Here is a 144,179-nt window from a genome sequence, read left to right as displayed (position 1 = left end):
GTACTCATTAGGAGGTTCCTCTACTTTGTAATAGTGGAAGTACTTTGTTACAGCATTTGCTGCTGGAAAATGTATCCATGTATAGTATACCTCTGTCTGCCGATATTCGTGTGCCTCAATTACGAATATGACTGTGCCACCTCTAGGTGTCAGTCCATTTTCTATAAGTTTTAAGGTTATAGATCTCCTTTTAATGACCGGAATGAGTATTATATCCGCGTCTGCTGCTTGCATGGTAGCATCAGCATCTGCTATTTCAGTAGCTAATCTAATTGCCTCTCTTTCTCCATCACTGTCTCCCATTTTACTGACAGGATGGTATTATTTTTATTTGCAGATCAGGTTTCTTATGGAAACAGAGATTAGATGCACAATATTCTGGAACTGTTTTATCCTTCAACGTTGACTTAGACCAAGAACCATACATAGGAGTTCCCTCCTGCGAGGTTTTGGAGGATATTATAACCTTTCACCCACTCCAGACGTCTTTGGAGTATTTGGGAAAAGGGGTCTGAGTGAGAAAGCACGACTGAGTTACTCTAAATGTCTTACGTTAGTTTTATCGCCCTTTCCAAACGCGTTGGGCGCCATGTAGTGTAGCTCCTATTTTCCCAATAGGCTCTGCGCATTGGAATAGTACCTACAGCAGTAAAGGCCTAGGCCAGACGTTAACTAGGTCTACTACTGTCGATACTAGACTTAATTTTTGGGTTTGCCAGCTAAGCTCAGAGTTCGCTAGAAACTTTCTCGAATGTTCAAGGAAGGATTAACTCCCCTGATTAGACAAGAAGGGATTTAGTTTCTGACAACCATAGAACATGACAACTTTGCTCTCCCCTAATCAAGAGTCAATCTCATGAGTCGTGTGAGCACAAGGCAATTATTTTACTCAGTCAGTACGTGCATTCTTAGTCTCATCAGAGTGTAGAGAAAAGGAGGAGACGGGCGTGTTCAATAAAAGATGTTATTTATTGATCAGTCTCTTTTCTCGTACAAGAGAAAATGGATCGATATTATTGCAATACTTATAGTTAAGTAAAGTGCATACATTAGAAGCAATAGTATAAAATAATACTGTAAAAACATTGATATGGTTTCTGAGCCATATGATGTTTAAAATGATTAAAATATATTTACATACACATATACATTTGACTAAACGTACTCAACTGGTGTTTCTAAATACGCCTACCCCGTGTACCTGACCTAAGTCTAATGCGTGGGCGGGAATAGAAAGTTACAGTTTAAGTTAAGTTTGTTTTTGCCAAGTGAATAACTAAAGAATTCTCTAGGAGGGGTTATTCAGTTCTGTACCTGGAATTTAGGATGAATGAGGAATGGTATCTCTTTCTCTGCTCTCGATATTCCAGGCTGCCTGCGAGGGCTGCCCAGAAGCGCCGGTGCTGGGTCTCTCGGTTTGAGATAGCAGCGCGTCTCTCAGCGCGTCAGGAAGGCGGGGCTGCTGCCTGCGGGGTCTGCTTCTGCTCTCGGCTTCGGCAAGTATGGCTGCTCCGTCTTGTCACCACGCGTGTCTTTGCATAGGGCAAGGTCGGCAATATTTATACCTTAAAGGTGCCGGGATTGACGTAAGGATGGACATAGGTACGTCAATAAAGATGTCATACGACTTGCTCGTTAGCACATTCTTTTGCAAAAGTTCTCTGTGAAATCAAAACAATGGCCGCACGGATTATCCAGGTTGTCATAGGTTTGATTTGTTATGAGAACGTCGTATGCCTTATCAGGGGCTGGAGGAATGTCGCTTGTCTAATTAGATCTCAAGCGTTATGACCTAATCAGATAACACGTTCCTGTGCCGTAGTGTGACTGCGTCAGATAACGGTATCTGCATCATGGGGGATTTCTTGCCTCATGGGCTGACTGTTAGTTAACTAGCTAGGTAGGTCAACCAGAATATGGTCAGGAATAGGGGGATCGATTCAGAACCTATAGAAATACACGACAATTTGTGCCTTAAGTCAGGAATGCATGTGTCAGATTCTGACGTATGCTGACCAGACGTCACATTTGTGCCTAGAGTCAGGAATGCATGTGTCAGATTCTGACGTATGATGACCAAAGTCACTTTTGGGCCTTGAGTAACGTCACTTTTGTGCCTTGAGTCAGGAATGCATGGGTCAGATTCTGACGTATGCTGACCAGACGTCACATTTGTGCCTAGAGTAAGGAATGCATGTGTCAGATTCTGACGTATGCTGACCAGACGTCACATTTGTGCCTAGAGTCATGAATGCATGTGTCAGATTCTGACGTATACTGACCAGACGTCACATTTGTGCCTAGAGTTAGGAATGCATGTGTCAGATTCTGACGTATGATGACCAAAGTCACTTTTGGGCCTTAAGTAACATCACATTTGGGCCTAGGGTCATGAATGCATGTGTCAGATTCCGACGTATGCTGACCAGACGTCACATTTGTGCCTAGAGTCAGGAATGCATGTGTCAGATTCTGACGTATGCTGACCGGACGTCACATTTGTGCCTAGAGTCAGGAATGCATGTGTCAGATTCTGACGTATGATGACCAAAGTCACTTTTGGGCCTTGAGTAATGTCACATTTGTGCCTTGAGTCAGGAATGCAAGGTCAGATTCTGACGTATGCTGACCAGACGTCACATTTGTGCCTAGAGTCATGAATGCATGTGTCAGATTCTGACGTATGCTGACCAGACGTCACATTTGTGCCTAGAGTCAGGAATGCATGTGTCAGATTCTGACGTATGCTGACCAGACGTCACATTTGTGCCCAGAGTCAGGAATGCATGTGTCAGATTCTGACGTATGCTGACCAGACGTCACATTTGTGCCTAGAGTCAGGAATGCATGGGTCAGGTTCTGACGTATGATGACCAAAGTCACTTTTGGGCCTTGAGTAACGTCGCATTTGTGCCTTGAGTCAGGAATGCATGTGTCAGATTCTGACGTATCATGACCAGATGTCACATTTGGCCTAGAGTCAGGAATGTATGTGTCAGATTCTGACATATGATGACCAGATGTCTCATTTGGGCCTAGAGTCAGGAATGCATGGGATCATAACGTCACATTTGTGCCTAGAGTCATTAATGCATGTGTCAGATTCTGACGTATGCTGACCAGACGTCACATTTGTGCCTAGAGTCAGGAATGCATGTGTCAGATTTTGACGTATGATGACCAAAGTCACTTTTGGGCCTTGAGTAACGTCACATTTGTGCCTTGAGTCAGGAATGCATGTGTCAGATTCTGACATATGCTGACCAGACGTCAAATTTGTGCCTAGAGTCAGGAATGCATGGTTCAGGTTCTGACGTATGATGACCAAAGTCACTTTTGGGCCTTGAGTAACGTCACATTTGTGCCTTGAGTCAGGAATGACCGTGTGGACGCTTTCCTTTGCGGTCGCTCCCCTCGCCCTCTGCCTCCCTTCAGACGCTTTAACTCGCTGCTGCCTGAATCGCACTGATCAGAACATCGCGCTGCTGCCTGCCTGCCCTGAAAGAGCGCATTCAGCGCCTGGTATCGTTCTGCTGACATTTTATCAATTCATTAATTTAAGTAATAGCGCATTCGGCGCCTGGTTTCATTTGCCTGCATTAACTCAGTTTATTATTGCTGCGCACTATTGGCATTACTTTGGGGGGAAGAGAAAATTGTGTGGAGGGTGTTTTTAACTTGTACCACTCCGGCTGTGACCCAGTTTCGTTTCAGGGACCGGGCTGCCATTTTAGGTTTGTGTTTACCTGCATGAGCCCGTGTCTCCTCCCAGCTCCCGCCTCCCAGCTGACCCTCCCACGCTCCGCCCCCTCCACTATCAATTTAAGACAGATGACTCAACGCGCAGCCTCCACGCGCAGTGGTCGCGCCGAAGGTGCGCCAAAGGTAAGCCCGTCTACGCCCGTCCGCGCCTGGACCGCGCCCAGCGCCAGACCCCCTAGTCCCCGCATCGCCCACCCCTCCCGCATCACATACGACCCATCCACCCTCCTAACACTTAACCCCGGCCGACTCCCTAACTGTTACAAATGGGGGTGGGGTCGCACACTACTCACACACCGGCGGTGTCGCCCCTAAGGACTCTGGTCAATGTAGTAAAGTGTTCGCGATGCATCATCTTTCGATCTTCTGCTATCTTCGCTGTCTTCGCCATCCCTGGACACGTGTTTCGGGGTATTACCCCTCATCAGCAGGGATAGGCCGTGTACTGGGGTTGCCGATGGCTGCCAATATCTGCCAGGTATAGTACCACTCATGCGCGTAGGTGCGGGATCCCAGGCTCGTCAGCCCGCTGCTCAAGGGAGCTTTAAAGTTACAAATGGGGGTGGGGTCGCACACTACTCACACACCGGCGGTGTCGCCCCTAAGGACTCTGGTCAATGTAGTAAAGTGTTCGCGATGCATCACCTTTCGATCTTCTGCTATCTTCGCTGTCTTCGCAATCCCTGGACACGTGTTTCGGGGTATTACCCCTCATCAGCAGGGATAGGCCGTGTACTGGGGTTGCCGATGGCTGCCAATATCTGCCAGGTATAGTACCACTCAGGCGCGTAGGTGCGGGATCCCAGGCTCGTCAGCCCACTGCTCACGGGAGCACACGGCGTACACGGCCTATCCCTGCTGATGAGGGGTAATACCCCGAAACACGTGTCCAGGGATGGCGAAGACAGCGAAGATAGCAGAAGATCGATAGATGATGCATCGCGAACACTTTACTACATTGACCAGAGTCCTTAGGGGCGACACCGCCGGTGTGTGAGTAGTGTGCGACCCCACCCCCATTTGTAACTTTAAAGCTCCCGTGAGCAGTGGGCTGACGAGCCTGGGATCCCGCACCTACGCGCCTGAGTGGTACTATACCTGGCAGATATTGGCAGCCATCGGCAACCCCAGTACACGGCCTATCCCTGCTGATGAGGGGTAATACCCCGAAACACGTGTCCAGGGATGGCGAAGACAGCGAAGATAGCAGAAGATCGAAAGATGATGCATCGCGAACACTTTACTACATTGACCAGAGTCCTTAGGGGCGACACCGCCGGTGTGTGAGTAGTGTGCAACCCCACCCCCATTTGTGACTCCCTAACTGTGCCCAGGCCGCACCGGGACACACCCATGGACCCTTCACCTGCCACTCCTGCAAGTACAACTCCATCGAGACCCACACCAAACCCACAAACACCAAACAGAGATCCAACACCAACCACCTCAAATGCATCCTTCTCAACACCCGCTCGGTTCACAAACACGCCATCGACCTTTGGAACCTACTCGACACCATTTCCCCGGACGTCGCCTTCCTAACAGAAACCTGGATGAATGCCTCTTCAGCTCCAGACATCGCCATAGCCATCCCGGACGGCTACAAGATCATCCATAAGGACTGCACCAAGCAAACTGGAGGAGGCATCGCCATCGTCCATAAGAACACCATCCGCGTCTCAACCAGCTGAGAAGTCAACCCCGCTATCGCCGAACACCTCCACTTCCAGATTCACACCAACCCCAATAACACACTCAGAGGCACCCTCCTCTACAGACCCCCAGGACCCCGTACTCAATTCAGCGAAGACATCACTGACTTCATCACCCCACACGCCCTCCCCTCAGAAGAATACATCCTTCTGGGAGACCTCAATTTCCATCTGGAAAAGAGCAACGACAGGAACACTACCACCCTCCTGGACAATCTCGCCAATCTCAGACTCAAACAACTTGTTAACACCCCCACCCACTATGCAGGACACACACTCGACCCTATCTTCACCTCCAGCAAGCATATCTCCTTCACTCACACCACAGCCCTCCACTGGACGGACCACAGTTGCATCCACTTCATTTACAATAAGACCACGATCCACAACCACCCTCAACCAACTCTGCAAAGAAATTGGAACAAAATCACAATCGACCAAATCTCCACATCACTTCTTCAAAAACCCCCTGCCTATTCAACGAACGCTAACCAAGCCGCCATCAACCTCACACAATGGTTAACCCAAACCGCCGACAAACTAGCACCCCTGAAAAAACATCAAATCAAGCAAGGAAGCAAGAACGCCCCATGGTTTAATGATAACCTTAAGAAATCTAAGAAACTCTGCCGCTCCCTTGAAAAAACTTGGAAAAAAGACCCAAACACTATCACCCAAGCCGCCTTCAAAAACGCCACCCGCAAACACCACCAACTAATCCGGACAGCCAAGAAATCAGCACTCAAAGACCGACTAGACAATAACGCCCACAACAGCAAGGAACTTTTCAACATCATCAAAGAATTCACCAACCCCTCCGCCAGCTCCAACGACATCACCCCCTCTCAAGGCCTCTGCGACTCCCTCGCCTCTTTCTTCCATGACAAAATCGCCAACATTCTTAACAGCGTTGACAACCAACCCGTAAACCAGTCAACCCCTCTCACCTCCGAACCTGTACCCCCCCTGAATAACCTTCTCAACTGGAACCCAATCACCACAGAAGACACCATCCGCCTAATGAACTCCATCCACTCCGGATCCCCCACAGACCCTTGCCCCCATCACATCTTCAACAAAGCAGACTCCATCATCGCACCCCATCTCCGAGACGTCATCAACTGCTCCCTCAAATCCGGCACATTCCCAGAAAAATGGAAACACGCCGAACTCAGCGCCCTTCTGAAGAAACCCACTGCTGACCCCACCGAACTCAAAAATTACCGCCCCATCTCGCTCCTCCCTTTCCCTGCCAAAGTCATTGAGAAAGCCGTCAACAATCAGCTCGCCGCCTTCCTCGAAACCAACAAATCACTCGACTCCTCACAGTCTGGCTTCCGAGCCAAACACAGCACCGAGACCGCCCTCATCGCAGCAACAGACGACATTCGAACTCTACTGGACAATGGAGACACAGTCGCCCTCATCCTCCTCGACCTCTCCGCAGCCTTCGACACAGTCTGTCATAGTACCCTAATACAACGACTCAGCAACATCGGAATTCAAGGAAAAGCATTAGACTGGATCATCTCGTTCCTCGCTGGAAGAACTCAGAGAGTCCGCCTCCCCCCTTTTAAGTCAGAGGCCACCGAAGTCATTTGCGGCGTTCCACAAGGATCTTCTCTCAGCCCTACCCTCTTCAATGTCTACATGAGCCCCCTCGCAACCATCGCACGTCAACACAACCTCAACATCATCTCCTACGCTGATGACACTCAACTGATCCTCTCACTCACCAAAGACCCAACCACCGCCAAAACCAACCTTCATGAAGGGATGAAAAAAGTAGCCGAGTGGATGAAGCACAGCCGTCTGAAACTGAACTCGGACAAAACGGAAGTCCTCATCTTAGGGGCATCCCCTTCCGCCCGGGACGACTCTTGGTGGCCAACGGCCCCAGGAAAAGCTCCCATTCCGACGGACCTCGCACGGAACCTGGGCATCATCCTGGACTCCTCTCCTTCGATGACCAGACAAGTCAACGCCGTCTCATCATCATGCTTCAACATCCTACGCATGCTCAAAAAATCATTTCGCTGGATCCCCACCGAAACAAGAAAAACGGTCACCCACGCACTGGTTACAAGCCGTCTGGACTACGGAAACACCCTTTACGCCGGCACCACCACAATACTGCTGAAAAAACTCCAACGCATCCAAAACGCCTCAGCCAGACTCATACTACACATCCCCGGCACAGACCACATCTCCGTTCACCTGAATGACCTTCACTGGCTCCCCATCAACAAAAGGATAACGTTCCGCCTCCTCACCCACGCACACAAAGCCCTCTACGAACTTGGACCTGATTGCCTCAACACGCGCCTTTCCTTCTACACTCCCACCCGCCAACTGCATTCGTCCAACCAAGCCCTCGCTGCTGTGCCGCGCATCCACAAAGCCACCATGGGGGGAAGATCCTTCTCCTACTTAGCGGCCTGGAATTCCCTTCCCATCCACCTCCGCATTACCCAAAACCACCTAGCCTTCAGAAAACAGCTTAAAACCTGGATATTCGATAGGTAAACCTCCCCCCCTTCCTCAAGCGCCTTGAGACCCTCTGGGTATGTAGTGCGCTATATAAATTTTTGACTTGACTTGACTTGAATGCATGTGTCAGATTCTGACGTATGATGACCAGACGTCACATTTGGGCCTAGAGTCAGGAATGCATGTGTCAGATTCTGACGTATGCTGACAAGACGTCACATTTGTGCCTAGAGTCAGGAATGCATGGGTCAGATTCTGACGTATGCTGACCAGACGTCACATTTGGGCCTAGAGTCAGGAATGCATGGGATCATAACGTCACATTTGGGCCTAGAGTCAGGAATGCATGGGTCAGATTCTGACGTATGATACACAAACTTCATTGCTGTGCCTGCACTATATTTCGGACTATGCAAACTTGGGTGAGCACTGAGAGCAACTTTTTCAGGGATGGTGATATTTTGTCAGACAACCACTGTGTAACATATTTTTTAATTTAAGGTTTGTCCTATTATTTATTTTGGTTCAACATGACTTTACAACATACATGTATCTTTTTATTGTTTGGCCTGCTGTGTGAGGTTTCATTATGTGGGGTCACCTTCACCTGTGCATTTCTCATATTGTGAACCACAAAATATTCATGGAAAATTTTGATTATTGACAATTGTGAATTTTGAACCTCATTTATGATGTTTTGCCGTGGGAAAGCACAGCATGCATTCCTGCTGCACTTCCCTACAGCAAGCGAATAGGGTGGGAAGGTGCTGTATCTATGAGATACGGCAGATTCCTGTCCTTTTCATCTGCGCTGACGCACAATGGCCTGCCTGCCTGCACAATGGTTGCTGGGTTGCATGGAGGAATATTTTTGTACAGGAAGGGTCACCTTCCTACACATATGCATTCCTACCCTGCACATAGACACACGTGCACTATGGTGCCAGGGTACCTGTGTTGGCCAGACACTGCTAAGTGTGGGGCCATTGCAGGTGGAAAAGCAAGGCAGTACAATGTAAATTAATGTGTGGGCTGATGTATGTCTGATGCCAGCCTTCAGACATGAGAGTCAATATCATGCATATACTCCAAATATGAGTTTCTCATGCAACTTGCAGTGTAAATTCTTTAGATTATATACATACACAGGCAAGAAAAGGTTTGATGATGTATTTTTATTTGTGTGAACAAAAATGCGGATGCATGATGATAATTTTCAGTTAAACATTATGAAAAAAAATTACGGACTATGTTGGCACGTCTGATGCCTGCTGCTGTGTTTTGGTTTGCTGGAGCATGGCCATCCTCCTGGTCATCCTCCACCATATGCTGATTTATTTCATGTTCCTCATCCAAGGGGACATTTGTCAGCACACATATGTTGTGCAGTATTGCATATGCCAATATGATTTTACAGACTGTTTGCGGTGAGTACAACATACGTCCACCAGACATGTCCAAGCGTCTGAACCTGGCCTTCAGCAGACCAAATGTTCTTTCGACAATGTTTCTTGTCCTACAATGTGCCTGGTTGTAAGCTATTTCCTGTGGCAACTGTGGGTTTCCGTGAGGTGTCATGACCCACGGCTGGATGCCATATCCCTGGTCAGCTGAAATGAAACCAAATGAAAAGGTACAATGAAATGTTTGACATGGTTCAGGTAAAGTACAGGCCATATGTTGTGTGCAATTTTTAATATGGCAGTGTCCAGAGGGCATGGATGTTGCAGAGAACACACCCAGCAACGCACATCCAAAACACCTTTTGCACATATTTCAGCATGAAAATGGACACATATTTTCAATGACATGGATTGACACCCTATATGGCTCTACATGACCTTATATATATGTATATGTTTATACAAGTAAAACATTATTCCATCCATGACCTCATTAATGTGGCATTCAAGCAATATTACCAGTATGACAGCATGAATGGTGAATTCTATTGTACTTTTTTGCTTACCTACAAGTAGGCCATTGCCATACTGGCCTTTCTTGAAGCGGTCATTTATGATGCTGTTCCAGAATATGAAGGCGTCATGTACACTGCCAGGGTATTTGGCCAGCACATTTATAAAAAGTCCACGGTGATCCACAATGGCCTGTACATTGATGGAGTAAGTATGTTTTCGATTTATGTACAGATGTGCAGTTGCTGCTGGAGGTACTAATTGCACATGTGTGCAGTCCACGGCACCCAGCACATGTGGGAAGCCTGCTATATCATAGAAACCTTGCTTGATCTCCATCTGCTGTTCTGGGTTGTTGGGGAAACGGAGGTAGCGGGGTTTCAGATGGATGATGGCATCCAGGACAGTGGGTAGGAATGCTGAGAAAGCTGGCTGGGATATTCCAGCCACTTTGGCAACTGTTGTTTGGAAGGAGCCCAACGCTAGCATATGCACCACAGCCAAGAGCTTTGCCTGTGGAGGTATGTTGTTAGGCCTGTTGGTTGTGACCTCTAGCCTTGGTCCAATGAGTCGTAGGAGGTGTTCTATGGTCCACTTCTTGAGGCGAAATAGACTGATGACCTCCTCTTCCCTGAGGCGTCTCAGAACGCTCCTTTGACGGAATAATCGCTCCTTTCTCCTGCGTTGCCTTTGAGGGGGTGGGGGAGATTGTGGGGAGGGGGTTGTGGTGGGGTTCCTGGTGCTCTGTCTGGCTGCTAGTCGCAGCATTACCACCTCCATGGTGTATGGATAGTTACAGCAATGTCCACTCCAACCTCTCCTATATGTATGTGTCGATGCGTCATTTCCTACGCGTCAGTTTTGCAGGCGCACCAATTTTGACGTAACCGCACCACTGCGCCATTTCAGCTACGGATGCATCAAAAGTGGGAAAAGTCATAAATGTGGATGCGTCACTTTTGCGCAGGTATTTCCGAAGTAACGCCCACCTTGCATAATTTAATACTTACGTGTCGCAGGGCATTTTGACGCAGTGGTTTTTCTGACGCAGAGGGTTGAAAGTGCCGCATCGTCGGAGATGCGTCACTTCATTAATATGGAGTATGACTTGCGCGGCCGATGCGTCATTATTTTTGACGCATTGGCGGCACAAGCTCTTCATAAATGAGGCCCATGGTATCTGTAAGAGATCCGTCACTCCTGTATGATTAAACAGTTTTGCCAGGGTGTTGGTAAAAAGATATTGGAAAGCGAAATAAAAGGAGGCTGTAAATCCCTCAGAGTCTTATACTTTGCTTCACAGGTGATCCCAAACCTACCCCATGACCTGAAGGATCAAAGGAAAGGAATACTCCTTTAAATATGCATTTTGCAGCCACTGGTTCTCTGGAATAAAGCAAAGCCTAATAGTCAAAGGACGTTGCTTCGATTTCTTTTAGAAATGTAGGCAATCCACCACTCCAATCCGCCATTTATCTGTCTTGTATCTGGCTGATATAACCATGAGTTTGTTGTTTGAAATTTGTCCACCAGGAGATGGTCTGCAACACCCATTTTTGTAGTACTTTTGCCCGGTTATAATATTTTCTTCACTGTAGTCACCATTAGATGATGGTCTAGCTTGCCCTTAGCCCTGTGCAAAGCTCAAAATAGTTTTGCACCACCCCAGTCTTGCGTTCTGTCTATGTGTTGTACTGTCGACTTCTGTTCAACTCTCTTTTCTCTTACTCTATATTTATGCATGTGAGTATGAGATGCGTTAGCCTAGTAGAACCGCTTTTGCAGCACTCCAGATGGTTCTGTAGGGTATTTTGTCAGTTTCATTCATCTCGAAATAGCATTCTATGGCTTCTACAATAGATCCTTTAAAAGCTACATCTCTGCACTCCATCTCATTTCCCTTACCCCTATTTTACAATCTTTCATGATAGAGAGGAGATCTCTACTAACCGAAAGCAGTCTATGCTGGAATGCAGTTTATGTACATGGGAGTAAAATGTAAAGTTTTGTTTTTGAGCATGTTATTGCACTGAATTTCATATATATCTAGGTCTGATCTACCAATTATTAAAGCCTCTGGGACTGGGGGATGACCGGCCACCTCTAGAAGTCCCCAGTTACCGCACATTATTGTTGTCCTGGTCCTCCTCTGTGTCTAGGGCATTTTCAGTTTGCAGTGCACCACCGTGACCTACCAGGCTGGCAAAATGTAATCTGATCATTCATCAATGCTTTGTTCTCCCGATATGTCAGGCAAGGGACCACCCTGGGCTAATCCACGAGGTCCTATCCCACCAGGATCAGTGAGGACCTTCCCAGGGGTGAATCTCACCACGCATGCTGATCAGCGTTTCATCCCAGGCTACAGGTTCCAGCACAGGGCAGTTCTCTATGCCATGACTGGCTTGCAGCAGCCATCTTGGAAGCACCGAGGGAGGCACCACTCGTTCAAGTGAAACTCGATGCAGCTGTTATCAAGACCTCACCATCACCCTCTGCTGGGCACGCAGGCATTCATCCTCATGTTGGGATCACTATTGACCAAATTCGGTTGGATCAGCTGGCTCCCAGCAGTCTGTCCGTAGACTGGCACTGAAGCCCAGAGAGGACACATCTTATTGGGTCCTCACCTAGCCCACACCCTTCTAGTTTTTTAACTTGATCCTATTAACCAACACGCCATGTTAATCTTGTTACTTTAGACATAAAAGACAAAACTAATCAATAACCTATAATGCTTTGATGAAATGAACTAGTTGGCTGGCAGTTGTCTACCTCTACAGCCCCATACTAAACAAGCATTGGCATAGCCAATATTGGAACACCTTCCTTAATGTTTATTAATTGACCCACTGAACACCACAGGTTAAAGCATTCAACTTGAAACCAGACAGTTGCTTAAGGGGCGGAGGGGCTGGTGTTCTACTTGAGATAATGCATAACACATAGTTTTAGGAGAAGAAAGCCACTACCTAGTCCTGATAAATAAAAATGAAAACCTGGCAGAGACAGGATACACATTAAAAGAATGTGAACCTCTGATGTCTAAAATCAATTCTCCTACAACAGAATGAAGAATACTGGATTTGCTCATAAAATGAGATTCGTCTGAAGCTACTGTAGAAATCCATCTTAAGAAAGAGAAACATTTCACACTGTGCCGGGTGTTTTTTCAGTATCGTTTATGTGATGGTACATCATGCTGCATCATCTTCTCAGGAATTACTCAAGAAGCATATTGTGTATCCCTGGTAAGTGATAAAGTTTGAGACTGCCCATCAAACTGCACAATCATTATTCGCCAATATGCAATTCCCTGTACGTGAAACCCATTTTTTAGGTGTTACAATGGTTTATAAGGGTAGTATATAAATACAATAATAAAATGCCACGTTCCAAACGACACAGGCTACTCGTTATGTGTATATACAAAGGTGCAGGGAGTTAGCTCATGGTGTGAAAGACTTGAGTCCCTCCCCTCCCTTTTCTTTTTTGGAATTGTACATACAGCAAGCTCAACTTGAAGGTATTTGAGTGCTTTACCTGAGCACCAGTTATATTATGCAAGGTCAGATTACTTTTTAGGCACGTGAGATTAAGTGATTTGCCCAGAATCATAGGATGTTGAGCCGAAGCCAAGCCTCAAACCCAGTTACAAAGTATGTAGCTCTGATTATGCACCTGCTCCACAGCTGCACTGACAATAGTGTGTATTTTTACAGATAGAAGACACATTGTGTATAATCTAAAATATATAAGTATTTCTTATGTAAAACCACACATTGCGAAAGTAATCCATGGGCTCTCTCCCCATGCTGTGGTGGGTAGGCAGAAACTGTGAGAGACACTTCTGCAGCACAATGGATGAAGAGGGCTTACTGAAAGGCATTGTAAGTAAGCGTGCATAGTGCATATATATTTATTTAAAACCAAAGGTGTTGGATTATGTCAGTCAACAAATTGGTGATCTCGGAAAGAAGCTGTTTACCAAAGAAAGAGAGGAGCCAGACAATGTTTTCTAGCAGTGAACCGCAATACCGTACAGGCCAATTACTGGGATGTGCCCTGAATATGATTTGGTTGCAAGCACTTGCATCCACTCAATTAGGTGATGAGAGTGCTGGCCCCAGGGGGAAGCAAGGTCACAGAACAGTCTTCCCCCGGGATCTTCGTGCGGGTCATAAGGGAGTGTTTAGGGGCGGGCCGGTGGTGCCTACAAAAGTGCTTGGTTGGGAGGTTCCAGCCAATTTCCCGACACCTCGCACCACTGGGTTAGGGAGGGTTTTTTTTGCAGAATTTAGTCCACCCACCCACCCTACATTTAGAAGGGGAGAAGGGGTGAAAGTTAAGCATGCACGTTTAGGACGGGCTATAAGGCTTTAGAGTTGTGGAACTTTGGAGGGGTGGTGAGTCTCAGACGGGCAGAGCCACCACTCGGGGGCAAGGTACACAGGTGAATGAGGGCGGAGCGCAGGATGCAAGGTGCAGCAGAAGAAAGTCAAGAGAGGATGTTTAAGAGGTCTGTGAATGAGAGGTGGGATGTATTGAGAAGTTTACAGCAAGAATGGGGAGGAGTGAATCAGTTTAGATTGTTAGAGAATGGATTAGGGGTATGAGTTTTTATTGTTCAATAAAGTTATATAGTTGCATGTTATGTTTAATAAATGTTTGGAGTTATTATAACCTTGTCCTAATAAATGGCCTTTTACACTTCAAGTCAGCGTGGAGTGGAGTTATTGCGCGATGCTGTGTTTTATGATGTAATGGCCTCGGCTGTGCTCGTGGCTGAAACCAGTTTGCACTATAGACCCATGGTGCTCTGTGCACTGGCAGGCTGCGCCTCTTGGGGGGGTCAGACTGGTTTATTAGATTGTTGTTCCGACAGGCTCAGGTCAACTTCCATGTTAAAGAGTTAACTAAGGCGCAGTGTGTTTAACACTGAGAAGTGTTTTGACTAGGAAGACGGAAATACTTTCACCCCAAATTAAATGAAGACAAAGGATGCTTTCCCTAAACCAAAGCAAAAAAATATACATAAACTAGCGACAAGCCTGGTGCCACTCATTCATGCACCTCCCAGACGAGACGATTGTCATTAATATGCTACAGTGAGGCTGCATGAGGTATTTACAGTCACATCCTGTTCCAGAAAAAACAAGGCACCAGCAGTGCAAACAAATACTAGGGGTCCTTTGTATTAATCCACAAAGATTGTGCCCCTATGCTTTCCCTATGTAGCCTTCTTGTGGCAGAGGATCGTCGCTTAGCTCTTTCAGGTCCTGCAACCCCAGACATTTGTTGATGTCGCTTGTCATGGCGCCCTTACCTGTCAGAACAGAAGGACTTCAACAAGAGCTCCTGAATATACATGTACTTGGCAGTACAGAAACACTGCAGAATGGCTAGAGCATCGGACTTCGAAGTTGGGAAACCAGGTTCGAGTCTCGGGACCGACACTAACACATCCTGTGATTCTGGGCAAATCAGGTATCTCCTTGCGCCTAAAAATGAATGTGTCCGCTTGCAAAGCAACTGGTGCTCACTTAATGGGCTCTGATACCTTAAGGTCAAGTTAGCGCTATTAACAGCATTTTAAAATGCATTGTTTATTAAAGTAAATTATGTGTGTTGGATATTCCACCCAGTCAGGCTGTCACAGACTGCATGCCCAGAGGGGAGGAGGGTTCATCACACACACTGTGCAGGAGGAAACTGTGATGGCCAACAAAAGCAGTCACTTGGTGAAATCCCCTCAGCTCAAACAAGCACCGGAAGGAGGGAGAATTGAAGGAATGGACCAATAGAAAGCCATCATTTCTTAATGGCACAAGAAAGAACCAATGGCAAATGATGGGTGTATCAAAAGCCTCCAGAACAGATACACCAGGTCTTGCAGACAGCACATGCGCTGTCGAGGCTAGACCTAAAAAGGTATACAACAATTGACACTTCTCCCATACCATCAGCAAACTACTGCAAGAGCAAAATCTAAGCAAAAAAACGAATGTCATAGGGCTCAGACTGGGAAAATGTTGCAAGCCTAAGGCTCAATACAGTCCTTGTGCAAGGCAACCACCACGTTTGTTGTAATGTATTTTATCCTCAAGGTATATTATACAGACTTACATGTGCAAACCTCCACCAACTCTTCGCTTGACCAGTCACTTTGTTCACTCTGCTCCAGTGTAAGCCTCTTTCCACCTGCTGTGAAACAGCAGCCAGTAGTTTCTAGAGATAAGCATATGCCCCTTATTTAGGGGTCTTGTCAGTATGGTGGAAACCTTCTCAGAAGCAGCATGGAAACAATGAACCTGAATCTCCACTAGGAGTGGAACCTGTCTGTGAACTCAAAGACTTTGATCAGTGAAACACCCAAAGTCACACAGGTGGAAAATGAAGAGATTTGAGGTAAAGGACAGGCTGACACAAAGAAGGCTAGGAAGAGACAATAAACTCCACTACCTATTAAATAAAAATATTATGACTCATTAGTCAGGATGTATATTAGACTAATAGCTCCATTACAAGGAAGGCGTAAATCCAGATGGGCCTGGTACTAATTCTATTAAGAATTACAAGGTGTATAGAAACACCACAGATACCATGCAACTCACTCTGAGAATTGAGGAATTACCAGGAGGAAAAGGGTCCAACTTTACTTCCATAAGCCTTGCTCCCAAAATGATCATACTCTTGGTAGCAATAATTCAGAGGAGATGCTGGCCTAATGGAGAGATGACAGATCTTTCACAATGAGAGTCTCTGTGGGTTAAGCAGCATTGCTGCTATTTGTCCTAACCAGAGTTAAGTTAAAAATCCAAAATTAATTTGGATTCTTTTCAGCTGAAGTCAGTTTGGTTTTGGACAATCTACAGTGATTCACAAAGTTTGTGGAGAATGTATGACAATTGAGGGCTGGAATGCAAAGGTTTTAAGTGCATCACCTATTGGAAAAAACTGAAGTGCCAATTACATTTACAACATTTGATGTTTGTATTATTTATTCTCACACTGGAGATCCTTGATATGGAACCCAAAAAAGGCATTGCCAATAGTAGCTAGCCTAAGCCCACATCAGTAATTGATGTGCAACTTCCTAGCTTTTTTTGACACTTCATGGCAAATTTGTCTGAGATCATTGTGTCTCTCACTGCTTGGAAGGGGGCGAACTTTATTTGGAATCAAGCAGAATATAACAATTTATCTTTTTAAAGAAGTGTCTTTTCTTCAGCCCCAATCCTAAAACACACTGTCATTTGACTGATAGAACAATTCTCTCTTAGAGAGCTGCTGTCTTCATCTGGCTGATTCATTGTGCCTTAAATTATCTTCAGCCAACGCACACTATATGATCATTGATAAACTGATAAAGTCACATTTGATTAGTCTAAGTCTTAAAGCATTAATCTGAGGCTTGTGCAGACCATAGAAGCTAAACACATGCTAGATAGCAGCTGTCCAAATTACCCAGAACTCTGGGGCCGATTACGATGGCAGGAAGTCCGCCACTGCTGGGCCGGCGGTGAGGACCGCCGGCCCGTCGGTGTCAGATTTCCCGCCATCACCCTGAATATTCCCACCGTCAAATTAGGATGGAGGTGGGAATGGGAAAGGTACTGCTGCGGACGGAAAGACTGTCTGCCGTGGTCCCGACCTGGTACTATGGTGCTATGGAGGCGGTGCAGTGCAGGCACCGCAGTGGGCATTATGATGCCTGTCTTTTGCCGCGGAGTTCCCGCCACAAAAAGAGAGGCAGTGAATGCCTTTGGGGGCCCGTTGTGGGCCCCCGGGGGGTGGGTTGCTGCACTTGGGGGGGGTACCTATGGTACCCCCCTACATATGCATGTACAAGGTGGCAGGCACCGCACGATGCTTGCCACGTGGTACATACACATGCAAAACATGTATTTTTACATTGTGGCGGGTGCTGCCATACTGGCGGGTGCATTCTAATTCATTTTGTGGGACCGCCGCACCTATGGTGGGCTTTCCTTTTGCAGCTGCGAAGTCCGCCCGCCATCATAATCGGCCCCATTGTTCTTTCAGTTTCAGTGTCATCACCACCTGTCTTCCAAAACCTGCACACATGAAAGCAAATGCCTTAAGCGCTTAAGAAAGATAATAAATAAAAACACAGAGATATTTCTAGGCCAGTGCAGCACCTGAGAAGTTTGTAATTTGAATCTCAGTGGTCAAACTGAAGGAGTGATTCAATCAAATCAGTGACAGGTCTAGAATGGTACAACCACCCACCTTGTCAAATATCTGGCATAGAAGGGATAAGTATCCCTTTCTGAGTCCCCACTGGTTCTAGTCGCTCATCTCCCACAGCAAAGCTAAGGGAAGCCGAGGAATGATGAATAGAAGTGGAAAGGGGACCACAGTTTTAGCAGCACCAGACCAGATGCTGTCTAGCACAGGAAGAGCCTTCCTGGAAGGTAAATTGCCTGCCATCATTCCAACATTAGATAGTTTGAATGGGTGCAAGGACAAAATGTTGATGTAAAAATATCGATTTGCACAAATATCGAGGTGAAAATATTGTGGGTCAGGAATATTGAAAGAAAAGATATCGTAGTCAAGAATATCAATTTTAGGTAAGTTATATCGATTGAAACAATATCAAAGTGTTAAATATAATTTGTAAAAATGTTGTTGCTCAAAATATCGATTTTTTATTAATAATATGTATTTTAGTATATATTTTATATGTGTTTGATTTTTTTTTTAATAAGAATTGTTTGTATTTTTATTATATGTGTTAAAATGTTAGTAGTTAATAATTTTTTTTAATAGAATTTTGTGTTTTAAGTTCTGTAGCGGGTTGTGGGTTTATAGGGTATTAGGGAGGAAAGTTATTTATTTATATATATTTTATTGATTATTTATAGTAGTTATTAATATTTATTCTTTATTGCATTTTTTGTTCTGTAGCGGGTTGTGGGTTTAAAGGGGAATAGGGTGGGACGTAATTTAATCATATAAAATGTATTGATTAATTTTTATTTATTAATATTTTTATAATTGTGATTTTAAAGTGTTAAATTTGTAAATTAAGTTATTATTAATTGTTGGATAATTTGCTGTTTTTTTTTTATATATATATTTTTTCCATCCACAAAGAAAAAACAATACAAGTCGTGGCATACGATGATTAATCAATAACATACAACAAACACCATAAATGGAAAGAAACTGTGGCAAATAATGACAGTTGAAAATTCATCAATAGGGTAATGAAAAACGAGAAAAGAAAAGAAAGAAAGGTGATAAAAAAAGAAGAAAAGAAGAACATCGAGAAATTCATGGAGCTGTAAGGACAAGTAAGAAATAGCAAAAAGAGCAGAGCAAGCGAACTTTTACGCCTAAACTTATAGTAAACAAAAAAGCTACTTTAACCATTCCTTAGGAGACCAGATCTTACAGGCCAACTCCCACCTCCGCCTACCTTTAAAGAGAATACTGAGAGCTCCAAGTTATATACGGCAAGCAACCTGGCTCTCCAATTAACAAACGTAGGTGACTCTGGGCTTAGCCATTGCGAGGTGATACACAGCCGAATCATTGAGATAGCTATAAACAAAAATGCAGACACATACCGTGCATTTCTAGCCACTGCTACACCTTCAAACCCCATTATCACCATTTCCGAGGAGATTAAAAGCGGGATATTAAGCGTAGAGTTTATGAAACGCTCCACATCAGACAAAAATTCTGGCAGATTCGGGCATGAATAAAACATGTGAATGGAATCTGCTGCATGCAGCCCACACCTTGCACATTGATCACCCTTCCTGCCCCCCCTTTTGCGCGCTGCCGATGCACCCGCTGCGTGCGTCCGATGCGCCTCCGTGCTGTGGTGGACATTTATGCCTGGCCCGCCTCCAAGCTCCACCTCCTGCCGGCCAATTGGACAATGTGTAATGATTTGCTACATAAAGAAATTTGTCCCTGTCGTGCCTCCCCTGGGGGTGTGTCAGATGCACATGGATGTTGTTGGTAAAGGCCCCTGCAACACACATTGCAGGCACCTTTAACACTGAACACAGCGCTGAGGTGACTGCTATTGATTATGCTTCATTGATCAGAAAATTAGTGCCTTAGTGCTGCATGATGAATGTCACGCAGGCTTCTGCACAACGGAAGGTCACCCCACAGTGACATTCCAATGGTGCAAACGGCCTCATCAGTGGGGCACCTTGTGTGTCTTCATTGGTGCTTGCACGCATCTATCCTTTTCATGCAGCATCATTCACAAATGTGATTTGTGCAAGGCGTCAGGATACTACAGGTACGCAAGGATGGCATGGCTACACACAACAGTTGATGAACCAAGATTGATTAATCAGGATACCTGTGCACCACTGATACATCACTCTTTGAATATTGAAAAGGGAATTGCCAGTGGTGCAATGCCCTTGTAGTCAACTCCAGTGTACATATTACACAGCCGTATTGGCACCATGGGTCAAGGGTGCCTGAGTCAGTGCATGTCATCAGTTTATGTGTCAGTGCCTGGAAAAGCACAAAGATGCAATGTAAAGTTATCTATGTTGCATCACTGTGCTGAATAACATTACACAGTGCTGCTCAGAAAGATGACTTATGCAACTGTGCAGCGCTGGGGCCTCATTTAAGATTTTTTGCCGTGGGGCAGTGCAGCAGACCTTCCAGCTGCGCTGCCCTGCCGCACAAGAAAAGGGCATGAATGCGCCATATCTGAGACACGGCGCATTCCTGTCCTTCTCCCCTGCACGGGCACTGAATGGGGGCAGTGCGCCAACGCAGGCACCTTTACACCATGATGCAAGGGTGGCTGTGTTGCGTGGAAGATGATTTCACAAAACACATTTTAATTTTTCGCATTGTGCTGCACAATGCAGCACACAGCGAAAAAGGAAATATGAGGATAAATAAAGATATTTCTCCCCGTTGCGCCTCGCTTACGCCTCCCCTGGGCAGGTGTGAGCTTTTTGCGCTGCCTCAGACTCAAACATCTGGGGCAGTGACAAAAGGCCATGGATGTTGGTGGTCACAATCCTAACAACACCCATTGCACGCCCCTTTGACACAGAACACTGCATTGAAAGGGCTGATATTTATCAGGCAGCATTATGCCTCAAAAAGTGGCATAGTCCGGCCTGATAAATATCACTCAGGCTTCTGCGCTACCAGAACGTCACAAAAAGTGACGTTATGGAGGCACAAGGGGCTCGTAAATGAGGCCCCTGTTATTTGAAAATATAAAATTGCGTTACCTTTGTACACATATATTAATACAAAACATTACTGAAAGTTGACTTACCAACTGTTCCGTCAACGTCAATGCCAAGGTGGTCCAGGAGATCCTGATCACGGTTGATAAGGTCAGCCCAGCGATGTTTATATTGTCTCAGGGTCCTGTCCACACCAAAGATTCTATCCATCTGGTACCGGACCCTCTCCCACCTCATCTTCCTTTCTTGGGTTGGGTACCCCTGCAGTGCACTGCCTCCACTCCCAATCATGTTTGGGAGGTAGTGGACTATCAGCCACATTAGCCCCCCAAACTCCTGCTCACTCAGGTTCCTGGACCTGCCAGACATTGTCACACAGCACAAGCCACAATGTTTGAAAGCTACAAAGAAAAAAATTGACTTAACACTAATCCCACTATTACTAAGAATTAAAACCCCTAAACAGACAAACACCCCTTTACAGACAACAGACAGCTACACAATACACAACAGTACAAAGACAATTTACACACAGTAAGCAAGACACACACAGAAAAACAACTTCAGAACAAGACACAACACTCCAGCAATTGCAAAACACAGTCCTACACCTGGCAGAGACTACAAATGACTGAAATGGAAAGTGAAAGTAGGATTTCACTTCCTGTTTGTGAGCATGGCAGGCTGGTTACATCATTTCCTGTAGCGATGCAACTCGTTCCTGACGATGCGTCATTATTGGCATGCGAAAAAAATCCCTATTATGTCACATCGTTCATTTGAAGCATGGCAGACTGATTACATATTTTCCCCTTACGGTGCGACCAGTTTTCGCCGGTGCGTCATTATTGCCATGCACAATCATCATTAATGGCCCATCGCTCTTTTTATCTGTCAATGTACAGTTGCACAAACTTACAGCAGTATTTTGGACGCAGGGCACAAGATGCGTGGTTTACGCTTGTCATGAAAGTGTCTCAACAGGCACACTACATGTTTGTGCGTACATTTCTGGTGTTAGTATATTTATCTGAGTCAGATTCTGACGTATGCTGACCAGACGTCACATTTGTGCCTAGAGTCAGGAATGCATGGGTCAGGTTCTTACGTATGATGACCAAAGTCACGTTTGGGCCTTGAGTAACGTCACATTTGTGCCTTAAGTCAGGAATGCATGTGTCAGATTCTGACGTATGCTGACCAGACGTCACATTTGTGCCTAGAGTCAGGAATGCATGTGTCAGATTCTGACGTATGATGACCAAAGTCACTTTTGGGCCTTGAGTAACGTCACTTTTGTGCCCTGAGTCAGGAATGCATGGGTCAGATTCTGACGTATGCTGACCAGACGTCACATTTGTGCCTAGAGTAAGGAATGCATATGTCAGATTCTGACGTATGCTGACCAGACGTCACATTTGTGCCTAGAGTCATGAATGCATGTGTCAGATTCTGACGTATACTGACCAGACGTCACATTTGTGCCTAGAGTTAGGAATGCATGTGTCAGATTCTGACGTATGCTGACCAGACGTCACATTTGTGCCTAGAGTCAGGAATGCATGGGTCAGGTTCTGACGTATGATGACCAAAGTCACTTTTGGGCCTTGAGTAACGTCGCATTTGTGCCTTGAGTCAGGAATGCATGTGTCAGATTCTGACGTATGATGACCAGATGTCACATTTGGCCTAGAGTCAGGAATGTATGTGTCAGATTCTGACGTATGATGACCAGATGTCTCATTTGGGCCTAGAGTCAGGAATGCATGGGATCATAACGTCACATTTGTGCCTAGAGTCATTAATGCATGTGTCAGATTCTGAGGTAATACCCCGAAACACGTGTCCAGGGATGGCGAAGACAGCGAAGATAGCAGAAGATCGATAGATGATGCATCGCGAACACTTTACTACATTGACCAGAGTCCTTAGGGGCGACACCGCCGGTGTGTGAGTAGTGTGCGACCCCACCCCCATTTGTAACTTTAAAGCTCCCGTGAGCAGTGGGCTGACGAGCCTGGGATCCCGCACCTACGCGCCTGAGTGGTACTATACCTGGCAGATATTGGCAGCCATCGGCAACCCCAGTACACGGCCTATCCCTGCTGATGAGGGGTAATACCCCGAAACACGTGTCCAGGGATGGCGAAGACAGCAAAGATAGCAGAAGATCGAAAGATGATGCATCGCGAACACTTTACTACATTGACCAGAGTCCTTAGGGGCGACACCGCCGGTGTGTGAGTAGTGTGCAACCCCACCCCCATTTGTGACTCCCTAACTGTGCCCAGGCCGCACCGGGACACACCCATGGACCCTTCACCTGCCACTCCTGCAAGTACAACTCCATCGAGACCCACACCAAACCCACAAACACCAAACAGAGATCCAACACCAACCACCTCAAATGCATCCTTCTCAACACCCGCTCGGTTCACAAACACGCCATCGACCTTTGGAACCTACTCGACACCATTTCCCCGGACGTCGCCTTCCTAACAGAAACCTGGATGAATGCCTCTTCAGCTCCAGACATCGCCATAGCCATCCCGGACGGCTACAAGATCATCCATAAGGACCGCACCAAGCAAACTGGAGGAGGCATCGCCATCGTCCATAAGAACACCATCCGCGTCTCAACCAGCTGAGAAGTCAACCCCGCTATCGCCGAACACCTCCACTTCCAGATTCACACCGACCCCAATACCACACTCAGAGGCACCCTCCTCTACAGACCCCCAGGACCCCGTACTCAATTCAGCGAAGACATCACTGACTTCATCACCCCACACGCCCTCCCCTCAGAAGAATACATCCTTCTGGGAGACCTCAATTTCCATCTGGAAAAGAGCAACGACAGGAACACTACCACCCTCCTGGACAATCTCGCCAATCTCGGACTCAAACAACTTGTTAACACCCCCACCCACTATGCAGGACACACACTCGACCCTATCTTCACCTCCAGCAAGCATATCTCCTTCACTCACACCACAGCCCTCCACTGGACGGACCACAGTTGCATCCACTTCATTTACAATAAGACCACGATCCACAACCACCCTCAACCAACTCTGCAAAGAAATTGGAACAAAATCACAATCGACCAAATCTCCACATCACTTCTTCAAAAACCCCCTGCCTATTCAACGAACGCTAACCAAGCCGCCATCAACCTCACACAATGGTTAACCCAAACCGCCGACAAACTAGCACCCCTGAAAAAACATCAAATCAAGCAAGGAAGCAAGAACGTCCCATGTTTTAATGATAACCTTAAGAAATCTAAGAAACTCTGACGCTCCCTTGAAAAAACTTGGAAAAAAGACCCAAACACTATCACCCAAGCCGCCTTCAAAAACGCCACCCGCAAACACCACCAACTAATCCGGACAGCCAAGAAATCAGCACTCAAAGACCGACTAGACAATAACGCCCACAACAGCAAGGAACTTTTCAACATCATCAAAGAATTCACCAACCCCTCCGCCAGCTCCAACGACATCACCCCCTCTCAAGGCCTCTGCGACTCCCTCGCCTCTTTCTTCCATGACAAAATCGCCAACATTCTTAACAGCTTTGACAACCAACCCGTAAACCAGTCAACCCCTCTCACCTCCGAACCTGTACCCCCCTGAATAACCTTCTCAACTGGAACCCAATCACCACAGAAGACACCATCCGCCTAATGAACTCCATCCACTCCGGATCCCCCACAGACCCTTGCCCCCATCACATCTTCAACAAAGCAGACTCCATCATCGCACCCCATCTCCGAGACGTCATCAACTGCTCCCTCAAATCCGGCACATTCCCAGAAAAATGGAAACACGCCGAACTCAGCGCCCTTCTGAAGAAACCCACTGCTGACCCCACTGAACTCAAAAATTACCGCCCCATCTCGCTCCTCCCTTTCCCTGCCAAAGTCATTGAGAAAGCCGTCAACAATCAGCTCGCCGCCTTCCTCGAAACCAACAAATCACTCCACTCCTCACAGTCTGGCTTCCGAGCCAAACACAGCACCGAGACCGCCCTCATCGCAGCAACAGACGACATTCGAACTCTACTGGACAATGGAGACACAGTCGCCCTCATCCTCCTTGACCTCTCCGCAGCCTTCGACACAGTCTGTCATAGTACCCTAATACAACGACTCAGCAACATCGGAATTCAAGGAAAAGCATTAGACTGGATCATCTCGTTCCTCGCTGGAAGAACTCAGAGAGTCCGCCTCCCCCCTTTTAAGTCAGAGGCCACCGAAGTCATTTGCGGCATTCCACAAGGATCTTCTCTCAGCCCTACCCTCTTCAATGTCTACATGAGCCCCCTCGCAACCATCGCACGTCAACACAACCTCAACATCATCTCCTACGCTGATGACACTCAACTGATCCTCTCACTCACCAAAGACCCAACCACCGCCAAAACCAACCTTCATGAAGGGATGAAAAAAGTAGCCGAGTGGATGAAGCACAGCCGTCTGAAACTGAACTCGGACAAAACGGAAGTCCTCATCTTAGGGGCATCCCCTTCCGCCTGGGACGACTCTTGGTGGCCAACGGCCCCAGGAAAAGCTCCCATTCCGACGGACCTCGCACGGAACCTGGGCATCATCCTGGACTCCTCTCCTTCGATGACCAGACAAGTCAACGCCGTCTCATCATCATGCTTCAACATCCTACGCATGCTCAAAAAATCATTTCGCTGGATCCCCACCGAAACAAGAAAAACGGTCACCCACGCACTGGTTACAAGCCGTCTGGACTACGGAAACACCCTTTACGCCGGCACCACCACAATACTGCTGAAAAAACTCCAACGCATCCAAAACGCCTCAGCCAGACTCATACTAGACATCCCCCGCGCAGACCACATCTCCGTTCACCTGAAAGACCTTCACTGGCTCCCCATCAACAAAAGGATAACATTCCGCCTCCTCGCCCACGCACACAAAGCCCTCTACGAACTTGGACCTGATTGCCTCAACACGCGCCTTTCCTTCTACACTCCCACCCGCCAACTGCATTCGTCCAACCAAGCCCTCGCTGATGTGCCGCGCATCCACAAAGCCACCATGGGGGGAAGATCATTCTCCTACTTAGCGGCCAAAATCTGGAATTCCCTTCCCATCCACCTCCGCATTACCCAAAACCACCTAGCCTTCAGAAAACAGCTGAAAACCTGGATATTCGGTAGGTAAACCTCCCCCCCTTCCTCAAGCGCCTTGAGACCCTCTGGGTATGTAGTGCGCTATATAAATTTTTGACTTGACTTGACTTGAATGCATGTGTCAGATTCTGACGTATGATGACCAGACGTCACATTTGGGCCTAGAGTCAGGAATGCATGTGTCAGATTCTGACGTATGCTGACAAGACGTCACATTTGTGCCTAGAGTCAGGAATGCATGGGTCAGATTCTGACGTATGCTGACCAGACGTCACATTTGGGCCTAGAGTCAGGAATGCATGGGATCATAACGTCACATTTGGGCCTAGAGTCAGGAATGCATGGGTCAGATTCTGACGTATGATACACAAACTTCATTGCTGTGCCTGCACTATATTTCGGACTATGCAAACTTGGGTGAGCACTGAGAGCAACTTTTTCAGGGATGGTGATATTTTGTCAGACAACCACTGTGTAACATATTTTTTAATTTAAGGTTTGTCCTATTATTTATTTTGGTTCAACATGACTTTACAACATACATGTATCTTTTTATTGTTTGGCCTGCTGTGTGAGGTTTCATTATGTGGGGTCACCTTCACCTGTGCATTTCTCATATTGTGAACCACAAAATCTTCATGGAAAATTTTGATTATTGACAATTGTGAATTTTGAACCTCATTTATGATGTTTTGCCGTGGGAAAGTACAGCATGCATTCCTGCTGCACTTCCCTACAGCAAGCGAATAGGGCGGGAAGGTGCTGTATCTATGAGATACGGCAGATTCCTGTCCTTTTCATCTGCGCTGACGCACAATGGCCTGCCTGCCTGCACAATGGTTGCTGGGTTGCATGGAGGAATATTTTTGTACAGGAAGGGTCACCTTCCTACACATATGCATTCCTACCCTGCACATAGACACACGTGCACTATGGTGCCAGGGTACCTGTGTTGGCCAGACACTGCTAAGTGTGGGGCCATTGCAGGTGGAAAAGCAAGGCAGTACAATGTAAATTAATGTGTGGGCTGATGTATGTCTGATGCCAGCCTTCAGACATGAGAGTCAATATCATGCATATACTCCAAATATGAGTTTCTCAGGCAACTTGCAGTGTAAATTCTTTAGATTATATACATACACAGGCAAGAAAAGGTTTGATGATGTATTTTTATTTGTGTGAACAAAAATCCGGATGCATGATGATAATTTTCAGTTTAACATTATGAAAAAAAATTACGGACTATGTTGGCACGTCTGATGCCTGCTGCTGTGTTTTGGTTTGCTGGAGCATGGCCATCCTCCTGGTCATCCTCCACCATATGCTGATTTATTTCATGTTCCTCATCCAAGGGGACATTTGTCAGCACACACATGTTGTGCAGTATTGCATATGCCAATATGATTTTACAGACTGTTTGCGGTGAGTACAACATACGTCCACCAGACATGTCCAAGCGTCTGAACCTGGCCTTCAGCAGACCAAATGTTCTTTCGACAATGTTTCTTGTCCTACAATGTGCCTGGTTGTAAGCTATTTCCTGTGGCAACTGTGGGTTTCCGTGAGGTGTCATGACCCACGGCTGGATGCCATATCCCTGGTCAGCTGAAATGAAAACAAATGAAAAGGTACAATGAAATGTTTGACATGGTTCAGGTAAAGTACAGGCCATATGTTGTGTGCAATTTTTAATATGGCAGTGTCCAGAGGGCATGGATGTTGCAGAGAACACACCCAGCAACACACATCCAAAACACCTTTTGCACATATTTCAGCATGAAAATGGACACATATTTTCAATGACATGGATTGACACCCTATATGGCTCTACATGACCTTATATATATGTATATGTTTATACAAGTAAAACATTATTCCATCCATGACCTCATTAATGTGGCATTCAAGCAATATTACCAGTATGACAGCATGAATGGTGAATTCTATTGTACTTTTTTGCTTACCTACAAGTAGGCCATTGCCATACTGGCCTTTCTTGAAGCGGTCATTTATGATGCTGTTCCAGAATATGAAGGCGTCATGTACACTGCCAGGGTATTTGGCCAGCACATTTATAAAAAGTCCACGGTGATCCACAATGGCCTGTACATTGATGGAGTAAGTATGTTTTCGATTTATGTACAGATGTGCAGTTGCTGCTGGAGGTACTAATTGCACATGTGTGCAGTCCACGGCACCCAGCACATGTGGGAAGCCTGCTATATCATAGAAACCTTGCTTGATCTCCATCTGCTGTTCTGGGTTGTTGGTGAAATGGAGGTAGCGGGGTTTCAGATGGATGATGGCATCCAGGACAGTGGGTAGGAATGCTGAGAAAGCTGGCTGGGATATTCCAGCCACTTTGGCAACTGTTGTTTGGAAGGAGCCCAACGCTAGCATATGCAACACAGCCAAGAGCTTTGCCTGTGGAGGTATGTTGGTAGGCCTGTTGGTTGTGACCTCTAGCCTTGGTCCAATGAGTCGTAGGAGGTGTTCTATGGTCCACTTCTTGAGGCGAAATAGACTGATGACCTCCTTTTCCCTGAGGCGTCTCAGAACGCTCCTTTGACGGAATAATCGCTCCTTTCTCCTGCGTTGCCTTTGGGGGGGTGGGGGAGATTGTGGGGAGGGGCTTGTGGTGGGGTTCCTGGTGCTCTGTCTGGCTGCTAGTCGCAGCATTACCACCTCCATGGTGTATGGATAGTTACAGCAATGTCCACTCCAACCTCTCCTATATGTATGTGTCGATGCGTCATTTCCTACGCGTCAGTTTTGCAGGAGCACCAATTTTGACGTAACCGCACCACTGCGCCATTTCAGCTACGGATGCATCAAAAGTGGGAAAAGTCATAAATGTGGATGCGTCACTTTTGCGCAGGTATTTCCGAAGTAACGCCCACCTTGCATAATTTAATACTTACGTGTCGCAGGGCATTTTGACGCAGTGGTTTTTCTGACGCAGAGGGTTGAAAGTGCCGCATCGTCGGAGATGCGTCACTTCATTAATATGGAGTATGACTTGCGCGGCCGATGCGTCATTATTTTTGACGCATTGGCGGCACAAGCTCTTCATAAATGAGGCCCATGGTATCTGTAAGAGATCCGTCACTCCTGTATGATTAAACAGTTTTGCCAGGGTGTTGGTAAAAAGATATTGGAAAGCGAAATAAAAGGAGGCTGTAAATCCCTCAGAGTCTTATACTTTGCTTCATAGGTGATCCCAAACCTACCCCATGACCTGAAGGATCAAAGGAAAGGAATACTCCTTTAAATATGCATTTTGCAGCCACTGGTTCTCTGGAATAAAGTAAAGCCTAATAGTCAAAGGACGTTGCTTCGATTTCTTTTAGAAATGTAGGCAATCCACCACTCCAATCCGCCATTTATCTGTCTTGTATCTGGCTGATATAACCATGAGTTTGTTGTTTGAAATTTGTCCACCAGGAGATGGTCTGCAACACCCATTTTTGTAGTACTTTTGCCCGGTTATAATATTTTCTTCACTGTAGTCACCATTAGATGATGGTCTAGCTTGCCCTTAGCCCTGTGCAAAGCTCAAAATAGTTTTGCACCACCCCAGTCTTGCGTTCTGTCTATGTGTTGTACTGTCGACTTATGTTCAACTCTCTTTTCTCTTACTCTATATTTATGCATGTGAGTATGAGATGCGTTAGCCTAGTAGAACCGCTTTTGCAGCACTCCAGATGGTTCTGTAGGGTATTTTGTCAGTTTCATTCATCTCGAAATAGCATTCTATGGCTTCTACAATAGATCCTTTAAAAGCTACATCTCTGCACTCCATCTCATTTCCCTTACCCCTATTTTACAATCTTTCATGATAGAGAGGAGATCTCTACTAACCGAAAGCAGTCTATGCTGGAATGCAGTTTATGTACATGGGAGTAAAATGTAAAGTTTTGTTTTTGAGCATGTTATTGCACTGAATTTCATATATATCTAGGTCTGATCTACCAATTATTAAAGCCTCTGGGACTGGGGGATGACCAGCCACCTCTAGAAGTCCCCAGTTACCGCACATTATTGTTGTCCTGGTCCTCCTCTGGGTCTAGGGCATTTTCAGTTTGCAGTGCACCACCGTGACCTACCAGGCTGGTAAAATGTAATCTGATCATTCATCAATGCTTTGTTCTCCCGATATGTCAGGCAAGGGACCACCCTGGGCTAATCCACGAGGTCCTATCCCACCAGGATCAGTGAGGACCTTCCCAGGGGTGAATCTCACCACGCATGCTGATCAGCGTTTCATCCCAGGCTACAGGTTCCAGCACAGGGCAGTTCTCTATGCCATGACTGGCTTGCAGCAGCCCTCTTGGAAGCACCGAGGGAGGCACCACTCGTTCAAGTGAAACTCGATGCAGCTGTTATCAAGACCTCACCATCACCCTCTGCTGGGCACGCAGGCATTCATCCTCATGTTGGGATCACTATTGACCAAATTCGGTTGGATCAGCTGGCTCCCAGCAGTCTGTCCGTAGACTGGCACTGAAGCCCAGAGAGGACACATCTTATTGGGTCCTCACCTACCCCACACCCTTCTAGTTTTTTAACTTGATCCTATTAACCAACACGCCATGTTAATCTTGTTACTTTAGACATAAAAGACAAAACTAATCAATAACCTATAATGCTTTGATGAAATGAACTAGTTGGCTGGCAGTTGTCTACCTCTACAGCCCCATACTAAACAAGCATTGGCATAGCCAATATTGGAACACCTTCCTTAATGTTTATTAATTGACCCACTGAACACCACAGGTTAAAGCATTCAACTTGAAACCAGACAGTTGCTTAAGGGGCGGAGGGGCTGGTGTTCTACTTGAGATAATGCATAACACATAGTTTTAAGAGAAGAAAGCCACTACCTAGTCCTGATAAATAAAAATGAAAACCTGGCAGAGACAGGATACACATTAAAAGAATGTGAACCTCTGATGTCTAAAATCAATTCTCCTACAGAATGAAGAATACTGGATTTGCTCATAAAATGAGATTCGTCTGCAGCTACTGTAGAAATCCATCTTAAGAAAGAGAAACATTTCACACTGTGCTGGGTGTTTTTTCAGTATCGTTTATGTGATGGTACATCATGCTGCATCATCTTCTCAGGAATTACTCAAGAAGCATATTGTGTATCCCTGGTAAGTGATAAAGTTTGAGACTGCCCATCAAACTGCACAATCATTATTCGCCATTATGCAATTCCCTGTACGTGAAACCCATTTTTTAGGTGTTACAATGGTTTATAAGGGTAGTATATAAATACAATAATAAAATGCCACGTTCCAAGCGACACAGGCTACTCGTTATGTGTATATACAAAGGTGCAGGGAGTTAGCTCATGGTGTGAAAGACTTGAGTCCCTCCCCTCCCTTTTCTTTTTGGGAATTGTACATACAGCAAGCTCAACTTGAAGGTATTTGAGTGCTTTACCTGAGCACCAGTTATATTATGCAAGGTCAGATTACTTTTTAGGCACGTGAGATTAAGTGATTTGCCCAGAATCATAGGATGTTGAGCCGAAGCCAAGCCTCAAACCCAGTTACAAAGTATGTAGCTCTGATTATGCACCTGCTCCACAGCTGCACTGACAATAGTGTGTATTTTTACAGATAGAAGACACATTGTGTATAATCTAAAATATATAAGTATTTCTTATGTAAAACCACACATTGCAAAAGTAATCCATGGGCTCTCTCCCCATGTTGTGGTGGGTAGGCAGAAACTGTGAGAGAGACTTCTGCAGCACAATGGATGAAGAGGGCTTACTGAAAGGCATTGTAAGTAAGCGTGCATAGTGCATATATATTTATTTAAAACAAAAGGTGTTGGATTATGTCAGTCAACAAATTGGTGATCTCGGAAAGAAGCTGTTTACCAAAGAAAGAGAGGAGCCAGACAATGTTTTCTAGCAGTGAACCGCAATACCGTACAGGCCAATTACTGGGATGTGCCCTGAATATGATTTGGTTGCAAGCACTTGCATCCACTCAATTAGGTGATGAGAGTGCTGGCCCCAGGGGGAAGCAAGGTCACAGACCAGTCTTCCCCCGGGATCTTCGTGCGGGTCATAAGGGAGGGTTTAGGGGCGGGCCGGTGGTGCCTACAAAAGTGCTTGGTTGGGAGGTTCCAGCCAATTTCCCGACACCTCGCACCACTGGGTTAGGGAGGTTTTTTTTTGCAGAATTTAGTCCACCCACCCACCCTACATTTAGAAAGGGAGAAGGGGTGAAAGTTAAGCATGCACGTTTAGGACGGGCTATAAGGCTTTAGAGTTGTGGAACTTTGGAGGGGTGGTGAGTCTCAGACGGGCAGAGCCACCACTCGGGGGCAAGGTACACAGGTGAATGAGGGCGGAGCGCAGGATGCAAGGTGCAGCAGAAGAAAGTCAAGAGAGGATGTTTAAGAGGTCTGTGAATGAGAGGTGGGATGTATTGAGAAGTTTACAGCAAGAATGGGGAGGAGTGAATCAGTTTAAATTGTTAGAGAATGGATTAGGGGTATGAGTTTTTATTGTTCAATAAAGTTATATAGTTGCATGTTATGTTTAATAAATGTTTGGAGTTATTATAACCTTGTCCTAATAAATGGCCTTTTACACTTCAAGTCAGCGTGGAGTGTAGTTATTGCGCGATGGTGTGTTTTATGATGTAATGGCCTCGGCTGTGCTCGTGGCTGAAACCAGTTTGCACTATAGACCCATGGTGCTCTGTGCACTGGCAGGCTGCGCCTCTTGGGGGGGTCAGACTGGTTTATTAGATTGTTGTTCCGACAGGCTCAGGTCAACTTCCATGTTAAAGAGTTAACTAAGGCGCAGTGTGTTTAACACTGAGAAGTGTTTTGACTATTTATTTATTTAATTGCTTATATCGCGCAAGAATCGACCCATGAGGTATCTCCGCGCTTTGCTCGCAAAAGTTCTAAAATATATTGTCTCTGCGGAAGCCACAGGGAGCATTATGCCATCTGAAACAGAAGAGTTTTTAAGGCCTTCCTAAAACATAAGTGGTTGTCATTGTGTCTTAGGTCAGATGGAAGTTTATTCCACATGGTTGGGCCTATAAATGATAGGGCACGTCCACCTTGTCTGACTTTTTTTACAGTGGGAATTTCCAGTAGGCATTGGTTGCTGGAACGTAATAAACGTTCAGGTTTATATATCTGAAATTTTTGTGCCAGATATCTGGGGCCTTGCCCATAGAGACATTTGTGCACTAGGCAACAGATTTTAAATGTGACACGTTGTCGTATGGGCAACCAATGAAGGTGACTTAACAGAGGTTTGGACGGGGTCCTTGCGGGAGCATTTAGAATTAATCTGGCTGCCGTATTTTGGACCACCTGCAAACGATTTAACGCCTCCTCGTTTGCTGATATGAGGAGGCCGTTGCAGTAGTCTAGGCGACTTATCACCAGTGCCTGTACAAGGGTCCTCTTGTGATTGTCAGGCAACATAGGGAAGATTCGCCTTAACTGGCCAATTGTTCTAAAACAGGCTCCAGTAACATAGTTAGCATGTTCCTTTAAACTCAAGGTCTGATCCAGTTTTACCCCCAAGTTCTTAACAATTGGCTTTGGGCATGGGACGGGGCCAAGATCTAGAGGCCACCAGTCGGGAGACCAGAGCATGCTAGCTTTCCCAAATAGCATTACCTCGGTCTTCCCGACGTTACACTGGAGGCAGTTGGTGGCCATCCAGTGGGACACCGCTCTCATGCCCTCGGCAAATTTGTTCTTCACATCGGGCGTAAGAGAGTTGAAAGGGAAAAGCAGCTGGGTGTCATCAGCATATGACACTGGTGTGAACCCAAACCTTCTCACAATCGCTGCAAGGGGGGCCACATACACATTAAATAATGTGGGGCTTAGACATGAGCCCTGTGGCACCCCCTTAGTGAGTACCCTCGAGGTGGAACGATAGGGTCCCATGCTAACAGATTGTGAGCGGCCGGAGAGAAAACTCTCCAACCAGGACAGTGCCAATCCTCCAATACCCACTCTCTGCAATCGGCCGAGAAGAATCTCATGAGACACAGTATCAAAGGCTGCCGACAGGTCTAACAGCACCAGAATCATCGATCCTCCTCTATCCTGTGACATCTTGATGTTATCAGTCACTAAGAGGAGTGCTGATTCTGTGCTGTAGTTGGGCCTGAACCCGGATTGTGATGGGTCCAGGCCCCCTGTCGCCTCTATGAACCTGGAAACATGGATGTTTACGTGCTTCTCGGCCAATTTACCTAAAAAAGGTAGGAGAGAGATGGGACGGAGGTTGGAAAGTTCTGTCCATGGTAAGGCCGTGTTCTTCCGTATTGGGTTCACAACTGCCTCCTTCCACTGCCGAGGGAGCTGGCCTTCTTTAAAAGAAAGGTTTAGAATCTTTTGAATTGTGGGGCAAAGAATTTTATTCAAGGTGGCAGTTAGTTTAGCTGGTATCACATCAAGAGGGGATCCTGTTTTCATATTGTTAATTAGTGTTTGGGTATCACTATAGCTAATCTCAGGGAAGGTGAGTAGGACACCTCTAGATGTATCAGGAGAATGATTTATACTGGAATACTCCGGATCACTGGGGTATTGGGCAGAGATAATTTTTTTATAAATTATCTCAATTTTGTCCTCAAAAAATTGGGAGGTGTTATTGCACAAAAGTTGTGAGAATTCGTCTGGACTTTCACATACAGTTGGTTTAGTGAAAGTGTCTAAGATTTTATACAACTCTCTGGAGGAACTACCAGCCCCCTCTAACTGTGCATTAATGCTATTCTTTCTTGCCTGCTTAATATTTTTATAGTAAGCAGACATTGCTTTTTGATAGTTGATCTTATTTTCACTGGTATGAGTTTTCCTCCAGAGTTTTTCCAGCTTCCTACACCTTTGCTTTTCCAATTTTAAGGATTCAGTGTACCATATATCCCTCTTGGCCACAGACGGTTGTTTAACTGTTCTTAAAGGGGCCAGATGGTTCACCATGTCAGATAAGGTGGAATCAAATTTAGACACAGCTGATCCAATCTTATCGGAGTCCAGTATTACGGGCTCAATCCAGACTTCCTTAACTGTTTCTACAGTGATTTTATGCCAAGGCCTTCGTTTAACGGTTGGTATGCTAGAGGGCTTGTTTAGTTTATTTAAACCTTTAAGCGTAAATTCCAGCATACTATGATCTGACCAAGTAACTGCTTTAAGATGATGACAATATACCGAGGTGCAATTAGTGAATATTAGGTCCAGTGTATGGCCACCCCTGTGGGTGGGCCCGCTATTCTGTAGCTCAAGACCCAATAAGGCCAAATCAGATATTAAGGTTTTCGTCTCTGGATGGTCCACTTTGTCCACATGAAAGTTGAAGTCTCCCAATAAGATAAACTTTTCTCCAACTTTCATGTGTTGGGCCAGTAATTCCATCAACGCTAAGGTAAAACCAGCATTAGGTCCAGGGGGACGGTAAACTAAGGCACCCTTCCAGCACTCCTTAGGTCCCAATACAATTGAGAATATCATGACTTCCATAGTAAGCTGGGTAATCTGTTCTAAAACAATGACTTTAAGATGTTCTTTATGTATAATAGCAATACCACCCCCAATTTTGTCAGGACGATCCTGCCGTAGGATTTTATATCCAGCAGGGATCCCCAATGTAATAGAAGGGGTAGTATGCGGTTTTAGCCATGTTTCCGTGAGAAAGCTTACCTCAGGCTTAAGGGTATGGATAAGGTCCCATATTTGTAAATGATGTCGTGGAAAGGAGCGAACATTTAACAGGAAGCATTTCCAGCCTTCTATCATAGCGTTATTCTTCCTAACGTGACCCCTGATAATTGATGTGTGTGTAGCCTGAAACCTACACTTGACACAAGAAAAGGGTCCTTCAGGGCTTGGCCAACAGTCGTTCATACAACTATCCAGCCCCTGAGGCTGTAGATTTAATAAATCGTGGGAAGAATACCTAAAACGTGAGTCTTGCATGAAATCCATGACGATAGGGACAGAGTGACAGGCCCCAGGCCCGGTCTGGCACGGACGGGCACAGACGGGCCACTCTTTGGCTACTCTTCGGCTCCGCTGCGCGCTCCCGCTGCGCGTACACAGGGAGGCGAGGGCTAAATAGCCCCGAGCTAGTAACCGCTAGAGCGCTGACCGCTGAGCAGTGTGCAACCAGGAAGTGGTGTCCTCCCACCCTTTCCAATCAGGGCTCAGGAGGAAGCGCGAATAACGGGCTGCAAAGCGGCTCGAAAGTACCACTAAGCCCCCAGCAGTAAGTGTACAAATAAATGTGTGCAATGTAGGAACTAGGAACTAGGAAGACGGAAATACTTTCACCCCAAATTAAATGAAGACAAAGGATGCTTTCCCTAAACCAAAGCAAAAAAATATACATAAACTAGCGACAAGCCTGGTGCCACTCATTCATGCACCTCCCAGACGAGACGATTGTCATTAATATGCTACAGTGCGGCTGCATGAGGTATTTACAGTCACATCCTGTTCCAGAAAAAACAAGGCACCAGCAGTGCAAACAAATACTAGGGGTCCTTTGTATTAATCCACAAAGATTGTGCCCCTATGCTTTCCCTATGTAGCCTTCTTGTGGCAGAGGATCGTCGCTTAGCTCTTTCAGGTCCTGCAACCCCAGACATTTGTTGATGTCGCTTGTCATGGCGCCCTTACCTGTCAGAACAGAAGGACTTCAACAAGAGCTCCTGAATATACATGTACTTGGCAGTACAGAAACACTGCAGAATGGCTAGAGCATCGGACTTCGAAGTTGGGAAACCAGGTTCGAGTCTCGGGACCGACACTAACACATCCTGTGATTCTGGGCAAATCAGGTATCTCCTTGCGCCTAAAAATGAATGTGTCCGCTTGCAAAGCAACTGGTGCTCACTTAATGGGCTCTGATACCTTAAGGTCAAGTTAGCGCTATTAACAGCATTTTAAAATGCATTGTTTATTAAAGTAAATTATGTGTGTTGGATATTCCACCCAGTCAGGCTGTCACAGACTGCATGCCCAGAGGGGAGGAGGGTTCATCACACACACTGTGCAGGAGGAAACTGTGATGGCCAACAAAAGCAGTCACTTGGTGAAATCACCTCAGCTCAAACAAGCACCGGAAGGAGGGAGAATTGAAGGAATGGACCAATAGAAAGCCATCATTTCTTAATGGCACAAGAAAGAACCAATGGCAAATGATGGGTGTATCAAAAGCCTCCAGAACAGATACACCAGGTCTTGCAGACAGCACATGCGCTGTCGAGGCTAGACCTAAAAAGGTATACAACAATTGACACTTCTCCCATACCATCAGCAAACTACTGCAAGAGCAAAATCTAAGCAAAAAAACGAATGTCATAGGGCTCAGACTGGGAAAATGTTGCAAGCCTAAGACTCAATACAGTCCTTGTGCAAGGCAACCACCACGTTTGTTGTAATGTATTTTATCCTCAAGGTATACTATACAGACTTACATGTGCAAACCTCCACCAACTCTTCGCTTGACCAGTCACTTTGTTCACTCTGCTCCAGTGTAAGCCTCTTTCCACCTGCTGTGAAACAGCAGCCAGTAGTTTCTAGAGATAAGCATATGCCCCTTATTTAGGGGTCTTGTCAGTATGGTGGAAACCTTCTCAGAAGCAGCATGGAAACAAAGAACCTGAATCTCCACTAGGAGTGGAACCTGTCTGTGAACTCAAAGACTTTGATCAGTGAAACACCCAAAGTCACACAGGTGGAAAATGAAGAGATTTGAGGTAAAGGACAGGCTGACACAAAGAAGGCTAGGAAGAGACAATAAACTCCACTACCTATTAAATAAAAATATTATGACTCATTAGTCAGGATGTATATTAGACTAATAGCTCCATTACAAGGAAGGCGTAAATCCAGATGGGCCTGGTACTAATTTTATTAAGAATTACAAGGTGTATAGAAACACCACAGATACCATGCAACTCACTCTGAGAATTGAGGAATTACCAGGAGGAAAAGGGTCCAACTTTACTTCCATAAGCCTTGCTCCCAAAATGATCATACTCTTGGTATCAATAATTCAGAGGAGATGCTGGCCTAATGGAGAGATGACAGATCTTTCACAATGAGAGTCTCTGTGGGTTAAGCAGCATTGCTGCTATTGGTCCTAACCAGAGTTAAGTTAAAAATCCAAAATTAATTTGGATTCTTTTCAGCTGAAGTCAGTTTGGTTTTGGACAATCTCCAGTGATTCACAAAGTTTGTGGAGAATGTATGACAATTGAGGGCTGGAATGCAAAGGTTTTAAGTGCATCACCTATTGGAAAAAACTGAAGTGCCAATTACATTTACAACATTTGATGTTTGTATTATTTATTCTCACACTGGAGATCCTTGATATGGAACCCAAAAAAGGCATTGCCAATAGTAGCTAGCCTAAGCCCACATCAGTAATTGATGTGCAACTTCCTAGCTTTTTTTGACACTTCATGGCAAATTTGTCTGAGATCATTGTGTCTCTCACTGCTTGGAAGGGGGCGAACTTTATTTGGAATCAAGCAGAATATAACAATTTATCTTTTTAAAGAAGTGTCTTTTCTTCAGCCCCAATCCTAAAACACACTGTCATTCGACTGATAGAACAATTCTCTCTTAGAGAGCTGCTGTCTTCATCTGGCTGCTTCATTGTGCCTTAAATTATCTTCAGCCAACGCACACTATATGATCATTGATAAACTGATAAAGTCACATTTGATTAGTCTAAGTCTTAAAGTTTAATCTGAGGCTTGTGCAGACCATAGAAGCTAAACACATGCTAGATAGCAGCTGTCCAAATTACCCAGAACTCTGGGGCCGATTACGATGGCAGGAAGTCCGCCACTGCTGGGCCGGCGGTGAGGACCGCCGGCCCATCGGTGTCAGATTTCCCGCCATCACCCTGAATATTCCCACCGTCAAATTAGGATGGAGGTGGGAATGGGAAAGGTACTGCTGCGGACGGAAAGACTGTCTGCCGTGGTCCCGCAAGGCGGTCCCTTTCTGCCCGCTTTGCGGGACCTGGTACTATGGTGCTATGGAGGCGGTGCAGTGCAGGCACCGCAGTGGGCCTTATGATGCCTGTCTTTTGCCGCGGAGTTCCCGCCACAAAAAGAGAGGCAGTGAATGCCTTTGGGGGCCCGTTGTGGGCCCCCGGGGGGTGGGTTGCTGCACTTGGGGGGGTACCTATGGTACCCCCCCTACATATGCATGTACAAGGTGGCAGGCACCGCACGATGCTTGCCACGTGGTACATACACATGCAAAACATGTATTTTTACATTGTGGCGGGTGCTGCCATACTGGCGGGTGCATTCTAATTCGTTTTGTGGGACCGCCGCACCTATGGTGGGCTTTCCTTTTGCAGCTGCGAAGTCCGCCCGCCATCATAATCGGCCCCATTGTTCTTTCAGTTTCAGTGTCATCACCACCTGTCTTCCAAAACCTGCACACATGAAAGCAAATGCCTTAAGCGCTTAAGAAAGATAATAAATAAAAACACAGAGATATTTCTAGGCCAGTGCAGCACCTGAGAAGTTTGTAATTTGAATCTCAGTGGTCAAACTGAAGGAGTGATTCAATCAAATCAGTGACAGGTCCAGAATGGTACAACCACCCACCTTGTCAAATATCTGGCATAGAAGGGATAAGTATCCCTTTCTGAGTCCCCACTGGTTCTAGTCGCTCATCTCCCACAGCAAAGCTAAGGGAAGCCGAGGAATGATGAATAGAAGTGGAAAGGGGACCACAGTCTTAGCAGCACCAGACCAGATGCTGTCCAGCACAGGAAGAGCCTTCCTGGAAGGTAAATTGCCTGCCATCATTCCAACATTAGATAGTTTGAATGGGTGCAAGGACAAAATATTGATGTAAAAATATCGATTTGCACAAATATCGAGGTGAAAATATTGTGGGTCAGGAATATTGAAAGAAAAGATATCGTAGTCAAGAATATCAATTTTAGGTAAGTTATATCGATTGAAACAATATCAAAGTGTTAAATATAATTTGTAAAAATGTTGTTGCTCAAAATATCGATTTTTTATTAATAATATGTATTTTAGTATATATTTTATATGTGTTTGATTTTTTTTGAATAAGAATTGTTTGTATTTTTATTATATGTGTTAAAATGTTAGTAGTTAATAATTTTTTTTTATAGAATTTTGTGTTTTAAGTTCTGTAGCGGGTTGTGGGTTTATAGGGTATTAGGGAGTAAAGTTATTCATTTATATATATTTTATTGATTATTTATAGTAGTTATTAATATTTATTCTTTATTGCATTTTTGCATTTTTTGTTCTGTAGCGGGTTGTGGGTTTAAAGGGGAATAGGATGGGACGTAATTTAATCATATAAAATGTATTGATTAATTTTTATTTATTAATATTTTTATAATTGTGATTTTATAGTGTTAAATTTGTAAATTAAGTTATTATTAATTGTTGGATAATTAGCTGTTTTTTTTTATATATATATATTTTTTCCATCCACAAAGAAAAAACAATACAAGTCGTGGCATACTATGATTAATCAATAACATACAACAAACACCATAAATGGAAAGAAACTGTGGCAAATAATGACAGTTGAAAATTCATCAATAGGGTAATGAAAAACGAGAAAAGAAAAGAAAAAAAGGTGATAAAAAAAGAAGAAAAGAAGAACATCGAGAAATTCATGGAGCTGTAAGGACAAGTAAGAAATAGCAAAAAGAGCAGAGCAAGCGAACTTTTACGCCTAAACTTATAGTAAACAAAAAACTACTTTAACCATTCCTTAGGAGACCAGATCTTACAGGCCAACTCCCACCTCCGCCTACCATTAAAGAGAATACTGAGAGCTCCAAGTTATATACGGCAAGCAACCTGGCTCTCCAATTAACAAACGTAGGTGACTCTGGGCTTAGCCATTGCGAGGTGATACACAGCCGAATCATTGAGATAGCTATAAACAAAAATGCAGACACATACCGTGCATTTCTAGCCACTGCTACACCTTCAAACCCCATTATCACCATTTCCGAGGAGATTAAAAGCGGGATATTAAGCGTAGAGTTTATGAAACGCTCCACATCAGACAAAAATTCTGGCAGATTCGGGCATGAATAAAACATGTGAATGGAATCTGCTGCATGCAGCCCACACCTTGCACATTGATAACCCTTCCTGCCCCCCCATTTCGCTATTTTAGCAGGAGTATAATAAAGATCGAACATTGCCATGTAACTTTGGGTCCGGAGGCTACCAGAAACTAAAACATAGCTGGCTAAGTCCAATGCAGACCTAATATCGACCCCAGGCTTCCCGAATTTACCCTCCCACTTAAGATTTTGTGCCTCAAAATCGTCCAGAAGGCCAGACAATAGGTGTTGATAAATTGTGCCTATTCTAGCTTTCTTTTGAATCAATTCAAATATTATTACCTTATCTAGCATTGAGGGGGTTTCGCTTAGATGTTTATAAATAAAACTTCTGACCTGAAGATATTTAAAGAAGTCATGGGTGTTCAGCTGAAACTTATCCCTCAAAAAAGAAAAAGAAAACATTTGCCCGCCCACAACTAAATCCCCTATAACCGTTAACCCCAATGCCTGCCATCTAAAGACCATCTAAAGGTCCTGAAAAATAGAGGGCAGGAGTTGGGCGGCTTTGAATGGTGTATAAATACTGACTTTAGGAATAGACAATTTCCGCCGGATTTTCTGCCACACTAAGAACATGACCAAAGCAGTTCATACATATGTAACTGTTATATTAGGAAAAAATCAAAGCAGAACACGGGAATATCTTGTCAAAATTTATGAATGTATAAAATAGGGTCTATACATACAGATGTCATTGAAATAAATGCAGGATAAAAAACATGAGCAAGGTAAAAATCAATCAAGCCTGTCAGTGACGCTGCCCAAGCCGATGCGGATCACGACTCTGTGTTGCTGATATCACTGAACAAATATTGTTTGCATTTACAACATCAAAAAGTGTGATTACCTACGCACCATTGAGGATATTGGAAGTTCTCAATAAAGATCAAAAGCTGTCATCAAAATACACCTTTGTTTATCGTTTACAACATTCAACTTTCAGATTGATGCCTTGTTTTCCTTTTCATAGAAAGGGTTACATTCCTAATGCAGTAACATATTGTCCTGAAGATGGTCTGACAGAATAACTTGAAAAAAGACCGAAACGTCGACTTGAATACCAGTTTGATTCAAAATTGTTTGAAAGCTTTGACTATACTAAGATATAGGCTTGATTGGTTTTTACCTTGCTCATGTTTTTTATCCTGCATTTATTTTAATGACAACTGTATGTATTGACCCTATTTTATACATTCATAAATTTTGACAAGATATTCCTGTGTTCTGCTTTGATTTTTTCCTAATATAACAGTTACATATGTATGAACTGCTTTGGTCACTTTCATTTATCTGATTTTTAGTTAGAACCATTCAACTGGCTTTATAAAGATTATTGTGAAGATTTTCAAATCAAATCCGTTACTTGCACTTTATATTTGTTTACATTACTGTTAACCAAGCCTCCAAGGGTTTATTGGGTTAGCCTTTCTTTTGTTATTACACTAAGAACATAGCAATAATAACCTTGAACCTAGTCTTCTTGAAGTAGCTCGGCTCCAAAACTTGCGTCAAGATGCCCTTAGCAGCCGTGCCCAAGCCAATCTCATTGATAGTGGGCCTATTAGAGGGCGAAACCACCGCCCTATCTCCGAGCAGGGTACTCTTAAAGATTGCACCACAGCGGACCAATAGTGTAATACAAGATTAGGTACCCCCCAGCCACCACGGTCACGGGGGAGACACATCCACTTGGCAACCCTACGAGAGCGTCGGTACCCCCCAGAGGAACCTATAGCAGATCCTATCGGCCTTTACCAAACTGCTTTGTGAGAGTTCTAAAGGAATAGTCCTAAAAAGATATAAAAACTTTGGCAGGACCAGCATTTTAAGGACACTCCATCGGCCATATAGGGAGAGATGCAGGTGATCTAACCTTTCCAGCCTGGTATTTACAGATTCAACTACTGGAAAGATGTTCAAATCCGGGATAGTGTCTACCGCTGCAGTGATCTTAACCCCTAAATAAATTGCTTTGCTGACAACTGGGGCATCGGATTGCGGCATATTAGTTGATTGCACAACCTGGGTTTTTGCAACGTTTAACTTGTAGCCTGAAACCAAACCAAATTGTTCAGACGAGATCTTTAAGGCAGAGAAGGCAGAAGAAACATCCAATGTTAGCACAACAATGTCGTCTGCATAGGCCAGGGTCCGACACTCTGTATCATTGATCCTTATCGGTGATATATTCAAATTCCCTTCAATTTTACTGAGGAACGGATCGATGTATAGAGCAAAAAGCAAGGGTGAGCAAGGGCACCCTTGCCTGGTGCCTCTACTAATATTAAAATAGCCTGACTACTGACCAGAGACGTGCAACACTGCAACTGGGGAGGTGTAGAGTGCCCGAATAGCCTGAATGAACTCCATACTAAAGCCCTTCCAACAGAGCACAGCCCACATAAACCCCCAGGAGACCCTGTCGAACACCTTCTCGGCGTCCAACAGGATCACACCGACGGGAGAGGCAGCGACCTGGGCCCAGTCCAAGAGAGCATTAACGCACTGGACGTGGTCCGCAGTATCCCTACCCGGGATAAACCCATGCAGATGCTGGGAAACCAATGGAGTAATCACGCTCCCCGTCAAGAAAAGAATCACATTCCGTCTCCTCACCCACGCACACAAAGCCCTACACGACCAAGGCCCGAGCTACCTCAACAACCGAATCAACTTCTACGCTCCCAAGCGCCACCTCAGATCAACCAGCCTCGCCCTCGCCGCCGTCCCCCGCATCCGAAGAGCGACAACAGGAGGAAGGTCCTTCTCCCACCTGGCCGCCAAGACCTGGAACTCCCTCCCGACTGACCTGCGCCTGACCCAAGACCACCTCGCCTTCAGGAAGAAGCTCAAGACCTGGCTGTTCGAGCAGTAACGGCACCCCCCCCCCCCCAGCGCCTTGAGACCCTACGGGTGAGTAGTGCGCTCTAAAAATGTCGTGATTGATTGACTTCAGCGAGCCTGGATGCTAGAATTTTAGAATATATTTTGCTGTCACTGTTTATTAGTTCCTTAGAGATGTCAGGAGTATTTACAACAAGCAAATCAAGTGCGCTAAGACAGAATACTTCAGACAACAACTTGATCAAGCCGCAAATCGCCCCAGGAGACTCTTTGATGCGGTCAAACAACAATCAACTGCTGGTACAAATCACTCCGTCTCCATTGTCAGCCCACCATCTGGCGATGAATTTTCAGCTTTCTTCATTGAGAAATCACAACTCCTCTCCAGTGAACTTGCATCCAAGAAGGCTCTAATACCAGCTCCTGGGCCCTCACCACCTCTTGTCATTGAAAAGCCCGTTCCCACTAGCCTGATCAAGAACAAGGCCTCATGGAGCTCATTTACCCCTTTCAGTGAAAAAGACATCTACAGGATTCTCCAGAACATCAATCCATCCAACCACTTCAGTGACCCATTGCCCCCAACCATTTTCAAAGAGATCAAGAGCGCTCTCATCCCCGCATGGACAAGGATAATATACACCTCGCTATCCCAAGGCACGATCCCAGAATGTCTAAAAGCAGCACAGGTATCACCCATACTAAAAAAAACAACCGCAGAGAAATCTGACCTCAATAATTTCCGCCCCATATCTAACATCCCCACTTTAGCTAAACTTCTAGAAAAAAGTGTACAATCCCAACTCTGCACGCACATGGAGAATTTCCAACTCCTTAACCAACATCAATCAGGCTTTCGGAAGTGGCATAGCACAGAATCGGCACTCACACACGTTATGGACGACATACTAAATATACTCGACCAAAATGACTCCTGCCTCCTGATCCTCCTGGATCTTTCCTCCGTATTCGACACGGTTAATCATGTCAACCTCCTTTCTACTCTGAAGAACAGGATGGGATTCTAAGATTTGGTGCTTTAATGGTTCTCCTGCTTCCTCCACCAAAGAACACAAAGAGTTAAGGCAAACTACTCCCTCTCCCAGTCCTCTCCAGTACTCATGGGTGTCCCCCAAGGCTCCACCCTCTCCCCTATCCTTTCCAACCTCTTATTAGAACCTCTTGCAAATTCTGTAAATGATAAGAACATTCCCTGCCATATGTACACTGATGACACACAACTTTACTTGAAAATGTCATCCCTGGATAACATCATAACACTCAACTCTACCTTAACGTCTACTCAAAATTGGTTAACTGAGAACCATCTCCTGCTCAACACCTCCAAAACTGTGTTCCTTCTCGTTTCTCCCCCGAACCACCCCTTCAAGCTAGACCTTTGGTGGACTCACTTCACTGCGTTCAACTGAACCCCTCTCATCATAGACTCTGCCAAATCCCTCGGAATCACCTTGGACAAGACCCTGAATATGAAAAATCATATCAGCAATGTATGTAAGGGAGTTAATCACTTGTTGAGGACATTGAGAAATATCAAGCCCTTCCTTCCACAAAATGACTTCAAACAAGCAGCCCAAGCACTGCTCTTGCTGAGACTAGATTATGGCAGCGCTACGCTCTGTGGCCTTCCCAAATACACCCTGACTCCTCTAAGGTCTGCACTAAACATTGCGGCCAGACTAATTACTGGTACTAAATGAAATGAGCACATTTAACTAGTCTTAAAGTCTCTTAATTGGCTGCCCTATGAAGCTCGAATCCAGTTCAAGATTATCGTTCTAGCCCACAAAGCCCTGCACGACAACACCCCCAGGTACCTAGCACAAAAGCTTGAACTATCATGTGGCGAGAGAGCGTCAAGAAGCCCTTACAACTTCCTTCTGAAACCACATATCATGAATAAAAAGAGAAGTTGTCGTTGAGCCTTCTCAGGTGCGGCACCAAAGATCTGGAACTCTCCTCCACCGGAATTGCGCAGAATATCATCAATTACTGCTTTCAAACTTGAAACCAAAATTTTTCTAATGAAAAATGTTTACCATAATTTGGCATTGCCCCCTGTAACAGCCTGTTATTGACCTGTTAATCACATTACTCGCTGTGTATCATTTGTTGGTGATTATTGTGACCATATCTGTTTGGTACTCTTATTTGATATCGTGCTGAAGTTGGATTCTCCCTCTCTTTCTCGCTGTGTATCACTTGTCTTGGATTATTGTGATTACAACTGTTCTTCCGTAAAGCGCAATGATATCCCTCGGGATCTGATTGGCACTATATAAAACTTTATAAAATAAATTTTAAAAAAATAATACAAAATAATGCTTTTCATGTCTCTGAGGATTGCGTCTCTACTTGCCACAGGCCCCATGGGAGGGAGTCCTCAAGTCCATTAAATGACTCAGTGAGGGGAACACACACGCCCCTCTACCCAGTTTAATATATAAAAAATAAAATGCACCTGCTCATGGCCCTGGCCAGCCCTGTGGGGATTTTAATGAAAACGGGCGCTATGTTCTTATATAAAATACATTTTGTAGTACCATTGGACTGCAATACTATTTAAAAAGAAACATCATTTTGGCACCAGGGGTCCCTCTGAGACTCTCAAACAAGAGCTAGGGGATCAGGTTATCCCTACTCTGCCACCTCATTTCCCTTTTTTTAAAAACATTTTCAGGAGAGGGGACCTGGGGCCCGAGTCCTGTAATGGCAGCCACAACATTTCTTTCATGTTGTGGCTAGCCACTCAGAGCGCTCCCTCTGTGAAATCCTACCTAAACCAATCATAAGCATTGAGTTTTCGAATTTCAGCCCAACAATCCGCATATCTAATCATGTTGAACTGTTCATTAGTATTTGAAAAATTAAGATGAAAATACTTTGTATATTTCACTCCAGTAAGCTAAGATAAAATCTGCTTGGCTGTCAACCTATCAGCAACGATGTGTGGGCAGCCATTTTATGACACAGGGGGGTCGATTCCGATCCGGTAAAATCCCCGTCCGTACGAATCGTATCCGGAGCCGTTTCCGTACGACTCGTACAGACGCCGTACGACCGGACGATTCCGATCCCGATCGGCCGACCCGGACGCGATTCGTACGGTACACATTGATTCGTACGGAAAAGCGCACGATCACCTACACACCGTACGGCGCGTACCCCCCATGATCGCAGGGGTACGCGCCGTACCCCTGTGGTCATGCGGGGTACGTGCCGTACACCCAGCGTACATGGGGTACGTGTCGTACACCCACTGTACATGGGGTACGGTGCGTACCCCATGTACGCTGGGTGTACGGCACGTACCCCGCATGACCACAGGGGTACGGCGCGTACCCCTGCGATCATGGGGGGTACATGCCGTACCCGGGGGGGGGCGTTCCGTACCTGTTTCGGCGCGAACTCTGCGTTTACGACTGTTTTCGGCTCCCGAAGGAAAAGGGTCGTACGGCGCGTACCCGACACGAATCGTACTTGCTGGGTCGTAAAAACGTGCCGCGATGTCGCGTACAGCGGGTTCCGAGTGAGATTCGTACGGAGATTTGAGTCGTACGGAGTCCTGTACGACTCGTACGGAGTTCGGCACCTAGTACGGATCGTACTTCATCGTACGTACGGGACGTCTACGGATACGATTCGTACGGGGAAAAAACTCTCCGTACGACCATTCGGAGCGCATTTTACCGGATCGGAATCGACACCTAGGACTCAGACTGCTGCCCTACATGAAAATAAAAATAACATAGAGGGGGCAGGCAGAGTAAAGAGATCATGCCCTTTAGGACTGGTGGATCCTAGGGGCCAAAAAAACTGCAATTTTCTCTAATCATTGCCACAGATCCATGGGGTGGAACAGGGCCCCAGTGCAGCACATTTTTAATTTTTTTAGGTAGGGGGGCATGCAGGCCAGTAGGAAGTTATAGTTAGGTCCTAGTTTCCATAGACAAAGCCTTTTTTGGTTTGCTAATTACTTTGAAGTCTTTGACGAACCTTCACTAATTTTTCTAAACAGGTGGCCTACTTTGTCTTGCTCTACATGGAAAATTCAGAGTGATACATCAAGGGTTGGGGCGAGAAAATGAGGGATCAAGAAACAAATCCCATATGGAGATCTGATTGTCTGCCATGCAATCAACCAGGAAGTGGTGTCAGCCATCTTAGGACTTGGTACTCAGTTCAGAGTCCTAAGAAAAAAGGCAAAAAAAGGATGTAGCGGGCTGGGAAGGGATACTCTGACTTCTTAGACCTTCTGGTAGGGTTCCAGAGAGGACCCTACTGGGGCTAAAATGTGTGGGCTCCATGCTTATTTCCTGAAAACCCCTGGGGGTGGGCCAGGGCTCAGCAGCGTGATGCATGCTGTTTAATTGGGAAGGGGGCACGTGGCCCCACACTAAACCTCTGAGAGACCTGAGGGACCTCGTTCGCTGGGGCCAAGGTAAAAAACACAAGGTAGAGGTACATGGGCTCCATCCCCAAGCCTTAAAAAGGTCCCATGAACCCCATCCCGCAGGGTGTCACACTTAATAAAATGGAGGGGGAGCCACGCGTCTGCCCTCCTTGAGTCTTTTAAGGCACTGGGGACCCCATCACACGGGGCCAGCTCCTTGACTGTGTCTCGGGGAGCTCTCCCCCGGAACACAGTAGTTTCCCTGCCCGCACTACAACGAGTATAATAAAATACTGCTCTGGAAGTTGGGGTCCCTGGGGATGGGGACCTCAAGGCCTGAGAAGGCTCGGGGAGAAGGCCAGGAAGGCCCCTTCCCCTTTTTTCTTGCATTTATAACTGGGGGGATGGGGTCCCCAGAGCCAAATGAGGCTCAGGGAGGGGGATCATGTGCCCTCTCCCCTTTTTTAATTGAATATGTCCCCATGGGATGGGGACGTAGGGTCTTTAACGGCTGGGGTGGGGTTGATGCAGCCCCTTCACATTTTTGTTGAATTTGACCCTAGGGAATGGAGTCCCTGGTGCCTAAATGGGCTTGGGGAGTGCCCCCCTGCCCTTTCTTAAATTAATTTAGCTCTGGGGAATTGTGTTCCTTGGACTAATGAGGCTCAGGGAGGGAGCGACAGGTCCCTGCCCCTTCTTTCATTGAATTTAGCCCATGGGGTTGGGGAACTCGGGGCTAATGAGGCTCGGGGGGAGCCATACAACTTTCGTCCCTTTTTAATGGAATTCAGCCATGAGGATGGGGTCTCCGGGACGTATTAATACTTTGGGAGGGAGGCTGCATGCCCTATCCCCTTTATATATGTGTTTTGGCCCTGGGGATGGGATCTCCGGGGCTCAAAGACAATCCTTTGATGTGTTAAGCTTGGCTTGGAGTTGGCAGACTGTAGGAGGGGTAGGCTGCATTCGAGTGGGCTGGTCACAGGACCTAGCTGCAGGCCAGGTCCTCTGGCCAACTCCTGCTGTGCACAGCCAAAGGCCATATGCAGCATGGAGTTGTCTCCCTTGGGGGTGGCCACAGGGCCAGTATAGTTGCCTCCTGCTATAAAGTAACTATAACTTGCTCTGTCCCCATGCACTGCTAAGGGCCCATATATAACATCACTCACAATATCTTCCATGACTTCTTCTTTTATATATATATATATATATATATATATATATATATATATATATAACCTAGATTCAGTTTCCCAGACCAAAAGTTTTTTTTTTAAATGTTGCCACAGGAGATTGATTTTTGAATGATAACCCCATTGAAGTGCCAACTTTCTCGGTCAAGGAAACAGAATCTACTTTTGCATTGATGTACCTGGACGGCGTTGTGCACTGGGAACAAAAGGGATTTGCTGTGACCAAAATCCATACTAATATAATAAAGAGAGAGCACAAACCTTGGAGGTGGGTAATCTCAGGAACCACAGCACCAATCAAAACACCCAATACAGTTTTGGAAAGGGCAGTTGCAGCAGAAGGACATAGGCTATGCAGACGCCCACCATATACATTTAAAAGGTAAAAGAACCGTGCCAGCAAAGTAGTCCCTTGTGGGCGTGTCTGCGTTGTGCTGTGGGCGTGTGCTGGGGACATGACAAACGCTGGGGGCGTGTGGTACGTTCCGCCCTTCATGCCATGTCTCATATCGTGTGCTGTGGGCATGTGCTGGGGGCGTGGGCGTGTGCGGGGCGCGGGATTACGGAGAAAAAAAAGCGAGCATTGTGCCCAATATTTCATTGTTTTTTCTTCCCAGGTTCTGTACATTCCAGCTCCGGGTGTGCTTGCCCCGCGCTCCCCTTTACACCCTAAAAACGAATTCCACCCTGCTCCCTTTAAATACCCCTGCACCCCTTAATCATAACCCACCCTTACTCCTTAAAATACCCCAATACCCTTAAACACTAACCCATCTTAACCCTATAAATATACCCTGCACCCCAAAACTCAAACCTATCCCTAAACCCTAAAAATACCCCTGTACCCCACAACCCAAACCTAGCCCTGAACCCTATAAATACCCCTGTACCTCAAAATCCAAACCTACCCCTGAACCCTAAAAATACCCCTGTACCCCAAAACCCAAACCTAGCCCCGAACCTAAAAATACCCCTGTACCCCAAAACCCAAACCTACCCCTGAACCCTAAAATACCCCTGTACCCCAAAACCCAAACCTAGCCCTGAACCCTTAAAATACCCCTGTACCCCAAAACCCAAACTTACCCCTGAACCCTAAAAATACCCCTGTACCCCAAAACCCAAACCTAACCCTGAACCCTAAAAATGACCTTGTACCCCAAAACCCAAACCTAGCCCTGAACCCTAAAAATACCCCTGTACCCCAAAACCCAAACCTAGCCCTGAACCCTTAAAATACCCATGTACCCCAGAACCCAAACCTACCCCTGAACCCTAAAAATACCCCTATACCCCAAAACCCAAACCTAGCCCTGAACCCTAAAAATACCCCTGTACCCCAAAACCCATACCTATCCCTAAACCCTAAAACTACCCCTGTACCCCATAACCCAAAACTATATCTGAACCCTTAAAATACCCAAACACCCCAAAACATATACCTCAGTACCCCAAAACATATATCCCTATACCCATACTTACCTTATCCAAACATTTAAAAAAACATGCATTTACCATTCATGCATTTACAACGAATTTCGTTGTAAATGTATGCGTGGTAAAAGCATATAAAATGTAATGCCATGCGTTATAATGGCATTGCAGAGTCATGGTACTTTCGTAATGAAAGTATACGGAGTGATGGCATGCGGAAGGAAAGTTGTGGAATATTGGGTGTTTACCCTCCCCCGGTAAGTACATTGGTGGCACGGCGGCCCACATCTCCAGCAACATACTCATATTTTTTCACCACCCATTTGAAAAATGCACAGGTCTCTCTCATTGATGGCCAGCACCGACATACACTTTTAGACACACCTCCCGCCACAAGTTCTAGAATTGCGAACTTTAGAGCTAGGGAGCTACGTTCGAATCTCGGCATCAGCTCAACGTCCTGTGATTCCAGGCAAATCACTTTGTCTCCCCGTGCCCACCACAAATGAATGTGTTCTTCTGTAATGTAAATTGTGCTGATGCCATGTTGTCGAGTTCGCGCTATATAATATTGTAAGGAAAAATAAAGTACTACTGAACGTGCACTCTTAAGTGCATCAGCAGTGCACTGTGAATCGGAGTGTTTCACAGGCCCGTCACAGATAAGAAATGCTATCAAAACGAAATCCTACAAAACAATATACTACTGGCCGGCAGCAATTCATACCCGGACAACGTCGGGACGGGCTGCTAGTATATATATAAACAGACATTATTATTTGGGTTGTGTTTATATTTGAGGTTTGGTGGGTAGTTTATTAAATGTATTACTTTTTACATTTAAAAATAATTTTGTAATACTTTTTCTGAAAGGTAAATATGTTATTTGTTGGCCAGGTTTTGGGGTTTTGTAGGGCTTTTTGGTGGGTAGTGTACTAGGGGTTAGCAGGCTCCAAGTGATAGTCCGGCCCTGCAGACAACACCCACTATGCCTGCCCAAAGACTGTATAAAGTGGGGATTGCCACCGTGCCTTGGTTAGGCCATCCATGAAAGGTGGGGAACAGACCCAGGCATATAGACCAGGTTCTGTGACCCAACCCCACTACACATTGTCAGAGTCCATGCCTAGGGGGGTGCTAGCCACTTGCTGAGGGTCGGGTCCACTGACCTTTTGGATATGGAATATGATTAAAACCCCAAAAGAATTCACTGAATCCAATTAAATGCTAATGTGAAGTTATACATGCATATAGCTTCAACACCTCAACGTATGTTTTTTAAAAAAAACTCAAACATTCACCTAAAAAAACAGGTCAAGGACAGACATCGTAATAAAATACAAATGAAAAAACTGTGAAATTCACAAGCTGTGGTAACCCGCACACCAAATTCAATGTTTATGACTTCACAATATTTATTCCAGTAAATAAAAACACCCAAAAATAAAATATAGTTAAACAACACTTAATGAACCCCAAAATACATTCTCAGTCATCTCTGTCTGATTGGAATGGATAAAATTATATGCAATCTCATCTGAAAAATGATGTACAATGTTTGTCACTGCATCTGTTTCATAAAGGTTGCGATCATGAGTACTGCTTTTGGTGTGAGGGTTATGGTTTGCATGGCTGTTATGCAAGTTATGGATTGTGTACCTTAGTGTAGGAATGCCATCAGCGAAAACTCTTCCAGCGTTATCATCGACTCCACCGAAGTCTGAAGTTGACTCAGCGACACATAGTGTTGGGTCAGTTGTTCACTCTAGTGTGATTAGTCCACCGCCCTGTTAGGCAGAGTTAACTCCATGAAGCGCGGCAGTGGTCAACGTGCGGGCAGGGAGAACAAATGTATAGTGTTGCCAAAATGCTCATATTTAACTCCCAGCATTTTACGTAGAGTACTTCCTGGACATTGAAAACGTACCACAAATTTGGTGGGCATTCTCAATGCCCTTTGTATACAGGAAGAATTTCCACCAACATCGATGGACATTGGTAAATCTTACACAGAAATGTTTCTCCACCTTAATCTTACAAGGCAGTGACAACTGTTTCGTTTGAGTAACTCCAGTAACGAACAATCCTCAATAGGATGAGATTTTCAACCACCATCTTAGAAAAGGATGTAAATCCCCTAAAAGGAGAGACAGAAAATACACCGATCACACTGGTACTCGAGCTTAAACGTTTTAATCCTAATGACATAGCATTACCCACCCCCTTCCTCCTTTTACTTCCTTGTTCCATCCCATTTTCTATTTTCGCCTATTACTTTTCCACTCTGATTTACCTGTCTGTCAGAAAGATCTGATTTTTTTTTAATCTTAGTTGTATTGTTTGTTGATCTGCTGAACAAAATCACCAAACTAGAAATACTGAAGCATTAATCACACCTCAGTGGTTTCATTAAGTGACAGTAAAAGACCTCAGCCTCTGTTGACACACCTAGAAATGCTAATTATTCTGAGATTCTTGGAAAGTTTTAGGGAGAAGCACGTATTCACTGGAGGTGGAGACGGAGGATTTCACAATTAAAAGGCGCAGCTCCGGATGCCTCTTCATAAAAGTTACGTAAAGGAAGCGAGGTTCTGGTGAAACAGAGTCTGTTCCTAGCAGGGTGTTCATTCTAGCTCCCACTGAGCAGGTGACGGATATGGCTCGCTTGGTGACGGCCTTGTTGGTTCTCGGTGTGATTACAGGCATCAACGCAGCTGCGCATGTAAATCCTCCAAGGAAAGTCCCCGAAATTGCAATTTCATCAGCCAATGAGAACCACGAGGGGGAACAAAGCAGAAACAAGCAACAAGACGCCGGTATTGTTGACAGCCCTGTAAGTACTGCATGACAAGATTGTTTAAATGTCTATTTCAAGCAGATCAACCCTGAAACTAGAGACCCTATGCCATAAGTGAGCCCTGGCAGCGCAAACTTGAGACATGGTGGCCCAGATTTAGAAACATGTCATCGAGCGCAGCGCTGCTTTCTGTCAGTTGCATTGCATGACAGGGGGCAGAGTTTTAGCTATTCTCAGAATGCTGTGTTTTGGGTGTGTTTTTCGTGCATTGAACTGGGTCAGCTCCAGTGGTTAATTTGAACAGGTGCTTTCCGGTGCTCAGCACGGGCACTTCTGTCACAGGGCTACAATTTCTGACCCTGCAGGTGGTGATCTCAATATTAGTTGTTCAATTTCAAAATAAAAAGAATAACATACCTTGCATGGTGACTGGCTGGTAAATGTTTATAGGCAGGCCGGCGTACGCCTGTCCAGGCAGGCGCATGATTGTGTATCACCACGTTAGTGATGATGTCATCACGCCTATCACAAATCCAAGAAATCATCGGCAAACAATGGCTTGCATTCTATTCCCCGAGTCTGCTGCACCCTGCCACTGCCTGAGTCTAAGCCTCCCATTGGATAACTGTAGCTGGGGACTGGCTCATGACGGAGTTAAGGCAAGGAAGCTCTGAGAGCGCATTTGGAACTTGGGAGTGAGGGCTCTTGAGGAATAATAAACAAAATTAAGTGTGGACTTTCCACTTGCTGCGTAGCCAAAATAGCATATACTGCAGCCCTGCATTGCTGCTATCCTCAACGTGCTCGATGCGGCTGTGGACCGACACAACTTTAGTGCCCCATGAAGTCACCTCTAGAATCTGTACGTTGCCCCCCAGCATGCTAATTACAGAGCGTGTGCAAGTCCAGTAGGTGCCACATTCTTACTCACTGGCATTGGCAGCATTACGTCTGGGGACAATGCCTGTGCTGTAGCAGGCAGGGTCACAGCTAACCCTGGGCGAAGAACTACGCTCCGTTCGCGGAGCTTGCGGAGCTTGCAGAGTTTCGGCAACTCCGCGTTCCGCGGAGAACGCGTAGCTGTCGATTACTCCGCGATCCGGTGCGTAGCGTAGTTCTCGCGCGCTGAATAACATTATGCGTGCGCGGCAATGGCTTACCTTGGTTCTGCGTTTGCTTTTTCCCGGTCGCGTGTGCCACCATGTTTGTAAACCCTCCCGCACAATCCCGTGCGACTGTGCGTACGCGATAACGTCATTTGGATGCGCGATAGCGTCATAAGGACGCGCAAGGATGCTTGTTGGTAAGATCGAGTTGCCGAACACGCAGAAACTGAGTGTGAAATCCAAGATGGCTGCGCCCGTCGCGACCGCGTGGGTAGGTTTGCGCGATATTTAGCGCGATCACGCACTTTTGTAGTGCGAACGAGAAGATGAGTTCCCGAACATGTCTTGCACAACCCGAACACGTTACTTGTGACCCGGAACAGGAATTAAGGGAACGCAAGCGGGCGGGACAAACCGGACCGTCGGAAGCGCCGGAGGGACGCGGCACAAGTGACTGTGAATTGTCCAGGTCACGGTCACGGACACGTGGACAATTGGCACGGAGTCCTGAGGAGTGACGCTGGTATGTGCTGACATAGCGCACTCCAGGTCCATTTTTAAAGTGAAAAGCTTGAGAATAACAAACCCCTCAGTTGCCCTGATGAAATCGCCACAAGAAGGAGCGATGAAACATGTCGGCTTGAGGAGATAATCTGTGTTGGTATACAAGTAACCAATTTTATTTGGTAGTGCTTTGCTGCATCAGAATAAAACGGTACTAGCAAGCAAAGCACCACCACCCACTTCATTTGTTTATGGTGTGGTTTGTTTGGGGTTTTCGTTACGTGTATGTGGACACTTTTCTTTGTTGATCACTATTTGTGTTTTCTTGTTATATTTTCTCACTATTCTCAAGTCTGCACTACCTTTCTGTCAAGTGCACGTTTGTTTTTTTCACAAATAGAGAGAGGCGCCGATGATGAGAAGTGGGTAAACCAGGAATCACTGACCGGGAACCCCCTCGGGTTGTTCTACCGTGAGGTACTCTCTCTATTCTTCACAACTTTTCTGTTGGTGAATGATCTGGTCCTGTGTGATGCATTATTTTTAAGTGAAAAGAGTACATCCAGACCCTTTTGTATATGTTATTGGACATATCCAAGGTAGGAGTGAGAATTTATATCCCTACCCGGTCCACGTTAAATAAGGATGTCTACATGGGCGAGGCACTAATTGTTTGAGGGTCACAGCTAACCCTGGGCGAAGAACTACGCTCCGTTCGCGGAGCTTGCGGAGCTTGCGGAGTTTCGGCAACTCCGCGTTCCGCGGAGAACGCGTAGCTGTCGATTACTCCGCGATCCGGTGCGTAGCGTAGTTCTCGCGCGCTGAATACCATTATGCGTGCGCGGCAATGGCTTACCTTGGTTCTGCGTTTGCTTTTTCCCGGTCGCGTGTGCCACCATGTTTGTAAACCCTCCCGCACAATCCCGTGCGACTGTGCATACGCGATAACGTCATTTGGATGCGCGATAGCGTCATAAGGACGCGCAAGGATGCTTGTTGGTAAGATCGAGTTGCCGAACACGCAGAAACTGAGTGTGAAATCCAAGATGGCTGCGCCCGTCGCGACCGCGTGGGTAGGTTTGCGCGATATTTAGTGTGATCACGCACTTTTGTAGTGCGAACGAGAAGATGAGTTCCCGAACATGTCTTGCACAACCCGAACACGTTACTTGTGACCCGGAACAGGAATTAAGGGAACGCAAGCGGGCGGGACAAACCTCTTGGGTAACTTAGCGCGCTAGCCATCCCGAGCATGCAGGCAGCGCCCCGAACACGCGCACCGCGCTCCCGAAGACAAAAAACGGCACGCAAATGGGTCTAGCAAGAAACTACGCATGTCCGCGGAGCTACGCCTAGGTCGCGGAGTGCAAGTGCGTCTTCGCGTAGCTCCGCGGAGTGCGGCTCCGCGAACTACGCCCAGGGTTAGTCACAGCAAGCTGAGCAGTGGATGCCGATGCCGTCCCCATCCCCTGACCTACTAGTTATAGGCAGCACTAGCAGTGACATAACCTGCTGTGCTTGAGAAGCTGCCTGTTCTCAATAAACCCATTCATACTGCACTGATTAATATATGCAAAAAAAGCATTTTCGTTTGGTGTACATTTTGTTTTTGCACTCTGTGTGGGTAAGAAAGTAAAACACATGTCATCTTCCTATTCTTTAGAAATGAAACAGGAAAAGGCAGTGTGCAAAATAGCAGAGACATGTACAGGCTGAAGACAGGGGTCACAGGCAGCAGCAGTGTTATAGATGAGAGAGACAGCAAGAATAAAGAGGAAAACAAAAAACAAAAGAGGAGAGTGATAAAACGGAGTAAAGTAGAAGAAAAGTAGGAGAGCACATCAGATACAAAGAGAAAGCAGACATGATATGAAGAAAAGAGCAATAAGAAGAGAGAAGATAGAATGAAAGGATAAATAGGACAGGACAGAGGAAAAAAAGCAGACAAATGATAAAACGGATATGCAGCTAATTACTGCTAGAAGAGTGGTAAAAGTAAAGAGCCAAGATCGAGGGGAGAGAGAGCAGAGCACGGATAAAAGTGAAGAGGAAAAAGGGCAGTGCTAAAATGAATTGAGGGCAAATCAGAAATACCGGGAATAAGGTAAAACACCAGGTGTGACGAAGATGATAGAAAACAATTAGAGAGGTGAGAGGATAGACTCTTAGAGCAAAGACTTAGGGGACTGACAACATATCAAGGTTAGAAGATAGAGACTGAGGCAGTGGGAGTATTGAAAATGGGGCTCATCTGAGCTAGAAGTGGGCTGTGGCCTCCTTGGCAACATTTTCAGCACCTGCACTTCTCTTTTTTACAAAGCTCCAGGGGCTGTATTACAGGTGGGGCCCCGGAGGTGCAACAGGTGTTTGCGCCCGCTTTGTGAACCACCAGAGCACTTTATTATTATAGAAGGGAACTCAGATGCTTGTGCGTCCCCTTTTATAATGCCGAATGCGCTGGCGCACTTAAAGTGCCAGCACTATCAACAGAGGGTGTTGCATAGGAGTGTGCCCTATGCAAATGAGGAAATTCCCTTGACTCTGCGCCCTCGCCATATTACAGACACGAGTGCAGAGTCAAAGAAGCCCTCAGGAGGTGCTCTGACAGCGCTCCATTTAAAAGGTGGCGCACTGTCAGTGCCCCTCCTGACAGCAGCCCTCTGCAGGGGTTAAAGGGGGTCCCAAGGACTCCCCAGACATCCCCTGGCAGGCGGGTGCAATCACTGACTGCATCCGCCTGCAAGGGGATCTCTAAACCCCTGCAAAAGTGCAGGCATGTGCCACCTGCACTGTGAAAACACAGAGTAGCTGCTCTGTGTTTTCACATGAATGCGCTACCACTATCAGGGCTTTTAGTTCTGCCAGCTGAGCCGCGCAATCTCCTAGAGACTGCGTCTGCATATTGCTAGGGTGGAACTTACCGTCCCACATACTTCCCTTCACAATCGCACATGCTGCGCTGTATTACTGTTTTCTTCCTACGACAGGTTGAGCAGATCATCGGTGTAAATATTGTATGCATACTGACAGTGGAGGCTCTCAGAGGGAGTGCTGCGGGGTGGTGCGGCTTGGTGGGGGTGGGGCAGGGTGGGGGGTAGTGGAGTCGGACATACAATGGTCAGAAGTAAGGTAAGTAAATAAATAAAACTGTTTACCTTGTGCTCGCATGCACTGCTCCACCGCACCGCAGCACTCCCGCTGCGAGCCACAACTGCATACTGATCTAAAGGCATTATTTGATTCAGGAGAGGATATTTTTGTTTGTACTGCAGAAATGCTTGTGCTTTTAATGTAGAATCAAATTTGTTTTCTACATCTGTTGCAGTGAGAGAATTAGCCCATTGTATCCATCGTGTATGTAGTGCTTTTGCATTTGAAACACTAGCTTTTGTAACAGCCTCTAAAGCCGGTACTGGAGTCATGACAATTATTAATTTCCCCTGTACCAGTGCTCTTTCTTTCACTATAGCAGTATGTACTGCCGTTAGACCGAGATTGACCCTCCACTACACGGATCACCAAATTTGTAGTGTTTACACCTGTGTGCAACTGTTTGAAAGCTATCATGTCAGCTTGTAGTCAACAAAGGAATTCTATGTGTTCCTGTGCCCAAAGATGGACTGAAAACTCAGGTCTGATAGAGTCATAGAAAGGTTTTAATTTTTCTACATAACGAAATATACATGTTCTGCCAAAATGTACGAATCCTAAAATGGATTGTACATTGTTCAGAGTCTTTGAAGGTTGGAGCAGCCCACAAGTTTCTAAAAAGTTAGCTGTAAGGCTTTTTCCTTCACTTGACAACTCTTGACCCAAAAATAGGAAAATGAGGTGGGCAATTTTAGATTTCTTAAAGTTGAATTTGTAGCCCTCAGATAAGAACCCCCAAATGATGTTGTTCACTCTGGTCAATTGGTCCAATAGTTCATCATTCATCAGATATATATCATCTACGTAGGACAATGCCTCCTCATCAAAAGTTTGGAGCAACTCTGTTACCCTTGCTGAGCACAACCCTGGGATATTCTTATTCCCTTGGGGTAGTAGACAGAATTGGCTCTGGGAGTCTAGGGCTAAAAATGCTGTCAATTATCTGCTTTCAGGTGCTATATTTTGGAATAAAAATCCATTGGAAATATCTAGTGTTCTTTTTTATTTTTTCTGCACTAAGTTATTCATCAATGCGGCACTCAGGTTTCATTATGGGAAACAAAGGATTATTCATGGAAGAGGTGCAATTCTCTATCACATCTTGATATTCAAGTTAAGTCTAAGATTTCCTGACTTATTTTTTCACATAATATTTTATTGGGTAATGTCTCTGTGGATTTGGAGTAGTTTTTTGCTGGGATTTCATGGTGAGGTGACTCAGCATCCCACCCTACATGATTGCGATATAATGCAGGTGCAATTGCTACCACCCACTCCTGCGCGTATGAATATTGAAGTGATTTTGGAATGAGGTCAGAGAAAGATGGTAAAACTACTGTTTCTCCTTTTGGGCAATCCATAATGAACTCATGTAGACAATCTTTTTCATCCAACAGGATGTCATATCCAAAAGTCAGGTTTTCCCAAAAGACACCTGTAACATTCCTGGGGTTGTCTTCTCCTTTTGGAGTGTTATTTTATATAACAGGTGTGGGAATCTTATCCTAGTATCAGGTGTCTCCACCATGATATGTTGATTCAACACTGCTGTCACCAGAAATTCCATCAGGTTCTGGCGAGCTATTGTTATTTCTGCTTTTTTTTATATTATAGTCTCAAAGTACGATGTGTATCTCTGGACATTGTAAATTCTTCCAATCTGTGTTCTGACCGTCCTTCCCTCTCAGAGTTTTTTGATGAATCCTGAAAGGAATGAGAGTAACGTGTATCAGTGTCCTGATACCTGTCAGGTTTTTTAATGTTATCACAATTTCTATGGTTATATCTCCTTTCAGAGGGTTCCTATTGAGGAAACCCACCCTTAGACTGTGATCTATTCTTTCTATTTTTTTTGTTTTATACTTTCCCATTTCTTCTTAGAAGAATCAGGTGTTTGCTTGCACCAGTGGTATCCTTTCCAGGACTACCCATTACTTGTGGTGTTTTAGCCCTAGCTCCCAAATTATCTCTACCTAATTCGATGTATGTATCTTTGATAATTTTAGGTAATTCTTGCTCCTGTTGTGCAGAAAGGCATTCCCTCAGGGGTTGGTGTATAGCCATCGCTGCTGATTCCCCTTTTATGTTTGCCAACATAATTGTTGATCCCTGGGAAAAATTGCCTAATAATTTCATACCCAGGTTTGGAGCAGGTTCTACTCCATACTCATTTTGTATTTGTGTTAATAGTTCTGTTATCACTGCTCTTGAAGGGATACCATGAGTTCTGGTGTAGATGACAGCGAAAACTGTACCCTAAGAGGTACAATCCTCTATTGGGGGAGCTATTCCCATTGGCAAGCAAATTGTTAGTATTCTGTGTTTTTCTTGTGGCCCTGTGTTTGGAAACACTGCATCTAATTGTTCTATTTTCTGTCCTAGCCAGAATGGCATGTGCTCACTTTTAGTTGGCATTCTTCCCATAACTGTGGTGAGTGTGGGGTGATTCTAGTTGCGGTCCCTTTTAGTTGACCTGCTAAAGTAATTTTAGTTGGTTGTAGTGAGAGTGTTCTCTTAATGAACTGTGTCAGATTTCTGTAAAGTTGTATTACTTCTTTGTGGAATGGATGTAAATTTGCTATTGGCAATGTGTCAATGTCTGGGTGTGGGGTGTAAGCCGCTAGGACCAGCCACGTCACTCCATGTCTGCTGAGTGGACTGAGTCTTACTTTTTCTGTGGTGTTCATGAGGGTACCTTTAAACCACTTTATATGCTCCTGGTAACTGAGCGGGACTTCAATGTCCTCATATGGATAATATTCTTCCGGTGTTTCATCCGGAGTGTAAGTATGAAATTAATTAGTGCATGCATCTGTATGTGTGAATTTGACCCATGAATAGAATACTTCTGTCCTGAATGACTCGTTTACCTCAATCACAAATGTTACACTCCCACCTTATGCTGAGACTCCAAACTCTGCTAGTTTTAAAGTGAGTGCGTTTCTGACATTTTCTGAAATGTTTATTGCATCGTCCTTCTCCCGATCCACCGCTGCATTTGCCTGTAACAGAGTGTTCTCTTCGACAGACACTGTTGAAAGTGTTTCAAGGAAAATAAGATAAGGTTTTATGCACATTAGGGAACTATAATCCTTCAAGCTTGAATAAACATACAGCCAATACATAGGAATTGGCAGGTTTTTCCCTTTCCACTCCAGATGTCTCTGGGTAGATGTGAGAAGGGGTTTCAGAGAAAGCACGACTGAACTACTCAGATCTGACCACCGTTAAATAAGAACCAAACCAACATTGGCGGTGCCATGTCGTGTAGTTCCTATAAATCTATATAGGATCTGCACATTTAGACAAAATAAACTGTGACACTGATGTTCAGAGTGATAACAGACACCCCCACCGTATATGTTTGCCTGTATACCAGCTAGCTCACAGTGCCACTATGAACTCCTCTTACCAAGGAGAGAATAGTTTCTAGAAACTATAGAACATGACAACCCTGTCCCCTCAGGGATCATGGAAACAGTACAGTACTTTTCGCTCAGACACTCATGCTCACTTTGTCCCAGAGAGATACATAGAATAAAGGATGGGGATGTTTTCAATAAGCATTTATTGAGCCAACGTCATTCTAGCATAAATTTGGTGTGCTGAAGCACCATAAGACAGAAGCAGGTATAAACCGTTATAAGCCACAAAAGAGTAAATAGATGGTAGAATTCTACCATAATGCTAAAAACCATGAATAATAGCAGGCTTATTAATGCATAGTAATAATACATACTCCTATGATGCTAACCCTAACTAGATGTACCCTAGTGTACCTAGCATGTATGTAGGTGTATAGCCAAGAATCCCCCTAGGATAGAGCCAACCCCATAACCTGAAGTGTCAGAACGAAGGACCCCATCTTGGTCTCGAGATAGGTACCCGCGAGGGATGTCAGACCACTGCGTGCTGGAGTGTCTGTGAACAGGAACCTCAACGTCTCAAGTCAGCATGTCAGCATGAATATCTTTCTCCTCTCCCTGTCCCAATAAAGATATGGTTCTTATATACCCAAAAGGTACCCTCCAGGGTTCTATCTTGTTGTGTAATGTCAGTCTAGGATGACGATAGGGATGAAGCTTATACATAGTTTTTATGCAGTAGATGCAGAAGATGGTAGTCCTGCTGTGATTCTGAGAAACTCATACATAAAAAATTAGGCTAGTTTTCAGAGAATACCGCATGACATTTATGCAGCACCTAACTAGGTAAAAGGTCAACACAATCCTGTTATGTAGAACAATGGTACGGTAAATGTAGGTGAAAGGTTAGGTGACTACCCAGACCTATATTGGGGTTCATTACAAATCATAATACTGCTTGACCAGGGCTCACACCCCAGTCAACCATTAACCAGATTTCTAACAAAGGTATTTAGCCAGCAGCTGGATAAAGAGTGGTTTGTTTGCTACTTGTAAAGCCTTTGGCTAAAAAGTGCATAATCTGTACTACTAGCCAGCAGCCAAGTAAATACTGAAGTTTATTTTCCATTTGCACAGCAGCTGGCCAAATCATGCATATTTTCTGCTTTTCAACTCCCAATTAAAAGAAACCTTACTATTCACCCGCCTGCTGGCTAAATAGCAGTCCTTATGTACTATTTGAATGGCAGCCATGCAAATAGCAAATAAGCTTTACTATTTGCCTGGCCTCTGACCAATGAAAGCATATCTGCTTTTTATTCAGCAGCCAGGCAAATATTAAAGTTTGTTTGCTATTTGCATGGCCACCATTCAAGTAGTACCTAAATACTGCTATTTAGCCAGCAGGCTTGTGAATAGTGAAGTTTATCTGCATGGCTGCCAACCAAACCGTGCACACTCTCTACTATTAGATGGCCAAAGGTTAAGAGTACATAGTCTTCTTTTTAGCCAGCGGACAGATAAATAGTAACGCTTCTTTGCTGATTTCATGACCGACATGCAACTAGTACCTAATGTCTGCTATTTACCCAGAGGCTTGGTAAATAGTGAACTTGTTTTGCTATCTGCATGACTGGCAGCCAAACAATGCATAATCTCTACTTTGTAGCCAGTTCCAGAATGAGGTTTCTTTGCTGTTTGCACAACCATAAGCTAAACAACACATATTTTTATTTAGCCAGCAAACCGCGAGATAGTCAAGTTGCTTTGTTATTTGCACAGCCACAAGCCAAATCTTGCATATTATCTGCTATTTAACCAGCAGCTGGATAAATAGTTAAATTTCCTTACTATTTCCACGACCTTTGGCCAGAGAGTGCATATGCATGCCTTTAAAACAGTGGCCAGGTAAATAGTAAAATGCCTTTGATATTTTCACATCCGCCATCCAGATAGTACCTAATGTATAGTATTTAACCAGTGACATTAAAAACTTAAGAAGTTCACTTAAATAGCTACAGTTAAAGTGTAATTATAGATGTGAATTAAGCAGAAACACCACTGAAATGCACAAATCATGGTTAGATATGCAATCCATAATTTTTGCAAAACCCTGCAAACCATACCATGCACACAAATGCTATATTTATAACCTCACAATGATTACACCAAGAAATACCAATACCTAAAAGCACAAAGTAATTAAATAACAACTCATACTCAAAACAATAAATAATTCTGTATTCACAGTCTTTAAGGATGTTAAGGGTAATCTCATATGAAACCTGAGCATCCTATGGAGAAAGGGTGAAATGCTACTACATGTGTTCTAAATGTTCTTTGTCAAAGAGAGGAGGTTGGAGGCCCTCTCCAATGCAGGGAACGTAAGACATCCCTGCACTTTAGCCATGTTGTATGTTTTGTGTATGTTGTGTATGTGTGAAGACGTGTCTTTGCTCTTTCATTTGAAGCATGCACAGCTCCTGCACATGCTGTACCCATTCTGTCTGTGTGAGCAAGTTTGCATTGCCGCTGCTATCTATCCTGCTGCTCTTCTGAATTTGTGTTGTAGAGGTGCATGCTATGCTATTTCTCCGAATGTGAGGAATCATGACTGCAGTGACTTGTATTATACCTGCTCCAGTGCTTCATTTGTAAAAGAATAAGTGCCAGGTTTCAAAGTTTTGCCCATGGCTAGCAATAGCAAACACCAAGGACACCGAATACAAAGGCTGCACAGTCCTAATTCCACCTCATACCTCTCTAATCCACCACTAGACACTCCCTGCTAATTTATCTCACTCTTGCAGGTTCCTGCTTTCTCCCTTTGTCGCTGTTTTTGTCCTTCTCATTCTGCTTCTTTACCCCTTTTGGGGGTTTTTGTCTCTTGCTCTGGATCAAAGTCTGCTGTGGGAAAATAAGTGCCAGTCCGCCTGAATGAGTGCTGGTAGACCCCAACTTCAGCCACAAGCACGAATCAAGCACTGACCTGCTCCCTGAGTGTGAGGGAGCCAATCACATCTTCAGCTGTCACCCAGCCAACTCCCCACAGCAGTTTCTTGTATTAGGGGCGCTTGCACTGCAGCTGCTCTTGCTGCATTGTTGATACATGTTAGTGCAGTTTACAAAAAAAATAACTATAAATCCAGTCGCAACCCGTTCAGGTAAGGGCAGTGGGGCGGGGCAAAGGGTGGTGCGGGGAGGGGGAGCCAATATATGACAGGATAGTGACATTAAAATAAATTAATAAATAAAACCATTTACCTTGCACTCACCCCATCCCCGGTTCAGCGATGCCGCGAGCGCAAGGTAAATGTTTTTTTTGGTTTTTTTTCACTATCCCGTCATATGTCCAATTCCAAGCCACACCCCACCCCTGCCCCCGCCCCACAACACATACCTGCACAGGCTGCGATTGTATAAATCTGAAAAAGATTGGCATCATCATTACTTGAGTATAACGTCTCACACTCTGTTCACAGCAACCGATTCAGACATCTGGAAATCGGAAAGAAAAACCTAAAGATTCATCAATTGAAAAGATTAGTTATTTAATGTGCTGTGTGATGAAACTATGCATAGGTAAGTCTCAGCAATAATATTATTTCAAATCCTTTTACGTGCTGTTTACATATAGAACATGTTTGTCCCAGTAATAACTGTAAGAATGTAATGCCTCTTGTTGCATAATTGTAATAAGATGTTTTTAAGTCAAGGAATGATTATGGACATATTATGCCTGACCATAAAGAACTAAAAGACAACCAAAACTGGCAATAAGAGGTGCACATCTGATAATTAAACAGATGTGGGAATAGCAGACACTTTGTTTAAATATGATCCTTGGACCATAGTATTGGGCAATGTAAATTAAACTGATGTTACCTGTGCAAGAAACCCTACTGAGTGTTAGCCCTGCAAAAGGTGCTGCAAGGCCGATGCTGTGTTCCTGAATTTACACCCACTGATACCTTGGACACAAAGATAAGCAAGGTCATGTTCCAAGTACCAGATATTGAGATAGAAGGGATGAAGAGTTGTGGGGGTGGGGGGGGTGAAGCCGACTAACAATATGTCCACCAACTACAAGTTGCCATTATTTTGCATACCCTCTAGGGAACCATTTAGGAGGGAAGTTGACGTGGCTTTGGATGTTTATCAGAGCCCCTCCCCTTCTTCTGAATGGAGGCTGGGGGTCACATGTGCAGACATTGCGGGTGTGTCTGGTGTCATGCTGTCTGTATTTTCCCTACACACCCTGTACTCTAGCTGTTGGGAAATGAATCACTCAAGCATAGCATTCAGGCAGTGCACACATTCATGTGTATCTGACTTTCATTTTGTCCCTTGTGTCGCACTCATATATGCGTGTACACAGAAGTCTAGGACTATGTAAGGTCCTGGACCTATCACTTTGAGAGGTGCAGCATGCATGCACTCATAACACAAAGAGGACTATTGTCCCTCTCCTGGGCACAGCACACATGCTCTGATTATTGAAAGTGATAGTGTGGCCAGACCCTATTATCTGTGTTACCTAGAGTGCAGCCTACACACCCTTCTTCTTTATTGTTCCACTATTATGTGTATGACCAGAAGCTTGCTTTGGAATCAAGTATGTATATCAAGGGCATGTGCATGGTTTGCAAGTGTATACAGCTGGAAAGGGGGGTGTACAGCCTAATCTGCATCCTGGTAGAGAAAGTTATATAAGCATACATTTCTTGGATGGTTTCAAATGGTCGGGTGCTCCTTTAGGTAACGTGTCCGTCCAGGCACGTCGAGAAAGTAATCATGAACAAGTGCAACCACTATGAAGTGGGTGCATCTCTAGGTAGGGCACACCTTTGGTTCTTGAAAAGAAGACTCCTCTAAATTGATGAAGGATTCTTAGATTTTATTTGTAAATCTTTAAATGTTCATCATGTTTTAAGTGCTGGAATTCAAATTCATTCCACAAGTTTAATCACAGTTGTTTTGGTATATAAATGCTTCTAAACGCTCCAATGCATTTTGGGCTAAAAAGCCCTTCATCTGGGAGCTCTAAAACATAAAGATATAGCAATAAGCAAACAGTACCCTTAAAGCTCGTAACATAACTTAACCTCACATGCACATGTTCTGGTGAATCAGTGAAGTAAAATGACTACAAGTGAAAGAACGGATGCAGTAACGTGCTTCCCCGAGTGTTTAAGGTGAGCGCAGTGTTCGGGGAAAAAAATCGAAAAGTGAAGTTCACAAATGAGGACACTTACGCTTGTGGCCGGTGAATCGTAGGGGAGGCGTACTGCAAGACAAAAGGTAAAAAGAAAGCTGTCTTCGCTATCAAAGATTGAAGCGAAACTGCAGTATTAAACGCGGCGTTACACCGACTTACTGGAGTAGATTAGGAGGCTCAGTTGAACTCAAATTGGTCCGCAGGTTGTGAATCGGGTGATTCGCATAGCGGATCTTAAGGGAAGATGTTTATGCCGCCATAGGGGTGATGGTAATCTCGCGAGAAGCGAGTGGTTAAAGACATAAACAACGGGCAAAAAAACTGAAGGTTGCAGCGGCCATCTTGTGCGAAGACGAAGCGAAAAGTGAGTGTGGCAGTGTTTGAGAGGGTAATGTAAATGATAAGGAATACAGTGAAAGTCAGCAGCACAAAACAGAGTATAGGCATCAAACATACAGGCCTCAAAAGGGCGTATTAAATAAAACATGAAAATTCCAATCGATCATTAAGCCCGAAGGGCTTTATAGAATGTAGTCTATAAATCCAAGCAATTTCACGCTGCAAGAGGTATTTATTATTGTCTCTGCCCTCACTTTTGTTAACAGTGTAAACAACCATAAACTTAAGTTGAGAAATGTTGCGTCGGACTTCGCTGAAATGAACAGCAACGTTTGACTTGACGTTTTTAGTCCTGATGTTAGATTTATGTTCATTTATGCGGGTTTTTATTTTTCTTTCAGTCTTTCCAATATAGATTTTGCCGCATGGGCATTTTATCAGATAGATGACATTTGTGGTGTTACATGTGGCATTGGCATGAAGTTTGATGTCAAACCCCTTCATAGGGTGAGTCACTGTATTTCCACGTATAACTTTATTGCAGTTACTGCAGTTCATACAAGGCCTTGTTCCTTTAGATTCTCCCAGTTGCGGTGTTTCTTTAGTCAATATTTCCTTTATGTTTGCGTTTCGAGTATATGCAAAAATTGGTGGATCTTTGAATGCTGTTCCAAAGTCAGGTTCCATGCTTAAAATGGGCCAATACTTGAGAATAATCTTTTTGTAGGTTGAGCTCAGATTGGAGAATTTCGAGACAAGCACCATCCTGGTGTCTATGGGTTTTCTAGTTCTTGTAAGAAATTTTTCTCTCGAAATTAGTGAGACTCCTGCTTTGGCATGATCAATAGGCTCGCTAGGATAGCCTCTTTCCATAAACCTTTTACCCATCTCATTGAGGCGTTGATCAGCATGTGTGATATTGGATGTTATTCTTTTAACACGCAGCATCTGTGAAAATGGTAAATGTTGTTTGAGTGAGGCCTGGTGAAAACTGGAGAAATGTAAGGTATTGTTTCTGTCAGTCTTCTTGTGGTATAGGTCAGTTTCAATGCCCTTGGTAGACAGTGTGATTTGCACATCAAGAAAAGTAATCGTCTTTTTATCAATCTCCCATGTGAATTGGATGCGATCATTGATGTCGTTAAGAGCAATCAGGGACTGTTGTAGTTTCTCCTTGGTGTTCATCCAGATGATAAATACATCATCAATGTAGCGCACAAAAAGTTTAATGTTGTTGGTCCAGTTTGGGTCTCCATAGATGTTAGTTTCCTCATATTGTTTCATGTATATATTAGCGTACATGGGCGCCGCACAATTCCCCATAGAGGTTCCGGATAGCTGTAAATACCATTCATTATCATGTTCAAAATAGCTTTGGTAAAGAGTAAAAAGCATAAGCTCCATCAAGAACTGTGAAACAGAGAAAGAAAAAGAAAAGGGACATCCGAACACCCGAAGCACCATGTTGAAAAAGGACAAAAAGAAGAAAAACACCTAGCCATTAACATCTCTGATACCACTCTTAAACCTCATGAAATGAAACTCCTGGCAAGGGGTACATCCTTTATCCCAACTACCCAGACCGATCAGCTTGAGTTGGAAATCAGTACCTTCCAATTCGTACGCAAACTAAAATTGAGACATTTTTTTGACAATGTGTTGCCACCTACACTTCAAACAAAACCTGATCAACTCAGGGGCCTAAGACCTCACAGCTCGTACCAAGCACCAAGCAGTCACAAATGTATTGACCTGTTTGAAAATCTTGTCAAACAAGATCTTGTCAAACTCAACTACAAAAATAAAATTAAAAAAACATCACACAGAAAGATTTTGACACCCTCAAAAAAATTGCCAACAACAAACTCATCAACTGCATTAAAGCGGATAAAGGGGGTGCGTTAGTTATCGTTAACACTGAAATGTATCAAAAAAGATTTTGGAACATGTCATGGATAATCAAACAAATTTGAAATTGGATGGTAATCCAACAGTCAAATTCAAGGAAATACTGGTTAATATTCTGAACAAAGCTCATGAAGAAGGAACTATTGACGACCGGACCAGGAAATATCTGCTAAAAGAACATCCTAGAAGCCCATCTATTCACATCTTGTAAAAGATTCACAAAAGTGTAGAGGACCACTCCTTTAGACCCATTGTGTCGACAAGGGGATCGCTCCACGAACCTGTGGGTAAATTCCTTGATAGATATTTGCAACCCACGGTTAGAAAGATGGCTAGCTACATACAAGACACTACTGATTTTCTATTGAAGTTGTCACAAGTCACCATTAATGAAGATGAGCAGTTTATCCTCTGCACGGCGGATGTGAGGTCTCTTTATACCTCCATTCCCCATTCAGGTGGTATTGAAGCTATTGAGAAAGCGATCTTGGAGACTGATATTGAACCGCCAATGCAACAGTTTTTGATGGAGCGTATGCTATTCACTCTTTACCAAAGCTATTTTGAATGGTATTTACAGCTATCCGGAACCTCTATGGAGAATTGTGCGGCGCCCATGCACGCTAATATATACATGAAACAATATGAGGAAACTAACATCTATGGAGACCCAAACTGGTCCCAACAACATTAAACTTTTTGTGCGCTACATTGATGATGTATTTATCATCTGGATGAACACCAAGGAGAAACTACAACAGTCACTGATGGCTCTTAACGACATCAATGATCGCATCCAATTCACATGGGAGATTGCTGAAAAGACGATTACTTTTCTTGATGTGCAAATCACACTGTCTACCACGGGCATTGAAACTCACCTATACCGCAAGAAGACTGACAGAAACAATACCTTACATTTCTCCAGTTTTCACCAGGCCTCACTCAAACAACATTTACCATTTTCACAGATGCTGCGTGTTAAAAGAATAACATCCAATGTCACACATGCTGATCAACGCCTCAATGAGATGGGTAAAAGGTTTATGGATAGAGGCTATCCTAGCGAGCTTATTGATCAAGCCAAAGCACGAGTCTCACTAATTTCAAGAGAAAAATTGCTTACAAGAACTAGTAAACCCATAGACACCAGGATGGTGCTTGTCTCGAAATTCTCCACTCTGAGCTCAACCTACAAAAAGATTATTCTCAAGTATTGGCCCGTTTTAAGCATGGAACCTGACTTTGGAACAGCATTCAAAGATCCTCCAATTTTTGCATATACTCGAAACGCAAACATAAAGGAAATATTGACTAAAGAAACACCGCAACTGGGAGAATCTAAAGGAACAAGGCCTTGCATGAACTGCAGTAACTGCAATAACATTATACGTGGAAATACAGTGACTCACCCTATGAAGGGGTTTGACAACAAACTTCATGCCAATGCCACATGTGACACCACAAATGTCATCTATCTGATAAAATGCCCATGCGGCAAAATCTATATTGGAAAGACTGAAAGAAAAAGAAAAACCCGCATAAATGAACATAAATCTAACATCAGGACTAAAAACGTCAAGTCAAACGTTGCTGTTCATTTCAACGAAGCCCGACACAACATTTCTCAACTTAAGTTTATGGTTGTTGAAACCGTTAACAAAAGTGAGGGCAGAGACAATAATAAATACCTCTTGCAGCGTGAAATTGCTTGGATTTATAGACTACATTCTATAAAGCCCTTCGGGCTTAATGATCGATTGGAATTTTCATGTTTTATTTAATATGCCCTTTTGAGGCCTGTATGTTTGATGCCTATACTCTGTTTTGTGCTGCTGACTTTCACTGTATTCCTTATCGTTTACATTACCCTCTCAAACACTGCCACACTCACTTTTCGCTTCGTCTTCCCCCAAGATGGCCGCTGCAACCTTCCCTTTTTTTAGCCCGTTGTTTATGTTTTTAACCACTCTCTTCTCGCGAGATTACCATCACGCCTATGGCGGCATAAACATCTTCCCTTAAGATCCCACTATGCGAATCACCTGCTTCACAACCTGCGGACTAATTTGAGTTCAACTGAGCCTTCTAATCTACTCCAGTAAGTATGTGTAACGCCGCGTTTAATACTGCAGTTTCGCTCTAGTCTTTGATAGCAAAGACAGCTTTCTTTTTACCTTTTGTCTTCCAGTACGCCTCCCCTACGATTCACCGGCCACAAGCATAATTGTCCTCATTTGTCTACTTCACTTTTCGGGAGTTTTTCCCCGAACATTGCGCTCACCTTAAACACTCGGGGAAGCACGTTACCGCATCCGTTCTTTCACTCGTAGTCCTGTTACTTTACTGATTCACCAGAACATGTGCATGTGAGGTTAAGTTATGTTACGAGCTTTATGGGTACTTTTTGGTTATTGCTATATCTTTATGTTTTAGAGCTCCCGGATGAAGGGCTTTTTAGCCCAAAATGCATTGGAGCGTTTAGGAGCATTTATATACCAAAACAACTGTGATTAAACTTGTGGAATGAATTTGAATTCCAGCATTTAAAACATGATGAACATTTAAAGATTTACAAATAAAATCTAAGAATCCTTCATCAATTTAGAGGAGTCTTCTTTTCAAGAACCAAAGGTGTGCCCTACGTAAGGATGCACCCACTTCATAGTGGCTGCACTTGTTCATGATTGCAAGTGTATACCACATATGCAATTGTGTGGCTCTGTGTATGAGTGGGCCTGAGAATTGAAGTTAGTGAGATCCATTTTGCCCCTGTCTGACATGACACAAAATAGAGGATGAGGACTGCTTCAGTGCACATCTGAATACTGAAGTGTGGAGTGAAGGCTACCTTTAGAAAATTCATCAGGACATTTGTTAGCAAGGGTTTGTTGACTGGTCCTTCCTGCACACTGGCATTTGGTTGATGATAGGGATTGGGGTTGGACTTTATTTTTTATTTAACCAGGTGAGGAGGTTAATAGTTCAGGCCTACATTTTTTCCATCTCTGATTCTATTTCAGAGAGGCTGGTAGCAACCAGATGCAGAAACCTTCCACTTCATTGTGCATGTGTTGTAGGTACTCCAGTCTGGAGACAGCCCCTGCGATAACTACGTACCATGAGTAGCATTATTCGTGCACAATGGCTTTGCCTAGAGTACAGGCAGAGAAGGACATCTGAAAAGAGAACCACCCCAAAACAGTTCTCAATTTTCAAACAGTGGATCCATATCCCCTGTCTAGAAGTGAAAATAAAAAGTAGGACACAAATCATTCAACTTTGTTCCAAATCCAAGTCCTTCATGACCCAGGAAGAGAACACTCCATTGAGTATTCAATGAATTCTGTGTGATAAGGGGAGATGTCTTCCTGCCGGACAGTTTTCCAGTGTAAATGGGACATCAGCTGCAGCCTGCAACTTCTAATGTAGGAGCTAATGATCCTCCTTAGTGACAAGAAGCCTGCCTAATGACAGAGGAAAGGAGTCTGGCTGGCCCTGCAGCATTTCAAACAGTCCAGTATGAGAGAGGACCAGCACTTCTTCAAGACCAAGGCGCATTCAGAGAGGGGTGAGTATCTGAGTGCAATCTAGGAGCAACCCACACTGCAGAGGTTCCCTCAGTCTTTTCCAACTGGTCCCTGGCTGGACCCACCTCAAGTATCTGTGCCTGATGGACCAATCCGGGCTGCTACTGCTTCTGTGGTTGCATCTCCCTGCACGTGTGTGGAGGCCAGCTGGGTCTGCTCCTGATGAGGAAAAGGCTAACGCATACCTGCTGCTCCACCAGGGGTAACAACTAGAAAAACTTGGAGGATACATTTGACTTGCTAGGGAAATACAGACAGTTGAGTGTTGAATAGGCCTGCCAGGATGATGTTTTCTTAGTTAATTCAGGGGAGAACTAGAACTTGGTTGGTCACCTGAATGTCTGTAGCAGAGATGTAGCTATTGATGCCTTTTTGGTACTTCAGCTGATACCAAACACTTTTAGCTGTCTGATTTACAGGTATTTGTAAAAGCAAGTTGTCATCAAGGATGAACACCAAGGACTTCAGGTTTCAAGGACTCCAGCTTTGGGTTGTACTCATAGCTGCAAGGAGAACCACGATAACATGACTGCAAGATGAGGGGCGTTGAGACTAAAAGCATTTCGGGATTCAGTAGGAAGTCATATTGAGGTATCCAGAAGTGGAGGGTGCTCAGAATGTGGGAGAGCCTAAGTATATCATCTTTAGAGGTAACCCTTAAGTAAATATGTGTTTAATTTGTGTTAGTGAAATACATATAGTGAGCACAAAACCTGCAAATTTCAGTTAATTCAGTGGGTCCGGTGCTCGCTACGCCACCAGATGCAAGCTAGCCTGGCTGATATGGGGTGTTACCCTTAAACTGGTCTCAGGATGCTTGTTTCTGGTCCAGGGAAGACCTGGCCTAGCAGTTCGGACTGGACTGTTTCGATGGGGAACAGGGTCAAGACTGATTTGCATATAGCTGGGTCTAAACTGGAATGGGGTGGCCTGGCAAAAAATGATGTATTTAACCCAGATCTATTACTAGGGGTCAATGTTTGATTAATTTAGCATTCCATCTATCATTTGTTCTATTTGCACTCAGATTGTGAGGGCCAGTGCCATAAAGTGTTTCTTGCATGTGACGATCAGCTTAAAGGTGACATGCATATGAATATATAGGCAATTTAGGCCCTTGAGGTGAGGAACCATCGCGGGCCAAGCAGAGAGATTGCAAACCAGGCAGGTGGCAGCGATCTGAACAATATAAACTCTCCTTATGTGGTACTCAGGAATGCCTTCATAGAGCATGTGTCCGTAATCAAGACAGCTGGTGATCAGCGCTTGGGTAACGGTATAATGGGTGCTGAATGGGAGTCACCTGAATATTTTGCAAAGCATTCTGAGGGTGGAGGCAGTCTGCTCACTCATGAAAGGATTGTTATCCAGGATGACCCCTAGGTTCCTGGCTGACTTAGTAGGTACAGACAATATGCCTCGTTCTTTTTGCCACCATGTCTCACACCAACCTAGGTGGACTTGCCAAAGAGGATCACCGCTCTCTCTTATATCCACTGAGCTTTAAACAGTTTTCCTTTATCCACCTTGTACTTGGTAAATGTAGACAGTGAATTTGGCCCAAGTTTCTGGGACGTTTTCTATAATTTATACAATGAGCTGGATATCAATGTGACTTTCTAGTTGCAGAGGAATGCTACTTTTGACTAGCATGACATACTTTACAGTGTTCGATTATTTAATGAGCTCCCCCTCAAAGGTGTATCTAAATTATCTGATTTTTATATATTTCATGGTACATAGATGTGGAGTTAGGTATAGAAAATCTGTACATACTTGACGATATTTTTGTCCTCAATATTTTGGCTATGATATTAGGGAATATTCAGTGGTCAATATTTTGGGCCAACACAATAATGCCATAAATCTAATAACCTCATGGTATTTTATCGTTAATGGAGAAAATCTAATAAATGGGCTAAATATATTAGCAAATTATTTACACATACATTTCCTTTACCATAAGTTGAAATATGGAATTTCAAGAAAAGCCTTCACTGTAACAATGAATTACAAGGGAGTGTAACAAAATATACTTTATTTATGGAAAAAAGAAAGCATGGTGTAAAAAAATAAATAAATCACCAGTGTACATGGGGAGAATTTTTCTGCTGTTTCATGGGGTTGGTAATGCAATTCACAGTTCTGAGATGGTAGGGAAGTAGAGACATATATTTCTTTGTACATCCACAAACATTTGTATCAGGGATCTGTACGGATGTGTGAGCAGCAAACAACAGAATCTATGACCTGAGCTCGATAATGGTGTGTTTTAGCTTCACTTCTGCTAACTGTACTGTATATAAATCTGAATCCATATGAACACATGAACTGAGAAAACATTTTTTACAAACAAATTGACTCCAAAATTTAGACTATATAATTCCCAACATTATATAACTCTCTCCCTTCAAAAACAATTACTAGAATGTAATTGCTAAACTGATCAAACCTTCTCCCTACATATTTTAGGAATGGTCTCATTAATACATAAGTCCATTCCTAGCACGATTGAGGGCAAGTACTTGATAGCATGATTAGGTAAATATCAGAATCTGTATAGGAAGATATTTATGTAAAATTGATATTTTGCTAGTCTAAATTTTGGAGTTTGTGTGCTTGCAGAAGATAATTTTAAATTCATGAAGTTCTTTCTGTAAGTACAATGCAGGACACATGAGGATCACTGCTAGAATGAGCACTGTGAGTAATGGCTTGCTGGAAGGACTAATTTAAAAACCAAGGAACTAATCATCCTATAAAGAAGGGAGGAAAAGAAGGTTGATAAAAGTGGGGAACAAATGAAGAACAATATGACATTATATGTGAGTTAAAAATTTGATTTAGTTCAAAACGATGTATTATATAGTGTAAAGATTGCATTTACATTTCCTAAATTTCGTACTTAATTTACTAGCAATCAGACACTCTACTAGCAAGAATAGTGTCCAGGTTATAAATTCACATTTTTGTTTGCACTCCTTTTTGTCTATAGGGTTAACATTGAGCTGGATATGTCATATTATGTAACAAGTTAGAGATGTTAATAGTTTAATCTCCATATTTTCAAATTATTGCCCTTTTAGAACAAGTCATTTTTTAAAACAAGTATTTGTTTTTTTAAGTGGGATACATTTTTGAATAATATCACTTTTGAGAATATTATTGTTCAAATAAATATATATTTTTTCTAGAGGATGGAATGTTTATGGTTATCAAGTTTTTCAAACAGATTGAGATTTTGAAAATGCTTACGGTACTTTTAAGGAAGAGAACAAAATTATGAGACTGAGTGAAAGAGTTGTGGCTGATCTCCAGACGTCTGTGAGAAACCTGGAGCTTATTTTTGATATCTTGGCATGAACTGAGAAGACTTTCCCAGCAAAAATTGCATGTGGCACATGGACAGCAATATCAAAACAACATTAAAGTTAAGAAATAAACACAATGAATTTCCCAAACAAATGTAGTTAAAAAGAAGTAGGGCCATATTATCAAGTAATTGCGATAATGATCGCAAAGCGCGCTTAGCTCATTTTTGTCTATCGGCATCTATTGCGGAATTACATTGCCATGTTAGTGGCGTATTAGCAATACTTTGCTAACAGGTGATGTTCAAACCAGCAATAGACGGTGCTAAACATCATTAGCGTGTAAAATTAAGCAATGATTTCATAGCGCTAATGAAAAGCGTGTAAATATGGGAGTGTGGACTTAATCTGTCAATCCACCTCCCATTAAAAAGATAGCTAAGTCAGGATTTTACCTGACGTTAGATTCCTGCGTTAACCTTGGTTAGCGCGGCTATTTTTATCGCATCGCGTGCCCGGGTCTGGCATGTTAATAGTGCGATGTTGTCTTTGCGACTATTTTGCTGTTGTTTTGTGAAGAAACACCTACTTTGCATCTAATTAGCGATGCGAGGCAAGGCATTAGTAAAACTCCTGCTAACATGCGCTAATGCATGCTAGAGGCGCATTGATATGGAGATAAATATATTGCCGCTAAAGCTGCGATATTGGGCTTGATAATATGCCCTGTAATCTAATTACTAAAATGATACAAATAAAGTAAAAAAAAGTTTGAGATGCATATTGAATGCAAAGACATCTTTGGAAATTAATTGCTAAACATACCAATGCTTCAAATGACTAGGGGGGGCCACTTTGCATTTGTTTTTGGCACTGAAACTAAGCAATTCCCCCATTAAAAGAAAAAATATTTTTGGAAAGCACTTTTTCGTAAAAACACAATTTCATTCACATGTAGTAAATTAAAATTAAAGTTTGGGAAGTACTGATAGAAAAAAATATACGGCCATTCTGAACATCCTTTCTAGTGCTCCAAATGTTCCCAAAATCTCCACAGAATATTTCTTGGCTACCAGTTCAAGAGGGAAAAAATGATTTTGTTCACTTACAGTCCAAGACCAAAGCCCACGTTATTGGTCTGAAGTCCTAAATCATATTAGAAAGTGCTGCTGCCTTAGACGGGACTGCACGTCCCACGGTGACCACTAGCTGACAGGAGGGGAAGAGGAGCCACACTCGCTATTGGCATATAGCGCTACTTCAATCCCCACTGCGTGGGAAAACCTGCTGGTCCAGGGGAGGCCCATTCATACCCGTCAGTGACAAGAAGAGGCAGGGCAGGCACTGCGTGGGATAACCTGCTGGTCCAGGGGAGGCCCATTCATACCCGTCAGCGACAAGAAGAGGCAGGGCAGGGCCACACCCCTAAGTCCTGTGCCCTGATAATGCCTGGAGATTCCTCTGTTTTCTTTCTTTAAAAAAGAGAAAATAATCCCCTGGTTCCAATTTAGACTGTGGTTAATTAGATTCCGCTGTATACTGATCTGCAACAGAATTTTATTATGGCAAAAGAAAGGCAGCTGACCATCCTCCGGGTGCTGGGAAGGAGCCTAACACCTCTCAGAGTGATGCGGCTGAAAACTGCAATCTGCAGGACATTGACAATTTAACAGTGGAGGTAGAGAATATCCTCAATAATGGGAGAAACCCACCTGCAGTGCAGGCTTACAAGGCCTTAACATCTAAGCTACCTCAATTTTACAATGGGAAGCCAAATGATGTTCGACCTAGTGCTACAAATGCCCCGCAAACTTACTACAAGTAGAGGAGGCAATGGCCATGAACTCTGTTACCTCTAATGTCGCGCAAATAGCCTATATCAACAGTCAGTTACAATTAGGTGCTCTAACACCTGATCAACCCACTAGTTTGACTCCCTTAATCTCTATTAATTATCATACTCCTCTAACTAGCCTGGCTAAAAGAAAAGCAACAACCTTTTAATTCTGACCTGGTACCTAATGATTCATGTCTGAACAATATTAAACCCATCGTTAGTAGTTTGTTAATGAACTTAATATTGTTGGAGGTGTTGTTTTTGCTTTGAATACAAGGCTAATGGACGTCTTCAAAACCAATAATAGCCTAATAGAGAATGTCTTGTCACACCAGACTTGTATCCAGTCTGTCAAACAGTACAGTCCAACTGCCTTCCCAGTTCAGCTAACTTTGGTGGAACATTACAGAGTAATTGTGCCACAGGGAATAGTCATTTATCTTTCATTCCTGCCTTTCCCTTATGCAGAGATGTTACTGATCACAATTGCTCAAGGCATGGGGGTATTTGTGTAGGAAAGAATGTTCCTCCTGTTAATTAACAGGTAAGAAGCAAGGTTAAAGCATTCTCCACTTGTGCACCTTATACGGACTTGCCAGGGCATATTGGTTAATTTTATTAATAGTTGGGCTGCAGGCAGAATCCTTGCCTCTTTTGGGGGCAAGGAAGATCCTGTATCCGGCTAAAGCAATTGGGGCCTTCCTATAGATTAGGTCCTCTGCATAGTCTGACAACTCCTAGCCTTACTTCATCCCTGTCAAACCAAGGTAATTGTGAAGTACATCGTGGGCCTATTAAAGAATCTGCTACCTCCCTCCCCCTCTCGAATAAATGTGATGCTCTTAATACACTTGTGAGGATAGATTGACTAACACTTACTGATCTCTATGTAATTATGGATCTGAGAGAAGTGATATAATCCACCTTCTATAGGGAATGATGTTGCTAATCAGATTCGTTTTTTGTCTTGGGACGTAGCAGAGCTTGAGGAGAAGGCAAATTATCCAAATTGGTTTGATTTCATTAGGCCTTATTGAATTCTGGCCCTTCAAGAAACCTTGTCAGTTAGAAGACACTTCTTAGATGGGTTTGCTCTTTTTTTTTGCCAGCTATTCCATCCTCTTCTGAGTGAGATAAGGGGGGAGGGGGGTGTGATGTATCCTAATATCATTGACCCTGAACTGTATGATTGAAGAGTTAGAGACACATTCTTAAAATGTAGGGGTGGTCTTCTTCACTTTCCATAATAAAAAGATATCTATTTTAAACACCTATAATTCTAATTGCCACTCCACCCATTCCAATGATATTGGCTATATGGGTATGGTCATGGAGAAATATAATGCATTATAATGCATTTTTTTTGTCTCCAGCTCAAGCTCTATTCTTTTCATCCCAATAGTGGTTCATAGTGATTTTATTATCCATCCCTGTCAAACATTTGTCAGATCTTCCAGGATTTTCCCTTGGGGGATGAACGCTCAATTGTTAATTTTAAGCACACTGCCCAAGGACAACAGGCAATTGTTTTTAGTTCACACTTTGATCTGGTTATACCAAGCTCTTCAGGGAATCCTACTTACATTGGTAGGGGCATTGAAACATAGTAGATTACATATTCATGTCCCCACCTCTATCCTATTTTCTAACCAACTACAGGGATCTATTGACTTGTTGGAGTGATCACAATCCACTGGAATTATTTTTAAAGTATTCACATTAGAAATCGTTTCTGCTGGCCCAGGACACCAAACATCTAGCTCCCATGGACCATTGCAGTTACCTGATGGACAAAAGTGATCACAGAGGGGTTTTGGAGAATTCTATTTTGTCAGAGGAGTAATGAGATTGACTTCTGCATAAACTCCAATCTGAGTCTTAAATGCTTTTTCTGTAGTCTGTGGCAGTTGTGAGGGACTGAGGCACTGTTACTAGTAGAGGCCATACTGTTACCAGGGTGAAACGCTGGTTTGAACAGGTGTATTCCCAGGTCCACTTTGATCTAATGAAGGCCCTCAAATGTTCTCTGAGGGATAGAAGGGAGATGAAACTTCTACATGGTCTTTTATAAAAAGGCTATTAAGGAAAGAAAAGACTCTCTTAAGGACAATGCTTGGGACAAGTTATTGAGTGCCAGCCTCATTCACGATAGTGCCACCTTTTGGAGGGTTCTTTGCAATTCAATTATAGAAGCTGAGGACATATCAGTTTTGACCTCAGTGATTAATGAGGATAAATGGTTTGATAATTTTTCACATATTTCATCCCTTGAAGTAGGGAAAGAGCACTGTTGTGAAACAGTCTGGAAACTCACAACTCTCTTTTTCTTCTAAAGGAGCTGCAGGTGCTGTATTGAGATTAGCTGGAGCCCTGACTAAGTTGCATTAGATTGGTTTAGGAGTGATCCCCTCATCTGGGCCCCCTTGTTATCCAAGGTACTAAATGCTGGTGTGTTATTAGGCCCTCCTATTTCATGGACTCAATTCATCATTGTGCCCTTTTTCAAAAAGGGTGACTGAGCTAATCCAAGATGTTACAAGTTTATCACCTTGATTGATATAGCTGTCAAGGTCTTGGGTCAGGTGATCCTTGGAAAGGATGTACTTGTGGGCCAAGGAGAACAACATCATTTCTGACCTACAGTATGGGTTCCGGCTGGCCTAAATACCTTCAACCAGTGCCTGAACCTGTACTTAATACCCCAGAAATACACTGTGGCTAAAAAAGACACCCTCTTCCTGAGTTTTATGGACCTTACCTCAGCACTTGATCTGGTGAACTGTACAATGCTGTGGTCAATGATGTTGGCAATGAGGGAAGATCCAGCAATGGTCTCCTTTCTGTGGAACATTCATAGGGACATGTCAGCATCTATGAGATTCGGACAGGGGGGTGGTTGTACAAGATCTTTTTCTGTAACCTGAGGTGTTATGGGGGCAGGGGTGTATCCTGGCCCCATTCTATTGTACCATTTATACTAACCGCTGATAGGTAGTGTTGTTGGACAAAAAAGTGATGTGCCCCGTGTGGGCTCCTGTTCATTACCAGTTCTGCTTTATGCAGAAGATGTTGTTCCAATGTCATGGCCGGCCATAGGAATGCAACTATTACTTGAGACCTTTGCAGATTTTATGGCTCATTTAGATCTCTCCACAAAGCACACAAAATCATATGCAATGGATATCTGCACTAAGCTCACTAAATGTAATGCTTTTTTTGTAATAAAATCAACATTACACAAGTTCATAATTGTAGCTAACTGGGTATTTTCTTTGATGATAGGAACACATGGGGTCCTCTGTTCACTTCATAAAGACTAATTCTCACTTTTGGGGTCAGTGTTGGCTCTTGGTGTAAGATTGGGCAGCCATGTGCCTACGTTTTCGCCTGTAACTTCTTCTAACTATGGCAGTATACTGTTACATCATCTGAACCCTTCTGGTTGGTAGGCTATATAGGTCTTGTAGGTTCATTAAGAACCTAAGTAACCCAGAGTCAATAACTGAGCTGCACCGTACCAAGGTTTTTCCATTGTGTACTCGGTATACAGCAATCCATTTGGTAAAATATAAAGAGTGAAAATTAGGTATAAAGAAAACCTATATATTTCCAAAATGGGAACAAGTTATGGAGTTTAGATTAGAAGCGGTGGTTAATTGCATATCTGTGATTCCGCGGGTACCCGTACTAGCATGTGAATTAGAGGGCATTTTGAAAAATGACTTCTTTTTTACACACTGTCTTACATTTGGAAGGCACAAATGCAGAGAAAGACAATGGGTAATAACACTTCTACTATTCTGTGTTCCCCTATGTCTCCCAATAAAAATGGAACCTCAGTTGTGTGGGGAGGCGTAGTGCCAACAACAGGAAACAGCCTAAGATACTAAATGGACACATCTAATTTTTCCACTGAAAATGTACCCTATTTTGCAAAGTGCCTAGCTATGGATTTTGGGCCCTAGATCATCCAGCATCTAGGGAAACCTACCAAACCTGTACATGTTTGAAAAGTAGACACACAGGAAAATTCAGGATGGGGTGATTTGTGTGGCTCTCACCAGGTTTTTTTCCACCCAGAATTGCTTGCAAACCTCAAAATCTATCTTAGAAAACACATTTTCCTCACATTTCTGAGATGGAAAGTTCTGAAGTCTGAGGGGAGCCACAAACTTCCTTCTGTGCAGCATCCCCCCAAGTCTCCTGATAAAAATGGTACTTTACTTGTGTGGGTAGGCCTAGTGCTTCGGAAAGGAAATGCCTCATAACGCAACATGGACACTTCACATTGTTCCACTGAAAATGTACCCTTTTTTTGCAATGTGCCTAGCAGGAAAATTCTGGAGTCTGAAGCGAGCCACAAACTTCCTTCTATGCAGCATTACCCCAAGTCTCCCTATAAAAATCGTACCTGACTTGTATGGGTGGGCCTAGATCCCGCAACAGAAAACGGACCACAATAAAACATGGACACATCACATTTTTCCACTAAAAACTGACCCTTTTTTGCAATATGCCTAGCTGTGGAGTTTTGGCCCTAGCTCAGCCAGGAAAACTAGCAAACTAGTACATTTAAAAATAAAAATTGACACTTAGAGGTATCCAGGGTTAGCTTACTTGCACCGCTCTCATCACTTTTTTTACCCAGAATCCCTTTCAAACCTCAAACTTTGACTAAAAGAAACACATTTTCTTCACATTTCTGTAATAGAAAGTTCTGGAATTTGAAAGGAGCTACAAACGACTGTCCATCTGGCATTCCCATTAGACTCTTGATAAAAATATCACCTCACTTGTGTGGGTAGCCCTAGTGCGCATGACAGAAAACAGCCCAAAACGTACTGTGGAGACATCAATATTATCTAAAAAAAAGGACCTGGTTTTGCAAGAGAGTAACCTGCATTTTTGGTCTCAGGCTCTAGGACCATCTAACGAAACCTACCAAAGCCAGACATTTCTGTAAACTAGACACCTGTGGAAGTCCAGAGAAGTGTGGCTTGTGTGGATCCCCCAACGTGGTCTTACCCAGAATGTCCTACAAACCTTAAATTTAGCTAAAAAATCACATCGGAGCCATGGGAGAATGGTTCTCTCCCAAAGCAAAGGAGTAGCCTTGAGGAAAGTGTGACTTCAGGCGTCCCTCCTCCCCCCATTTTGGACTCATGATGCCTTAATGAGGCTTTTAAAATATTACAAAGGGACAGACCGATTAGGTGCTGTATATGAATAGATGTATATTCAATGTTGCATTTACCTGAGAACACTGTGAACTCCACGACTGAAGGAGGGTAACAGAGAGTAAATTTCATAGGTCCTTATGAAACTTCTTGGGGTAGGACTTGAAACTAGTTGACCAAAGAAACTCAGGGACATGACCCCATTAGCCTCTCACTGTCCCCTTATTTTAATTATATTGACTATAGGTGCTATTAAAAAATACTTTTCTACTACCCAGATATTTTTAACCTTTTTAAAAATAAAAAAAACACTCCTAAATACCTCTCTCATCTGGCTAGGTTCCAAGACTAACAGTATTCCCATGTACCCGTTGGTCACAACACGCCACTTTCCATAGCTAGTTTGGGAAGAACCCTATGATGAGGCATGCCACCAAGGGGCAACCCTGGTGGGTGAGGGGTATTTTCTTTTCCCACATGTGGGTTTGAGAATACTTTACACTTAGGACAAGAGGGACTCTCTTTAGTTATCAAGTATATTTTTGGAGGGCGAGCCTCATACCTTCTTCCTCTACCTCCCCCTTTTGATGGTTATCTTTCAATCTAGCCACATCTTCCAACACTGCCACTGTAGGAACTCTTGCCTGTTCCACTACTGCAAGGCTGCCTATCACTGACTGCAATGTGCCTAGCTGTGGAGTTTTGGCCCTTGCTCAGCCAGGAAACCTAGCAAACTAGTACATTTAAAAATAAAAATTGACACTTAGAGGTATCCAGGGTTAGCTTACTTGCACCGCTCTCATCACTTTTTTTACCCAGAATCCCTTTCAAAACTCAAACTTTGACTAAAAGAAACACATTTTCTTCACATTTCTGTAATAGAAAGTTCTGGAATTTGCAAGGAGCAACAAACGACTGTCCATCTGGCATTCCCATTAGACTCTCAATAAAAATAGCACCTCACTTGTGTGGGTAGCCCTAGTGCGCATGACAGAAAACAGCCCAAAACGTACCGTGGAGACATCAAAATTATCTAATACAAAACTACCTGGTTTTGCAAGAGAGTGACCTGCATTTTTGGTCTCAGGCTCTGGGACCATCTAACGAAACCTGCCAAAGCCAGACATTTCTGTAAACTAGACACCTGTGGAAGTCCAGAGAAGTGTGGCTTGTGTGGATCCCCCAACGTGGTCTTACCCAGAATGTCCTACAAACCTTAAATTTAGCTAAAAAATCACATCGGAGCCATGGGGGCATGGTTCTCTCCCAAAGTAAAGGAGTAGCCTTGAGGAACGTGTGACTTCAGGCATCCCTCCTCCCCCCATTTTGGACTCATGATGCCTTAATGAGACTTTTAAAATATTACAAAGGGACATACCGATTAGGTGCTGTATATGAATAGATGTATATTCAATGTTGCATTTACCTAAGAACACTGTGATCTCCATGACTGAAGGAGGGTAACAGAGAGTAACTTTCATAGGTCCTGATGAAACTTCTTGGGGTAGGACTTGAAACTAGTTGACCAAAGAAACTCAGGGACATGACCCCATTAGCCTCTCACTGTCCCCTTATTTTAATTATATTGACTATAGGTGCTATTAAAAAATACTTTTCTACTACCCAGATATTTTTAACCTTATTAAAAATAAAAAACACTCCTATATACCTCTCTGATCTGGCTAGGTTCCAAGACTAACAGTATTCCCATGTACCCGTTGGTCACAACACGCCACTTTCCATAGCTAGTTTGGGAAGAACCCTATGATGAGGCATGCCACCAAGGGGCAACCCTGGTGGGTGAGGGGTATTTTCTTTTCCCACATGTGGGTTTGAGAATACTTTACACTTAGGACAAGAGGGACTCTCTTTAGTTATCAAGTATATTTTTGGAGGGCGAGCCTCATACCTTCTTCCTCTACCTCCCCCTTTTGATGGTTATCTTTCAATCTAGCCACATCTTCCAACACTGCCACTGTAGGAACTCTTGCCTGTTCCACTACTGCAAGGCTGCCTATCACTGACTGCAATGTGCCTAGCTGTGGAGTTTTGGCCCTTGCTCAGCCAGGAAACCTAGCAAACTAGTACATTTAAAAATAAAAATTGACACTTAGAGGTATCCAGGGTTAGCTTACTTGCACCGCTCTCATCACTTTTTTTACCCAGAATCCCTTTCAAAACTCAAACTTTGACTAAAAGAAACACATTTTCTTCACATTTCTGTAATAGAAAGTTCTGGAATTTGCAAGGAGCAACAAACGACTGTCCATCTGGCATTCCCATTAGACTCTCAATAAAAATAGCACCTCACTTGTGTGGGTAGCCCTAGTGCGCATGACAGAAAACAGCCCAAAACGTACCGTGGAGACATCAAAATTATCTAATACAAAACTACCTGGTTTTGCAAGAGAGTGACCTGCATTTTTGGTCTCAGGCTCTGGGACCATCTAACGAAACCTGCCAAAGCCAGACATTTCTGTAAACTAGACACCTGTGGAAGTCCAGAGAAGTGTGGCTTGTGTGGATCCCCCAACGTGGTCTTACCCAGAATGTCCTACAAACCTTAAATTTAGCTAAAAAATCACATCGGAGCCATGGGGGCATGGTTCTCTCCCAAAGTAAAGGAGTAGCCTTGAGGAACGTGTGACTTCAGGCATCCCTCCTCCCCCCATTTTGGACTCATGATGCCTTAATGAGACTTTTAAAATATTACAAAGGGACATACCGATTAGGTGCTGTATATGAATAGATGTATATTCAATGTTGCATTTACCTAAGAACACTGTGATCTCCATGACTGAAGGAGGGTAACAGAGAGTAACTTTCATAGGTCCTGATGAAACTTCTTGGGGTAGGACTTGAAACTAGTTGACCAAAGAAACTCAGGGACATGACCCCATTAGCCTCTCACTGTCCCCTTATTTTAATTATATTGACTATAGGTGCTATTAAAAAATACTTTTCTACTACCCAGATATTTTTAACCTTATTAAAAATAAAAAACACTCCTATATACCTCTCTGATCTGGCTAGGTTCCAAGACTAACAGTATTCCCATGTACCCGTTGGTCACAACACGCCACTTTCCATAGCTAGTTTGGGAAGAACCCTATGATGAAGCATGCCACCAAGGGGCAACCCTGGTGGGTGAGGGGTATTTTCTTTTCCCACATGTGGGTTTGAGAATACTTTACACTTAGGACAAGAGGGACTCTCTTTAGTTATCAAGTATATTTTTGGAGGGCGAGTGTGAAGAAGTACATCCCAATTGTAGGTTGAATAAAAAGGTTTCTTTATTCTTATAAGAGGAAGAAAGGATCTCATCCACAGCAAACACAGGCAGGCAGCAACTGACACAGTCCTGACCAGATTTAGAATCATAACATAACTACATCATTAGATTCTATGAATACCATTCTACAATGAGTAAGATACAGATGTAAACATAGAGAAGGATACCACACACCTTCCCCTGAAAACACAAAAAAACAACAATAATAATAAAAAATTGCTATTTCAAAATATAATCATTTAGAGCAGTAGGAACACGGCCTAAACGTGTGCTTCTCCTGGTAGGAGCATCAGATGGACCCTTTTATTGATCAAATTGCTGTTTGTTGTATACTTCTCAGTAGGACCTGAAAAAGAAGCAATTCGATTCAAATTCCAAATTCTTCCATCATTTAGCTTAACAGCATTACGAAACAGTTTTGTGACAAAAAAAAGGAGAAGAAAACTTTGGCCCTGAAGATCTAAGTGGGAGGCGAACTCTCACCCGATCTCCAACACGTACCTTGGTAAGAGCAACAGCATGTCTGCTATCAAAATTCTTCTTTCTCAGTTCTGACTTCACCTTTTGCTTCAATGAATCTGGGCCCTTGTTAAGATTACTTGTTTCCACCCCTAAATTCGTCATCCAAGTCTGAAATATAGAAGTGTTTTGAGTGCGACCTCGAAAAAGTACAAAAGGGATCTCAACTGTGGTGGAATGTGGTGTAATTCTATAAACCATAACTCTTTCCATAAGGTTATTTTTCCAATCTGAGCCTTGATCTTTAGAAATCTGAATAGATTCTTTAAGTACGCGGTTGAACCTTTCCACCATTCCGTTACATTCCGGATGGTAAAGTGAACAACGCTTGTGTTTAACACCTTTACTAGCCAAGAAATCTTCCATTTCTTTTGATACTAGCTGTACCCCATTATCAGTAAGGATAGTTTCAGGAAACCCCTCCCTGCTAAAAACATCACGTAAAAATTTTACAACATTCTTGGTCTCAATATTTTGGGTAATTTTTATCTCCGGCCAGCGTGAGAACATATCCATCATGACCAACACATACCGTTGAGAGTTTCCAGAAGAAATGGGACCTAGGATGTCCAAGGCAACATCACGCCAACAACGCACAGGCGTATCTCTCATAACCATTGGTTGTGTCCTTGTCTTGCAAACCTTGTCAGAGGAGCTACATTCAACACAGTCACGAATCATCCGTTCAACAAGAAGGTCGATACCTGGCCACCAGAAATGTAACCGTATCCTCTCCTTGGTTTTGGATATGCCTTGATGTCCTTGGTGGGCCAAGAGAAGAATTTTCTCCCTAATCAAAGAAGGTGGAATAAGCCTTGTGCCTCTCCACAACAAACCATCCTTTAAGGACAACTCATCCTTGACATTCCAGTACTTCTTGGCACTATCGCTCAGATTCTTAAGACATGGCCACCCTTTACTCAACAAATTACAAACTTCCTGTAACTCAGAGTCTGTATCCATGGCATCTCTCCAATCACACTCTTGGATAATTCCTTCAACAATCTCACACACCTTGAACTCATCAATCTCCCACGAATCTTCAGATGATGAAGCGTTCTGGTCATTCTGCTCCACAACCAATCTAGAGAGACAATCCGCAACCTTATTATTCACACCAGGTAAGTACCTCACATCAAATTCAAATTCTTGGAGGGCGATAACCCATTTACAAATACGTGAAGAAATGGCATCCAATCCTTTTTTATAAAAGACCTCCTTCAACGGTTTATGATCTGTGTGAACCACGAATGAATTACCCCACAAAAACTTCTTCAGTTTCCTGATGGCCCAATAAATGCAAAGAGCTTCCTTTTCAATCACAGAATATGACAACTCTGGACCAACTAAGGACCTAGACAGGAACAAGATGGTAATCTCTTTCCCATCCCTCATTTGCTTGAGCACAGCTCCTAAACCACGAGAACTAGCATCTGTGACCAAAATTGAATCATTACTAACGTCAAAACTTTGTAAAGAAGGAGCTAGACTTAAATCTTGTTTAACAAGTTCATACTCCTTTTGACATACCTGAGACCACGAAAACTTTATCCCTTTTTTCAACAAAGCTCTCATGTTAGAAGTCTTATTAGCAAAGTGCGGCACAAATTTATTATAATACTCCGCCATACCTAAAAAGGTAACCAACTCTTCTCTAGACTTTGGCGTAGGCAAGCTGTGTATAGTCTTCACCAACTTATCTTTTGGTTTTACACCATCAGGAGTCAAACAGTGACCTAAATAGTCAATTTCAGTCAAATTAAATCTACACTTGTTTTCCCTTAAAGTCAAACCTCTGTTTTCGAAACGTTCTAAAACAGATCTAACTCTTAGATCATGCTCACTTTGTGATGACCCAAACACTAGTACATCATCCTGATAGATTTTAACTCCAGTAATACCCTTCAATACATCCTCCATCACTCGCTGAAAACAGAGGCTGCAGAGATTAAGCCAAAAGGTAGGCGAGTGAACTTAAATGTGCCAAAGGGTGTGATGAAGGTTGTGAAACCCATGGATGCCTCATCAATCCTCACCTGATGGTATGCCGCCCTCAGGTCAAGAGTGGAGAACATGCAGGCATCGCCCAGCTGAGTTAACATTGTATTGATATTAGGATATGTATCTGCCACGACCCCTCTATTGAGACCCCTAAGGTCAACACAAAAACGAATCTCGCCTGAGGGTTTACGAGCTAAAACGACAGGCGAAACCCATTCGCTTGCTTCAGATTTCACAATGATTCCATCACTCAAAAGTTTCTCCAACTCTAACCGCATAGGTTCCTGCATAGCTAAAGGAACGTTACGCACTTTGCATGCCACAGGGACTGCATTTGTCTTCAAAACAATATTATGAACATAACCAGAAAGACAACCAAGCTTGTCACTAAAGACACTTTCGAATAGTCTTCGCCAATCAGGATAAGACCCCTCACTTTTATTCAAATTAGAAGTTTTTTGAACAGTTACTACATTACAGCCAGATGTACATGGAGACACATCATTTAAAATGGGATAATTGTCACCAGAGTGAGATTCTATATCTCTTAGAACGATGCAAGGATTCTCACCAGGAAGCAAAGCGAGATGTAAGTCCGCCTGATGAAACCAACTTAGAATGCTGTCCCCCCTGCATGAGATGTAAATTTTACCTGCAGTAAGTCGTCCCTTGTAGTCAATTTGCCCATTGAAATAACCCACAAGTTTAATAGGTTTTCTCCCATAGGCCAGTGGTCTTATGTCAGGTTTAAAAACTTTTACCTTTCCAAAAAGTTTCTCATCAAAGAAAACTTCGGGTATTAGAGTAATTTTTGCCCCGGAGTCAAATAGCATCTTGACTTCACAATTATCAATGCGTACCACATCAACAGCACCTTTACATTTTTTTTTTTTCGGATAAGGATACTTCACCACAGTGTAACTCATCCGAATCAGGATCAAAGTCTTCATCAAATAGAGAAATCTCACCACAATGCAAGTAATCTGAATTAGAGTCAGAGTCATCATCAATCAACACTTCTTTCACTTGTTTTTTCTTTTTGATCATTTGGGACCTGCAAGCCTTTGAGTAATGCCCTACCTTACCACAGTTATTACATTTAGAAGACAAAGCAGGGCATGACCTATCATTGGCTAAATGATCAAAGGCATTACAACGAAAACATTTTAGTCTTGAACTAGCAAAGGTTCTGGAAAAATTATGAGAAGAGGAAGGAGTGGAACTGGACACTTTCTTAGAGGTTCTAGTTGTTGATCTCAGGTCTGGTTTCTCTAGGGATTTATTCTTTTTAACCACCGAGACTTTTTCTTCAGATATCTCCTTTTTTTTCTTAAAAACCTTTACGCATGCATCAGAATGCTCTAGTCTTTTGGCTATGGCGATGACTTCATCTAAATTAGGATCATCTTTTTGCCACAATTCGTCCTTAATTTTTTCTAAACAACAACCTAACATGAATTGATCACGTAATCTTTCTTCTAAAGTACCTTCAAATTTACAAGTGGCAGCCAATTTACGTAAAGCCGTGACATAAGTCTCTATAGACTCCTCATCTTTCTGCATGCGCCTGCCAAAGTGGTACCTTTCTAAGATGGTACTCACTTTTGGCAAATAGTGTTTATCCAGTTTTTTAATGTTGACCTCAAACTCATTTAAATTATTCGCTTCTTCAGTAGTCAATTCAGGCAAATGTTCGAATACTTCTTGCCCCTCAGAGCCTAAGCAGTGCATTAAAAGTGCAGACTTCCTTTCTGCAGAAAGAGAAGTACCACATACCCTTGCATAGTTTAAAAATACTTTTTTCCATTTAGACCAGCGAATGGGTGGGTCCCCTGGTTTCGAAAGGAAAAAAGGCGCAGCCGTAACGTTCTGCATAACTCAGCAGGAAATATTAAAAGGGATAGGCAAGAATAAAATGACGTCGAGTATTAAAATAAAATGAATTAAATATAAAAGAAACAAGAAACAAGTACAACCTGCAAATAAGATGACGTCAAGTATCAAAATATTAATGAATTAAATATTATAGTAAGTATAAGCACAACCTGTAAATAAAAGATGAGTTAAGTATTAAGAAAACAAGTTATTAGCATAAGGTTCAAGGAAAAGTATATGAACACACACTAAGAAAATGAGTATGTGAGAGTAATATGAGCCTTTAAATCTCACGAAGAAAAAGTATTTTAAAAGCAAAGTTCAACTGCACACATCAAAGGAGCTGAGTGTGTCAGCGCATCAAGGAGCTGAGTGTGTCAGCGCAGGTAAGATTTCCATGGGCTTAGATTCAGTAATTGTCCAGTAAAAGTCTTTAAATCCCACGAAGAAGTTGGCAAAATAAACGCTGTTACCTTTTTTAATATGCCATGTGACGTTTCAGGAAGCGGCGCTGTAAATGAATTTGTGAAAACGAAGCGCCGCTGAAGACAGATACTTAGACGGGTTGGTTGCCAAGGACAGCAAGGGTTGTCATGGAAGGCTCACTGTGATGTTAGTGAAGCGCAAGGTAGAAACTCTGAAACGCAGCGTAGTCTGGAGCGTCACTGACGTAAGGATCCAGTAGCGTAGCTTGGAGCGTCACAGAGACAAGAGCGTGGCTGAAGCGAGGAGATTGGAGCGTGACCAAGACGAGCGTGCAGATGCCGGTGATTATTTATTTTTAAAACGCATGAAGAGTAAATGTGCAGTCACGATATATAAACATTGAAAAGACCCCAGCTGCTCAGATCCTCACACGGCAGATAGTTTAAAGCTTAGTTCGGCAGGCAACAGAGACCAAGTTATTTAACTACAGAACCCAGCTGTTTAACGTTACACACGGCAGACTAGCGTTTCAGTTTGGCGTTTCACTCAGTCTAGCGCTTCAGTTCAGTGTTTCACTCCGTAGATTAGGGTTTCACCCTGTAGGCAGTTAAGTCATTAATCCGACTATATTTATGCATATGGTTATGCAAATAACAAACAAAAATCCGCTAAGACTTGTCTTAAAAGACAAAGAAGTCTGCTGCTTTTAAATTTAGTGAAGAGCAGACAGACACTATCAAGCCTCAAGGAAAATACATTAAATAAAGCCAAGTAATGTGGAATAAAGTCAAATCTTGTTATGTTGCAGAGTTTCAGAGTCTATACATGTAGTATAAAGTACCTTGAGTTGAGGCTTGGTGTTGAGATCCGTTTGAGAATATTCTGTCAAAAGAAAATTTTCCTTGTTCTTCTTCAAAACGAATGTTGAAAGTAGTAGGGAACCTTTATCCCGTCCTCGTCGCCAATGTGAAGAAGTACATCCCAATTGTAGGTTGAATAAAAAGGTTTCTTTATTCTTATAAGAGGAGGAAAGGATCTCATCCACAGCAAACACAGGCAGGCAGCAACTGACACAGTCCTGACCAGATTTAGAATCATAACATAACTACATCATTAGATTCTATGAATAACATTCTACAATGAGTAAGATACAGATGTAAACATAGAGAAGGATACCACAGCGAGCCTCATACCTTCTTCCTCTACCTCCCCCTTTTGATGGTTATATTTCAATCTATATATATCAACAAAGAGAGAGGAAGGGAAGGTCAGAGACACTCTCTTACACCCCAGTTAAGTATCAGACAACAAAAGAAGAGAGGTCCGGTCATATACAAAGCTACCAAATATATGAGCAAGGAGATAAGTGGTCAATATTAATCACAGGTACTCCATTTGAGTAGGAAAGCCCTCACACACCGACCTAGTCAGTGTCATGCTTCATCATCGGGCCCCACCGAAGAGACCGAGTGTCTCTTCGGTGTGCTGCGACGCCAGAAATACTGCGGAGCTGGTCGTGTGGGGAGGACGTGTTGTGGAGATTGCTAAATTAAAAGTGACTGAGGGTATCGAAAAACTTTTAATGAATGATCCCTAAGACACGAGTAAGTGGTATATGTGTCTGAATTTAAAGGCCAAGGTTTTTAGGATATTGAATAAATTCAGCTAAATACCACAAGTTTATTAAAATCAGTCAACATGTTTCTGCCTTATCTGTGGTATATATTCACCATGGCATTCTTCAGGACTATACCCCGGCGGTATGGACACTCTAATAGTCCACCCTAACCTGGGGACGTGTAAGTGAAAAAAGGAAAAGTGAAAAAAGTGCTTAAAAATTAGAAGAGCAATTGCTCATTCCAAAAAACCCCAAAATTCAAGGGTGTATCAGCACCTGTAAAAGAAAATGACAAAGACAAACAGATAATGACATACATACGATTAGTTTATGTCAGCGTAGTCTTATTATAGTGCTCATAAGATGGTGGCAAACCTTTGTGTGCACACATAATAACTGATATCTTATGCACCATCCAAATAGCCCCTAGGGGTATTATACATGCTAAGAGGTGAAGTGCTAAAGGTGATTAAAAAACTACTATGGTAGTGCTTTGGGATAAAAACGCGGTGTGGATTCTCCATGAAGAGGGATCAATTTGACCAAACGGTCGGTGTCCCCTTAGGATGGTAATTATGGAGAAAATCTCACTTTAAAACAGGGCGCTACTAGCACCATGGGTCTCGGGAGGAGGATTGGAGCGCGCTTGGCACATCCTAGGAAAAGAAAGGAGGTACATGTCAACAGAACCCAACCAACACACAGGTACTTAGCTTGTGGTCATTGTGAATGGCGTTCCGCTGGTGATCCAGACTCACGCCCTCTGCGCTCACAACCCGCTTATCAACCTGCAAGAATCCTCTGAACCGGACCCCGACGATGGTGAGCGGGGCCGGTAAAGGTGTTTAAGAGCGCTTTGCTTCAGTGTGCGCGTTCGGTTGACCGTTTGGTCAAATTGATCCCTCTTCATGGAGAATCCACACCGCGTTTTTATCCCAAAGCACTACCATAGTAGTTTTTTAATCACCTTTAGCACTTCACCTCTTAGCATGTATAATACCCCTAGGGGCTATTTGGATGGTGCATAAGATATCAGTTATTATGTGTGCACACAAAGGTTTGCCACCATCTTATGAGCACTATAATAAGACTACGCTGACATAAACTAATCGTATGTATGTCATTATCTGTTTGTCTTTGTCATTTTCTTTTACAGGTGCTGATACACCCTTGAATTTTTGGGTTTTTTGGAATGAGCAATTGCTCTTCTAATTTTTAAGCACTTTTTTCACTTTTCCTTTTTTCACTTACACGTCCCCAGGTTAGGGTGGACTATTAGAGTGTCCATACCGCCGGGGTATAGTCCTGAAGAATGCCATGGTGAATATATACCACAGATAAGGCAGAAACATGTTGACTGATTTTAATAAACTTGTGGTATTTAGCTGAATTTATTCAATATCCTAAAAACCTTGGCCTTTAAATTCAGACACATATACCACTTACTCGTGTCTTAGGGATCATTCATTAAAAGTTTTTCGATACCCTCAGTCACTTTTAATTTAGCAATCTCCACAACACGTCCTCCCCACACGACCAGCTCCGCAGTATTTCTGGCGTCGCAGCACACCGAAGAGACACTCGGTCTCTTCGGTGGGGCCCGATGATGAAGCATGACACTGACTAGGTCGGTGTGTGAGGGCTTTCCTACTCAAATGGAGTACCTGTGATTAATATTGACCACTTATCTCCTTGCTCATATATTTGGTAGCTATCTATATTTCAATCTAGCCACATCTTCCAACACTGCCACTGTAGGAACTCTTGCCTGTTCCACTACTGCACGGCTGCCCAACACTGACGGCTGAAACTGAACAAAAGTCATCTTTGATTCTAGAGAAAAATCCTTAAATACAACCAAAGCATTGAAGGTTGCTAATTGGAATAGATAGCCAACTTTTCATACCAAACGTAAGCCTTTTAAACAGAAGTGTACGTTTCCAACCTTTGATCTACTCTATCTACACCACCCATGTGCTTATTGTAGTCTAACATGCACACAGGTTTGCTGACTTCAGCAGACTCACACCAAACAGTCACAGGTGAAGTGTTTTCATAATGGATGGTAGTCAGCAGGTAGACATCTTTCCTGTCAGAAAATGTAATAGCAGAAAGTCATCACTACGTAAGGCTTTGCACTGTCCCTTCGCAAGTATTTTACAAACAAGCTCTTTTGGGTAACCTTTGCGGTTAGAGCGGATTGAGACACAAGCAACAATGTCCACTTTAAAAATTCCCTGAGCAATTCCACAGCAGTGTAGAAGTTATCTGCGTATACATGGCCACCTTTGTTAAAAAGTCCTCTACGAAGTCCCCACACAATTATCCCTGTAACTCTGAAAGTGGACGAACAATCTGGGGGGTTGATACTTCCATCCCTACCAGTGTACACCCTAAAATCATAGACATATCCAGTACTATCTCAGACAGCATATATCGTAATACCATAATGTGCCCTCTTGCTAGGAATGTACTGCCTAAAACCAATAGGCCCTTGGAAGACTCATCCACAGCCATTTCTTTCCCTGCAACATAGATCTCTGAAAATTGATCTACAAAGTGATCAAGGACAGGCCAAATCTTAAAAGTCAGTCACAATCAGGCTGCTCTAGTGGCATTGCTAAAGCATTATCAACAAAATGCAGCATCCAAAGAAGAAGCAAATACTGATTACAACTCATGGTTGCAGGAAATATAGCCATTACCTCAAGGGACTAGTAGACCAATATGGAGACAGCTATTGCTTCTTTATCAAGCCCATCAAAAAAGTGAAACCCAAGAATTTCTTCGACTCGTCCAGATTTGTGGGAGCTCACTGGGTAGCTCCAGAGTGGGGTTTAAGTCTGGCACGGATGTCCCTCAAATATTGTTCAGCATACAAATGAGTCTTGTCAACAATCTCACCCAAAAATACATCATACATAAACAACTGAAAGAAATGTATGTACAAAATGTTTTCAGTATTCACTCTACACTGTACGATACCACTGAAGGCATGCAATGCAGGGTGCACCATATTTGGGTCACCCCAGAGTTCAGCTGTTCCAATGGGAAGCTTTGCAGCCCCAGGCTGCAATCCAGAAGCCTCTTGCTGCACTATTCCCATATCAGTGTCCTCTTTTACAAGAGGCACTTCTTCCACCTTGAGAGATACTTCATCATCAGAAGATTACACTGGGTCAGAAAATTCACTTCCAGAATGCTGGCCTTCTTCCTCTGCTTCAGATACAGAGTCAGTCTCATAATCATGGTCAGAGGAAGAATCGAAAGGCATACCAACAACCTACTGAGTGTTCATCCTGTGGCTAGCCATAATCCCTACTAAGAAAAGTAATTAACCAAACAAGTCAACAATACCCGACACTATGTAAATTAAGTAATAAACAAAGTGTGGCTTTATCAAACAAAAAGTAAAACAACTGGCATATAGAAATTGCAGTGAAAAGTCAATCAATTTAAAGCACACAAATACCTATATACTGTAAAACAATGCCACTCACTTGGCAGAGACAGCTAGACTTACCAGAACCTGCTCTGCACAGACACAGCAAACACTAACGGCTAAGGCGCTCGACCTCGGACCTGGGGAACTCGGTTCGAGTCTCGGTAACGACGCCAAAAAACCCCTGTGATTCTGGGCAAATCACTTAATCTCCCCGTGCCTAAAAAATGAAAGTAACTGGTGCTATGTAAAGCGCTCTGATAACTGATTCGGTTCGGTTCAAGTTCGCGCTATATAAAACTCTAAAAAAAAAACCTTGCGTTGTAAAACCTGCGTTGTGATGGTCTGCGCTGTTTTATACCGCGTTGTACCATCATACATCCCACATGAGGGAAAGCAAGAAACAGTTGCGACAAAGAGAGCTCTCTGTGACTAAGTCTTGTTTCCTTACCTCGAAGAAAGGGTTGAAAAAGAATTTGTCATACATGCTACTGTATTTCATCTCAAGTTATTCAGCACTCTTGGAGCATGTCAGAATTATCACATCATGCTTGGAGAGAATTGCTAATAATTTCTTTGGTTCTCTTGAGAATAGACATCATATTTTAGTCATTTTTTAAGTATTTCCTCATTTTCCATTGGTAGAAGGGCTTTTATCCACTACACATGAAAAGATTATTAAAAAATTAGATGACATCTTTATGACATGGGGTGTACCTAAAGTCTTAAAATCTGACAACGGCCCACCTTTTAATAGTCAAGAATTAAGGGACTTTCTAAATCACCTCAATATAAAGCATAAAACAATTAGTCCTCTTTGGTTCCTGGCCAATGGTCTGGTAGAACGGTTCATAAGCACTTTAAAGAAGGTTGTTCAGTGTGCTGCATTGGAGAAGCTTTACCTCAAAACATTTTAAACACTACTCTTCGAGCTTACAGTTCGACCCCTCACTCAATGACAGGGGAAAGCTCTGCCACTGTCATGTTTGGAAGAGCCATAACAACCAATCTGCCCCAATGGACCACCTCAGATCAAAGAATGAGGAAAACATTCATACTAAGCACTTTGGTCACAAAGAGAAAATAAAAAGCTATGCTGTCAGACAATGTCATGTAAAAGATGTCACCATTACAAGAGGAGATTGCGTGCTTGTCAGACAACACATGAAAAGAAAGTCGGATGCTCCTTTTGAGGCTGAGGCCTTTGCCATACCCAACACCAGAGGACACATAGTAGCTGCCCAGAGTCTTGAGAAGTCCCTTATGAGAGAGTCCTCTCATTTCTGACATGTGTTCCATCACTCACCAAACATTGATCTCAATCTAGAGACTGGGTCCAGACAGACTGTTGATGACTCTGTCAATACAAAAGGGGGGAACTGGGGTAGGACAATATTTTACGGGGTCCAGTGTACTCGTCCAAAGACTTGTGGCACAAAAGGGGTGTACAAAGTTCCCCGGGAAGAGTGACGGAGAGGGGTGTGTGTGCTAGTAAGTGGGGGGAATCCCCTAGTTGGAACTAGAACCCTCACACACCCAGCAAGCTAGGTGTCATGCTTCATCATATGGGCTCTGCTCCTCGTCAGACTGGCGCTGCAATGTCTGACGGGCTCCCGAAACCGGGGCTCTTTATCGGAGATCTTTTGTTCCCGCCATATGGTGCATGCGTGTGAGAGGGCCTGGGGAGTGTGGTCGTGATGTGAGTGCTGGATTAAAAAAGGTGAGTCGGTCCACACACTAATTTTATTCCCATGGTAGACTCCCTTGGTTAAAAACAGAGGGTGGTGGTGTATGAGGGGAGAAAAAATTACCCTAAAACTATCAGAGTAAACTTAACTACTACCCTCAATTATTGGTCGACATGTTTCATGCCTAGTGGCAATTCTTCAGGACCTAGTTAGATGGTACCACACAGTGAAAAATATTTAAGTGAAGGGTCAAAACTTGCAGATAGGTTTACGACCTTATTTAGTCAATAATACCGGGGTGCAGGCCAATCGGTCCTGCTGCAGTATAGTTACCCTAAAAGATTCCCTGGCGGACCTCGCAGTCTGCTCCCGTGGGACCGGCTGGGGAGGTATGGTACCTTCGGCGGCAGCAGTCCAAGCCGATGCACCTACCCCACGAGAGGCGTCAGGTTGATGACGCAGAGCAGCTGGTCAAATGACTCTGTGTCTGCTGATGATTCCACCTCACTGGCGCAGATCACTGACAGTTCAACTGCCCGAACACAATTTTGAATGAATAAGTAAGTAAATAAGCATCATTTTCTTGTGCCATAAATAGAGCATAGCGGACCTAGTTGCGGTTTCTGCACTGGCTTGAATATTTGAGGATCTATTTTATGTCGAAAACTGTACAGCAACTTTTGTTGTAAAGGCTCAAATGCAGATTGGGCTTCACATTTTGTGCTCATTGAAGGTTTCTTTTTGACATGTGCCTTAACATATGTTTGCATGGTTTTTTGTTTCTTTTTCTAATTTAGCATAACTAATATTATTAGGTTGTACTTGCTGTTATGTTTTTTGATTGATTTTATGTACCTTCTATCGTTATTTGTTTAACCAAATAAGGAATTGGTGATGATGATATTAGAATTCCAAAACAATCTTCTCCTATCTTTCTCAGCATTTCATGTGACTTATGGAAAATTAAATCCCTCAAGGTCTCATTTCGCAGTTTAACAAATACCTGGGTATCTTTCTTCCTGCTTCCTATCCCTAACCTAAGCCTACCTCTTCTAACTGTTGTATGATCAAAGTGAAACACGCCCCTTACTATCAGTGCTGTGTTATCCCTTTCAGACAATATGGTGACTGCCTCTCTATTTGACCCGCTTACTTCAAAGGATCCACTGATGCTTTGCCACTATGATGTACAGTGGCAAACACAAAAGGCAGGGTGTTCTTTTCATGAGCGGACCTGGCATAAATGGCACCCTTCTCAACTTAAGATGTTCCATAAGCAGAAGGCAGCCTCCAATTGTCACTTCTTTTACCTGCATAGGTATCTCATCAATGATATTCTTTTCTTGATCGATGACTGTGAGAAAAAAAGGGAGCAGAGCAGCAGATGTCTTTTGGGCTGGGAGAACTATACCTCCTCAAACCTTTCGCGGACTTGAGCGAAATGTGAAGAAAAGTAATTAATGCTTAACCGTAGGGAGCAATCCAGGCAGCCGAAGTCAGCAATTATGTATATCAACCTTATAAAAAAAAATCCTGTTACAGATAAAATACAAAATTCAATCTAAGCTCACAGTTTTTTATTTTTGTCAATCCCTTATGAGTCGTGAGATCTCTGTTTCTAGTTCTCCCTAAGCCAAAGCTAAAAAGAAGCATGATTGTATGCACTGCACAAGTTACCAACTACAGCAGGGGCACGATTTCTGAAGAGCAGTCACAACTACCTTATTTATTGGCAGATTTAGCATTCAAATGGGCAGGAAGGTACACCTGCCTGCACAAGAACAATCCTTAGAGGCATATTTATCTGTGTGCTGCAGAATGCAGCACACATGGTAAAACGGCTCTCTGATGTAGGTGAAGCATGTTGGCACAAACCCAGGTTTACTGTCTTTAGTAAATCTGGGTTTGTGGCAAAACACATATGTGGATGCATGAGAGGCTACCTGATGCAAAGCCATGCAAGGCGCCACAAATCTGCCCTTGCGGGTCTTTGTTAATCTCGACTAGCATTTTGAATTGTGGCTAGTAAATCTTGACCAAAGTATATAACTTTTACACCATCCAACCTGTTATCTGAGCTCAGGGGAAAACATACACTGTTTGGCAGTTCCTCATTGCCTAGTGGTAAAAAGTTCAAGTAGTTCAGGTCCATAAAAAGCAAACAAGTCAGCGGCAATTACATCAAAAGGAACGTTTCATACAACATGTGTTTGAAAAGCAGCATACAATTGTGATTTAAGGCAACGGTAATGTAAAGTATTCACCAGCAGTCTTCAGATGATTTTAAGGTTTTTTATTACAAAAGAAGATTAACAACTAGTACATAAGAACACCACAGGTCACTAAACTAGTCAAAAACGAGACCATCAGAAGCAACATCATGCTAAAATACAAACTGGTTAAGCCTTGCTGTTGATTTGTTTGACTAATTTCTGTTAGTTGGCACACAAAAAGTGCTATGTAAGTAAAGGAAAACACAATTTGCAGTGTTTTCAGTATTATCCTAAATGTTGCATCATCATCAAATTTGATAGACATGCTAATGGAGGAGCAAACATTGTCTGAAGCTCGTTTTGTTTGTCAATGTAGGCAAATGGTATACAATTAAAACATGGATTTGCATTTAGTGCTTCTTAAAAAAGGCTCAACATGATTATCGGATACATACATCAATTTATTTATAGAAAAAGTCATATTAAATCATTTATCAGTTGTCTAGATAAAAGCTATAAAAACGTCTTACTTCAGGCATTCCTATTTCTTAGCTATTTATAGTGGTTTTCACATGCATTAGCATTTTTGCTGTGTCCTGATTTTCTGACATATCACCATTATTCTTTTAGACCCTGCCTGTGCGAAATGGATCAGAGGATGAAGGCCAGAATGCAGAAAACCAGCAAAGAAAAGATGAAGTGATATCTCAGATGTGAATAGAAATAACATTGCGGTGTCAATATTGTTTAGTTCATGTAGCATTCTTTTAGAATTAGAGTGAGTCTGAAGAAGGCAACCAGGCATTTCGACATGCCTAGAAGCGATTTACATATCAATGTCTCCATTAACAATAACTATTTTATCATGTATTTTTTGCATATGGGCACAATGTATTGCTTCACATTTTGCATAATATGCTTCGCTTAGCGCCTGTTTTACCTTATCAAGTTTCCTTTTATTAGACACCGATGGATTCCTTAAAAAGCTTTCATAACTATGCTGTACATTTCTGTCTAGCATTTGCTTTTGTAATCTATTTTTTGCAGATGTTGCCCGTGTCCTTACTTGTCCCCAGCTCTCGGATGTAAGATTTTAAGGTATCCCATACAATGCTGGGGTAAGTGGTCCTAGGATTTATTACCAGAAATTCCTTAATCTGGTTTTTGCAAAATTGCACCCACTCATCATCCTGTAAACATTGCTTATCAAAAACCCATCACCTAGGATGTACTATGGCTTTCCCTATCTCAAACTCGAGAGCAATCATTGTGTGGTCTGAAAAGCCATTGGGTAAAATTAGTTGGGTATTGAATACCGAAGCTTTAGAGATTAGGAAAAAATCTATCTGGGATGAGGTGTAAAATCTTCCGGAATAACAGGTATGCATGGCTTTCATGGGGAAAGCTGCCCTCTAGGGATCAAATAATTCCAGGATTTTACAATAATTTTGGATTACCTTAAACATTTTTGGTTTTAAGTGCTTTTTTTGTTTTAACTGAGGAATCGATTTCAGATTTTGCAAAAAGTTGTAGTCCTCCCAAAGAGTATCTCACCCATACTTAGTATTAAGGGTTAAAATAGCTCTTCATAAGGTGTGGCGTTGTCTTCAACTGGGGCACAGATACTAACAAACATTAGGCATCTTAACCCCACCATACAGGTCACCCAACGCCACCTTCCATTTGTATCGCTTCTTTAATCAGTTTTATTCCAAGATTCAATGGCCCACAGTTCGTTTGATATTGAGTCAGTTTACGTTGAACGAGACTACCTTCAAGATTTTATTTATTATTGTCTACTCAAACCTATTCTAAAATTGAAACCAGAACTAAATGCTCCTGGGCCGCTTATAATCCAAGTATACATTGCAAAAAATTTACATTTTGAATCTCTAACCATTGCATGTTTGTGCATGTAACAGTAGTCGCAAATGCGGATCTTAACAACAGTTGCAACACTGGATCTCATTTCAACACACCTATTGCGCTAGACCTCCACCAACCCCCCCTCGGTATTACCCTCACAATCACCCCTCATCCAGAGCTATGGTGAGTGGTTCACCTTCCCACTCACACCTAACTTGCTCTACCCCCCAAGCCAGCCTGGCATCATGACACTGTGCCTGTGTACAGTGGCCAGTCTCCCCCACCCCTCCCTACGCTGGGAAAACCAGAGAAAAGAAAGCAACCAATGAAAAGAACAAGCAAAAAAAAAGAAAAATGCCATGAAGACTAAAAAGAAAACAGAATATCCAGGCACAAGCGACTCAACCTCCCTTGGTACACTATATCCTTATATTGCTGTCCCAGCATTTCCAAATCAACAGGGGATGTTAATCCTCTGGACTAAGAGTAACTGTTACGTATTATATAACCTCCCACCAGATGTTAATTATTCATCAACACTTTACAGAAATCTGTTGAAGCAAGTCCTGTGCCTCTGAAACATCCCCAAATAAGTGGAATTTCCCCTTGACCAGCCCCTTCAGCTTAGATTGCTGTCCAATCATTGCTTGAGCACCCTGGGCTTTAAACAGATGAAACATTTTTGCAAATTCTTTCCTCCACCTGGCAACGGTTGCTGATATGTCAGAAAATATGCAACACAGGGGAACATCAGGCATGAAAACTGTTGCTGTTTTATTGATTCAGAAAAGGGGGTGGTGATGAACAGAGTGTCTGAATTAAGCAGACCACTCTTACCCAGTCCAAAGATCAGGGCTTGATCCATCACCGTTTTTTAGCTCACTGCACCATCCCAGCTCAGAACCTGGCTACATGCAAATTAGTCTGTTCCTGTCCCAGTGCATGATGGGAACAGGGCAAACCAAACTACCAAGCCAATTCTTATACTGGGAAGGAAACAAGCTTCCGGGGACCGGTTTCTGGCATTTCAGCCGTCGTGGCCCGGCTTGCTTGAATCCTGATGGTGCAATGAGCAAGGGACTCACATCTGAGTATACCCTTCCACGCTTATGGTGGACAAAATGGTTCAGAAAAGGGGGTGGTGATGAACAGAGTGTCTGAATTAAGCAGACCACTCTTACCCAGTCCAAAGATCAGGGCTTGATCCATCACCGTTTTTTAGCTCACTGCACCATCCCAGCTCAGAACCTGGCTACATGCAAATTAGTCTGTTCCTGTCCCAGTGCATGATGGGAACAGGGCAAACCAAACTACCAAGCCAATTCTTATACTGGGAAGGAAACAAGCTTCCGGGGTTTTATTGACTTCATTAAGACTTGCTCCTTAATGCGGTAATCCCCGAAGTTAACAAGTATATTGCGTGGAAACCTTAAATTGGGGGGCTGATATGATGGTACTCGGTGCGCTCTTGTTATTGTCAAATCTCCAGAATGTTCAAGTAAGACATATGATTTATTGAAAGAGTCAACCCATTGAAGTGCATGTTGGCCCTCCCGTCCCTTTGGGACCCCAGTGCTATGTAGGTTAGGATGGCGAGAATAGTTTTCCAACTCCTCAAGTTTGTTTTTTATAGTGGGTTTTTGTTTCTGGAACATATCCACCTTTTGATGCATATGAGTAACCTGATCCTCCAACTGCGAAATCCTAGACTCGTCTTCTCTCAGATTTTCAGGGATCTGAGCCATAGCATCCTCAATTCTGGAGAGCCAAGCATGCAGAGCAGCTATTTCTGTAGTTTGAGTAGTTTTAAGATCCCTTATGTCGTCCAGAATAACATTGAGCATACTTTTAAAATCCCACTGCATAGTTATGGGTGTACCTTCCTGTACCGTGTCTTCCCTTGAAAGTTCTAGGAGCGGTGCAGAGGGTTCCTTTGCACCAACTGAGTCAACCTGTTCACACGCCAAAGGCGAGGGCTTCTGTGAGGCTTCTGCTATTGGTTGCAGGGATATTAAGTCCCTGCCCGGAGAGGCAGCTGGGACTGAAGGAGGTGATGAAGGAACAAACTGAAACTTCTCTCAGACCATTAGATCCGTGTCAGAAGGTTGCTTAGGCTTAACAAACAGGGGATATTCCTTAATCATTACCGAATCCACATAAGAGTCTAGCACATACTCCATTAGAGTTCCCCCAACCATTGAGGACCTCCCTTCTAGCAACTGTTTAAGTGGAACTGCCCCAGTTATATCGCTGTCAACAATGCCAGTACGTCTGATGGTTAAGTCTTCCGACTCTTCATCTTGCGAACACCTTAAAGAGCTCATCCCCATCCTGATCTTCTGGATTAAGAGACATTATCAGAATATATCTTTGAAAAAGCAAGGATGTTTTTAGAAGATACACTATTCCCCATATTAATGCTACTACACCTCTGTCAGAACTTGTCATAAAACCAGGACATAAATCACAGCTGGAAATAGTCCAAAAATGGGCCAAAGCAGGGTTTAGGAAAATATCAGACTTCCGTCTGACAGAAAGATGGCTAACTATCTCTAATATTCACGAGCTAATTAAAAAAAAAATGTTCTTGGCTCCTATAAAATATTATATAAAGTTTTAGTAATCTGCATCTAGGCCAAATAATTTCAAGTAAAAATGTTGTTCTGGAATTATGTGAAGACAATTATGACAAAAACCCTGGAAAATGGAAAAAAATGTTGGCCCCTATAAAAAGTCCGAATCTTACCCAGAATGCATTTGAATAATGGGAAAACTTCAAAGGTTTGGAACTAACACGTAGGATATGGGATGAAGTCAACAATCCTAACTTTAGCACACTAACATTACTTCAGTAAATGGCTATTATATAGAACCCCACAATTTTTCGCACAAATTAATCCTAACTTGCCGAGTTATTGTTTTAGGTGCCTAGATGGGCCGGCATTCAACTGGGTTCATATCGTTGATCAGTGCCCTTTCATCTAGGTGTTCTGGAATTAAATATTCTTGTATTTGGAGACTGAATGGCAAATTGGATTGGTTTCTAGCCCTTGGCTAAAAGTTCTGGGATATGATCCATCTCTTGGCCTAATTATCAAGTGGGCCAGATTAGTCTATATCACAATGGCTCTGGCCAGATCCCTCCTGCTTCAATAATGACGATTACAACAGGTTCCAACCATTGAGGATTGGGTACGAAGAATGAAGCAAGTTAGAAACAGCAAAAGGTTACATGCAATGCACAATGGGGGGGATTAAGAAGTTTGAAAAATTATGGGAATAGTATGTTGAGAAAAAACAAGGGCCAGAGCTGATGGTTCGATTGCTATATTGCTATTTTGCACATCTTGCTCTGCATGCACTTTAGCTATTATCTATGTTTTACTTTTATCCTACATGTGATATTTAGCTTTCATTATTCCTCTTGATTATTTGGGTTGGAAATTTGATTTCTGACTATTTATACTGTATTTATGGATGATTAGCGCATGTACAATATTGATGAATTGTGTGTACCAATATATTTGTAACTACATTCTGGATCTCAATAAAAAAAAGATTCAAAAACTATTTCAATTTAAATCTGCCTTAATTTGGTTAAACATTACATCTCTTGCCATTCAGAAAAAGATTATATCACTTGCTTTAGATATTATTCTCTTGTCATCACATATTTTGCACCTCAAGTACTGATTTTTACATTTGGGCATGACAATCTACTTGTGTACTTAGTTATAAAAGATGTCATTAATGCAATCTGATTATTTACAACAAAATTTTAACGATATCAGTGATTTAAGATTTTAAAATACGAATGTGAGTACATGGCCAAAATATGTCAATATCTTGTGTTTTTTCAAGAAAAATAATCAAATTTGTTAAACAGTGTTTTTTTCTGTTAAAGGCTATCAAATTATGTTTGAACCCCTAATATTACAATCCCTTACTCCTCACAGCATGTAGAGTTTGAAAAGAAACGTTTAGCAGTATTTCAGCTGTTTGATCACTTGTGGTTAACCTTTCCTTTAGTTATCTTTTTTAGAAGCTTCGTGCATTTACCAAGTAAAAAAGTTTAACTATTCTGTCGATGTTGCAACCACGAAAGGTGTACTTTTTTGAAAAAACTATCCACATTCTGAACTCATAGGAGACCGGACTTACAGCCTGATTCATGAAAGGGCCGTTTTGCGAGTGTTTAATAGCGATTCATAAGGAATCGCTATTACAAACTCGCAAAACGGTATTCATGTAGGAATAGCTAAATAAATTGTGATTCCTACTCATTCCTTATTTGCGATTAGCAAATTGCTAATCGCAAATAAGGATGCCATTTCAAGGGTGCTAGGGGTGTCCAAAGGACACCCTGTAGCACCCCTTAAATGCAAATTGAAACAGGTGTTGCGCACACACATGTCCAAAGGACATGTGTGTGTGCAACATGCAACTTAGAAAAATGCTTTTAAAAGCATTTTTCTAAGTTTTCGCTATTTACCACGAGGTTTGACCTCGCGGTAAATAGCGGGCCGAAATTGCGAATTCGCAATTTTTAAATGGATGATGAATTGCATTTAAGGAATCTCAAATAGAGATTCCTTAAATGTAATTCCTCGCAAAATAGCGAAATCGCTATTACAGATTTTTGCATTTGGGATGATGAATCCCAAATGCAAAAATAGCGCTCGCAAAGGGCCAGATTCTCAGAATCTGGCCCTTTGCGAGCCGATTTTGGCTTGATGAATCAGGCGGTTAGTTCCATTACGATGGGGGCATAGTTATCTGGCTCTGCACAAGCAGATGGGAAGGTGGCACATTTGAGGCCTTATTTACAAGAAAGTGATGCAGAACGGCAACGCAAGCTATTTGGCTGCGCAGTGCTGTGTCACCTTCAAACTACAGGAATGCATCACATTTACAACAATATGACTCATCACTGAGTTCTCCCCTGCACTGGTGCACAATTGGATCCCATGAGCCACGCAGGCACCCTTGCGCCATGGTGAAAGGTTATCTGCATTTTTAGGGGAGATTGTTTTTGTGCAGGAAGGTACACCTTCCTGCACAAAAACAATCACAAGAGGTGTTTCCCTATTTCTATGTGTGCGGCAAATGGTATACAATTAAAACATGGATTTGAATTCAGTGCTTCTTAAAGTGATGGAGTGCTCACAGCCACAGCAGCAAGGAATAACATCTGTTGCCACCAGGCTTTTCTGTAAACAATCCAGGATTAGATCATTTGATTTCCATTCTCCACCTACCATTCCAGGACAATGCCACTTTCCTGTGATGGCAGGCTTGGTTATAGGCATATTAATTTCTAATCAAGATGGTTATATTCTCAGCTTTTGCTGCCATAGCTATCCTGCCCAAGACGGTGTTCAACGATTTTCTCTTTCCCACCCCTATATAAAGGAGTTTGGAGCTGAGAAGAATGTGTTGCAATGCTTTGGATTCCCCTATTTTTGTGCATTTGTCATCCAAGGTAGATACTTGTTGTCACTGGTGTTTGCTCCTTTTTCCTCAGCTACTTTTGCCTGATAAATTCTTCAACCACAGAGATTATATTAAACTCTTCCTCTGCTCTGACTCAGGGTAGTTTGGTGTTTTGCTTCCAAAGTCATGTAAAGCTTTTCATCTTCTACCAAGAACTATTCATATTGCAACAGATGTTTTTATGTCTTTAATTTTTTTTCTTGCAATTTAGCACTTGACATCTTTCACATGTATGTCAAGTGCAGGGTGGCACTGTGGTTAGTGGGAGGAGTCACCCTTTCTTCAAGCACAAACAAAGGAAACAAGGGAGAGTTGCACTGCATCCAGTCCTTAAAAACCATACCAAAATAATATATGTTGCAAAATATCTCCACAGTCTTACAAAATATTCTCACTCAACCCCATTCTCCTATGTTACTTTCCACTTTTCTATCACCTTCTGACTTTTATCAAGCACATGCAGGATTCTTTTTTCTCTTTTTTTAAAGATGTTCCAGAAAAAGTCTTTGATTCCCAGTGATGCCTTCTCTAAGGCCCGAACTGGAGAACCAAAGTAGCCCTGGCAAAAATGCTCAAACCATCCTCTCTTCCTTCATCTCCTCACACAGTCTCTCTTTCCATCCATCCATTCTCTCTCTCTTCTCCTTCTCTGATGGCTTTCCATCTACCTTTCCACCTTCCTCTCTTTCCCACTCTCTTGAAGCCTTCCCGTACCTACTGCAATTAACCTGCTGCAACTGGGGAAAGTGACAGAGGCACCAGGAGCAGCCACACCTCTCCTAAAAATCAGCCTCCAGGGGCTCCAGCCCACCCAGGAAATACCCAGTAGAATAAAAAGCATGCACTGGCTTGCCTTCTTTCCAAGAATTTTCTGCTCTGCCAAAACATTCTCTTCATGACATGGTATTTGTCTACTGTTACTTTCCTTTTTATGGACTCTTAAGGCCAATTATTCAGCATCTAGTTGGAAAAACACTAGTAAATAATGGACTTTCTGTACAGCACACATTGGGAGTATCAATGTCAAAAGTTAATGGTCAGACTTGTTCCTGCATTCCCGCTCTCCAGAGGGCCTGATCATGGATTTTCTTTACTGTCATTCCAAGGGACTCCTTCATTGCATATTAGGCTTTATATAAATGACTAGAGGCCAACATTTCTGATATCTTCCTCTTGCGAAATGTTCTGAGCTATATGTTATAAACCTAGGATCCCAAGGGAGTTTGGTCAAGGTTGCTTTTTTTCTTTCCCCTCTCCCTTTTTAGGTCTCGGCCTGTAATCGCATCCGAAGGATGCGTCAGGCTGGAGACTTATAGCGAGCTGACACGGGGGAATGAGGGACCAAAACTGTCACGCGCTTCTGCCCGGCTGGATTCAGCTGCTTGCACGCGCACCAACATTCACGCATGCGCGAAGGCACATCGACTCGCTCACACACACACCCCCTATTTCACAGTCACACACACGCACTCCAAGACACATACACACACACGCACGCACACACGCGCACACACACATACACAGGCCGCCCCCGCCCGCCCGTACATGCTTTCCCGCCCCTCCGCCTCCCGCCCTCCCGCCCTCCCGCCCGCCCGCCCGCCCTCCCGCCCGCAGCAGCAGCTCAGCAACGCACTCACCGGCTCTCCTCAGCTGCAGGGCCCGGCAGCAGGACTCGTCTTCCCTCGTTAGGCACCGGGGCGCAGGGTAGGCTCCTGCCTGCTCCGGTGGTCCCAACACGGCTCCAATCGCGGCTCTTCCGTGGGAGGCGGGGTAGGCTCCCGCCCTCCTACTTCCTGTTTCCGGGTGTCGCGCCGGCCTGCCTGACTTCCTGGTCGCAGGCCGGCAGAGTAACGAGGATACGAAGGCGGTATTTCTTTATTTATGTATTTATGCATTTTTATATAGCGCGGACTTTACCCGAAGGCGGTATTTATTTATTCATGTATTTCTGCATTTTTATATAGCGCGGACTTTACCCGAAGGCGGTAATGCTTGCCTTAGCGTAATGGTGTTCCTTCTTAATTTATTGGTGGTGTCCCTGTTAGAATTATTCCCACTTTTAGTCTAGCAATGCTTGGCATGATGTAGGCATCTTTGGCATTATTGAGACCATCCCTGGTATAATGGGACCACAACGTATTGTTATTTTGTGGCATATGCGTGCAAAAAAACATAAATAGCCATTACATCAGGCTTGCCAGACCTGTTGGCTTAGCCACTTCTTGCTTTATGTGCGAATGGTTGATTCCTAATGTATGTTTACTAGCCATAACTGTACTGTTATATGTTACATTTTAATTACAGTGTTTGCCTTTTACAATCATTTTCTTACAAACTACCTCGTAAAACAAAAATATTTATGGCTAAAATATTTTGCACTCTTTGCACAATATATTTGTGATGTTTACACTTACCTATTTGAAATTAAAATGTACAAATGGACATTTAGTCAATTACCATTAAAAAGTTTAACTTTTTTGCTAAGATATTCTTGTAATCTTTTATGCAAACAAATTTAAATACTGCATAAATAATTTTAACAACAAATACTTTATATGTAGCTTTTTATGTACATAAGAAAACTATAGCATAAAGCAAAAACAAATTGCCATTTACAATAATAATAGCTCAAACTTAAATAATGCCGAGACCTATTGCATTGCAAATGCTTGTTTCTCCTGGTTTCCGCCATCTCAAATTCTTGGCGCTTCTTCAATGATGTGGCCCTTCAGTAAATTGTCAGTGGGATGTTGCAAGATGTGACAGCAATCAAGATGTCACGGTTGGTGTCATGATTCCGTTACGCAGTCAACACTCGCAACTGTCAACTACCCCTGCACGTCACGTGCAATCAGGCAGACTGACACCATACCTTGATTCCCTTGATAAAACCCACCCCTGTCTCGTGCATCCAGCACGCCATATGTGTACATCTGAAAGTGTGTTACATCCTAATGTCAACGATTACATGTATCATTGATATCTTAGGTATTATATGTATGTTACGATATATGTAAATCATGACACAATGTGGATGATATATTTGTATTTGTATTATTTGTTATGGTCGTTATTTGCTTTATCTGTTATGCCTTGGTAAATTTCAGTACATGATTATGAGGAAAAAATGATAATATATGCTTTAGAAATACAGCAGCGCTCGTACGCTTTGGAAATACTGCAGCGCTCACTTTTGTCTCTGCTTGTGGGACAAATAAAGATTAGAAGCAAGGGACGCTGTACGTTGGTTTTGCGTTATGTGCAACAATCTTCTTGGGTGTGGCCATGCTATAAATAGCCACACCTGAGTTCTAGAAGGCGCTTAGCCTTCCATCAACGTGTGAGGAAACAGCCAGTCACTGAGGCGCTTGGATTCTTCTAGGCTTTGGTGCTCCGCTGAAGCCACCTCGCCGTTCCTGAAAGAAATTACATCGCAAAGGCTAAGTGAACAATTTCTTTAATATAAGGCGCCCTACGCAAGACAGCTGAACTTGAAAAATTAAAGACACTTTTTGGAACGCTTTATTTTTTAAAAAGAAAAGAAAAAGCATTTGAGAGACTTGAAAGAACTTGGCAAAAGCATAAAAGGGAAATGTTTTAGTTATTGTTTAATTGCCATAATATAATTTTCACAGAAGTACGTGATGGAACAAAGTAATTGGGGCAAGTGCAAGTAAGTGATGAAAGGCACAGCAACAGTATAGAGTGATTGATAGAGTAAAAGAATACAAGACATGTAAAAAAAATCAAGTAACTTATTTCATGTTCTTTGTTGACCCACAGGAAATATCACAGAACAAGGTATCAGACTGCCCTACTTGACGACAACACATGACAACATCCCCCAATTAATACTTGATGCCATCACCAGACAACAAGGACGCTACGCCACAATTCTTAAGATCGCAGGTAGGACAATTGCTTGTAGTACATCACTCGTTGCAGAAATAAACTAGTAAAGTTAGTGTAACTCCCTTTTACACATTAAGAAATAGTGTATAATCCTTACTTGTTGCCTCGCAGGTCGACAACAAGACGACGCCAGCGTCCAGTATCCGGCCCTCCAACCTAAACCTTATCCCATAACCTTAGTGGAGTTAAAGCATACAGAGGTTATAAGGTAGGGTGCAGGGAAGTTGTCTCATAGCGGCTCTGCAAAACTACAATCAAGCACCCTACAGGTAAGAGTGCTTGTCTACCTTGACAGTTGGGTTTCCTTGGGATCGGATCCATGCTCTGAATGGTCCATCTCCTAACAACTCCAAAGTCAGAATACTGTGAAAGGACAGACTGCTGAAGGGATCAGGAGGGGGGAGGAAAGGAATGGAATAGCAGGGAGGGAGACGTGGAGGTTGCAAAAATAATAGACTTACTATCTGGAGCGTAATGATACCTGCTTAGTGTATTTCATTTGAATCTCCATAAATACCTGTAAATAATAACAAGAGAGACTTTAACCAGACTCCTTTAGGGTCCTTGATAAAACTTTAACCCTCTAGGCATCAGCATCTAATGTTGTAATGTGGAAAAAACAAAATCCACATAGATTAGGAATCTTTATCTCTTTTAACTATACATCGACTATCACAGGGATAATGTTAGGAATACTCTTCTCCTACTCTCTATGTCATACATCCGTGACTCAAAGGGGAGAATAACCTATGGAGGCAGGAACTACTTTAACCCCCCTGCGAAACGAACAGAGCAAGAAGTGAGTATAACTGATGTCAGTGCATATTACACTTCAAAAAACAAGGGAACCCATTCGGTTATCCAGGGACCGAGGGTATCAATAATTTTCAAACTACAATGGTCCCCAAGAGTATGTAGGATCAAACATAGGCCACAATGGGAGCTATATTTGGGCACTGTCCAGCCGGACAGGGTATTTTATTTTCTAGTAATTGAAAGATTACGGGATATGAAAACAGGCACAATCCTGTACCGTGTTGGGAACAAACAGGGAGGGGAATTTTAGGCAAGAAGGAGCATTATTGGCCACTTGTAATTCAGTGTAATTTGTAAGCATTGCCAAACAAGTGCTAGACACAGCATGAATAAAACATAATAGTTGGGCTGTGAAAACACTTTAACCAAGTCGACGTTTCGATCCCTTATGCTCAATAGTGTGGGATCATCATCAGGACTAACAATAAAGACATTTGCTTGCCTGGTATATACATTTTAACACACAACCGCCCATGCGGGTCGGTAGGGTTCAGGGGATTGTTTGGATTGTCGGAGACAAATTGCGGTTAAGTGTCTCCTGTTTTTGTATCTAGGCTATCACAGTTGTTCCGCCAAGGTTTTGGTCGATTAATGGCTTGAGGGTAGATAACCTTCGAGGTCCGATAGTGGCTCTCAAGAGTCTTCGGAGTATAATTCCTCCGTGGTGTATGGTAACCCTGGGTGCACTGCCAGATCGATCTGGCAGTGCACCCAGGGTTACCATACACCACGGAGGAATTATACTCCGAAGACTCTTGAGAGCCACTATCGGACCTCGAAGGTTATCTACCCTCAAGCCATTAATCGACCAAAACCTTGGCGGAACAACTGTGATATCCTAGATCCAAAAACAGGAGACACTTAACCGCAATTTGTCTCCGACAATCCAAACAATCCCCTGAACCCTACCGACCCGCATGGGCGGTTGTGTGTTAAAATGTATATACCAGGCGAGCAAATGTCTTTATTGTTAGTCCTGATGATGATCCCACACTATTGAGCATAAGGGATCGAAACGTCGACTTGGTTAAAGTGTTTTCACAGCCCAACTATTATGTTTTATTCATGCTGTGCCTAGCACTTGTTTGGCAATACTTACAAATTACACTGAATTACAAGTGGCCAATAATGCTCCTTCTTGCCTAAAATCCCCTTCCCTGTTTGTTCCCAACACGGTACAGGATTGTGCCTGTTTTCATATCCCGTAATCTTTCAATTACTAGAAAATAAAATACCCTGTCCGACTGGACAGTGGCCAAATATAGCTCCCATTGTGGCCTATGTTTTATCTCTAAATTTTGATCCTACATACTCTTGGGGACCATTGTTGTTTGAAAATTAGTGCATATTACACATCATAGCACCATTGAAACCAGATCCTCAATGACAAGTATGTAATCACCAATTTAACTCTTGATTCCTATTCCCTGAGATCGTAGAATAGGGTTGTTGAAATGTTACAATAACACAAAAATTTTCAAGCACGCTCTTCTAATATATGTAACATACAGAGTGTTATGGCTCTCTTTTCTGTACACAACGTTTAAAGTTAAGGTTCAGTTATTGTCCAGCCCTGCATGAGACACTACTGGGTTCTCACCATCAGGGTGGAAACCGCCAGAGTATGAATCCTTAACTATTCCTTGTGCTAAAGGCACCTAGACTCATGCTGCACCACCATAGATGCACCCAAGGAGGCAGTGCAACAACACTGCTCGACTGCAGTCTCACCACAGGCTGTGGAACACCCTGGCAAGGTCCGTAGGTGAGGGAAAGGTTTCCTCTGAAACTTCCTCCGCAAGAGGCGCCCGGGCTAGGGCTTCACCAATGGCAGAGTCTCCCCAAAGAAGCTGAGCAGCCGCTCACTTCAACAGACAGCTCCCGATACGAGCTGAGAAATTCACCGGCAGGTCAGACGCGTATCTTGGCAGAGTACAATAATAGAAGCAGTGCATCAAGGTACCCTTACCGGACCGGAGCATATTCTCGTTCCACTTCTAAGGGAAATCAATAAGCCGCAACCGCCAACATGCCTTTGAAGATGGATGGGTCTCACGCTCGCCTCTTCCCCTTCCTCAACGTCAGTTCATGGGAATTGTAGTCCCAAGGGTCCTGTAGATCTTGAATATAGCATCCTGACATAAATCATTACTACCAGCATCCTGCTAGCATGGCAGTGTTCATTACTTGATGGGGGGTTAGTGAGTTGTGACACAAGGTGAGGAGAACAGTTAAATAAACCTGTCTCATTCCAACAAAGAAATAACCCACTAACCCCACAACACCTTCCTTGGACTTTCCTCTTCTATGGACGCCTATAAATAAAAAACAACTTGTAAGTGATACTTCAGCTGTGACGCGCATTCAGAATTTGGTGACTTACCAATGGCATCTTTAACATCCCAGCGGAGAAACCACAAGGGCTAGACTGCTTTGCAGGGACAAGGTTTCTGTTTCATGGCAACACAGCACATGGTACCCAGCATCAGCTTGCTCCAGGGCAACCATGTATAAATCAGGACTAATAGTACAATTTGTCTGTCCTCACTTCTTCAAGGTTCATCCTTGCTGACATCCTCTAGATCTGTGCTTCATTCTTGCGGAAGCTATGTCTCTTTGTCGGCATCCCCAAAATGCAGCTAGCTGTGGTCCTTTTTGTCCAGGCAAAGTGTGGAGCAGGGCACACACCAGCCACTTGCACTACAGTAGACAGTGGAAGCAAAAGGCAAGAAAAATAAATCCACATGGTTCATTGATGGGGTTTTCATCACTTTTAATGGTCTACATTTTGATAAATGTCCAAGTACAAATTTGAAGTAATGATAGGTATGACAGGAGAACTGTGGGTGAACCCTAGCCTCCCCTCAAAATATTAATGCTGGTAATTTAATTAATGTACAGAAATGTATTTACACTCTTTAAATGCCATTGCATACTGTAAATCATATGCTTCATTAGCATGAAGCTTGCCTTTACTTAAAATCTGTCTCCTTTAGTGGACATTGAACTCCACATGAATGGGGTCTACAGCAAACTGTATCCTTTGGGCAGTGTAAAGCCATCTATGTGGTTAAGTAAATTTAGCCTGATTTGTTAGTAAAGAGTATGTACATTGTCCAGAAGGAGTAAATACTGCATAAATGACAGAGTGGTATCATCATATGCTGATCAGATTTGTGGATCCATTCACCCCTCCAACAGCTCTCATTTAACAAAACTATGTACATCCCCACCTGCTCTAATTGAGAGAATAAACTGATACCAACAGAGATGATGAGAATAGAGAGGCTGTGGTGGAATGACTGTAAAGAATGTACCAAATATAAGCTAACATTCAATTGAATGCTCTAATTATAAAAATAAGTCATCATGAAGAAAACAAAAACATCTTTTCACGTTTGGGGGAAGGCAGATAAGCCTAAAGTAACACATCAAACTTTTAAAGCTTTCACCATTACCACTGTTTCTTCCCTCCTGAGCAACCTGAAACTGTTGTACGTAGGAACAGAGACAACATTGTTCTGTTGGTGATTATTTGGATACAAAAGAGTGGCTGAATGCGTGTTCTTTGTCAGTGGATTCTGCCATTGCCCCTTTCATCTTTTGTGAGCTCTCCTTCGAGGAGACCATCAGAGACAATCACCATTATGAAGACTATCAGACCCTCTTTTTGTCAGGGGGATCTCTGTCCAGTGAAAGTTGTTCAAGCAAAATATATTGAGCAGGGTTCATTTGAGCGGAGAAATTATCAACACCCCTTTTGGAAAAATATTGTTCCCTATACTCTCAAGCAAGACTTGGTGAGAAGGCTCCTTATGAAACACATTTTGCATGCCACTAACGCAAAACAACTGCTCAGTTTCAAATGTCTTGTGGCTTCTGAAACTGATAGAGAGAGCTGCTAAACTACAATTTGAAAGCAGTTGTATATCTTAGGTTAGCTAAATCTAGTTTTGTCACAATAGAGGAATAGAGACAAATCTCATTGATGTAGAGTTTACTGTTCCGGACATTGTAGACTATGGTGACCATTCACTTCTGCTGCTGGATCTCATAAAACTCAAACCCTTCTCTCCAACTTGCTCAGTGATTCTTGTTGGGTAGCATGTTAGGTAAGAGAAATGCTCCTTCCCCCAATGCCTAAATTTAATAAATCCCTAACAGATATTTAAGAAAATCTGGTTGATAACTATGCTCAGGTTAATTGGTTTATTCTAAGGTCTGAAACAGATTAATATACACCAATTTAAGCATAATGGTGGGTATACAACGTAAATAGGATGAAGCCAAATCTCCAACACCAATTTACCCCATAGAACAAAAAGAAAACAACTAGTTCGAATAAGGCCACATTTGTTATAAGGAGACAAAAATCCAAGTTGGATTGCATCAAGACTCCATTCGGAAATCCCTACAAATTCCTTACTGTCCCTACACTTCTAAAAAAAAAACGGGAATCCTAATCTAGCGCAAGCTTTAGGAAAGATGGGAAAGGTGTCACCATCAGAGTCTTCCAAAGAAGAAACTCCAACCTGGGTCATGTAGCATAAAGCCACAACAGCCAAAGATGAGGTCTGTACCTCAAGGCGTTCTAAGGCAGAGTTCCAGCTGTCCCTAAATACATTAGAACATAAGCAATAATTGAATCCAGGCACCTCCTACAGCTCTACTAGTGTTTTTCCATAATTCTAACATTCTCTGTCATCCTTTCCTGCTCACGTGATGAGATATCCTGTACATCCTAGTTGCCATCTCCCTCTCCCATGAGGACTCGTCTCTGCTTAGTTATCCCATTTCTTCTCAGACCTCTCTATCTACTGAAACAATAACTCATTCTCTCAACTAATGAAGCCTTGTCCACCTGCAGTGAGAAAACAAAATACATGTAACATTCCACAGTGCAAGCAGAAAAGCAAATTCAAATTTCAGCTGCTGAGTGAATCAGAAATACATTTCAGGCCCACAGTAAGGCTAACATAGCACACACAGGTTACAATCTGTTCTATATGCACATAATCCATACTTTCCGACTTATATTCTAACATTTAGAAATTGTAATTCCTACAAAATATTTTTCACAAATATAGTGTTAAACAGTATTCATAAACACACTTAGGGGCATATGTACAAGGAGTTAACACCGCTGTAGCGTACATTTTTTGACGCTACGGCAACTAATTGTAGTTGTTATGTTAAAAAAAAATTTATAGAGCGCTCAGCTGCCACAGCAAAGTGGCGTCCCGGCGCTGTAATGAAAGATAACACAACCAGAAGAGAAAGCCAGAAGAAGCACAGAGCAGATTTAGAGAGGTGGAAACAGAAAGTTTTAGCACCAGTTTTCCTGTGTAAACATGCATTTTTAGGATAATCACTTCTGTTAGCAGGACTTTACAAAAATGAGATGCAAGGTGGGCTTTCCCATGTAAAAATTGCAGCTATCCCTACTTCGCGATGTGTACAATGATTTATCAGTCTGGCGATACTTTAAAAAAGCAGGTGCTAAGGCCACTTAGTGACTGGAATTGAAGACAAAAGCTGGTCTAAAAAATGGTGCAAACACACCTGTACATAAGGGAGACTAACCCAGATCCTCATTTGCTTACCTAATGATGCCATGGAGGTGCTACTATTGAAGCTTGGAGCTCCAAGAAGACCACAACCACCACTACCGCCACCAGAAACACCACAGAGGCAGGGCCAAAGAAGAGAACGGGTCTACTGCCAATGCATCACCCTGATAGACCTCCGGCCACAGGATGTGATAGCCCACTACAGGTTGAAAAGGGCCTCCATCTTACACATACCCACACAGATAGCGCCAAGGCTGCAGGCACCAGCACAGCTCTGCACAAACATCCCTGCGCAGACAAAGGTACTTGCAGTGCTGCCAGAGTGGGTGGAGTTTCACAGCCATACCTCTCCAGGCTCCTCCCAAATGTCTTGGATGCCATTATAAGCCCGATGCCACAGCACCTGCACTTCCCCAACACTGCACAGGAACAACTTGACAACAAGTAAGGCTTCTATGACATTGCTGGGTTTCCACTTTCTGCATGTGCTGGGGGTAATTGACTAAACCCATGTTCCACTTTTGCCTCCTACAGACATTGCACATATATAAAGGGAACAGAAAGTGCACACACACTCAAAGAATGATCAGGCAATTGTGGACAACCTGGGCCTGTTTATCAATGTTGTCGCTAATTTCCCTGGGAGTATGCAGGACTCCTACATCTTTCGCCAATCGATTATCAACCAGCGGTTTGAGAATGGCACATATGGAAATGGACTACTTGTTGGTAAGTACAAACATAACATACCACACACCTCAATTACACAAGCATGTAGCTCAAATATGTGAGAATGCACATGTAGCCAATGTAATAAGACATACCTTGGAACAGGTCCAAACTATATACACAAGCACACAATGCAAAATAATCAAGACATATGTAAGACAGTCCAACAAGGGAGTACCCATGAAAATCTCATGCAAACCACTATGGCTCCCTTGAAATATAGATTTTGCGGAACTCCTCAGACAAAAATTTAAATAATCAATGCCATACATGACACAGACATTATGCTTCTGCTGAGCTACATACATCTTGAAATCAACACATGTACCATATGTACAAAAAGATGAGAGATCACCCTGCTCTCACTTGTAATAGTGCACAATTAGCTGACATGCAAAAACCCAGTCAACCATGCACCATGCAGCAGGTGTACCTGCATCATGGGTCTACAAGTAGTGCTGCATGAAGGGAGCACCAACTGCACACAAATAATCACCAAAGTTATTTAAACATCAGGCTGTGTTGTTGCAGAATGGAGCATACACAGGAAGAGCATACAAACTATCCGAAGCACGTTCTCAACACATGTCATCCATTCACATGTCTCACCTGGTGAAGTTTAGCAATCTGACGCACAAAATAAGAAATCATCAATTGTGTCGATTGGGAACAGACACTGACATGGAAAAAAAAGGTGTGTATTACTCCAACATACATACATGCAGGGTTTAAGTCAACTCATGCACAAAGACATCAATGCATAAGTATGTTGTCTTCACATGTCTCAGTTAGTCAAGTGGACCAGTTAGCAGTGCCACTGCCACTTAGATACTGATCCACCTTGGGGGCAAGGTGGATGTCAAGAGCCAACAATGAGTTTAACATTTTGCAGAAAAGAACTTTCACTCTCAGCTACCCTCATCACAATCACTCCCAATGAGGTATACCTAGATGATTTTCCAACATAGTAATCACCAAAAAATCAAGGTGGGTGCTTGATCAGGCACATGTGCCAATGGAGCACCCTCTACAATATGTGCACAGGAGACGTTCTGTTTGTGCAACGGGCATGTAAAGAAACTATCATTTACTTTTTTAGTGACCCATACATCCTGACAGTCACAACATAGAGGCAATACGCAGGACCTAGACAATGACAACATGGTGATGTGTAGGCTGTCAAGCATAGGCAAGTTAATTTCACTGATGCTGGTAAATTGTCAGAAACTAAACATGACAAACCAGAAAGTAAAAAGGCGCACAATGCACACACACCTAAAAAGTCACTCTGCAAACACAGCGGGCACAAATACTAATGGACACATATCTCTTTAATCTGTTTCAGGTGATCAAGGATATGCAGTCTTGCCATGGCTGATGACGCCCATCAAAGTGACACACACACAGTCGCAGAGAGACTATAACATTATTGATTCCGGCTATGATGTGTTTATGAATTTTCAGGTTTTGTGTATTGTTCCTTGTCGTTATTGATCATGTTCATAGAACATATGGCTCATTAGTTTTTGATGTGGCAATTATGCCTAATGCCATCCTGTTCTTGGAGTCATGTAGCATGATGTATTATTATTTTTTCAGACAACATGTCACAGGAGGAGCAGGGTATGATACTCCAGCGGAAGGAACATTACCTTCACATCAGGCATGTGGCTAAGGGATTCAACGCAATGGCAAAGATGTACAAGGAGGAAAGGGCTTCTGGCAGGTGGAAGTCCATTACAGACAGCACAAAGAAAGCTGAAAAATGACAGGCTACCCTGCCTGCCTCAACAACACACCAGAGCCAGCCCCAGCCAATACCTGGCCCATCTGGATTAAATCATGACACACAAAAGAAAAGGTCCGCTTTCCCAGAGCCATCAGGAGCTGCTCCAGGTGCGGCACTCATCTCTTTGACACAAAAGGGTTCACTGAGAAAATATTGATGTAAAAAATATAGATGAAAAAATATAGAATTCAACAATATCGACTCCCCATACTTAAATAGGTAAGTATAAAATATTGAAAAAAAAGATGATGTACAAAATATAGTTGTACAAAATATCGAATTTTATATATATATATATATAATATTAAAAAATAAATATTAAATATGTTATTTAATAAAATTCATATAAAAATTAAAGTAGATTTAATATAAAAAAATAAAAATTGAAAATAAACTAAATTGTAAAAAGTTAAACACATACATTATAATTCATTTATATTTACTTTAAAACAATTATTAAACTATTAATTTTAATCTATTTTATAATTTTAAAATTACATAAAGGTTTTCAAATTCATAATTATATATATGTACCAATAACCTAAAAAAATTCTATTATAAGCATTAAACTATTACAAAATCTTCAAACTTACATTTACCACTCCAGTGAGTGCAACAGTAGGGAACGTGTTGGATTGTTGAGGAGTGACAACTGTTATTCTCACTCCAGTCAGTTCAAAATTAAAAACAACCAAAATATTAACAACAAAAATATTTAAAAAATTAAAAATTAAAAAAATTGAAACATATGTAAAACATTAAAATATAAATATATTTATTATTAAAAAAAATTCTAAAAACATATCATAATGTTAAATACACATGACAAATACCTATAAGTATTATATTAAATAAAATAAAAAATAATTTCCAAACAAATACATATTTTTAATGAGATATTATTTAGAGGCAAAGATAATAATTATTACATACATTTACTTTTTTTTATTTCCTACCCAATAACAACACACAATTCACAACCCACATCTAAATTAAAAAAAGTAACCAATTAAAGAAATATTATTAATAAAAAATAAAACTAAAAATGATTTAACTTCCCACACTTTACCGATGTAACCTCCCAACCCACAGCTAAAATTAAACTGTAAAAAAATTAATTACACAATTAAAACATATTTTCAATTAAAAAACTAATAGTATTTAACAACTAATTATAAAGTAAGCAACATTATTTACTCCCCACACTGTACCCCTGTAACAGTAAAATCCACACAAAAATATAAACAAATACCCTAATTAAATATAAATTAATTCATTAATATTAATGATCAACTCATTTCTAATTAATTAAAAATAAATTACTTCCCACCCTTTCCCCCTATAAACCTCACAACCCACTTCTAAAATTAATAAGACAAATTCTATATTCAATTCTCAATTAATTAATATTAATTCGTTTCGTTTGATAACTTTATTTCGGTTGAATAGACTATAAAAGTGCAGATAAAAACAGGACATTTCACGGAAGGTTAAAACAATAAATTACATGTACAGTAAAACCTGAAAGATAAAATAGATTAAACCATGAGTTATCAACGCGTACAGTGAGATAAAATACACAGCATTATAAGAAACTTCTCCTTCTATGCCACATACTCAGCAGGAATCGGGATACAGCGAAGACAATTGGAGGATGTGTATCAAAACGTAGAACCCTACAAGCATGGGCACATTGGGTGAATCCAAGATTCCTACAAATTGGGATCAGCCAGCATTTCCTTATCTCTAGATAGGCAGTGCAGAAAAACAGAACATGGGAAATATCACCTCGCTTGTAATTACAAGCTGGGCAAACTATGGTCTCACTATTGGCCCATCTACCAGTGAATACCCTGAGTGGGAGGCTACCGATCCTAAGCTGTATGTGGAATTAAGTCCAAGAAATTCTCCACAATTGGTTCCACCTTCACTTGCAGGAACTCCACTGTCAGTCTACCCAGAGTGGAAGACCTCCGGAGGGCTTTTAAGTTGTAATTTCTGACATGGCTCAGGAGCTTAGCTTTCGTTAACTTCTGGCAACTATCTGCCGGAGTTTCCCACAACTCGGGTAAGTCAATTCGATCGCAGAGTGCCCTCACGTGTACAAGCCATGGGACCTTCCTAGTTTTTAAAGTAGCCCATACTTCAATAAACTCTGATTTATAGGGTATTAATTCAGGGATAGACCAAAGCCTCTTCCAATACATTAGTGGCCGAGCGGCTACTACCTCCTCTAACGGTTCTAACCCCAAATCCATATGCAGCGGAGTTAATGGTGTACTAATTGGTAGATCAAATAGGTTTCTAATGAAGCCATGTTCTACCCTCACAAGAGTCATTAGACGTTTATGGCCCCACAATTCTGCACCGTACATAGAGGCTGCTCTGGCCTGAAGTTTATATATTTCTACGACAGGCGCAGCAGGATTGAAGACCGAAGACTTATGAACTTTCCTAATTCCCCCCACCACCTGGGACAACCTAAGGGCTATCTGAGCCCCCAATCAAAATTCTCAGTCAAGGTAAATCCCCGGTAAATCGAAGATCTTTACTCTTTCTAGACGTTTACCATTTGAAAGAGGGTTCGGCAGGGTTTTTGGGGGGGATTAAAGATCATAAACTTGGTCTTGTCCAAGTTGATCTCTAACCCTCGCTGTTCGCAAAAAGCAGCGAAGCCTTCCAGGGTACGCTGGATCCCTGTTGATGTTTTAGATAACAGCAGGGTGTCATCTGCAAACATCAAAGCGGGGACACGCCCAGTCGCCAACCCAGGGGCATCACTGTCCCTTACATGCAGAAGGTGGTCAACTAGCCCGTTCAGATAAAGGCAGAATAGAGTTGGGGCCAGGACACACCCCTGGCGTACCCCTTTCTTCACAGGGAAGCGGTCCGACAGTTCCCCGTATTGTCCACACCTAACTTGTGCATAATTATTGGTATGTAGTCTAATCAAGATGTCTAACAATTCGAGAGGAAGACCCATACCCTGCAATACAGCCCACAGTTTTTCTCTTGGGACTAGATCAAATGCGGCACGCAGGTCCACGAATATGAGATAGAGGCTGCCACCCTCCACAAATACCGTTTTCCAAAATAATACCTGGAGCCTGGAAATTTGATTGATTGTAGAAATACCCTTCCAGAACCCGGCTTGGAATATAGACAGAGTCCCATTTTCCTCTATCCACCCCTGGATTCTATCTAGGATAATCCTGCCCATCAGCTTCTGCGTGGTATCTATCAGGCTGATGGGCCTATAGTTAGACGGGGTTAATGGACAGCCTTTTTTGTGGATTGGGACAATTTCTGCTCCAAGCCGCGTTACCGGCGGGGAACTACCCTTGAGTATTGCATTGAATTGGACAACCAAGTATGGTACCCAGATTTTAGGTTGTGTGCAAAATAGGTCATCGGGAAGCTTATCCCGGCCAGGGGCCTTGTTAGGTAGAAGTTTGATTATGGCTGTCTCAACCTCCACAAGGGAGATATCTTCAGCCCCAACCATGGGGTGGGCACCGAGAGTGGCCGCTGTGCCCCATTATATATATAAAAACAAATTATCAATTAATTGAACATAAATTACATAAAGTACTTCCCACCCTTTACCCCATTAACCGCACAACCCACACCTAAAAAAAGATACAATTACTATAACTAATAATCAATTAATTAGTTAATGTAAATTAACAACTTATTAATAATTAAACATAAATTACTTCCCACCCTTTATCCCTATAAAACCCACAACTCGCACCTAAAATCAATTACACAATTTCCATAATTAATTTTCAATTCATTAATTAATCTTAAGTTAGAACTATTTAATAATTAATTAAAAATAAATTACTTCCTAACCTTTACCCCATAAACCCCACAACCCACACCTAAAATAAAATAACACAATTACCATAATTAATTATCATTTAATTAGTTAGTATAAATTAGCTGATTATGTATTATTTAAACATAAAGTACTTCCACCCTTTACCCCTATAAATTCACAACCAGCAGCTAAAATTAATTATATAATGTCCATAATTAATTTTTAATCAATTAATTATTATAAATTAAAATGGATTATTAATTAATCACAAATAAATTACTTCCCACACCTTACCCCTATAAACCACACAACCAGCACCTAAAAAAATACACAATTACCATAATTAATTGTCAATGAATGAATTAAGATTAATTACCAACCAATTAATAAGTAATTACAAAAAAATTACTTCCCACAATTAATACTTTAAAATCTAAATTAAATAAATGAAAAATAATCCTTAATTTATTATAATTAAATTACTTCCCACCCTGTTCCCCTATCAACCCAGAACCCACTACGGAACAGAAAAATGCAAAATTATATTAAAATAAAACTTATAACAACTAGAAATGTTACATATGTATTAAAAAACATAAACAATATTGGTACGAAAAACATACATCACATACATTTAAAATATAAACTAAAGTACATAACACAAATTAGAAATTCAATATTTTAAACAACTATAATTTTGCAAACAATATTAGACTTCTATATTTTTTTTAATGATATTTCTTACCTAACATTCGATATTCTGGACCATGAAATTCTTGCGGTCGATATTTCTGAATCAAAATATTTCCAACTCAATATTCTGACTCAGCAACACACAAAGTCAAGCCCCCTCACAGAGTGCACAACTGGGGACATCATCAAGAGCTGCAGGACACAGAGAGAGGTCAATCCTCACAAAGAGGAAGAGAAGGCTTATGTACAATTTGAATGTTCGGGTGGGCAGACTTATACGGGACAATGATGACATTAAGGGCCCCCTCATGGACATGAAGGGGCCCCTAGGGTTCCCCTATTGATGATCAATGGATGTTTAGTTTTCCACCCTGTACAATCTCTCATTTCCCCTCACCTATTTACCACCCTTTTCATCGAATAAGCAGTTAGTTAGTGTTAGGTGTCATTTTAGTGTAGGGCTAGTATAGTGTTAGATGTAGTTAGATTTAACTTTTTGGATATTCTCTTTTTAGTGCTTTTGGTTAAGTAAGGTAGTTATAGTTAGAACCAAGGGGCTGAGTTTAATGGCGGAAGACCACCACCGCAGGGCCAGTGGTGGCATCTGCCAGCCCTACGGTGGCCGTCCTTCTGCCATCGAACGGATATTTCCCAATGCCAGATTAGGATGGGGGTGGGAACATGAATGCGCCCGCAGCGGACTCAAAGACCGTCCACCGCCAGCAATCATCCCGATTGCTGGGCGGACGGTCCAGGGAGCCCAAAATGGTGGTGGTGCCTAGCAGGCACTGTCCACTTGATTAGGATGCCAGCATTAACCGGCCTTTCATGGCAGCGATGCCGCCATGGAAAGGCATACAGTCTTTTGCCACAGGGCCCGTTGTGGGCCCCCGGGGGAGTTGGGGGAGGTGGCTGCACTTGGGGGTTACCATTGCGATGCTCAAGGTGGCAGGCATCACGCTGTGCCTGCCACATTGTGCATCGCAATGCAAAACATGGTATTTTGCCATTGTGTATGGTGCTGCAGCCAGCCGCACCATCCGCAATGTTAACCTACCTGGATGCGCCCGCCAGTGTGGCGGGTGCATCCTAATTATTTGGCAGGCGGGACCAGCACATCTATGGCGGATGGTCCCAGCTTTGCAGGGATGGCGGGTGGACGTGTATCCGCCCGCCATCCTAATAGGCCCCCTAGTTTCCTTAGGAAAAGATTTTTTTGATTTGCCGATATGTCTGGCGCCGTATGACAAACCTTCTTGAAATTTTCCAAAAAAACAGGGTTGGAGCGCTCAGTTTGTGTGTTGAAAGTATTGGGGTGATTCGTCAAGCAGGGTCCGAGAAAACAGGGGGGTACCAAAGCGCGTTATCCCGATATTAATTTCCTTAGGAACTTTAATACAGGTTACAGCCCGAACTGCTGAACGGAATTACACCAAATTTGGCAAAAAGGTAGGTCTTGGTTTAGACTGCGCCCCTTTTGTTAAATGGTGCATATTTGTTCAGTAGTTCCTGAGAAATTTCAAAAAGAAAAAAACAATACCTGAGCACCGAGGAGGGTTTGCGAACCCTCCCGGGCACGAGCTTCACTATCATTGGCTGGCAACACTCCAAACCAGGAAGTGTTGGCAGCCATCTTGTTGCTCGGTAACCGAGTCACAAGTTAAAGGGTGAAAGAAAGTGAAAAATGAAGAAAAGGGTAGGAACGCTATGACCCACTAGGCCTGCTCAGGGGGTCCTCAGGCCAAAAAAAACTAGGTTGAATTTGCATTGGGGTCGTAAATCCGGTCTTGAAAATAAAAAAAAACCAAAGCGCGGGCTGTCGCGTTCGTTCTTGTTACGCACCCCGGTGCACCAGGTCCCGGGGACATTCACCAAATAATTAGTGAGGACCCCCAGGGAACCACTGCAGCCAATGGGGACAGCCACCTCCCTGGGGCTTACAAAAAATGAACGCCACTGCCCCAGGGCTTTGTAAATGAACTGCGGGGGTCACGCTCCCCCCCCCGCAGCCCCAGAGACCATCACCTCCTGGGGCTTTACCAAATGTATGCAGGGGCAGGCAGCCCCCCGCAGTACCGGGGACCACCACCTCCCCGGGGAGGTGTTTTTTTAATTAAACAGTGTGGGGGGGGGGCAAGAGCCCCCTACACGCCCTGGGGACCACCACCTCCCCGGGGCAATCTTTATTTAAATGCGGGGTCCCGAGGTGCCCACCCCCGGGGCACTGCTGTTTGCTATGTTTGCTAGTTGGCCCCCAGGGACCCTCAGGACTCAAGGGGAATTATTCCCCCAATTTACAATGCGTCAGGGCGTCTGAAGGTCCCTGCGTGCCAACTAGCCCACCAGGTACCTCCAGTAAGTGCCACAGAGCTGCGTTGCAGAAAGGTGGTCTAACGCCACGCCTCTTTATACAAAACTCTGCAAACACAGCTTCTGGTGCACTGCCGGTGGTGCGATGAGGTCCTCTTGTGTTGAGGACCTCAGGACACAAGTGGACTTCATCCTCTGAGTCAGTACTCCAGCTATGTCAGCCATAGAATACTGTAGAGCATGGAACGGACTCTGGGAGCCTGTGATGGAATCTAGGTGGTCCCTAATGGGACTGAGACACCCAAAGACCCCATCTAGTTTGGCCACCAGGCTGTCTAACCCCACCCGCACCTGACCAGCCATCTCCTGCTGGACCTCTACTGCATGACGTTGAAATGTTAAAAGTGGGTCCTCAAGGTCCTTTGAGACAGCTGTGGTGGTAGGTGCTTGCTGCTGGGTGTTATGTGCAGGGATGGAGGTTCCATAACGCTGCTGGATGTCCCTCCTTCAAGTTTATGGTGCAGGCATGCGTTTCATCATGCACTAGCACTTGACTTGTCAGTGTGGCACAAAGACAGGTACCTTAGCTGGGTAGTTCAAGTGTGTCTGGGTTCAAGGCAAGAATGTTTATGTGCAACGAGGGGCCACTTCAGGCACATTAGCAATGATTGACAAATTGCTATTTCTATGTGAGCTACGCAATGAAGTACACATGTAAACAGTAAGGGTGGGCGCAAAATCCACTCCGCTCGCGGATTTTGCGGATTTTTGGCAATTTCGCGACCTGCGAATCTCGCGAAATTGCTGAAAAATCCGCAAATCCGCTCGCGGGCAGATTTTTTATTTTTTTTGCAGTAGAGGTATGGCACAACCGGTGGCATCTTCATGGATAAATATGCAGGCAGGATTTATTCTGGCACGATGCTCCTGTCACAAAAATTGAACCTCAACAGGAAGCACGCACAGATATAAATAAAGCAGGTGCCCGAGTTGAAGCTCAAATTCAGTAGCACATTATAATCAGCCCAAACAACTAGTGAGCACGGTCGAGGCAAGGCAGGTGTACTTCCTCCCAATATCTACCGCCTACAATTAGATGTAATCCTTGATGGAGGTCTTTGCATCCACAAGTTTCTCGAGCGCAATCCCTGTGTACTTCCTGTGACCAGGAGGCTGCTTTCTCCTCATCTGGTGCTCTGATCAGTCTCTGACCCTTTACAAGAGGCATGTGAACTTGCTTAGAAGCCCCGGCCCACACACACTAGGGTATGCAACTTCTTCCCGCCCTTTCCTCACTATCATGGACAGCTCACTCGAGGGACCTCGGCACCTGTTGGCGCGGTGGCAAAGTTACAGACACACGTGGTCACTGGAGACAACTCTTCTGGGCCTTTATGCAGCTTTAGTGTAGCAAAAGCACTATACATTTACCCAACGAGGTAGCACTTACTGATTAGCCAGTAGAAAGTACTCCAGTTGAGTATATGTATGGCACAACCAGTGGCATCATCGTGGATAAATATGCAGGCAGGATTCATCCTGGCACAATGCTTCTGTCACAAAAATTAAACCTCAACAGGAAGCACTTAGTGATATAAGCAGGTGCCCGAGTTGAAGCTCAAATTCAGTAACGCATTATAGCCCAAACAACTAGTGAGATGGTCGAGGCTAGGCAGGTGTGCTTCCTCCCCATATCTACTGCCTACAATTAGATGTACTCCTTGATGGAGGTCTTTGAATCCACGAGTTTCTCTGGCGCAATCCCCTTGTACTTCCTGCGGCCAAGAGGCTCTTTTCTCCTCATCTGGTGCTCTGATCGGTTTCTGAGCCTTTATAAACAAGAGGCAGGTGAACTCGTATAGAATCCCCACCCCACACACACTAGGGTATGCAACTTCTTACCGCCCTTTCCTCACTATCATGGACAGCTCACTCGAGGGACCTCGGCGCCTGTTGGCGCGGTGGCAAAGTTACAGACACACGTGGTCACTGGAGACAACTCTTCTGGGCCTTTACGCAGCTGTAGTGTAGCAAAAGCACTATACATTTACCCAACAAGGTAGCACTTATTGATTAGCCAGTAGAAAGTACTCCAGTTGAGTAGAGGTATGGCACAACCGGTGGCATCATCGTAGAAAAATATGCAGGCAGGATTCATCCTGGCACTATGCTTCTGTCACAAAAATTAAACCTCAACAGGAAGCACTTAGTGATATAAGCAAGTGCCCGAGTTGAAGCTCAAATTCAGTAACTCATTATAGTACCAAACAACTAGTGAGCACGGTCGAGGCTAGGCAAAGTTACAGACACACGTGGTCATGATGCAAATCCACGAGTTCACAGGTTTTCGCGCAAACTCGCAGATTTTTTCGCGATTTTGCGCGAATTTTCTGACCGCAAATCTGCAAAATTACCCCATGCTTAGTAAACAGCAAATGCATTGGCAAATGAGGATTTTCTCTATTTTTCCATGTTAGGGGTAATGTTTTCCTTGTATACATTGCTTTCTTGCCTCCTATTGGCTTCACACTTGCAAGTATAGGGCAGCGTGTTTTTCTATGGGTGTTTCAGGGTGTACACCCAAAACCACACCCATTACACTCACCTTTCACACGACGTGAAGTGTGTAAGTGGGTCTAGATTACTTGGCTGTAGAGTGCCATGTAAGTGGTGCTAAGTCCACTATCCTGTATCTCGACTCTAACCACCGACTCCTCGCAGATAACTGCGGAAACCTGTTCCTCCAAGGCATCCAGCTCCTCCTGTGGCGCTGGACTCCCAACTCCAGTCTGCAGAGATACCTGGTGATTGTTGGACAGTTTCAGCTTGATCTTGTGCTTAGCATCATGCCAGCGCTTCTTGCAGTCAGTCACTGTCCTCTTGACCTCTGCTACATCATTCACCTTTGCTACGATGGACTGCCATATTTCCTTTTTGGTCCCCAATAACACTATGGAGCTGACAAAAAGTTGGTGTTGTTTGCCTGTCACCTCCACAATCAGGATCTCATTTTCATGCTAGCTGAACCTGGTTTTCCTCTTCCCCATGGCCTCTGGCTGGTCCTCCTGGTTGTTTGAGGTGTAGGGGGTTGTTCTCTCCTGCATTACTGGGCCCAGCTTCCTTCATTTTTCTTCTGGCCTTTTTATTTTTATTTTTGTGTTTTGGGAACTTTGCAGGCATTTTGTAGTTTTTTTCCCCCACAAAACGTGGAAAAAGTGGCATCACTCTGATTAGCGTGCATTTTCTGACCCCTGATTGGCAAGCCGTCACTTTTTTTCTCCTTGGCAGCAAGATTTGTATCACTGTGACGCAGGTCTTAATGTCAACAATTACTGTTGCGACGAGAAACTATCGCATTGTAGCGATGTATTGTAAATACTTAGGTACCATGGCAATAGTTTTCAGCGGTACAAGGCAGTAAGAAAATTGCCACTGTACATATACCCCGTTTAGTTTGACATCCCTTCACTAATTATCAATGCAAACTCTAAAATCTTGTCAGTTACAATTCTAAAGTACATGTGTGATTTGCGTTAATCATGGAGATACTTTTACATCTCCTATCCCTCTTTCCTTCATCATACATTAGTCACACAGAATACTGGTGAGTGCAGACTACTAGTGTTACCTACAGGCAGAGGAAAATTCATCCTTCGCCGTCTCCTGAATTTACCACTTACCACCACCAGCTTTATTCTTCATTCAGAGTTGAACCAGCGATTCATTTCTGATAAAGATCTCTTGGCACTCCTCCTGTTGTTGGTCAGCATCTGGAATAATCCAGCAGCTAAGTTATGTAGGGACATCATCCTGGAATGTCTCAACCAACTTTCCACATGAAGAAGAAACAAAATGCAATTATCCAAAAGTGATGGCACATCGAAAAATGCAATTCTTAATAGCGCTATGTGCAACTAAGTATTGGGAATGACTCCACATAGTGGCAAGCACAAATTCACAATATTTTTCAGGGTACACCTAAATACCTGTGGCGTACTATCTGAATACTTTGTGAATGCTTAAATTCCAAAATCTGCACCAATCTGTTGCTGTGAACTTGTCGGTTCATATTTCCACATAAATCTGTGACAAGGGCAGATAGTTACTAACTTTTTAAAGATATCTTTATTGCATATTGTACCATATTAGCACATAATCAATCAATCAGTTATCCTATAAAACACGACTACTCACCTGTGAGAGTCTCAAGGAGTTGTGTGGGTGGTGCATCTGCCGTTCAGTCAAAGAGCCAGGTCTTGAGGTTCTTCCTGAATAGAAGTTGTGATGGTGATTGCCTTAGGTGCATAGGCAGGGAGTTCCAAGTCTTTGCAGCAGAGTAGGAGAAGGATCTTCCTCCAGCCCTAGTTTTCAGATCCGTGGGATGGTGGCCAGGGACAGTTGGGCACAGTGGAGATGTTTGGTGAGAGTGTAAAAGGGGAGGCAGTGGTTGAGGTATGCAGGTTTGCTGTTGTGGAGGGCTTTTTAGGCATATGTGAGGAGCTTGAAGGTGAATATTTTGTTGACAGGTAGCCAGTTCTAAGGTGTCTAGTGATGTGGCTGCGGCGTGGGATGTTCAGGATGAGTCTGGTGGAGTAGTTCTGGACGTCCTACAGTTTATGTTGAAGTTTCTGGGTAGTGCCGGCGTAGAGTGCATTGCTGTAGTCGGGTCTGCAGCTGATTAGTGCATGGATGATTGTTTTCCTGGACTTGGTGGGGATCCACTTGAAGATATTATGAAGCAGGTGGTGTGTGTAAAAGTAGTAGGACAAAACGGCATTGATTTGGTGGTTCATTGCGAGTGAGGAGTTCAGGAGGATGCCGAGCTTTCCTGCGTGGTCCATGGGTGTGGCGGGGTTCCAAGTGCTGAGGGCCACCAGGAGTCATCCCAGGAGGACGGGGAGGAGCCCAGGAGGAGGGCTTCAGTCTTGCCTGGGATAAGCTTTAGACAGCTGTCCTTCATCCAGGTGGCGACTGCCTTCGTCCCGTTGTTGAAGTTGCTCTTGGCGGCTGTGGGTTAGTCAGTGAGGGAGAGAATCAGCTGGGTGTCTTCAGCGTAAGAGACGATTTTGAGTCTGTGTCTTCTGATGTTGGCTGTGAACAGAGCCATGTAGATGTTGAAGAGGGTGGGGCTCAGGGAAGATCCCTGAGGCCCTCCGCAGCTGATCTCTGTGGGTTCGGAGTTGAGCAGTAGAACTCTGGCTTTATGTGGTTGACCAGTGAGGAAGGAGTGGATCCAATCTCAGGTTGTGTCACGGATGCCGGAACCGTGGAGTCTTGTGCAGAGGTTGTGGTGGGAGAAAGTGTTGAAGGCAGCTGAGAGATCCAGGAGGATGAGGGCAGTAGTTTTGCATCAGTTGAGGAGGGTGCGGATGTCATCTGTAGTGGTGAGGAGAGTGGTCTTGGTGGTATGGTTGCTTCTGAAGTCCAATTGGGAGAAACCAGGATGTTGTTTGTTTCAATTAATTCAGAGAGTTGGGTGTTGATGGCTTTCTTGATGACTTTGGCTGGGAAGGGGAGCAGAGAGACGGGTCTGTAGTTCTTGAGGTCCGTCAGATCAGCAGAGGGTTTCTTTAGCAGGAGGTTGATCTCTGCATGCTTCCAGTCTTCCAGGAAGGTTGCGGACTCGATGGAGCAGTTGATGGCAGTTGATGGTGTGGCTGAGTTCCGGTGTGAAAGAAGTGTTGGCTCCGTTGAAGATATTGTGAGGGCAGGGATCCGAGGGAGCTCTGGAGTGGATGCTCTTCATGATCCTGAGGGTATCGTCAGAGGTGAGGGTTGTCCAGTTGATCAAGGTATGCTGGTGTCTGGAGTCATTGAGTGTGGTGGTTGCGGGCGGGTGGGTAAGTCTTGGGTTGCGAAGCTGTCATTGATATTTTTCTTGCGGTGGAAGAAGGTGGCGAGGCTGTTGCAGGGGTCTTGAGACAGGGGAATGTGTGCTGTCTCTGTGCTGGGTTTAGTGCATTCTTTGACCATAGTGAAGAGTTCTGTGCTGTTGTTTGTGTTGGTGCTGATGTGTTCCTGGATGGCTGCTTGCTTTGTTGTTCTGATGAGGTGGTGGTGTGTAATGACAGCGGATTGAAGACTGCATGGTCTGCCGTGATCTTGCTGCTCCTCCATCTCATTCTCAAGCAGTCTGCTGGTACACCTGTATTCTTGGAGGGTGGGAGAGAACCATCTAGCTTTCTTGAATGGCTGTTTGCCTGAGGAGGGGCAGTGTGTTTGCGCAGCCGGGAACCAGCGGTGGAGGTTGCGGGCTTAGGTGTTGGCATCAGGGATGTCGATGGTGGGGTCTTGATGTGAGAGGTGGATAGCTGGTCTTTGGTGGCCTTGTTCTGGCTTCTGCAAAGATTGTGGTGCGCGTGGTGACTACGTTGGGTTTGGTGAAGCTGAAGTTGACGCAGTGGTGATCGGTCCAGTGTGGCTCGGAGGTGTGGCTTACGGAGATGTTGCTGCTTGTAGAGAAGATGGGGTTGAGAGTGTGTCCTGATAAGTGGGTTGGCATTGTGAGCAGTTGTTTGAGTCCGATGGTAGTGGGGTTCTCCAGTACAGAGGAGGTGTTGTGGTCTTCGAGGTTCTCCAAGAAGAAATTGAGATTGCAGAGGAGGATGTAGTCCATTGAGGCGAAAGCGTGTTGAGCGATTAAGTCAGTTGCGGCTTCACTGAAGGGTGGCAGGGTCTGGGAGGTCTGTAGACAAGGCTGCTACCGAGGTTGGTGTTCAGGTTAGTATGAATGTGGAAGTGGAGGTGCTGCATGACAGGTGAGTGGTCGTTGGAGCTAGTTGTGAGACGGAGTGTGTCTTTGTGTACGATGGCAATGTCTCCTGCTGGCCGGTTGACATGGATCTTGGGGATGATTTGTAACTGTCGGGGATGGCGGTTGTAGAGTTCATCCAGGTTTCCGTAAAGAAGGCGATGTCTGGGGAAATGGAGTAGAGCAGGTCCCAGATCTCAATGGTATGTCTTTTGAGGGAGCAAGTGTTGAGTAGGATGCATCTGAGGTGGTCAGGTCAGGTTCTCGAAAGTCGTGCAGTCAATGTGTCTGGTGTGCACTGTGCAGATGCCGGCGAAGGTGCAGTTGCAGTTGCAATTTAAACAAGAAATGGTCCTGTCGGGTAGGACAGACATTAGTTGAAGATGCTTAAAATGCAATCTGGAAAGCAATCTCTGGAACACGCATCATATAATCAAACACTCAACACTTAAAGAATAAGACCTGAGCGATATTACTTAGCACTTAATGAATAAGAACTGAGATGAAGTGGTTTTCTTGGTATTATTTATATCAGAATTACTTCATTCGATGATATTCATAATACACAGGTAGACTGTCAAGATAAATTATTTACAGGAATACAAAGTGAGTCAGAGTGACAATAGTGCACAGTGCTCAAGTGGTGTACAAAATATACAATGAAATCATGGTTATCTATATACAAGTATGTTGTAGGCCAGAAGATGATTTCACTCCAAAGATTCCTATCTTGCATTGTATAGAATCCCGGTAGTACTGGACCTAGCGTAAGTGTCAACGTTTCAACCCCATGGTGCCCCAGTTGGTGGTGACGGCGGGTCTTCCTCAGGACAGGTAGGAAAGAGGGGGGTTTGTGGACAGTCTGAAAAACAATTGGATGCGTGTGTAAGAGAGGCTGCAGGTGCCTATAGGGATTGCATCATATATGAGGGGCTAAACACCTCACCCTCTGAAGGCCGGAAAAGTCTCAGCCTGGAATGTTGGGACGCGAGGAGATTCTAAGCGTGTCCCCAGGGGTATCAATCTGTGGATGAGTAGCGATTTCTCAGTTAGGAATATTCAAAGTATTAAAACTCTAAAAAGATGTGCCAGAGCGTGAGTGATAGGGTGCTCAAAACTGAGCGCCCCGTGGGCTTAAAGGCAAACGTGCTTCCAGTCAGAGCAAGTTGTAGCTTAAAACAACGGAGTGATCAGGGAGCCTCACTGATATTAGGTCCCAGATCTCAATGGTATGTTTTTTGAGGGAGCAAGTGTTGAGTAGGATGCATCTGAGGTGGTCAGGTCAGGTTCTCGAAGGTCGTGCAGTCAATGGGTCTAGTGTGCACTGTGCAGAGGCCGGCAAAGGTGCAGGTGCAGTTGCAATTTAAACAAGAAATGGTCCTGTCGGGTAGAACAAACATTAGTTGAAGATGCTTAAAATGCAATCTGGAAAGCAATCTCTGGAACACGCATCATATGATCAAACACTCAACACTTAAAGATTAAGAACTGAGCGATATTACTTAGCACTTAATGAATAAGAACTGAGATGAATGGGTTTTCTTGGTATTATTTATATCAGAATTACTTCATTCGATGATATTCATAATACACAGGTAGACTATCAAGATAAATTATTTACAGGAATACAAAGTGAGTCAGAGTAACAATAGTGCACAGTGCTCAAGTGGTGTACAAAATATACAGTGAAATCATGGTTATCTATATACAAGTATGTTGTAGGCCAGAAGCTGATTTCACTCCAAAGATTCCTATCTTGCGTTGTATAGAATGCCGGTAGTACTGGACCTAGCGTAAGCGTTGACGTTTCAACCCTATGGTGCCCCAGTTGGTGGTGACGGCGGGTCTTCCTCAGGACAGGTAGGAAAGAGGGGGGTTTGTAGACAGTCTGAAAAACAATTGGATGCGTGTGTAAGAGAGACTGCAGGTGCCTCTAGGGATTGCACCATATATGAGGGGCTAAACTACTCACCCTCTGAAGGCCGGAAAAGTCTCAGCCTGGAATGTTGGGACGCGAGGAGATTCTAAGCGTGTCCCCAGGGATATCAATCTGTGGATCAGTAGCGATTTCTCAGTTAGGAATATTCAAAGTATTAAAACTCTAAAAAGATGTGCCAGAGCGTGAATGATAGGGTGTTCAAAACTGAGCGCCCCGTGGGCTTAAAGGCAAATGTGCTTCCAGTTAGTGCAGGTTGTAGCTTAAAACGACGGATTGATCAGGGAGCCTCACTGATATTAATTGTAGAGGCGTGTCCTGCTCGCTGGAACGTGAAGTGTAATTACATACTAATGCGGGGATGCACAACTGGGCGTGTACGGCAATATCATGGCGTTTGTGAATGTGTCCTGCCTGTTTTCAAGGACAGTTAACAAGAGACTGCATGCGGACTCATCGGTACTAAAAGTGCGGTGACCTGCATTAAAAAAGGGGTTGTCCAGGCAGTAACAAACCTCATGTTTACGGGAATTGTTATAATGTGTGGTGATGTGATTACAAGAACAGGCTATGTATATGCACATCAAGCGCCGTGGGCCTTGGTCAGGACACTTGATCGGTACACTTGATAAAGTGCACCCGTTGCAAGGTGCCATGTGAATAAGCAATCAATTACCCCAATCCCACGTATGGCCTCATAAACAGTGCGCTGATGTGAATAATTAAATAAAATATTTGAGAGCGCAACTAGTTGAGTTCTACTGCGCTCGCGTTCTGTGTGAATCGGGCATTCTCTGACATTAGTGCTGGGGGCTCACCTTAGTTATGAATTCTAGTCATGGGACAGACGGGCCCCAGAACCATCCATCATCTGCCGAAAGTCAGATTGAATGCCGCGCTGTGGTATATAAATAAATAATACCGGATCTAGGTTTGACTAGGCATAGCAATAACAGATAGCTCAATAAAATAAGAGTCAAGATTCGAGGTAGTAGGAGTTTGCAGGTTTATTACAGCATAAAGGACAGGAACAGGACAACCTGCACAGGAATAGGATGGCAGGGCCCGGCAGCTGCCGGGGCTGGATCTGGGATGAGCGGGCTAACATTTAATAACAATACACGATCATATATACTAAAACAGTTGCATTACAATACATACGATAGGCGGAGCAGTGGGTGTGGTCAATAGCAGTCGCAAAAGATAAGGGTGAAAGTAGGTGGAACAGAGGCGTATACATAGACATGTGATGCAAACGTAACAGAATATGTCATAAATGGGGTGGAGACATGGAGGGGGCTACCTAAGGAGCCGGGACCTCTAACCTGATGGTGCGCGCAAACTGGCAATGACGTGTTACTAGGAGAAGCTGGGGGCTACGAACTCTGTGCTAGGAGCAGAGACTGAAGTCTGGAGAGTCAGGGCGACATGTACCTAAACAGTATCTAGTATCTGATGTTTAGAGAACATGTTGATAGAATCCAAAAGTTATCGCGGTAAAGGCTAACAGACTCTAAGACTGGAGCATGCATTATTCTACATGTAGTACGTGATGAAGAATATTGAATGACCATTAATACAGTATTTCTCTTACATGGAGACGTAAAGGCTAGACAATGACGGAAACTATTGATGCGATTCAGTAACTTAGGAATGCAGAGAAGGAGGGCTGGACTGATAACTAGAATCATAACATACTCTTGGCAGACTCAGAGGCAGAGCCAGGCTGAACCGGGCACTGCAAGGCAGGAAGTAAGTGAAGGGTCAGGGATACAGGTGGGGGCTGTATCGCTCCTCAGCGAGGCTCAGGAGACAGGAGCTGAATCTGGTGTCCAGGCCCTTTTGAGGCCTAGAAACGGGAACTTTACAATGGAATAACGTGCACACTGAGAAACGTGGCAACGTAACTTTACATAGGCCTGATATTCGTAGTATTCACGAGAACTGGAAACTGGCATACTAGAGATGGACACAACTGTAATTGCGTCTTTAATCGAACATGGGGAATACATATGCATATTAATCATGCACAGATAACATATGATGGAGGACGCGTAGGGACACAGAACATGGCAAAATTTACTTTTCCACATTCCCTCCTTGTCACTACGTTTCCATCAGGAAACATCAATATTCATGATACCATCTATCATTTCATACAGTATCATTTGCTCGTCTCGAATTTTCTGGGAACGGGTTTTAGAACGGGGCTTGGGACTAGGAATACAAGAGGTAGCACAAATGCCGCAAATCGCAGGGCCACATTGTATACAGAGGCAGCAGCTGAATATGATCGCTACTGCAATACCTAGAAAGGACAAGACTTTCCATCCCCAAGCGGAAATTATATTCCAGAACCAACCGGACCATGTCCAGGTGCCTGGATCTTGGTGTAACAGATGGGCAATTTTATGGAGTCTGGTTATAGCTGAATAAACAGACGGCGCGTTATTTGGAATGAAAATGCAGCAACTAGATCCGATGACTCTACAGGCCCCGCCCCTATCGGCCAATATGACGTCAAGGACGAGACGATTCTGTAAAACGACAAATCTCATAGCAGATTGCTCTTCAGTTAAGTTACCTAGAGCAGAGGCAGTCTCATTAACTACTGCTTCAAGGGTTCTGGTTAATCTACAGATTAGCTTACTATTCTGGATAGGGCCTATAAAGAAGAAGAAACCTCTATTGAAATCTGTATACTGTTCTAGAGCAGTTTCAGTATAATCGACAATTGGGGACTCGATCTCCCTTTTATGTCTAATGTGTACTAGATGTGTGTTTCTGTGATAATCAGATGGGGCTAGGAAAACTGGTGGCAGTAGGAAGGCAATATAACAGGTTCCCTCCCAATCGAGGGGCAGACGAACATATGCGGTCTGACCACAAATAAAATAAGAATGACGTGAAGCTTTGAAAATAGATTTCCCACTGTCACTATATTTGATAATAGTAGTACAATCACTATGTCCTACATGTACGGAACCATAATTTCTAACACATAATTCGCCTTTGACTGGTAGTACTGCAATAGCAGGTAAGTCTGGAGTGGAATCAGACTGAACATTCAGGACCATGAAATTCGAAGAATAATTACCTAAATTGTAAACTTCGTTTTCTAGATCTAACCCTGTTCTGTGGGGAAGACCTTGCTTGTCTGGAAAACATGTACTGTTAAGAAAAGACATATCTGTTGAGGATGACGTTAACGTGGACCATGCTCCACACGAACCATTATGTGAAAATGGATAAGGAAAGAGTGGCAGAACTCCCTTCGGGGTCTGGAAAGGGGGGAGTCGACCACACACCCAACAATTAGTGGCATTGCTGGTCTGGTGTGAATAATGTAACATGCGGATAAAAGAATTGTTACGCATAGCGAGGCGGTAAGAGAGTTCATGAGGAGGCAGATCACTAAACGTGTGCTCTACTGTAACATTAGAAGACTTCTTTACATGAGAAACTGGAAAATACAGATAAAACGCATAACTGGTGCAGGAAATCATAATACTGAGAAATAATATGAAACATAGAAAAACGATACATCGGATTGAGTTTTGACTAACTCTCTCACTATGGGGGTCTATTTTATACATGTCAGAAACCGGTCTAACCGTTTCACCTAGGGGAGGACTTAGACAATCAAACTGGCTGACTTATTTTACTAGACCTTAACTTTAATTTATACTCCTGTTGCGGAGTTGTCTCTAACAGGGAGGGTGCAGTAACAGTGTCTTTTGCGGGACAATCCTTAAGAATAGTACTTTGGCAGTCCTTTAAATCCTCGGAAATGTTCTTTGAAACTGGTTTCAATCCATAAAACTTTTTGATATGCGAAAGATGCACCCAGCCTTTGCGTCCCTCCAACTTCACGGCTGTACGGGTGGCCAGTAGGACCTGTCGGGGCTCCTTCCAGCGAGGCTCCAGCGGACTTGAACGATCGAAATTTCGCACTAGGACCATGGATCCGGGAACGATTTCATGCGGTGCCACCTCGGTATTGTCTGGAAATGCGGCGGCAACCTGTGAACGACAAGAGTTGAGGGCAGACATCAAGGAAGCTAGGTAATCTGTCAGCATATTACTTGAAACATCGGTAATACTTCGGGGTCTAGGAGTACCCCACATGTTAGGGGGGCGGCCGAATATGACCTCATACGGGGACAGACCTGATCTGGAATGTGCGACCATGCGCATATAGAACAGGGCAACTGGCAGAGCTATTAGCCAGTCCACACCTTTCTCTTGACAAACTTTTGCAATTCGAATTTTCAGGGTCTGATTATGTCTCTCTACGAGACCGGCTGCTTCAGGATGGCGTACACAATGGAACTTCCACTGGTACCCTAACAAAAGGGAAACGTGCTTCATCAACTCAGATGAGAATGGCTGGCCGTTATCAGAATATACGACTCTAGGGAGTCCATAACGGGGGAAGAACTCACGAACCAACTGCTTGGCAGTGGTCGCGGCTGTGTAATCTGGAACTGGATATGCCTCCGTCCACCTGGACAAAGCGCATACAACTACAAGGACATACTTGAAACCTCGACATCGCTCCATCTGAATGTAATCCATCTGGAGGACTTCAAAAGGGTGGTCAGGAGGTTGGAATCCACCTTGTTCCACCGGGACACTTTTACCTGGATTAAACTGACAACATATCATACAGGTACGGACTTTTTGCTTGGCTGCAGCTCGTAGATGCTTGTTGAACCAAATGTTCTGGATACTGTCTAACATTGCTTTTTCTCCTAAATGTGCTGGACTATGTGCGGTATTAACAATGACTTGAACCATAGAGTCGGGGAGAAACCATGTGGCTCTACCCTTCGTTAACCATCCTTGATCTGTCTGTACCCCTCCTTGTTCGGACCATTTCTTGATTTCATCGGGAGTAGCATGTAACTGGATATCTATGACATCTTGAGTAGGGTCCTTAACTGTCATACATGTAGTCGGATCTGGAGTGTGTGTCGGTGTCTTATTAACTGGAATGTCTGGAGTCTGAGCTGTAAGCTTGGCTGTGCGATTTGCTAGATCAGTGGTTCCCAAACTTTTGACTCCTGAGGACCCCCATTGAGTCACCACTGGAAGCCGGGGACCCCCAAGCAATTTGTATGAGTTACATTTCAAATATTAAAACAGTAATTCGGAAAAAATACACACGTGTGCACACAAAACAAATACTCAAAGTACTTAGGGGCAGATTTACAATAAGTGACGCATCCATGCATATCAGCAGGGATGCGCCACTTATTGTGCGCCATGCCTCCGCCACCATTGATGCGCCGCATTTACAATGCTGCGCCTCATAGGGGAAAAAACACAGATGCATGACGCATCTGTGCCGTAAGGGTGGCGCATTGCTGGAGTTGCGTCGCAAGTGCGACACAGCTCCAGCAATGCTCTGGGGGCCGAATCTTGTTAATGCTGCGTCAATCCTTACGCCTGCTTCAAGCCGGCGCAGAGTTTTGACGCAGCATGGGCCCCAAAGTGACTGAGTGAAATCTTGTAGATTTCACTCAGCCACTTTTAGGCGGCGTTCCTGCACCGGAACGCCTCCTTCTGGCGCAGGGCTTTATAACGTGACGCATCTGGGATACCCTGCACCATGGCGCATCTTTTGCGCCACCGCTGCATCACGAAAGGGATGCAACGGCGGCGTAAAAGAGGCGCAAGGGGCTTGTAAATCTGCCCCTAATGATTTTGGGGCCAGATGTACGACCATTTCATTTAGCGCCTCGCAATTGGCGACACATTGCGAGTGGCAAATTGCGAGTCGCTAAACGAAACGAAATGTACAACAGTGTGTTTAACACGGTTTCGGATTCCCAATGGGGCCGCAAATTGCGAGGTTCATTAATATTAATGAGCCTCTCGCAATTTGCGAGCCTATTGGGAATGCCTAAAAAATGCAGCCCATTTACCATGCATTTAAAAAAAAAAGAAAATGAAACGTTTTCTTTTCATTTTCTAAGGGCAGGCAGAGGTCCCTGGGACCACTGCCTGCCCTTAAAAAATAATTTTGCATGCATTTGAAAAAAGGGGAAGGGGCCCCCTGGGGACCCCTTCACATTTGCGAATGCATTACCATCTACTTAAAATAAATGGTAATTGCGAGTGTTTTGCGACCGCAAAACATTTGTACATGGTTTAAAGACTCGCTATTTGGAAGGGAATGCCCCTTCCAAATAGCAAGTTGCAAAACCTATTTAGCGAGTCGCAAACAAATTGCGACTCGCGAAATAGGCAATGTACATGGCCCAATACGTTTTTGCATGTGAAAGCGGGTTCACGAACCCGTTCTGCATATAATAACGGATCGTACATCTGGCCCTTAGTAGTTTATATTGAAGTAATAGCCCCTCTGTCACATGTATTTCATTTGTTTTATAGCATCTCTCATACCATTGTAGGATTTCAGAGGACTTTACATCACACACATATAGAGACATTGAATCGTACATGTAAATCAGTGTGTATATAAAATGTTTAAAGAGTGCTTGGTCTGGAAAAGCACAAACTCAGGATTCAGAACATAACACAGTGGCTAGCACTGCCTTTAACATTAAAAACACATTTCCACCCAAATAAATCTTTTTAGCAGCATCAGGATAATGAATAACTGGGAAAAAACAAAAGTTACTAACTGGTACCATGCAGTTTGCAAGCTGCTCTGTGATGACAGTTTATAGGTCCCTCTGCTACATTATGATTGTCACTTTTGAAGTGTACAGTAACAAAAGAATCTCTGTGACAAAAGCAGTAACCACGAACCTATGCACATAAAATGCTGCTTTTTAAAATGCATGTTACACGTTCTTTGCAGTAGGCACATTAACCCTCTGTGCTACATTAGTTAAGACAAAGCTGCCACTAAACAAAACTCTCCTCATGCTCCAGCAGGTACATTAATCACTGGCTTTATCTTGACACTTTTATTGTTGCTGGAAAGCTGCTAATTAAACAAGAAACTTTTCTGTGCTTTTAAAACTGTTGCCTGCGGACCCCCTGGGAATGTGTCACGGACCCCTTGGGGTCCGCGGACCACAGTTTGGGAAACACTGTGCTAGATCATTACCCTGGGAAATAATGTCAGTAGCCTTCGTATGTGCTTTGCATTTCATGATAGCAATGGATGTCGGTAAATGTATTGCATCTAACAGAGCCTGGATAAGGAGACCATGCTGAATCTTGGTTCCATGAGAAGTCATGAAACCTCTCTCCTGCCAGAGCACTCCAAAGTCGTGTACGACTCCAAATGCGTAACGTGAATCTGTGTAAATATTAACTTTCAGGTTCTTGGCGTGTATGCAGGCTTGAGTCAGAGCAACTAGCTCTGCTGCTTGAGCAGACAGGGTGTCAATACGGTGTGTTTCAATAACTTCAGTGTCAGTAGTCACTGCATACGCGGCTACTAGTTCACCTGTACTTGTTCTCATTTATGAACCATCCACATAAAGTGTCAGGTCGGGATCTGGTAATGGAATATCTGTCAGATCTTGTCTTGGCTTTGTCATGATGTTAACTACTTCCACACAGTCGTGTGTGGCAGGATTCAAAGTAACTGACGGTAACAGTGTAGCAGGATTTAGGACGTTGCAGCGTCTGATTTCTATGTGTGGCTGAAACAGTGTCAATTCATAACCTGTTAAACGTGCAATTGTCAAGTGCTGAGTCTGTGTTCGGTTTAAAAGAACTTCCACGGAGTGTGGAACTTGTACTGTCAGGGAGTGTCCTAAGACTATGGAATCACTTTGTCTGATAGCTAGTGCTGTGGCTGCAACTGA

General features: G+C 43.4%; 1 protein-coding gene across 1 annotated transcript; it reads left to right on the top strand.

Annotated features, from left to right (window-relative positions):
• The first annotated feature begins 53,879 nt into the window (after window positions 1–53,879).
• LOC144783766 (uncharacterized) lies at window positions 53,880–104,920 on the top strand. Its single transcript, XM_078662458.1, has 3 exons — window positions 53,880–54,155; window positions 65,727–65,826; window positions 101,329–104,920. The coding sequence occupies exons 1-3, from the start codon at window positions 53,979–53,981 to the stop codon at window positions 101,358–101,360; spliced, it is 309 nt and encodes a 102-aa protein (XP_078518584.1). The 5' UTR covers window positions 53,880–53,978; the 3' UTR covers window positions 101,361–104,920.
• Window positions 104,921–144,179: the final 39,259 nt, after the last annotated feature.

This window comes from Lissotriton helveticus, chromosome 10 (genome assembly GCF_964261635.1).
Source record: "Lissotriton helveticus chromosome 10, aLisHel1.1, whole genome shotgun sequence".
Lineage (NCBI taxonomy): Eukaryota > Metazoa > Chordata > Amphibia > Caudata > Salamandridae > Lissotriton > Lissotriton helveticus.
This window is presented reverse-complemented; position numbering and strand designations above follow the sequence as displayed.

Coding starts and splice junctions, on each gene's coding strand:
- LOC144783766 (XM_078662458.1), top strand. CDS start 53,979: ATGGCTCGCTTGGTGACGGCCTTGTTGGTTCTCGGTGTGATTACAGGC. Junction 54,156..65,726: donor CCGGTATTGTTGACAGCCCT/GTAAGTACTGCA, acceptor CTCTGTTCACAG/CAACCGATTCAGACATCTGG. Junction 65,827..101,328: donor TGTGATGAAACTATGCATAG/GTAAGTCTCAGC, acceptor TTATTCTTTTAG/ACCCTGCCTGTGCGAAATGG.